The 140,995-nt window shown below is 49.6% G+C and overlaps 1 protein-coding gene and 1 pseudogene across 2 annotated transcripts; one reads left to right on the forward strand and one right to left on the reverse strand.

Annotated features, from left to right (window-relative positions):
- Window positions 1-9,043: 9,043 nt before the first annotated feature.
- LOC308047895 (large ribosomal subunit protein mL38-like) lies at window positions 9,044-16,287 on the forward strand (annotated as a pseudogene). The gene is made up of 10 exons: window positions 9,044-9,109; window positions 10,477-10,652; window positions 11,081-11,207; window positions 11,289-11,496; window positions 11,879-11,951; window positions 12,726-12,771; window positions 13,161-13,320; window positions 13,722-13,858; window positions 14,217-14,336; window positions 16,229-16,287. The product of its transcript is annotated as a large ribosomal subunit protein mL38-like (transcript).
- Window positions 16,288-17,824: 1,537 nt separating this feature from the next.
- MAP2K4 (mitogen-activated protein kinase kinase 4) lies at window positions 17,825-117,818 on the reverse strand. Its single transcript, XM_080356297.1, has 11 exons — window positions 117,324-117,818; window positions 86,712-86,814; window positions 62,200-62,374; window positions 51,820-51,939; window positions 42,791-42,910; window positions 39,837-39,888; window positions 39,308-39,435; window positions 24,267-24,344; window positions 23,120-23,268; window positions 19,865-19,910; window positions 17,825-18,503 (listed from the first exon to the last, which is right to left on the reverse strand). Exons 1-11 carry the CDS (start codon window positions 117,415-117,417, stop codon window positions 18,390-18,392), a joined length of 1,179 nt encoding a protein of 392 aa, XP_080212423.1. The 5' UTR covers window positions 117,418-117,818; the 3' UTR covers window positions 17,825-18,389.
- Window positions 117,819-140,995: the final 23,177 nt, after the last annotated feature.

Below are 140,995 nucleotides of genomic sequence, written 5' to 3' on the forward strand. Positions count from 1 at the left end.
AGCCCGCCTGGCTGCCCCCTCCTCACCCACCGCCCATGGCTTCCACCACCCCTGCCCCCCAGAAAGCCACGGCCACCATGGACGGCCAGAGATCAGACTGGGTTGGCGGAGGTGGGGGGGTCAGGGGGTCCCGGGCCAGGGCGTTGGGAGCGGGGGCTCCCCTGAGAATTGCACCGGAAGAATTTTCTAGGTATTATTTCTAGGGTGGGGGGCACACACTGCTGGAGAGGGCACTGGCCCTTGAGAGCCTCTAGATGGTCTTTTCTCCCCTCATTTTTTAGAAATATGTATCTAATGTATATAAATATCCTAGTGCCAAAAGTGATCAGTCACCAAAAGAGATCTGAATGACCAAAGTGATTCCATCACCACAGTGATCCCACCACGGCCAGTGACCAAATGAGCGAGGGGCACAAGTGACAGAGGACAATATCTGTAAAGGGGTGACACAGAGCGTCAGCGAGACGGTGTAGATCTGAACCCCAGGGCCCCCCGTCGCTAACAAGGCCCCCACACACACCCACCAGGGCTGGTCGAGCACGCCCTGGTGAAGGTTTCGGTGTTATTTGAAAATGCTCATTCAAAATGGTTGTTTAAGAGGTTGTTTCCTCAGACTGCTGTTAGTTTGGAGGAGGACAGCTCCATAAGCGCCCAGTCTGATCTGGGAGCTGTTACAGCACAGACTGGGCGCTTATGGAGCTGTCCTCCAGAGATCGAAGCGGCCCCTGCCTCAGTGTCCCCACACACACAGCAACACCGATCTGCTGCTAAATCCCCCTGTGCTCTCCGGGCAGGACCTCAGTGAATGTAATGAAGGAGAACTACGGGCAGCAGGTGGAGATGCTGCGGCGGCAGAATGAGCAGCTGGTGGCTCAGCTGCGGCAGGAGCGGCAGGACACGGCACGAGATCGGGCAGAGCTGCAGGAGCAGCACCGGCTGGACCTGGAGCAGCTGCGGGAGCAGCACTGGCTGGAGCTGCAGCAGCTGCAGGAGCTGCAGAGGTGAGAGTGGCACGAGCGGCATGTGGTGCCGGTGCGCCCAGTGTGGGTGAAGGAACCAGGGAACGTTTTGGGGATACGGTGAAAGGAGAATGGAGAGTTCAGAAGCGCTGGCTTGAGGGCAGCTCAGTGGCTTTTGGAGTGGGGATTTGCTTTGCAGGTGGAGACAGGCAGATCTGGCTGGAGACGTCATTCCGATGGAATGCATTGCATTTTGAATGATGCTGAACCCAATGTTTTTTCTCCCCCGGATCCCTTTTATTCAGAACAATGAGTTGCTGTTGTCTTCATAGTTTGGGTCAATGAGAAGTATGTTGTTGGTAGAGAAGCCCATAACCCCCAGAAGTGGTCCATTGCAGATGGGGATGGCAGTCCGTGGGATGCCCCGTGACAGAGCACCCTGCCAGCTCAGCTCCTGGGACCTGGTTCTCAGCCCCACGGCCGAGCCTCTTCCTCGGTGCCCGTCACCGGGAGCACCAGTTTGTAACAGCCCGCGGTGGGCTCCTTCCCCGTGTCCTGCAGGGAGTCTGTCGAGGAACTGCGCAAGAAACACGAGAAGCAGCTCCAGCACGTGATGTGGCTGAAAGAGCGAGAGATGGATGTTGTGGCAGAATGCAAACCCCCCTCTCTCCCCCTCCCTCTTTCAGTATGGAAGGAGTAGGCACATCTCCCTCTCTCTCTGCTACTTGAGGCTAACAGCTTCTTTTGTTTGGCCCCAGAGCACCCTGGCCAGTGCCATTAGGAGAAGGGAGTGCTGAGGCACCAGTGAGCCGCTGGGCACCTGCGCCCAGTGTGGGGGATGTTTGGAGCCTTCAGGGGCACCCCACAGCCAGTGTGGGGGTGCAGAGGAGCTTCTAGAATGCCTACAGTCAGATCTGATCAGCCAATATAAAAACGGGACTCTCGTCGAGACTCCGCCCATTGTCGCGGGTCTCTCGGAGCACGAGCAAGGTGCTGCTGCCGAGAGACCCCTCCCCGGGATGGAGACTCCGCTTGCCTCAACGCCACGGGTGTGAGTAAAACTTCTCGCAGGATTGCGAGTATATTTATACTTTCCGTGCACATATGCACGTGTAACTTTCTGTGCTCAATATGAGCACGTGTAAAATTAATCCTCGCAGAATCGCGGGTGTATTTTCCTTCTGTGCACATTTGCGTGTGTAACTTTCCGTGCACATTTGCACGTGTACTTTCCGTGCTTAATACAAGCACGTGTAATATTCTGTGCACATTTGCACGTGTAACTTTCCGTGCACAATTGCACGTGTACTTTAAATTATTTCCTCGCACAATCACGAGTGTATTTTCCTCCCGTGCTTCCACATAAGCACGTGTAGTATTTTGCACGTATAAGTAAATTAGCCCTCGCAGGATTGCAAGTGTATTATAAATTTACCCTCACGGAATCGCGAGAGTACACTTTCCATATTCACTACGAGTACGTGTATCTCTTTAAAAATAATACCACACCGTGTTCAGGCAAGTGTGTATTCGTCTCGGACTCAGGGCCGGCTCCGGCATTGTTTTGAGTGAAGCCACGTGCATGCACATTGTGGACCACCTGTTGTATTAGTTGCTGCCCCTTAATAATAATTTTCCTCAACTGATATCCGAACCTTTATTTAAGTCACTTTGGAGTGCTAAAACCCTGTTTCTCACTGGTTTAATAAAAGTTGTTTTGGACCCTGTTGTCCCTTAAACTAACCTTGGGGTACCTCTGTGACAGATGTGCTGACCGGCACCATTTCACACACCAGGTACCGACAGCCAGTGTCATGTCCCCACGTTGATCCCTGGCCGCGGTGTTCCCTGTCCTCCGGGGAACCAGGCCCGGAGCACAGGAGGAACAGGGGCCATCCTCTCTCCCACCCGCTGCCCCCAGGGGAGGAGCTGTTGTTTAGTATCTGTCCGTGCTCCCCGAAGCAGCAGCTGCATCTTCCTGCTGCTCGGCTCTGATCCCGAGAGGTTCGGGGCAGGGCTGCCCGGCCCATGGCCCAGCACACGTCCCACTCTCCTTCGCCGTGGGACAAAGTGTGTCCCCCAGGGTGACCCTCCCCCGGCTCCTCTGCACAGCTCTCTGAACGGCATCACTGAGAAGATGGAGAAGTTCTCCAGTGACCTGCAGAACATGTGCAGGAGGGGCATGGAGGAGGAGCGGAGCCGTGTCCAGGAGCTGGTGGCCAACACGCAGGCCAGGCTGGGCGAGCAGACTCGGCTGCTGGAGCAGGTGAGCCCACGCTGTGTCCTCTGCCCGGGCCGGGCTCCTGGCTGGGTCTGCGGCGTTTCTATGGCCCGCAGGAGGTCCCGGGCCTGGAGCCCGTGAATGGCGTCTGGCCCTGCAGCGTCTGTCAGGCTCACGGGTGGGTCCTGCTCAGCAGGGAGACGTTCAGCGCTGCCTTCTTGTGACAGAGACATCACTTGGGGTGGTGAGAATGGGGGTGTCCCAGGAACAGGCTCCACCAGCCCCTTTCAGCTGTTGACTGAAGCGTCAGTCGCCTCTTTCTCTCCTCTTTACCCGTGAGGAGTTTGGGCAGCCAGAGCAGGCACAGCCACCTCTGTTGTGAGTCTGGAGAGAGGAAACCCCCACAGTGGGTGAGGCAAAACCTCTCCGTGCCATGGGGACGTGTCTAGAGCCAGTTCTGCTCCCTCCGGGGCTGTCCAGAGGGGACACGTGGCACAGACAGTGCGGCAGAGCTGTATTTTTCAGGGCTGCCAGAATGGCAAAGGACCACTCAGGCTGGGTATTTCCAGTGCCGAGGAACTGCCGTGCGGTGGGCGTGTTTGAGGGCGTGCAGCACGGTGAGGGGCTCCGGCGTTCCGGGCAAGCAGTGTGTGTGTGTCCAGTCCCAGCTCTGCCAGCCCTGGTCCCCACAGGCGGGTGGGTGAGAGCTCTGCTGGAGCACCGGGGACTGTTGCTCTGCACCCAAAGCGGCCACACGAGGAGCTCAACAGGGGCTCTGCCTCCCCTTGGGAAGACGGGAAATGGTGTCCAGGACGGGGCAGGTTTGGTTTCCCCCGTGCCCACCCTAGGAGCGGGCAGAGCTGAAGAATCAGCGCCAGGAGCTGAAAGCCAAGGAGGAGCAGCTGGTGAGAGACAGGCAGAGGCTGGACGAGGCCTGGGAGGAGCTGAGGCTGGAGAAGGAGAAGGTGATCGGGGCTGCACGACGTGTCTAGAAGCAGGAGGGAATGATCAAAAGCATGAAGGAGGTAAGCAGAGCTTCTGTGCCACGGTTCACAGCCATGCATGGGCCGGCAGCACAGCCGGGGTCTCACACCCCTCCTGAAGTCGTGAATCCTGTGCCGGGAGGGGAACAAGGGGATGCTCAGAGGAGCCCCAGGGCAGGGCAGCGAGGGTCCCTGTCCCCAATCTCCCCACCCGCTCTGCCTTGCAGCTCTTGACCCAGGAGCACGTGGAGAGGGAGCGATCCCTGGGGGAGGCACGCAGGATGCAGACCGAGTTCTGGGACAAGCTGCAGGTCCTGCTGCTGCAGCTGAAGAAGCATCAAGAGCAGAGGAAGCAGAAGCAGGAGCAGATGAAGCAGCAGTAGGAACAGGTGAAGCAGCAGCAGGAACAGGTGAAGCAAGCAGCTGGAGCAGCTGAAGCAGGAGAAGCAGCAGCTGGACCAGGAGCAGGAACAGCTGAAGCAGGAAAAGGTCTCCTTAGCTTCCATGTACAGTGCCCAGGTGCAGCTGCTGTAGTTCCAGGCCCAGCAGGTGAGGCGGGGGGAGAGCGGGGCTGGAAGGGGCTGCGGAGCAGCTGGGGGAGCGCTGGGACGTCGTCCTTGGCTCGAAGGGGTTGCCCTCTGCTCAGCCCATCCCTGGGTGGGAGACGCCGGCTCTGCTGGACTCTGGCTTTGTGGTGTCCTCATCCTGTGCTGTCAGGTCCCCGCTGGGTTCTTTCCCCAGGCAGGGATGCTCTTGGAGGCTTCCCCTGCGGGTCTTGCTCAGACTGCAAGGCTCTGGGCTCTGGAGGAGCACGGGGAGGGGTCCCCTTCATGGGGGACGTGGCATGAGGGAGGCTTTGGGATGCTTCTCTTGTTGGTGAGCAACACCCTGGGCTGTGACCCTGTTTCTGTGGCACTGCCTGGGATCCATCCCACCCATCCTTCCCCTCTTCTCAGGAGAACAACAGTTAGAGAAGCAGGGAATCTTCTTGGAGCCCCTCAAGAAAGCACGATACAACACTGCACGACTGTCAACAACCCCTCTGCCCTCCTCCCATTCTGTGGACGATCCCATTGAGTATACACATGCATTTATGGAGGCCCTGAGGAAAGCATCTCTACCTGTGCAAGTAGTCCATCTCTCCTCCATTCTCCGGCCTCCCATTTCTTACAGGACCCTTTAATCAGGCTCTGCCCCAGTGGCCATTCTGTCAGCTCTGCTTCTGTCGTGACTTGTAATAACATCGTATGGGAGACTGTGGGTACGTGTTAAAGGCCTTAGAGACTTCAGGAGTTCATTTGGACACATTAGCGAGGATGCTTCATAAAAACAAAGGGAAGACGGTTGCAGAATAATTTTGCTCCCTTAAATTCCTTTAGTTGTATTCTATGCTTCGACATATTGAGATAAGGACAGAGAAAAAACTGCCTGGAAGACAGAGGAAGAGAACCCAAGAAGAAATAACGAAGGCCCCAGACCCAAAATTACCACCGGACCAACAGGCTCATGAAGGATGCGTGAAGAGTGGGGACAGACTGTGGGGGTTTACAAGCCCAAGTCTCTTTTGTCTCATGCTCCTCCTGCTGAGAGGCCCCAAGTCCTGACAGTTTCTTTGCTGTTATGCGGTTATTTATGGAGATCCCGAGGAAAGCGCCCTACAACACTTCACCTCTGCCCGCACCCCGACCTGGACTGAAGAGAAGATGCTAAATTAATGCAGACTGTGATTAAGTTACAAAGACGTACCCATCATTAACCAATGACGTGGTAAATGCTTTCTAACCACCTGCAAAACGAGGGGGTATTTTTCAAGTTTTAAATCCTTCTGCCTGACAAAGAGACAGGAAGATTAAGGAACATGTTGTTTAGGAGCAGAGCGCTTAGCTTATATTTGACTAGTAATTCAGAGTAGGAAACTCATCTGTTATAACTAACTTCATACTAACCTTATGGTAGCTCACAGGAAAGAGATTGGGGAACCACCTGGTGATAATGGGAATAGAGAAACCTTGCTGACATATTATAATCGGTCGCCATTGTATAAATTAGATGATGAGGAAAAGTGGCCTCTGAATGAAACTCTGAATGATGCTGCGTTAACGTTCTTCTTGAAGAGAGAAGGGAAGTGCAGTCAAGTGATGGACGCTGATACGTTTTTCACTTTGCGAAAACACCCAGAGTGGTAGACAGAATGCGGTATTAACTTGCCACTCCAGGATCCAGCTGTGTTCACGTTAAAAAGGGAGCAGAATAAAGCTCAGGAGAAGCTGAAACCATGTTGTTCATCATGTAGAATAAGACAGAAAACCCACCTGATGAGAGGGGAGGGTGAGATAGAAGACTGTGTGTCCCCACGGGGCATGGAATTGAAGATGATGTGACTTCAGCTTCCGAGATGGTGAAACTGTGCAGAAAGAAGAGGAAAGCAGGGGAAAGAAGCTGAGATTTTAGTTGAGACTGGAACATTTGATTTGGTTTTGAATCAGGAATTGATACCGTTAGATGAAGATTTTGTACCTGTGGTGGGAGCTGCTGGCCAACAAGACAAAGCTTTCTTCAACAGCCAATCCAATAGAAACTGGGAAAACAAAATGGAATTCCTAAGTTCTTATCTATGCCCTGGTCTCCAAAACCATTATGGAGACGAAACTTAGGAAAACAATTGCAAGCAATAATAACATTCAAACAAGGTGAAGTGACATTCAAGATAAAAGAACAGCCACAGAAACCAAAGAAGACCGTATGCAATGCACTGCAAGTTTGCTAAATTGGGTGAGATGCAGTGTGTACTGAGCTTTCCAACAGAAAGCCCAGCTGATCCAGCACCAAGTGACTTATCTGGGATTCAAGATCTCCGGAGGGCACCAGAGCTGGGCATGGAGCGATAAGAAGCTGTTTGCCAGACACCAGAACCTGCAGCAGTAAAAGAGCTCCGGGCGTTTCTTAGAATGACACGTTGGTGCAGACTTTGAGTTTATAATTATGGACTTTTAGTAAAGCCTGTCTATGAACTACCAAACGAAAACACTGCCAAGTTGAATTGAACAAGAGAAGCATCTGAGGGCATTTGCACAACTAAACAAAGAACCTGGGTCTCGCAGATATCACCAAGCCATTGGAGTTATGCTCACACGAAAGGCAAAGCATTGCTCTGTGTGTTCCAGCACAGCAATTAAGAGCTCAGAACCGAGCAGCTGCTGCTTCCCTAAGCAATCAGATGAAGTGAGCCAAGGCTGGCCTGGGTGCTGTGGAGCTGTGGCAGCTCTTGGACTCGCTGTACAGGATGCTCCTGGGAGCGCTGGGACGTCGTCCTTGGCTCGAAGGGGTTGCCCTCTGCTCAGCCCATCCTTGGGTGGGAGACGCCGGCTCTGCTGGACTCTGGCTTTGTGGTGTCCCCATCCTGTGCCGCCAGGTCCCCGCTGGGTCTTTCCCCAGGCAGGGACGCTCTTGGAGGCTTCCCCTGCGGGTCTTGCTCAGACTGCGAGGCTCTGGGCTCTGGAGGAGCACGGGGAGGGGTCCCCTTCATGGGAGACGTGGCACGAGGGAGGCTTTGGGATGCTTCTCTTGTTGGTGAGCAACACCCTGGACTGTGACCCAGTTTCTGTGGCACTGCCTGGGATCCATCCCACCCATCCTTCCCCTCTTCTCAGGGGGGTGACTGCTTAGAAAAGGAGAAGATCCTCTTGGAGTCCCTGAAGAAAGCGCCATACAACACTTCACGTCTGTCAGCATCCCGTCCGTCCTTCTGCCCTTCCCTGGACCACGATTTCTTTGAGGTTACGCAGTTATTTCTGGAGATCCCGAGGAAAGTGCCCTACTGCACTTCACCTCTACCAGCGTCCCGGCCGTCCTCCCTGCTCCTGGCCACCATTTCTTAGAGGGTTTCTTAGAGAAATGGGTTTAAAAGCCCAAGTCTCTTTTGCCTTGTGTTCCCTCCCCCTGAGAGGCCCCCAGCCTGGACTGTTTCTTTGCTGTACCTTTTAAGTTGTTTTTTATCTCATGATTAAAGTATCTTTCTAAAGCACAAACATCTGAGACTCTGAGACAGGGAACCTGGGGTCAAGAACATTTCTGTGACAGGTTGTGCGCATGAATCCGCGTGTGGCACTGCTTTGCTCATGGAGCTGGGAGGGAAATACTCGTCTTTCTCTGGAGCCAAAAACCACACGCGGTGGTTGGAGAAACCGCCAGTTTGACCTGGAAGGATGAAGGCAGAACTTGAGGGCAGAAATCAGCTGCCCCAGGTCCTTGGGTCTGGAGATTGTTCCAGGATGTTCTTCTGGTTTTTAAAGGCCTTCTTCCAGAAAACAACAACCCCAAGTGAAGTGTCCAGGCTGTTTTTCCCTCCCCACGCATTTCCCTGTGTGATCTGCTCTGTGACCCTGCGTGAGCAGGGGCTGCACTGGGGGATCTGCAGAGGGCCCTCCAGCCCCACCAGGCCGGGATTCGGTGACTCTGCACTGCGGGTCCCCAGCACCCCCAGGATGTTCCACAGCCCACAGGAACTGCAGCTTTTCCTTTTTGTGCCGATTTCTGACCCCCCTGGCTCTCGTGCTGGGCTTCACCTCCCGTCCGGGTACCCGGGGTGACAGCGGGGCCACCCCGGTCCCTTCCGCGGGCTCTGCCTGGTCGGAGCAGCAAGGCTGGCGATGGGGAGGGGTTCCCGGGGAGGGCAGAGCCCGTCCCGCGGGGCTGCGGGGACGTTTCTGGGCAGGCTCCGCGCCAAACAGCCCCGGTGCTGCGGCAGCGAGGCGTTCCCAGCCCGGCGCTGCGGTAGACAGACCCGCTGCTGCGGCCGCGGGGCCTTCCAGGCCGGACCCCGCGCGGCGCAGCCCCTGTCGCCATGGGAACGGGCCCTTCCGGTGCGGGCGGCGCGCAGCATGGCGGTGCCCCTGGCGAGCGCGGCGCTGTGCGGCGTCCGGAGCGGGCGGCGTTCGGCACGGCCGGTGAGTCCCGGGCCGGGGAGCCCCGGTTCCCCTGGGCGGGCAGCGGGAGCCGCTTGCGGCGTGGCGGGGAGAGCGCTCGGGCGGCTGAATTCCTGGCGTGGCCGGCCCGGGGAGGCGGGGGTGGCTCCGGCTCCTCTCGGGCTCTCTCGGCCTCGGCTCTTGCGCTCTGGAGAAAGCGGGAACTCTCTGGAAACGGAGAGATGGGCTGAACAGCAGAGGCAATGCTGCTGTTGGGCGGCGTTCTTTATTTCATCAGCGCTGGGCAGCACTGGTAGAGTCTTGCACCTGGGCAGGAACAACCCAGGTTCCAGTATAAGTTGGGAAACGAGCTGTTGGAGAGCAGTGTAGGGGAAAGGGACCTGGGGGTCCTGGGGACAGCAGGGTGGCCATGAGCCAGCACTGGGCCCTTGTGTCCAGGAAGGCCAATGGCATCCTGGGGTGTGTTACAAGGGGGATGGTCAGTAGGTCAGAGAGGTCCTCCTTCCCCTCTACTCCACCCTGGTGAGACCACATCTGGAATATTGTGTCCAGTTGTGGCCCCTCAGTTCCAGAAGGACAGGGAACTGCTGGAGAGGGTCCAGCGTAGGGCAACAAAGATGATTAAGGGAGTGGAGCACCTCCCTTATGAGGAAAGGCTGAGGGAGCTGGGGCTCTTTAGTTTGGAGAAGAGGAGACTGAGGGGCGACCTCATTAATGTCTATAAGTATATAAAAGATGAGTGCCACGAGGATGGAGCCAGGCTCTTCTCGGTGGCAAACAATGCTAGGACAAGGGCTAATGGGATCAAGCTGGAACACAGGAGGTTCCACTTAAATCTGAGAAGAAACTTCTTCTCAGTAAGGGTGACAGAGCACTGGAACAGGCTGCCCCGGGGGATTGTGGAGTCTCCTTCCCTGGAGACATTCAAAACCCACCTAGACATGTTCCTGTGTGACCTCATCTAGGCGTTCCTGCTCCAGCAGAGGGATTGGACTGGATGATCTTCTGTGGTCCCTTCCAATCTCAAACATACTGTGAACTGCTGGAGAGAGTCCAGTGCAGCCTCGAACATGCTGCAGAGAGTGGAGCATCTCCCGTGTGAGGAAAGGCTGAGGGAGCTGGGGCTCTGGAGATGGACCAGAAGAGACTGAGGGGTGACCTCATTAATGTTTACAGATATATAAAATCCGGCGGGGGGATTGCACTGGATGAGCTTTCCGGGTCCCTTCCAACCCCTGACATTCTGGGATTCTATGGATCATCATCCCCTCGTTTTGCAGGTGCACAGAAAGCATTTACCGTGTCGTTGGTTAACGATGGGTGCGTCTTTTGTAAGTGAATCACAGTGTACATGAATTGAGCAGCTTCTCTTCACTCTCCATTCCCAGCTGCGCTCCCTCGCGGGCAGCCCCGCTGGGGCCGATGCCCAATGAGGATATTGACGTCGGCAACTTAGAAGCGCTGGAAAAATCCCGCAGTTTCAGTCAGTCCTTGAGGCGAGTGGAGAAGGAGCAGGGAGCCGCGCTGGGGGCAGACGGCCCGGCAGCACAGCAGCCCCAGCCAGGTACTCGCCCAAGGAGCTGCGCTGTGCAGGGTTTTGCTGCTGGAGGTCAAGAAAGCTGTTGCTGGGGCTGCATTTTGCCCCAAACTGCACCCTGTAAAGAGCTGATGAGGGTTTTGGCACAAGGTTGGCCCTTTCCTGATGTAGAGGTTTGCAGCAAATAACCCAGTTTGGCTGCAGAGCAGCCGCACAGACCAGAGCTGCTTCTCGGCTGGGAAACTGCTGGGTCTGGGGGTGCGATGAGCTGGGGGAGGAGGTGGCAGACGCGTGGAGGTGCCGAGGGAAGGCAGAGGTGTAGATTCGAGTCTGTGCTGTCTTGGAGTTTGCGTCTCTTTCACAGCCTCTCTAACGCTCTGCAGGCGTTTTGCGTTTGGGTGTTTTGGGTATTGGAATTTATCACGTATGTGATTTTTTCACCCCTGTCTGAAGAGCCAAAGACCGACATCAGCCTGCTGCGTGAGAAGCTGCTGCGGGCAAAGGAAATCAAGGCAAGAAAGAAGATCCCGAGGGAGAAGCGTCAGAATGCGGAGATGGAAAGCGCAGCGCGGCTCCGGACAGGTCTGTGTCCCGCCGCCCCGTCCCCGCCCCGGCCGCGCTGGGTCCCCCGGTGTCACCTCCAGCGTTTCCCTCTCCTCACAGCACTGATCCCCCTCGACGAGGTCAGAGCTGAGTGGGAGAAGAGCAGCGGCCCCTTCCACAAGCAGCGCGTGGCTGAGCACTGCGTGGTGTTTCATGACTTGTTCCGAGGGGCCACGTTCCCCCCCAGGTCACCTTGAGGGTGGAGTACAGCCAGGAAGACAAGCACGCCGTGCCGGTCTGCTGTGGGAACATGGTGACTCCGTCAGAGGAGTGTGGGGGGAGCGGGGCACAGCCTTGGCCCCACGGGAAGCCTCTGTGGTTTTCTCAGATGCTCCTGATGGACATTGTCTGCCCCGGGGGATTTTGTTTAGAAGGGTATTTCTTCTGTGATGATCAAAACTTGTTTCTTGGACGTGATAAAGACAGAGCTTTGCAACAGGATGGCTGTCTGTCAGCAGGCTGATGTTTCTTAAGGCTCTGGGGGCTCTCAGGTGGAGCTGGATGACTTGGTGTCGTGGCCACGCCTGGTCTGTGCTGAGTCCTGGCCGTGCCCATGCCCAGTTCGTGTTCTTTGCCGTGGAAATCATGACCTGGTCTTAATGGAATCTGTAGTTTCAGTGACTGACATTCTGTTTGTGTTCCTCATTCAGGCTTCCGGTTCCCCCGCAGTGTCATCCGAGGCAGATAAAGGCTCCCTGCGGACTGTGCTGCCCACAAATCCAGGTGAGTAGCAGGTTCTTTACAAAGAACGTGTTTAAACAGGATCTTTTCCCTCTGCTCTTGGTTCGCTTCTGTTTCTTTTGGCTGCACAGGCAGAGACGATGCCGTATTATCTGAGTAGGGATGTGTTACATACGCAGGAAAGATTGTAGCCTCCCCAAAGCTCTAGCAGTTGAGAGATGAGACAGGACCGATGTCGCAGTGTAGTGGAAGCAATTCCCTGACTCCTGTCTTTATTTTCCCCCCCGACTCCTCTCCCTCAGCAGTCTGCCTGGCAGGTGCATTAGCTGCCACTGCTCGCTCTGGGAAACCGAGGTACGGTGAAGCAGCTGACTGAGAAGTCCCTTTAATCTTGGAATTACATCTGTTGAGTTCTTTGCTCCTCATTTGAAGCTCAGTCCTATAAGAATGAGTTACTCTTCTGCTAGGAAAGGATTGCTGGGTGGTCTTGAACTGCCCCGTTGGTTCGAAGCGGGTCTGGGGGTTTTCACTTTGGGGTTGGTGCAAACACCGGCCTCAAGATGTGCCAGGGGAGGTTCAGATTGGACATTAGGAAACATTTCTTCCTGGAAAGGGTTGTACAGTACTGGAACAGACTGCCCAGGGCAGCGGTGGAGTCACCATCCCAGAAAGAGTTTAAAAGACGTGTAGATGAGGTTCTTGTGGACAGGGGTTAGTGCCAGAGTTGGGTTGTGGTTGGACTCGATGATCTTGAGGGTCTCTTCCAACCCAAACGATTCTGTGATCCTATCACGAAGTCGCCTTTCTCTGTTGCAGATGGACGTTGAAGAGACGCGCGCTCGGAGTACCTGCGCTGGCTGGAGTGAGTACCGCATGGCAGAGCCGTGCTGCTGGGCTCGGGGAAAGCCCCGGCGGAGCGGGCAGAAGCTCCTTCAACAGAGCTCGGAATAAGGATTTGCTGAGACAGTTCTGTGGGTTCTCTGGTGCTCCTGCCAGTAGCTTCTTCACGCCCATGTTCTGGGTCCTGCTAAAGATGCGGGAGTTCAGGTGTTGCTGCTGTTTGGCTTTCAAAACGCTGAGTGTGATTTTTTTTGCCAGTGAAAGCAGCCTCTGCTGTCTGTTTGCTTGTCAAACAGGGCGTAGGTTACGTCACAACGTAGCCCAGAGTGATGTGCAATCCTGGGGGAATCTGCTGGCCCTAAGGGAGGGAAATGAACGGATATATAATGAAGTAAACTTGTGCGTTTTCAGGACGAACATCCCAGGCAACAACATGCAGTCGGGTAAGGAGATCTGCCATGACCTGCTCCCCTTCCCCGCCGTGGGCACTGGCTGCCATCGCTTCATCTTCCTGCTCTTCAAGCCAGAACCACCCCATGGATTCCAGCGAGGATGTTGAGCCCAGGCCGTGGTCACTGAGTCTGTTGCTGGGCGGTTCACGCTCTCTTGGCCAGGCTACTCTTGCGTGTTCTGATGACAAGGTCGTTACTGCTGGAGGAGAGCAAGTTCCTTGGAGTCTGCAGGGTTGTTCAGGGCTGCTCTGAGATTGTGTGTCGCCTGAAGCCACAGTCCCAGCCCTGCAAGCACTGTGCTGTCCTGTTGCTTTAAACCAGGCTGTTAAGAAAGTGGGTTTTTTTCCTGCCTGGAGCAGAAATGTGCAGAGGGCTGGAGAAGCTGGGAGAAGTTTTGATGTGCCTTCGTTTTCCACCTCTGTTTCACAGACTCTGGGGTGCTGTGGGGAAGTAGTTGCCTGCCAGCGTGCTGCAAGAAAAGAGAATCACCTCAGCTCTTGTGCTTGCGTCTTGTTTCCAGCCACAGGCTCAAGCTGCGAACCTTGAGCACGTTTGACTTGTACAGAAAGCACGAGGACGCCATGACCCCGGCAGGGCTGCCATTTCAACAGTGCCAGTGGGACAGCTCCGTTACCTGGGTCTCCCATCAGCTCCTCAGTGAGAAATGGCCCGTGCGGGGGGCTGGGGGAGCCGTGACGCAGCCCTGGGGGAAGGCGCAGGGCCGGTGAACGAGCTGTGCCCGTGGGCTCCTGCTGGGTCCCGGCACTGGTCTGGGAGCTGTTACTGCACAGACTGGGCGCTTATGGAGCCGTCCTCCCCCAAGCTAACAGCAGTCTGAGGAAACAACCTCTTAAACGACCATTTTGAATGAGCATTTTAAAATAACACTGAGGGCCTTCACCAGGGCGTTCTCGACCAGCCCTGGTGGGTGGGTGTGTGGGCCTTGTTAGCGGCGGGGGGCCCTGGGGTTCGGATCTGCGCCATCTCACTAACGCTGTGTGTCACCCCTTTACAGATAGGAGAGAGCCCGTGGTTGAATTTGTGCGGCCGCCCGTTTACCATCCTCCCCAGGTGAAGTTCCCGCGCCACCAGCCCCTGAGGACCTGGACAGATAGTGAGACACCAAGGAACCCACGTACGGCATTTCCTAGGGCCGGGCCTCCCCTCGAGGTGCTCTGCTCTGTGCTGGTGGGAAGGGCTGGGCTTATCCTTCCTGTTTGACTCTGGGGACTGTGGCCCCCGCAGGGTGGCGGGACAGGACGACGGACCTTCCTGCCTCGTGCTGGCATCTTGGGGCAGAGGCGCTTTGTGCTGAGTGTCCTCTCCATCACCTGCTTTTTCCTGGGGAGCAGAGCCCGACCCCCCCCGGCTCCAGGCTCCTTTCAGGCAGTTCAGAGATCAGAAGGTCTCCCCTCAGCTCCTGTTCTCCAGCTGAACCCCTCAGGTCCCTCAGCCGCTCACATCACACTTGTGCTCCAGCCTCTCACCAGCTCCATTCCCTTCTCTCCACTCGCTCCAGCACCTCAAGGCCTTTCTTGGCGTGAGGGGCCCAAACTGCCCCAGGATTCGCAGTTTTTCCTCCCCAGGTCCCAGCACAGGGACGGTCGCTGCCCTGGGCCTGCTGGCCACACCAGTGCTGGTACCAGCCAGGATGCTGGTGGCCTCTTGGCCACCTGGCCACACGCTGGCTCATGTTCAGCCACTGTCACCAACACCCCCAGGTCCTTTTTCCACCAGGCACTTTCCAGCCGCTCTTCCCCAGCCTGCAGCGACCATGGGGTTGTTGTGACCCAGGTGCAGGACCTGGCACTTGGCCTTGTTGAACCTCAGAAAATGGGCCTCAGCTCATTGATCCAGCTGGTCCATATCCCTCTGTATGGCAATCTCACCTTCCAGCAGATCAACATTCCCACCCAACTTGGTGTTGTCTGCAAACTTACTGAGGGTTCACTTGATTCCCTTGTCCAGATCATTGATAAAGAGATTAAACAGAACCGGCCCCAGTACTGAGCCCTGGGGACACCACTCAAGACCAAACACCAACTGAATTTGAACCTGCCTGTGCAGCAAACAGGGCTCTCCTGGGCACAGCCCCTCAGCACGGGGCTCAGCAGCTGCCGGGGAAATAAAATATCCCCATGTCTCCCTACACTTTTTTTTTAAATTTAGCATGAGCAGTTTCCAAAGCTCCTTTTCTCTCATACGGCTGCCCCTGGAAGGGCGTGGAATCCAAGTGTTTCAGCAGCTTTTAATGACTCTTCCCAGTCACATCTGACCTTTTACAAGACAAAAATAACAAGGTCACAGTCGCATCCTAGTTTTATTACAACTGACCTGCAGGCAGAAGACAGGACCATTACAGAAACACTTCGATCCATGTGTAATTGTTAAATAGAGGAAGAAGTCAAACCAGGATACCGGATAAAATATTCTGAAGCTCTTTGGAGCAGTTGTGTTCCTGAGCTCCACTTTACAGACAATAAGGCAACATCCCTGCACATCAGCTTTTTTATAGTTTTTATACATTTTTCTATGGTACAAGAAAAAAAATAACCAGAGTTCACAATGTACAGTTCTTACACTATTTTCACAGCTTCTGGACACTATATACCTTTTCTTTTTTCTAATAAAGATACATTGCAATAAATGGTGCACCCTTAGTAGTTTATAATAATCTGTGTTTAATAAGCTAAATCTGTCCTTCTGTACTGTCACCCATGCCACAGCACCTCAACCCTGACTTTGTCACTCAGGCTCAAAGCTTCACGTTTCCATTTCCCATCCATCAAAAACAAACTGGTTGTGCTGGTAACGAGGAGCTCGGGACAGGGTGGGCAGCACAGCTTCCCTGGCCCTGCCGAAAGAGCGAGTGAGGCAGTTGCTTTGGTGGGAAGTTGGTTTTTGGGAGGCTCCATGTCAGTGCCAGCCCCTGAAAAGGGTTTTGGGCTCCCTGTGAGTGAGGAGGTGACTCAGAGCCCCTCTGCACAGCTCTGTCACTCCTGGATCTGTGTCTCCTCGGTCCCCCAGACAGCGCCCACGGGACCCGGCGTGGCCCAGGTCCCGTTGTGGTGGCTGAAGGCTGGTGAGATGAATCACAGCTGCAGGGACTTGCCAAGCCTGAGAAAAGCTGAGTTTCCAAGGCTACAGGGCTTGGGGGGGCAGAATTACGGCTTTAGATACGCTATGTATCCTGTTCAACTGATCCATGTGATCCATCAGAGCTGTTGGGAATGACTAGTGACTTCAGCAAGCTCTGCCTTGTCCGTTTGGGGAAGACTTCAGTGGCCGCCTCGCCTGAGGAACGCAGTCCACGGAGGGCTGGAGAATGGAACCTCCCCGTGCCCAAGCGATGGCATTGCCGTCGGCTGCGGTGCCGGAGGGACCAGCTCCCATGGGCAGTGGGACACGCGGAGCTGCCCAGCTGTCACAAACACCAGGTATCCACAGAACCGCGGGCTCGGCTCTCTCCTGTCCCAGCCCAGTGGCTGGGCAGGGACGCGCTGCTCTCCAGTGCTCCCGCATCAGCCCAGTTTGTGCACGACAGCTTTTGGTTTGACGTGGGAAGCCCCTTCCTCAGGAATCCTGCCAGTACCGCCGTGTTTTCGCTCCCATTGCACCTTTAGCCCTCTGCATCGCGGGTCCGGTTTCGCCACAGAGCTGTGACAGCAGGTTGCTCTAACAGCAATGCAGTCCTACCAAGTGCCTAAACTAGACAACTCAAAATGTAAATCAGTGACTCTGCAGCCTACATTGTATCCCCAGTATACTACTAAAGTGCCTGAAACTGCAAAGTTTTGAAAATGATAATTTTTTAGGAACAATTGATTTTTTTTTTTTTTTTTAAACTATGCCAATCATGAAAAAAAAAAAAACAACAACAAACCCAAACTGATCACTTTTTTGCTCAGCAGAACTCCAGAAAGCCCACATGACATGAGACGTTCTTTCATCTCCACCTCATCTCTATCTGCACCAAACTGTCAGTGAGGTTGGCCCTAGGCTGCAGTAACCAGAGGGTCACAAAAGAGGCGAAATGCTGCGAAGGTGGTGAACAAGGTCTCCATGAGCTGAGCAAAGCGTGATGCAGCAGCTGGGCAGCACGGACCCTGGGGCGGTGGGGACGTCCTCACCCACCTGCAGAGAGGAAACACCGAGGTGACAGCACTGCCGGGCTGGTCAGTGAAAAGGCGCCAGTGTCAGGGCTGGGGACAGGGAGGAACTGGCCAGAAATGACAGACATTCATTTGCGGCTCATTAAAACAGCTGCAGACTTTGAAAGGTGCTGGTTGAAGTCAAAGCAAAGCCAGCCGGCGGTGAGCGCTGTGCTGCTATAAATCAGGTCACAAGCAGGTTAAATTCAATCGAGTAGTTTAATAATTCTTCAGGTCAAAGGTCTTATCTTACCAGGTAACAATTTACAGGACACCTAGTTAAGAGCGAAGAGTGGCTGGCTTGGTAAAAGGAGAAAGAATACATTATGTCCCATCTCTGAATAGTTTAATGTTAGCCTCTTTCAATGCAACATATTTTTGGTAAAGACATACTCACTATATTTAACATGATCTCTCTTTAACAGAAGTTGAGCTGAGCACACTGTCTCCAGGAAGTACACTGCGACTGTAAAGCAACAGGATTTCATAGCAGTATATCTATTGCACTTTGTGAAGAATAAAATTCTCCTTTGCCTTTCTAGTTCCAGAAGGCAAAGCATCTCGTTGGTTAAGCAAGTTCTTCTCCCTCCAGGCAAAGTCTCTTAATGTTCAGACAGACAACGCCTACATTTTGTTTGTTTGCTTTTTATTATTACTTGAAACAACAATTGGAAGAGTTTGAGAGAAAATTCTTTCCAGTAGCTGCTGAGAAGTCTCCAAGTTTTGAGTCTAGAAATGAATTTTAGGTGCTATCCAATCACAGTCAACAAATAAATGTACTTATTTCCACATTTCATGAATATGTCCACAAAAGAGCAAGATGAGGTCTCTCTTTGACCAACACTAACACTGTGTGATCAGGTATTACAGGGATGCACTTTATATGTGACAACAGTATACAGACAGGATGGAAATAACACCAATATTATTGCACATGGTGTCTGGGCGAGCATTAAAAACACTGCAATATGTGATGAAAATTCTTTACAGCTTGTTTTCTCTCAGCCCTTTTTCTAGAGTTTGATGTAGCAGCAATATCAATCGACGTACATTGGAGAGCTGGGAGTTGCTGGCATTTGATCCAGGATTTTACAAACATAGCATGCAACATCCACTGTGCGTTCCTCATACATCAGGATGAAGGGATGTTTCTGGAATCAGATAAAGAGACAACAAGGTTACGGTCACCCTTCCGACATGCTGGCTACCCCAGATAAAAGCATACGGATTTTCCTGATTCAAGAACCCAGGGCTGTGTGGTGGTTGTGGGACAGCAGGACATCACCGGGTCCATGGCTTTGACATACAGTGAATGCATAAGGTGTAGTACAGAGGTGGGGAGGGACTCTGGGTGTCAGGAACTGCTGGGCAGGTGGCAGCGAGGGCGCAGCACCAGCAGCACCTGGCTCCTTCGCAGCCTGGACATGCGCTGAAATACTTTCAAGAGAAGTTTCATCGTCAGTGTTGTCAGCAACAGGGAGGCAGGAGTGACAGGAGACACGGCGTGCAGAGGTCAAACAGACGAGGATGCAAGCCCGGTTCTGAACTCGGACCCTCTGCTCTACCCAGGAGGCCACACACAGAATGACAGAACAGTCTGGGGTGAAGGGACCTTCCCAGCTCCCCCAGTGCCACCCCTGCCATGAGCAGGGACATCTTCACCAGCTCAGGGTGCTCAGAGCCCCGTCCAGCCTGGCCTGGGATGTCTCCAGGGATGGTTCATCCACCACCTCTCTGGCCAACCTGGGCCAGGCTCTCACCACTCTCAGAGCCAACAATTTCTTCCTCATGTCCGGCCTGAATCTCCCTCTTTTAGTTTAAAACCATTACCCCTTGTTTTATCGCCGCAGGCCCTGCTGCTGGTGGGACCCAACCCACACGGTGACTCTCTCAGTTGGGACTCCAGGCAAACTCCCTTCGTATCCCACCACCACCATCAGGGACCAGAGCACAGCTTCACACATCCCCTGACACCCAGGGCTCCTTGAAGGGGCATGGTTGTCAAGTGTGACTTATCCAACTCAAACCCTCACAGCGTTCCCTGCTTTAGGACCCCCCATCAGACAGGCTCTGCTGCTGTCTCACTCCAGAGCTGTGCCCTTGCAGATCTCGCTTTTTTCTGAGCGCTCTCAACCTGGCCGTGCGGCCGGTGCGCTGGAGGCGCTGGCAGGTGACGGTGTTGGTGAGCTGTTCACCAGGCCCCAAGCACCGGCAGCGTTCACAGCACGGCTGGCGCGCTCTGCCCGGGCCTGCCCTCCTCCCGGGTCACCGACCCTTTGCAGCAGGGCACTGCCCCCAACGCTGATGTCCTGTATTTATGTACAGGCACTAATGATCTCGGCCATTGCCATGACCACAGGCCAGAGACAGTGACAGGGAGGTGTTGACCTTCTGCAGGCCATGGAGCTGAACGCCCTGCCTTGGATGGCCCGAGAAGACAAGGAGTGAGACCTTGGACGTGTGACCCAGCTCCGCTGTGTGACCGGCACAGGCAGCCCCGCTTCACACTCACCAGAAGCTCTTTATACTTTGGCCTTTTGGACTCGTCCTTTGTAAGGCTAGAGAAAAGCAGAAAGATAATTAGGAGAAGGTAGGATCGGGGAAATTGTTACAGACATCAAACACACATTTTACAGAACACACCGTTGCATTCACTGCGTCCCCTGCCAGCCAAGCCTAGGAATTTGTTTTCTGACCACAGGGACTCCCTCCGTCCCCACATGGGTGAGCAGCAAGAGCCGCAACCAACAAATGCTGCTGGGGCAGAGCCCAAGGGAGCCGCGATGGGAACGTCATCCTGACCGCCACTGCTTCCACATGGAGACGGGTTTGGCTGCAGCACAACCACAAGTTTTGGGAGCAGCAACCAGCCTGTCCTGCAACCAGGAGGGCAGTGGGGAGCCAGCGCTGCCGCCAGGGCGCAGGCAGGGGACACAGGCACCACGCCACCATCTCTGCAGGCCCGGGCTGCAGCAGACAGCCAAACTGCTCTGCAGGGCCCGCTCAGGGCTCCTCAGCCCTCCCGGCTCATCCCCGGCACTGGTGGCACATGCAGTGCTGAGCGGGCCACCGCCACTGCAAAGGGACAGGGGAGGTGACAGGGCTGCCCACAGGCCAGGGGGGCACGGCTGGAAAGCATCCCCTCCCGTGGGGCTCCTCAGCACCCCAGTCACCTGCCAGCCACCCGGCCCCAGTGCAGAGGGACGGCACATGACAGCAAAGGCCACCAAAGCCCCTGTGGCAGGGGACAGGAGAAGCGATGGGGATGGGAGGCAGAGGGGCAGCAGGACAGGGTTTGGCGATGTCCTGAGAGCCAGAGCTGCACTGCTGGGAAGGAAAGTGGGAGATGCAGCATCTTGTCCAAACAAGGCGAGCTCACTCCAGTTGCCAATAGCTGCATTTCCATCCCTGTGGGCTCTGGCTGGACCTTTCTCAAGCTCCAGCACCACTACTGTGTGGCCCCAAATTATCTGGAGAAGCAGAAGGTAATTAACGCTGCTCTTTTCTGCCCCTGCCTGCAGAGCTGCAGGGGCAGAGAGGGCAGGAAATCCCATGGCTGCTGCGCAAACATGCTCGCTTCAGGCTTTTGCTACCCAACAGCAATTTGTTTTCTAACCTCAGCGAGTCCTGGAGTTCACATATGCTCTCTGCAACTCCTTTAAGGCAACTAGTCAGAACTTAGAGCCCACAAACCGACTTTTGCTCTGAAATTTCCATGCAGGCTTTCATAAAGCAGCCCTAGAAATCTTCCACTTCTTTTCCAGCTCCACGTGGCGCTGCAGGTCAGGACAGGCCGTCTGCAGCACCAGGTGCCTCAGGGCTCAGTTGCAGAACAGCCCGTCCTGGGCAGCCCGGAGCGCGCGGCTCTGCCTGGGGCACCCGCAGCTCCCAGCGCGGGCTCCGGAACCAGGCTGGGCCTGGAGACCCTGCGGGTGCTGGAGCAGAAACCTGAACCGCTGCGAGCACTGCGGCCAGCGTGTGACTGCAGACTGGGACCAACACGGGGGCTGGAGGGGGAAATGTCGCAGTGCCCTTGGGATCCAAAGCAAATTGCAAAACAGAACAAAAAAACCCAATCCAACCCAAAACAAACCAAAACAAATCCCAGAAACTTTAACGTTACTGAAAGTATCATTTTCTCACTGGTTCAGCACAGCCAGCAGGCAGCGACACTGCAGGACTCTCTCAAATGCACAAACCCAGAAGATTATTAGACTCATGTTTGTAGGATAACACCCAGGACATTTATGCCACCACCTAAAATCACAGCGTTTTGGAGACTCGCCTGCCTGCTTAGCAGCGCAAAGACTACTGTTCGCACTTAGCTAATAGTTATTCAGAGAAATATTTATTGCAGTGTTGCTATGAAGACATCATAAATATTCCAGGCAGAATTCAGGTTATTTACAAAGCTAGATTAAACAAAAAACGGGATTAGACTGAAAAGAGCCCTGTGCTCTCTGCATGGCGGCAGCAGGCCCTGGGAGGCATAAATGGGCTGGAAATGTGAATTGACCCAATCAGACCCACAGATGCCCCATGGGCTCTGCTGGGTGATCTGGGGCCCAACTCACCAGTGCACACAGAGCAAGCTCTGGCTTTGAAAACTCTGCAATGACGAGATGGATAACTAAGTGGGAAACAAACTGCTGCTTGTACTGTACACCAGGAAAGCAACTCTGACTTTCAAACTAACTACCAAACCATTTTTGACTGAAAAATGGCAACTCCTTTTGAGCAGCAAACCATTTCGCTGCTCTGTTATCTGCAGCCCAAAGGATGCTCAAGACAACCAGGCCTTCCCTACAGCCAGCTGGAAAGCAGGACCTGTGCTACATAGAAATTCATAATTCTGAAAGGGAGTAAAATCCAAACCCGAAAAACATCTACAGCAGATGGAAACCCTGAAAGAAAACCTCTTGAAAGACTGTCTACAGCTGGGTCTTCCCGTGTCACAGAGCTCTGAGATGGACACCACTGTGCTGGGGGTGTCCAGCACCTGGGTCTGCCCAGGGAAGGAGGTCCCAGAAGAGAAACACAGGTCATGCTGATGGATCTCTTATGGCTTGGTATTAGGTTAATGACATTATGTTGATCGCCTTTCACATTTTGATAGAAAAATACTTCACAATCAGCCCTTAACCTGAGCAGACCCATGCAGATGTGGCAGACGGCCCCTCCATGCCAGGTGACTGCTGCAGAGGCCCTGCCCTAAACAAAACCCTCTTTAGTCTTCATCCTGACATACGAACAACCAAGCCAGCAACCCACTCCAGGCCCTGGCAGTCCCAGTGCTGAGCAGAGCTGGGTGGGACGGCTCTGGGTCTTGCCAGGCAGGACCAGTGCAGACCCTCTGCCCAGCCATGAGACCACACTGCCTGTGTCTCAGGCTTCTGCCTGCAGGACAAGGGACAAACAGCAAGTCTGTCACAGCTGTGTCATACCAAGGAATGGGATGCACAGGCCAGGCCCTTCCCTGGTCACACAAACCTCCTGCCATGGGGCTCATCACATCTCTCCCAAGCACAGACTCTCAGAGGTTTTCTCCTCATCCCCTCCCTGAACGGCAGTTTCCAAACGTCTGCTCTTTAGCCCCCACCCAGCCAAGTGTCCCATCACCTCCTAAAGAGTGAAATGCGAAAGGTCCTCACCGTCACATTAGCACAGGAGTGGGAAACCGAGGAAGTGCTTGGCGTGTGACCCCTGCCAAATATCAAGCAACAACAAAACAAGACAACCCAAAATGCTTTCAGTAGGAAACACTTACCACAAGTTGACGAAGTTGATGAAGCTCGGCGAGAACTCCCTTTCCTCTGAGTTGCTCAGCTGTGGTGGGTCTCCTTTAACTACTTGTGTCAACTGGTCAAACACGCTGTTCCACTTGGGGTAGGGGAATCGCCCCGTGGCCAGCTCATACTGCAGAGAGACAGTTCAATCAGGGCAAGGAAATGTCTGCAGGGACCCTGGACCTCCCAAAAGGAAGACTAAGACAAAATTCTTCATCCCATTCCCCATGCAGAGCTCAGCTGAGAGAAGCGGAGGGGAAGCTGTGCTCATCAGCAAGTTCTACTGCCTGCGTTAGTGCCCCCAGGTCTCACCTGGCTGCGCCACTTTCACACTGACAATATGTTCTCCCCCACTGACTGTAAAATGAACCAATGCTCTTACTAAGCTGTTCAAAAGCAGGAGAGTAAACTCCTCCAGTCCCTTCCCAAGCAGCCTAACAACCACTACAGAGAATGCATAATGAGAATCACACAACTGCAGAATGTCTCAAGATCCTCCTGTAAGGATCAACTCCAACCCCCCGCTCCTCACAGGACAATGAAAATGAGCATTTTAAAACAGCCGTGGGGAAGACAGAAGCTACTGGTTCACACTTATTGCTTCTGCTTCCTCTTCTACTTGACTGCCTTGAAGGGAAGACGTTCCTCCATTTATCAGTCTGTGCACCCAGCAGTGCTGTGGTTAAGCTGGGGAGGAATCAGCAACCAGGACTGAGGATTAACTGAAGTCTTCTGCACAGCCAAAGCACACCAGGTGCCAGGGCTGCGAGAGGCTGACTGACACAGGCTGGATGCTCTGTTCTGCACCACCATGCTCACCATCCCTTCTCGTTTGAGATTTTGAAGACAAAATTCATGTATGATCCAACATCTCTTCCTGTTCACATCTCTTTCTCTGTAAAACATTGCTCCAGCTCAACGTATCCTCAGGGGTTCAGGGGAGCCATCTGCCCTGAAGGGAGTTCTATAGTTTCTGAGCCAGGAGGTGCCCACTTCCATCACAACATGCAAATGCTTCCCAGCAGAGGAGCTGGGCATGTTTGACACCAACCAACTCCACCACGCTGCAAAGCCAAGGCCACCCGCTGGGAAGGTCCCGTGCAGCGATGGCTGAACCCACGCACTTACCAATGTAATCCCCAAGCTCCAGACATCTGAGCGGACATCGTAGCCTTGCCTGGACGCGCTCGGATCTATCCTTTCAGGCTGAAATGGGAGGAAGGACCAGTCAAACTCTGTGCCATGCAGGAAGGAATGAGAGGCACCTACCAACTTAGACAAAGCTCTTAAGTTTGTCCCACTGGGCAGAGCCTGGCACAGCTCTGCCTGTGCCCGACACGCTGCTCGGGCAGACGTACCAGCCCAACAGAGAAACATCTGAATGAATCAAAAGGTGATTTTACGGATGTATAGTGCACAAGGTGATCTGAAACAGCAGTTCAGCACAGTCCAATCCTTTTCTGTTTTGTTTTGTTTAGTTTTGCTTTGCTTTCCTTTTGTACAAGTAGTTAGAATCATTTTTACTATTTACTTAGTTTGGTTTAACTTTGAGATCTCTTTAATACAAAGTCTTGCTTTCTCTGTTTTTACAGCAAAGTTGTCCCTGGGGATCATAAGAACTGGAATAAACACCGTCTCACCCAGCAGCCCTGGGAACTGAGGTTTAGCAGCAACCAACTGTCTGCTGGTTGCTAAACCTCAGGAAGTATTAAAAACAATGGATTTTAAGAACAGCTCTTCTTTACAAGGTTTAGGGCAACTCTTGAAGGCAACTATGTTGTTACAAGGTCTTCAGCATCCAAAAAGTTTTCCACAGAAAACAGTATCAAGTATCACACGTGTGATTTGCACCTAAGAGCGAATTATCCTGAAGGTGAACCAGCATAAAACAACTATATACTTTGCATGTCATCTTTATGAGAAACATCAATTCTGCCTTCTTTTGTTAAAAGTGTAATTAATAAAATGTCAAAAGAAAGAGGGTCTCCTTCAGTTTTGACTACAACAATAACAGAGACCTGAATTGGCAATAAAACACTAAATTACCAAGTACAGGAAATACTATGACAGCCTTGGTTGCTTTGTAAGCTACATTTTAATACCATTTCACATCAGATGCCAGCTGAAGACTGCCACACAAAGAATGGAGTCCTGCCCGGCCACCACCCATGCGTGCCCACATAAAGAACAGAGAAGTTTCTTCCACCAAGTTTTAGTGGTTCTTCACGTGGCTTCTCCTACAACTTTCTTGCCTCCACCAGTCCTCAGCAGAGGGTTTATTGCCCTCCCAGTGCCACTGGTGTTCCATCATCCTTACTTCCAGTGACGGCATCTGCCTTTGAACAGGCTGGCTTCAAAGGCCATGTCTCAAACACGCTGCCTTCCCACCCTCCCAGGGCTGCCCTTTGCTTGGCTTTCTTATCCCCTGTTCGTCATGTGGTTCGCTCATGTATTAATTATTCTTCTCATGACTTGGATGGACTTTTCAACGATTCTGGTGGGAGGGCACGCAAACTAATAAAGTTATCGAAATTAAACTGAAACCTGCCAGCAGCCCTTCACATGCTCATCTTGTAGCTCAGTCAAAACCAACCACACACTGCAGGTAAACCCACGTTTCCAACTGCTCTCAACCAGCATCCTCTTTGCCAGAGGAGTTCAGTCTTTCCAGACTGGGTACACCGTATCAACAGATATCAAATCACAGTATCACAGTATGTTTGGGATTGGAAGGGACCTCAGAAGGTCATCCGGTCCAATCCCCCTGCTGGAGCAGGAACACCTAGGTGAGGTCACACAGGAACATGTCCAGGTGGGTTCTGAATGTCTCCAGGGAAGGAGACTCCACAACCCCCCTGGGCAGCCTGTTCCAGGCTCTGCCACCCTCACTGAGAAGAAGATTTTCTCAAATTTAAGTGGAACCTCTTGTGTTCCAGCTTGATCCCATTACCCCTTGTCCTATCATTGTTTGCCACCGAGAAGATCCTGGCTCCATCCTCGTGGCACTCACCTTTTATATACTTATAGACATTAATAAGGTCCCCCCTCAGTCTCCTCTTCTCCAAACTAAAGAGACCCAGCTCCCTCAGCCTTTCTTCATAAGGGAGATGTTCCACTCCCTTAATCATCTTTGTTGCCCTACACTGGACCCTCTCCAGCAGTTCCCTGTCCTTCTGGAACTGAGGGGCCCACAACTGGGCACAATACTTCAGATGTGGTCTCACCAGGGTGGAGTAGAGGGGCAGGAGGACCTCTCTTGATCTACTAACCAGCCCCTTTCTAATACACCCCAGGATGCCATTGGCCTTCCTGGCCACAAGGGCCCAGTGCTGGCTCATGGTCATCCTGCTGTCCACCAGGACCCCCAGGTCCCTTTTCCCTACACTGCTCTCTAATATGTAATTTCCCAACCTATACTGGAACCTGGGGTTGTTCCTGCCCAGATGCAGCACTCTACACTTTCCCTTGTTAAATTTCATCAGGTTACTCCCTGCCCAGCTCTCCAGCCTGTCCAGGTCTCTGGATGGCAGCACAGCCTTCTGGCGTGTCAGCCACTCCTCCCAGCTTGGTGTCATCAGCAAACCTGCTGATAGTGCACTCTATTCCCTCATCTAAATCGTTAATGAATATATTGAATAATATTGGCCCCATTACTGACCCCTGAGGCACTCCACTAGATACTGGCCTCCAACTAGACTCTGCACCATTGACTACCACTCTCTGGCTTCTCTCCTTAAGCCAGTTTGTAACCCACCTCACTACTCTATTGTCCAGACCACACCTCCTCAGCTTAGCAACCAGGATGCTGTGGGAGACTGTGTCAAACGCTTTGCTGAAGTCAAGGTAGACAACATTCCCCGCTCTGCCATCATCCATCCACCTTGTTACATTCTCATAAAAGGCTATGAGGTTGGTCAAGCATGACTTACCCTTAGTAAAGCCATGCTGACTGCCCCTAAGAATCCTCTTATCCCTGATATGCCTTGAGATGGCACCAAGGAGAAGTCATTACATCAGTTTCCCAGGGATGGAGGTGAGGCTGACCGGTCTATAGTTACCCGGGTCCTCCTTCTTGCCCTTTTTGAAGACTGCAGTGACATTTGCTTTCCTCCAATCCTCTGGCACCTCTCCCGTTTCCCAAGACTTGGCAAAGATGATGGAGAGCGGTCCAGCAATGACCTCAGCCAGCTCCCTCAGCACCTGTGGGTGCATCTCATCTGGACCCATGGATTTATGGATGTCCAGACTACTTAATTGCTCCCTAACCCAGTCCTCATCGACTAAAGCAAACTCTTCCATTGACCTGGCTTCATCTGGGGTCTCAGGGGTACAGGGCTCCCCAGGACAGCCTCCGGCAGAGTAGACAGAGACAAAGAAGGCATTCAGTAATTCTGCCTCCTCTGTATCTTCTGTCACCAGGGCACTCACCCCATTCATCAGTGGGCCTACATTGCCTCTGGTGTTAGTTTTACCTGCTATGTATTTGAAAAAGTTCTTTTTGCTGTCCTTGACCCCTCTCGCCAGGTTTAATTCTAAGGAGGCCTTGGCTATCCTAGCTGCCTTCCTACATCCTCTAACAGCAGCCTTATATTCTTCCCAAGTGGCCAGCCCCTGCTTCCATGACCTGTAAACTCTCCTCTTCTGCTTGAGCATACCCAATAGATTCCTATTTAACCACGCAGGTCTCCTGGCTCCCTTCCTTGACTTCCTATGTGTGGGGATGCTGTGATCCTGAGCGTGGAAGAAGCAATCTCTGAATGCCACCCAGCTATCTTGGGCCCCTTTACCTTCAAGCAGTCTTGCCCATGGGATTTCCCCCAGCAATTGCTTGAAAAGGCCAAAGTTAGCCCTGCTAAAGTCCAGGGTTGCAATTCTACTTATTGCCCTGCTCCTACCACACAAGATGCTGAACTCCACCATCTCGTGGTCACTGCAACCCAGGCAGCCCTCAACATTTACTGCTTCGACCAGACCCTCCTTGTTAGTGAGGATGAGATCCAGCAGCGCTCCTCTCCTGGTCGGCTCCTTCACCATTTGCATGAGAAAGTTATTGTCAATGCACTGGAGGAACCTCCCGGACTGTGGCTGGCTGGCTGAATGGTCCTTCCAACAAACATCAGGGAAGTTAAAATCCCCCACAACAACCAGGGCCTGTGCTAACAGCTAACACCAAATTAATTGCTAATATAACCATACATTTTTTTTAAATGCAGGGAAAAGAAATACAATGACAATTTCTGCACAATTTTATAGCTGACATTGGGCAATGTATGTGAAAACAACAAGAGAGGTGAGGATCTGAATGGAAAACGTCTATTCCCAGTCCCTGCTACTTGCTTATTTGAGGGGAGGAAGGACTGATAAGCAGCAAACATGCAGGATCTTGATGCTCTCGATGTTTCAGGAGGTTACTGGACATTTCAGTAAGAAGCAAAACATCTCAAGGAGGATCCTGTGGATGAGCACTGGCTCACATTTGAGCTCAGGAAGGACAACAGGAGCTCAGACTTCTAAATCAAAGCTGTTCTCGGCTTGGAAGTAACACATGGAATAACATCACCTAATGGGTACAAGAAGACCTCTGAATGCTCTCAGTGATGTATTTCTGTGAACAAAATATGCATGAGAAAGCAAACACAAAATACCAGCAGTAGGAAGGTCGTGGAAGAACATGGTGTCGACAACAGATCATCATTAGAGGTGGCCCAGTAGGCACCTCCTCTGTCCCCTTGTCCAGAAGGTTATGGACTGAAAAGGAGTTCCCAGGGACTCTCACCAGTCACGCTCAGGAGTGATGCTGTGTCTACCCTGCCCTCTCCCAATGCCACCGGCAGCACGAAGGTCGTGTCCCTCCCCAACGGCTGTGTTTGCCTACGGCCCCCACGCAGTACCCCCAGTACAGCCGGACTCCAACACCAGCAGCACCCAGTCCCGTGCTGTGGCTGCGGCACCAGCCTGTCCTGCTGTCCCTCTGTGCAGAGCTCCCCTGGCGATCTCCTGCCGCTAAATGCTCCTGCCGGGCACTGGCGGCTCCTCCTGCCTCCTTGGTTCCCAGCAGCAAGAGTGGATGTGAAGCAGGCCAAGAGTGGATGTGAAGCAGACCAAGACCTTCCCCGTCCCCGAGACACAACAGCATGGTGGCCAGCACGATGAGGGAGGTGATTCTCCACCTCTGCTCCACTTTTGTGAGATCCCTCCTGGAGCACTGCGTCCAGCTCTGGGGTCCCTAGCACAAGGAAGACATGGAGCTGGTAGAGCAGGTTCAGAGGAGCCCCAGAAATGACCTGAGGCTGGAACAGCTCTGCTGGGAGGGCAGGCTGAGAGAGTTGGGAGGGTCAGCTGGAGAAGAGAAGCTCCGGAGAGATCTTAGTGCAGCCTTTCTGGACTTAAAAGGGACCTGTAAGAAAGACCTTTTATCAGGGCTTGTAGCGACAGGACAAAGGACAACAGCTTTAAACTGGAAAAGGATAAGTTTAGTCTGGATATAAGGAAGAAATATTTACAGCAGGATAGTGAGACACTGGAACAGGTTGCCCAGAGAAGCTGTGGATGCCCCAACATCAGAAGTGATCAAGGTCAGACTGGACAAGACTTGGAGCAACCTGACCTAGTGAACAGAACGGGTTTTGGATTGCATGATCTTTGAAGGTCCCTTGCAAGCAAAACCATTCTGAGATGTGATGACTGTATCAACGCCACCTGTGCTGCAGGCCACTACAGACCACTGTCCCACCGCGAGGCAGCTCTCCAGGGCCATGGTCCCTGTCTATGCCAGGCCATAAGCATCTTAGCAATGCAAGACTGATTTCCTTTCTGACACGTACCTTCCCAGCATGAAAATCACAGTCACTTTGCAGGAACAAGGACAACCCTGTGACAACAGACTGGCCCTTTAGTCCCACGATGCTCCATGTAAGACGTGCCACCCATGTGACAGACGCTGGTGTGCTGGAACAGCAATGGGTGGCCGGACCCTGCGCGCTGCTGGGGACACATCACGGTGTCTGGAGGCAGCCACCAGCGAACAGCCAGCACAGGGTCACACAAAATGAGGGGAGTGCTGGTCTTGCTGGTGCCAGAATTCCCACACCGCAGGTCCATAGGGATGTGCCACAGCAGAGACGCTCATGAGCCACAGGAGGACTTGCTGTCCGTGCAGCACAATGAATGACAGGACGACATGGAGAGCAGGTTTTGTGGGCAGGACAGAAAGGACTACGTGTGACAGGGACTGGTGACGTGGGTGGCACTGGTGAGACAGAGCACAGGGGGCAGCATGGCAGAGCACCGATGGAGCAACAGGGACTTGGCCCTAGACTGAAAGCAGGATGGACCAAAATAAATCCCATCTAAATGAAGAGCAGAAAGAATCCTGGGAATTTTCCATGTAGTTGACATGGGAGCGATTAACACCACCGAAGGAAGAGTCAGCATGTCACACTCCAGGCACCTGGAATCAGAACTGCAGACAAAGCCCAGCTTGTGCCAGGTATCCTAACGCCAAGTGCAAATGAGGAAGGAGAATGGCTGAGATGGAGAACCGCCGCTGGGTGTGCTGCTGCAGCGGAGAGGCGGGAGAGATGCGTCAAAGAATGGCGCGGGCTGCCACGGGGCTGCTGTCCTTCGCACTGCCCGCCTGAGCACCAGCATCCTGACCAAAAAATGAGCAGCAGTGGGCAGCACGGATCCTCCCGCTCCTGCAAATCCCCAGCTGAGCAAACACACGCAATTTGAGCTGTGACACAAGGCACATGAGTACCTACAGTCTTCAGCTGCTTCTTGTTGTATCCCAAAGAGCAAGGTAGCATTTCTGGGAAAACTCAGTTCTTGAAGCCCAGATCTGGATTTTCACTGGTAATATAATCAGGGAATTTTATCCCACATGCACTGCAAATTCCAAACTGCCTACATAGCATTAAAATGTATATTACAAACTCGCATTGGCCCAAGTACCAAATAAATCCCTAAATGAAAATAAAAGGTTACCAGGAGCAAAGAACAACCGGAAAGGGCTAAATTTTTGCAATACAGAAAAGCAGAACAAAATCTACATAACACAAACTCTCCTGCTGCTCCAACCACGGGAATAAACGGATGCGAGATGGAAGCTGCCAGCCCCCATTGGAGACCATCTTCTTGCACTAAAAAACGTGTGAAATGAAGTCCAAGGACCTCCCTGAGGCCTGGGTGATGGCAGCAGCAAGGTAAAGCCCTGCACATCTGGAAGCAGAGGGGCTGCAGCCATGGTGTCATCTGTGCCAAGTTCAGCTGCAAACCAGAGCGTGAGCTCTGAACAGGACCAGCAAGAGCTGAGAGACCCTCACTGCTCTGATACGGACTGGATACCAGTCTGGCACCCAGGAGCTGCAGCTCCCTCGCGCGCTGTTCTGCAGCTGTGTCAACCACAACACCACACGTGTATTTGTTCAAGGATGCTCAAGACAAAAATACCGTCTCCCCCACAGTGGTGACCTGGTAACCATGGCTTTCTCATCTGGTGTCCTGCAAGGGGCTCGGCAGGTGCTCGCAGAGAGGAGAATCTGTCTCTGTGCAAGTGACTTGGCCCTCAGGGCAACTGCAAAGAGAAGCCACAGCAAGGAGGGAGTGACATATCTGAACAGCTGCCAGAAGGGCTGTGGAATGGCCATGGAAATCATCTTCAAGACCACAAATAACTGGTTTGGGAAATTCTCCTGCTGCTCAGTAAAGGAAAACATTGTCACTTGCTTTGCACGTTGTTGCATTTCTCAAGAATATTTCTATGGTGAAAACACAGTTGTTCGTTCAGGGCCCTCAGCTGCACAGGCTTCTTGCACACTCAGCCAGAGGACAGAACGACGGCCAGCGTTAGTGTCACAGCACAGCCCAGGCTGGGACAAGACCAACGGGCAGAGAGGGAAGATGAGGAGGCACCAACTCACTGGGCTCAGATCTGCTGCTTCTGTGTCATCCTCCTCCAGAGCAGCGGGACGCTGTGTGCAGCTCCCTCTCATCTGCTTGCTGAGACCTCCAAACATTTTATTCCCAGGAGCCCCTTCCTTGACTTCTCTACAGGGCTGGGCCGGCAGTTCAGACCCTGTAAGGCTGGGGAAGAGCCTGAGTGCTCTCGACCCCAGGAGACGCTCATCACCAGCCCTGCGGACACCACCTCCCAGAAAACAGGCAGCGCAGCTCTGGGAGGTGACTGTCCTCAGGGGGACTCACCATTCTGGTTCTCAAGGAGACCTCAGTGCCCAAGACTGGCACCTATGGTAGGTGCCAGAGCTACAAAGAGATGTGAACATCCATCCACTCCTCCTGGCCAGTGTTACTGCTCTGCTCCATGGGAAGTTTCAGGGGTTCCCTCTTAGGTGATGACGATCTCTTTTGGTGACACCAAACTCTTCTACTGGCTGCTTCTCCTACTGTACTTGGTGCTGGGGAGGCCAAACCTCGAATCCTGGGGGCAGTTTTAGGCTCCTCATGCCAAGAAAGGGCTTGAGGTGCTGGAGCGAGTTGAGAGAAGGGAACGGAGCTGGTGAGGGGCTGGAGCACAAATGTGATGGAGCGGCTGAGGGACCTGGGGTGTTCAGCTGGAGAACAGGAGCTGAGGGGAGACCTTCTGATCTCTGAACTGCCTGAAAGGAGCTTGGAGCCAGGGGGGAACGGGCTCTGCTCCCCAAGAACAAGCGCCAGGAGCAGAGGAAACAGCCTCAAGTTGTGCCAGGGGAAGTTGAGGTTGGATTTAGGAACAATTTCTTCCCCAAAGGGCTGTGGGGCATTGGAACAGGCTGCCCAGGGCAGTGGAGGAGTCACCGTCCCTGGAGGGTTGGACAGACGACATGAGGTTCTCAGGACGTGGGGCAGTGCCAGGGGTGGGTTATGGTTGGACTCTATGATCTTGAGGGTCTCTTCTAACCAAAGTGATTCTATGAAATCTTGTGTGTTGCTCAGGCATTAAGGCTGTGGAAAAATTAACTGGGCTCCCTGCGGTTTTTGTAACTACCGACCTCAAGGACTCGCCCACGGAATTTGCAGGCTCTCAGTGAGGTTCTGTGACAGAGTTATTTAGCAGAGCTGGAACGGTATTTTCCAGCTCTCCAAAACTGCTCCCTCTCCCTGTTAATCTAACCCAGGTTCTGGAAACAGTGGTGGGGGTGGCACTGAGGGGCTGGGTCCCAGCTCTGGGGTACTGGAGGGCATTCTTCCAAAACATGGCCAGATGGAGACGACCTCCAAAGTCCTACGTGAAAGGTGCCTCTTCAAGTGCTGGAGAATCTACCATACTGCCCATGAAGTTGTCCTGATCATTAATTATGCTCCTAATACCGCATTTTTAATACAAGTAAGTCTTGTTCTAAGAGATGCCCATGGGCTCTTGTTTCTACTTGGCAGGATTAAGGAATCCTGTCCTTGCAACAGCCTCTTTCCCCAGTAGGGACTTTCTGACTCCAATGAAGTCACCTCTTAAGGTTTTCTTTGAGATTAGCAACGGAACAACTTATGCTTTTAAGATTGTTTGGATTCTATTTTATGCCTACGCTATAACCCCCCCCCAGGTTTTTAGCATCTCTTTACAAACTTCAGAGTCTGAAATGGAACAAATCTGCAGTGTTTCTCTCTCCTGCAAGTACATAGTAAGAGCAGTGGTTCTGGTGCATCTCCCTGGCTGCACACCTGGTTACAACCGTGATGCTGCTTTCGGATTGCGCACTCTCCTGTCATCTCCAGGAGCCCGTCTGTCACCCCAGAGTGAGAGAGTCGGGGTCCAGGCAGAGCCCAGTTTATCAGACATTTAAATCACACTGTAAACATTTTTATAATACAGAATTTAGCAACACTGATTTTATATTTTCTTGGATATTATTAGATGTAGGCCAAGGAAAAGTAACACTGATGACCCATTATAAATCCTCTTTCCCATTCAGTAAAGTTCTTTAAACAGTTACACTCTGAATTCTATCAGTGGAGCGATTTACTAATGCAAATTTTTGATGCTTGATTTGGTTGCAGCCCAGACTCCACTAGTCCAGGTTTATTACAGCAATACATTTACCTCTTTTAACAAGAGGCATAAGGTCATTGAGAATATGCGGTGCCAGGCCAAATGGGACCTTGTTGCCTCCATTAACGTTCCTGCCAGTCTTTCTGAGCCTGGCAGGCGTCCCCTTGTCCCCCAGCCCACCACTTTCCTGGGATCTTCCTGCTATTGAGATGGAAGAATTGAGATACTGTTGGGAACGGCAGCTGGGAGGGGATGCTAATCCCATGTGAACGGAAACCAGCATCTCCACCTGGAAAATACTGGAGGAGAAGTTTTTAAATGAAACATTCAGAATAAATATGTAAAGGAAATAGGAGGGGAGGAAAGGCCATTCTCTAGAAACATGATCTCTGCTGATAATCTCCATGCAGCCACGGGTGTCGTGGCTGACCTTGGGGAGGGACAGGAAATCAAAGAACAGGGGATTTTGGAAGGAATATCTGAATGCAAAAGCCCATGCAGGGATGAATGTTTTGGCTGAATTTTGACAATTATTATAATACTCTGATCTCCTGTGTAGTGTTTTCCTTCAGAAGGTGGAGACGTGGCCGCACACAGGTGGTGTTACTGCTGCTGTGCCAGAGGTGGTGGACTGAGGAGCAGGGGAAGTGGCAGGTCCACCCAGTCTGGGGCTGGACAGACGGAGATGATGTTCTCAGGGACATGGGTTAGTGCCCGAGTTGAGTTATGGTTGGACTCTATGATCTTAATAGTCTTTTCCAATCAAAATGGCTCTGTGTGATTCACCGCCCTGATGACCGCGTCCTGCTATTTGTGGCTCTCCATCAGCCCTTGTGCAGCTCTTCAGGGCCACGGGGGCTGCTCTGGGCCACCCCAGCCCTGCCAGCTGTGCCCCACCAGAGCTAACCCACAGCAAGCAGGAGCAGGCTGCTGTTTCCAGCTCCATCTCCAATGCGTCCCCAGGACAACTATCGCCAAACCTGACTTTTAGGCACTTCCCAATGTAAATCTCCGTGTCCAAAATGACTTCTTTCCACCTTTTCATATTCACCCCTCCACAAACCTCAAGTCTTGTCCGCAATACTTCTGCCCAAGCAATCTGCTCACACATTTCCCCAGGTTTATATAAACTGCATCTGCAGACAAACTTCTAAATGGGCGCGAAGGAAAATGGCATCTTGCTGTGTCCCCAGCAGGACGGGCTGGAAGTGCTGATGCAGAGACATGAGCTGAGCCCTGCAGTGGAGCCGCTCAGCGCCAGCTCTGTGCCGCGTGATCCACGGAGACCAGTTTGGACATGAGAGTCCCGCACAGGGCAAACCTCATGGACGATTTTAGCAGATGAATGAGCAAACAGAGATGATGCTCTCTGCTGAAACCCCTGAAGCACGTGGGTGACAGCAGCAGCACAAGAGCCGGGAGGGCTTGCGCTCAGAGCTCAGGCATCTCCCTGGCATTTGCTGCGCCGCAGATGGCAGAGCCAGGAGCCCGTCCTCACAGAAGGACGGTGCTACTTGTCTGCCAGTCTCCTCCCAAATTTGTTTTCTCAGTCATAGAACTGATGTCTGGGTGCCAAGTTTCAGAGGGGGGAGAAAAAAAAAAGAAGTCCGACACACAATATTCAGGAGCACCCAAGAGGATTCAGCTGCATGAATGCAAATCCACAGCCTGCCTGTTCAGATAAATAAACAACTCAGCCCAGTGAAAACCTGGGCACTGGGTGAAGAGTGTGAAGCTGAAACAGAGGGTGTTGCTGCAGCTGTGCTGGGGTGAAGGATTTGGAGAGCTCCTGCACCTTGTGGCCTCTCCCTGCACGCGTGGGCAGGCGGGAGCGGGCTCGGAGCCACCACCGGCCCTGGAAATTTTTCCTTTTCCATGCATGAGCCATCCAAGCATGGGGACACAACCTCCACCCCGCGCAATGCTGCTGCCAGCACCAACTGCCCATCTTCGCTGGGGATAAATGAGGAGCAGGAAATGCATCCCGAGCTCCAGTTCACAGTGGCACCGTAGTGACAGGGCTGTGCTGGCTCTGTCTGTGCACCGGCAGGGACGAGCAGGAGGCTGTTTGTGGGGACATGGGTTGTGCATTGGCACCAAGAAGGCACCGCAAATCCCCCTGCCCACTCCTCCTCTCGGCAGCTCTCAGGGACAGCCCACGGGAGGAAGGTCCAGGTGCCACAGGGCACTGGCACTGGGGCACAGCCACAGCTCCCAGGTGACCTGGGCAAAGGACCGGAGGGATCAAGGATGCTTGTGGCACCGAACTCTGCCCCTGGAGAGGTCCCAGAGGGGCAGGGCAGGGGAGGACATCTATACTCGCATGGGCTGCGTCCTCCCTTACCAGGCACTTCCAGTTTCCTCCGTTCTCTTGGACACAGAAACTGGGTTCATCTGAGCATTAAGAAGGCAAAAGCAGTAAAGCCACAGAGAGCAATGAGCTCCCACGTGGCACGTGGGGCCTCCTCTCCCACCCAAATCAGCAGACCCCACCGCAGTGGGAGGCCGGGAGGGGACGGGGGAAGCCAGGGCCGGCCAGAAGCAACCTCACCCCATTGCTGGCTGAGGGCTGCAGGTCGTGGAGCCTCCCCCTGAGCAGCCCCCAGCGCTGGCACCAGCACGGCCCTGTCTCGGGAGGGCTCAGCAAGAGCTGGGGCTGCGCCGGGGCTGGCTGTGCCCGGGAAGCGTGGCAGCTCAATCCGTCCTTTCTTTCTGTCTATAATAGAAGACAAGGCACCAACACATACACCTTTACTGCAATATAATGATCACAGAGGAATTCAAAACAAAAACAACTTCTCCCTCACTGGCAGCTCCAAGAATGGTAACGCTGCTTTCTGTGACAGCTCTAAAAATTTTGGTTAAACGGCACTTGCTCAGCAGCTGGATGTGGCTCCTACTGCCTGATCACACTGCTCCCAGTCAAACTGGCCAACAGCCAATGTTATTGTTATCAACAGCTATTTTGGGACCCAGCTCCGGTGAACATGGTATTATCAGGTTTCTTTGGTGGGCAAGTGCTCATGCTACAAGAATTACTGAAAGTGCCATGGGCCAAGTGGGCCTTGCAGGGTAACGTGCTCTCATTGACAGGAGCATCCTCCAGCAGCCTGCCCTGGCTGAACAGTCACAGTATTTTGCACCATAAAGTTGTCTATTTTGCACCAAAAAAAAAAAATTCCTTTTCAAAGGATTATGACTGGCCTGACTCCCTCTCAGGTACACTCAGGTTTGGTCACAGCATCACTACAGCCATGAGCCTCTGCTGGCTTGGAGAAGGAGCTGGCAGATGTACCTGCATGCTGCGGACATCCCCCCATTTCCCAGGCTTCTCAGTGCATGGAAACACTCATGTACTTGGAGCGGAGTCCCTGAGTGTGGAGCACGGGAGGAAGAGGCCAGCTGTCTCCCACAGCGCTTGCCAGTGGCTGGCTCACCCCGCAAACCACAGACTGTGCCAAGGCTCTTAAAATCAAGAACTGAACTGCAACACTTGTGCTCACTTAAAAATTGGACAGTCCAGAGCTGGTGGTGGAGATGCACAAAGAGCAGAGTGGATACGCACAGACAGGGAGGAAAGACAAGGGGCTACTGGAAGCTCCCAGCCACCCCAGTCCCAGAGGAGTGAAGCAGCAAAGTCATTTACAGACATACTCGTAACACTCCTGTCGCAACTCAACCAGCAGCCTGTGCAGAGCTGACCATCTACCCCTAGTTGTAAGAAAAAGCGGGAACACGAATTCCTGTGATTATAGCCCACTGAACGCGGGAGGGCACAGGAGTGAGTAATTTTTCAAGAGCCCTATTTACAGACCTGACACCCAGCTCAGAGGACAGGGAAAAGTCAACAGTAACTCCCCGGTGCCTGCGGTCTGGGATGCAAATACCCAGCCTGGGGTCAGCCCAGCTCAGCCTGCGCTGGCTCCAGCCCCTGGGCACCTGCCCTCAGCATCCCACCAACCACCCGCACAAACGGGGCAGCTGGACCGATCCTGTGCCCTGCAGGGAGCTCCATGCACATGCCCAAAGCGCTCAAAGCAGACAAGCCTCTTCCCTCTCTCCAGCATCAAAAGGTCTTTATTGAAACAAACTGCCTCATTTCACCATGTAACAGAAGTCTAGAGCTTGCACGGACTTTGCTGCACAACACCACCGGTCTCCAGTAACAGATTCCATCTGCACTGTTCTATCTGGCTCACTGGCTCTGCCATATGAGGACAGTGAAAAGGTCAAATGCTCTGAAATTCAGACTTTGTGCTGCACAGATCAGGATTGGGCAGACAGGTTTTGCCTTGGACATCAGAGTCAGATAAAAGCCGTATGAGAGCTGTCATCTGGACCACAAGGGCACTGTACCTTAAAAGAGACTTTCCTTTTTTGTTCCCTTGGTGGTAGGTAACACAGCTCAAAACCTGGTATTTTTCACCATGCAGAGCCATAAGATAAGCCACGAGAGTTAAATATGTCACTGAAATTAAAGCTACATTGACAGCCGCAGACACAGAGCTTCCTGTGCAAGGTACCTCAGCTCATGTGAAACCAAGAGGTGCATTTTCAAAGCAATCCAATGCACAGAAAGGTTTAAAACCCTCAGACAGCTTGACAGTTACCACCACAGCCTCTCTCTTTGGTGGGGAGGGAAGCAAACAAGTGGGACAGACTCCCCGGAGCCACAGCTCAGACCAAGCGATTTCCACCAGCTGCTCTGCTCCCATTGCTCTCCAGAATCGCATTCTCCTGGACTTAAGCTATGGCACACTTTGGAGTTGAAGTGGTTTGCAAAAATCACTGTAATGCTGCTCTGTAGTAACTCCTGTGACATAATCTTACCACAGCAAATGGATTTCTTGCATACTAAGAAAACCCTGCGCCCAGACGGCGCTGCCTCTTTGGTTTGGAGCAAGCGGGCGCTGCTGGAAGGCTCAGAGCAGCTCTCCGCTCCAGCGCCGTAGCATGGGAACTCAGCAAAAAAAAAAAGGGGATTTTGTTCACTTTGCCACAGCCTGGATGCCTTTGCCGATGCTGCCGGAGCAGTGCTCAGTCCAGAACTCGGTTTCATCTGGGAAGGGGGTGCTGATCCCATGGGCAATGGGCTGACACTTCAGCCACGGCCGCACAGAATGGGGCACGGTCCGACACAGCCCACAGACGCGGCAGCTCCCGCTGCCTAGCGCATCCCACTCACCGCCATGTACGGCCGGCACCCGGCGTCCCGTGTCTTGGCAATGGAGTCCACAAGCTGTCCACTAATGCCGAAGTCACAGAGTTTAATATTTCCATTTCTGTCCAGAAGAATATTGGAAGGTTTGATGTCTGCAAGGGAAAGAAATTTAAACTGATAAGTCACGGCTGGAGGTTTCAATTTCGAGAGCAGCAGCTGCAGAGAATCAACACCGGCAGCGCTGGCGATGGCCATCGCCCCTCGGCATGGGGCAGGCGGCCACAGGACGTGTCCCCACGGCTACATAGGGACACGGAGCCGACCCCAACGTGCCACATGCCCACGTGCAGAGGCAGACACCCAACCAGCTGGAAATCTCACTTAATGGAAAACCACTGACCGAAGGAGGAATGAAACAGCCGCTGGGGACACACCTGAGCAAAACCTGTACTCACACTCGCGGCAGCATACATGCTAATTACACTTGGTCGTGAAGCAAAGTTTGCTTAAAATCCTTGCAATTGCTTTTGTAGGCAAGAAGACATGAACTCACCTCTGTGAATGATTTTCAAGTTTTCTTTTAAGTGGTTTAGTGCTTTCACAGTCTAGGAAAGAAAAACAGTCGAAAAATAAGCAAATATCATAAGATTCTTGTGATTATTGAACTTCTGGACATCCAAGAACTGGGGGAAAAACATTTAATATATTGATATCTCAATGTGGTAATCTGTCAGGTAATGAAAGTATTTTTCTAACAATCTTTCCTGCATACAAAAGGTGATACAAGAGGGGGCAGGTGCTTAAGTAAACACGTATCACTTGTTACAACCTGGAAAGATCCCACTCTTGGAGACGAGAGCAAGAAGTGAAGTCAAGCGATTTCTGATGTTAGTTATCTTGAAAAACAACTTATTTCAAGCGCTCTGCTGTACTTTTGCAGTAGGTAACAACCTCCCATTCCACTGGCTGGGCAGCAGCGTGGGGAGCAGCAGAGCAGCCTGTTCCGATTTAACCACTCACCATCAAATGGAAGAGACACTTAGGGAGCCTGATTTCACAGGGTGGCTTAACAAAAACCTTGGAAATTCACCATTTGAATTAATTTCACTTCTGTTCAAAAGATCATTGAAAACCATGGCCAAAAGACTGCCTTGAAGCTGATGGTAAGAGTTCACGCTCTGCTGCAAAGTCCTCTGAAGCTGCACGACTGTGAGAATGAAGTCTGTCACTGGGGAACGCCTCCTGAAACACTGGTGCTTTGTGCTGGCCCAACCCCACGTACGAGGGTTCGGGTAATAAAGCTCTGGCGGGCTCTGGGGCAGCTCAAGTGTCTTCTCCTCGTGCCCACCTTGCTCCTCCAGCGCAGGAGATACCTGTTGTCTCTGAACAACAGAGCATCAACTGATTTTTAGGCAGGTCCGCAGTGGAATGAGACTGAATGGTCTCCTTAGACTTAAGCTTCAGCAAGAGAAAGTCTGCTGGACTTAATGGTTGAATTTTGGTTTAATTCCCAGCTGACTCTGTCAGAGGTTTCTGTCCCTGCGTCAGGCAGGTGAAGCAGAAGCTCACAGCTCTTTAACCTGGACTCAACCAGGTTAAACTAACATGTCAACTAACATGACATGAAAGGTTGTTGGGACATCAAGCTGTGGGCTGCAGCACAAACCTCACCTGCACACGATGGGGATGCCGGAGCAGGCACACACAGACCTTCTGCACCTGGAGCCAGCAAGGTCTAAGATACTTAGGGTCAGTATTCTCATACCAGAGTTAATACATGTCATTTCTCATTTGTTTTCTACAAAAAGGTGGACAGAAAGAAACACCAGACCACAGGATCTAACAAGAACCCGTCTCAGGTCCTACAGCGAGTCTGTGCAGAGGACGTCGCTCAGGAGCTGCTGGGGCTGGGCTGCCTCCAGCTGCAATGGGAGGCAAGGACAGTGGTGTTCTGTGAGCAGCCCACAGCTTCTCACACCACGCACATGTTGTGGGTATCAGGTATGGAAAGTTTTACATCACTCAGCACATCCACCCCTCACTCCCAGCTCAGAAACAACCCAAGTGGCCATTTCCCTGGCTAGGACTGAAAGCTTTGGTGTGCTCGCACAGCATGCCGTCTGCACAGGGTAAGGAGAGAAACGCCTTAAACTTCATCTCAAATCTCTGTCCAAACTATCTTCATCAGGAAAACACTTTGCAAGATCTGTCTCAGCCAAAATGTGTGTCAGCATGTCTCTAACACCTGCAAACCCTAAAAGAATCTCCTTTTCTTTCTCCTGCAGAATTAAGATATAAGTCCAAGCAGACTACTATGGAAGGACAGACCTTATCCAGACGTCTCTTGTCCAGGTCTCAAGACTTGCTTTGGACAGTAACACATTTAGTTCATTTTCATTCTTGGCTATAAACATCTAAATATGTGACAGTACACGAGCCATCAGGGCAGCCTGTTAGCTGTAAGAAGTGGCGACAGGTCCAGGGAGGGCCAACATCTTATAAAGATGCCCCTAAGAAGAGGGAAGACGGTTTTCTCCCAAGATCAGGCACTGAGTGGAATCTGACCACGCACTTCCAAGAGGTCACAGTTTGTGACTTGCTGAGCACCTTCCTGTCACGCTGACAGCTCAGGACACCAGCTCAGTGCCGCCTTCACGTCCTCATGTTCTTCACCGTGAGGCACTGGCACAGGCTGCCCAGAGAGCTGGGGATGCCCCATCCCTGGCCGTGGTCAAGGCCAGGCTGGACAGAATTCTGAGAACCTGCTCTACTGGAAGGTGTCCCTGCCCATGGCAGGGTGCTGGAACTAGATGATCTTTAAGGTCTCTTCCAACCCAAACCATTGTATGTTTCTATGATTCTGTAGAGAGGCAGTTTGTCCATCTGTCGACAACACGGCACGGCTCCAGCGTTCACTCACATTTCCCCTCATTACTCCTGAATGGTGCTTAACTTCTGCAGCCCTTCATTTCCCAGCAGTCTCACTGAACTAACCGATTTTTTTATTGGGCCAGGACTTCTAGTTAAGTCAAGAAAGCATCAACCAGGTTCCCCACTTGCCAAGACCCACATGTACTTTTGGGAGCCTTTTGCAAAAGGCCACCACAGGTTCCTCTGGACTGGACTGGCACAGCATCCCCGGCTGTGGATCTGACAGCTTTTTATGGGCAGCAGCAGGACAGAAGTTTCAGGAAACCTTTCAACACCCTTTACAACAAGAAGAGAAATAGCTCATCTGTTTTAGGCACCTTCCTTGGGATGAGATGACCTGCACCCAGCTGCCATTGACACCACCAAACGATCCCTGAGGAGGGAGTGCAGACCCCAGGACCTGCTTTTCCATCATGCAACATGCTACGAGAAAGTCAGAGCATAGTCAAGGATCGTTAAAATTGTGGGGCAATAAAACAGCAGATTGACCAGCTTTCTCACATGGGAGTGAAGGAGAGTTCAGTTGTCCACATTAGCTTCAAAAACATACAGAAAAATGTTTAACAAAATACTCACAGCTAAAGTGATTTTGCCTAGGATTTCTTCTGGAATAACATCATCTAATACACTATATACATATTTGTAAAACTTATCAAACGAGGTAGACATGAGCTCCATACAGATCCAACAGTCACCCTGAAAAGAGAAAAGAATCTGCGTTACTGTCAAGATAAAAACGAGAAAAAAAAATACAGAGAGCATGAAGAGATCACTTTAATCCAATAAAATACAGTAACAGCAACTTGCATTGGACAGGAAGGATGGAGCCATCTTGATTAATTTTAGCAATGGAAGACTTGCCCCCTATGCACTTCTCCCCCACCCCAGCAGAGGAATCTGGATGACCAGCTCAGATCTGATATTACATTTTAGATGCTTGAATCTACAATAAATCCAAGTTCCAAAACCTGTTTGGCTCTCCAGAAGGTGGCAGACATGGTGAAACACCAGCATGCACAGTAAGACTAAAAAAAAACACCTTCATTTTATGAGTGCCCTGCAGGGGACAGAAGATGCTGCACACAACGTTCGGAGATAGCATCTAGGCAAGAAAAAATGAAAATACACCCAAGCATGTGGGGGGGTTTTCCTCTTTTGCATCTTACAGCTAAACAATTTAAATGCAGAAAATTGTAAAACATACTCCTAATCTGCATCAAACCAAGCTAAGCTGAACTATCATAGCAGAATTACATGTCTTTTTATCAAACTCTCTGCTGAGATCTGTACATTGACCTGCTCACAACAGATTTGCTTGGGATCAGAAATGGATCCCCACAATACAGAAGGACCTCGTGGTGACGGACAGCTCAGCCAGGGACTGATCTTGGTTATTTCTCTTGAACACTTCACCTCCAGTTGATGATGACAGAAGGCTCTGAGCGAGCCACTTCTGTAGACTCACGTACTTCAGACAACTCTGCATTGACAGAAATACAGACCCACCAGTGTTCGGAGCAGGGGTTGCCTGCCTGGTTACACCGGAGCTGCGTGCTTCTGGGATGTGAGAAGCAACAGAGGAGAAACTCCCCCAAGTAACTGTCCTACAGAAGGCGGATTCTTCCCATTGTCACAAAACACAAACCAACCAAACTCTACGTTAATAGATGGAAATGAAATTAGAGACAAACACTGAGGGCATGGACACGCTGGAGGTGTGGTGAAGCCCCGCACTCCCATCCTGCACGTACGCGTCATTCTGCTTGGAGCAATCTGCATGAGAGCAGGAACAATTCTCAAGTTAGATTTAGCTGACGGAAAAGCTTGTGGAGCCGCAGATTTTAAAGTCAAAAGGGCTTTTCTGCCTTTCAGAATGACCTCCTGGGAAACACAAGCCAAGGAACTGCATCTGCCAGGATGTCTCCATTCCAAACGCTTGGTTTAGTGGGAACAGAAGTTCCAGCGAAGGTGCTGTCAAACACTGCACACCGCTATCCACAGAGACAGCAGAGCCACCCAGCCCACTCCTGAGCTGCTCACATATGTACATGCCAGGCTGCTTCAGCAAAACACAGGGACCTGGGGGTTCTGGTCAGTGGCAAGTTGAACATGAGCCACTGGTGTCCCTGGCAGCCAAGAGGGCCCCGTGTCCCGGTGCACCCAGCACAGCACGGCGAGCCGGGCAGGGAGGGATCGTCCCGCTCTGCTCTGTGCTGGGGCGGCCTCACCTGCAGCATTCACTGTGTGCAGGGCTGGGGACACAGGAGAAAAGGAGATAAAGCTACTGGAGAGTGTCCAGAGGAGAGATACCAAGTTGGGGAAGGGTCTGGAGGGGAAGCCGGATGAGGAGCGGCTGAAGTCCCTGGGTCTGTTCAGCTGGAGCAGAGCAGACTGAGGGCAGAGCTCATGGGCTGCAGGTTCCTCAGCAGGAGCAGGAGGGGCAGGGTGAGCTCTGCTCTGTGACAGTGACAGAGCCCAGGGAACGGCAGCAGATGTGCCAGGGGAGGGTCAGTGGGACATGAGGAAAAGGTTCTTCACCCAGAGGTGCTGGACACTGAACAGGCTCCCAGGAAGGTGTCACGGCCCCAGCCTGACAGTGTTCAAGAAGAGACTGGACACCGTCCTCAGACACACGGGGTGACCTGTGGGGTGTCCTGTGCAGGGACAGGAGCTGGACTCAATGAATCTTGGAGGTCCCTTCCAGCTCAGGACATTCTAAGAAATGCTACAAAAACAGACTGCAAACTGCCAGAAGTGTCCCATGTACCACCAGCATTACAGGTGCTGCTGCTTTAATGACCGTGAATCCACCATCGTCTCCTGCCAAGGGAGGGATTCTTCCTCCGAAAGCCTCTCCCTTCTGAGCAGAGGGGATCTGCTCTCCTAGGAAGGACCAAGCCACCTGTGGGCTGGCTGGAGAAGACAACTGTGGGTTCAGAGCCATGGGCAGCTCCATTTTATGCTGCTCACCTGGCACCAGGGTTTTTACATCAGCACAAGGCAGAGTGGGAGCTCATGTCATCCACCCAAGGGAAATGGCTGCTAAAAGCCTGAGCCCAGAAAACACACGTGTCACCCAAAACAAAGCAGAAGGGACTGATCCCACAGGACACAAAAGCAGATACCATAGCAAAAGAGGCAAGCACAGTGCAGCAGGAAAAGGACACGACCAGGGAAAGGCGAGTCCAGGCTGCTGGAGAAGCTGAGACTGGCTATGGATTGATGTGGCTGAGGACCTGTTTGGATTTGAACTGCACAAGTGAAATTAGGCAACACATGCAGAAAAATTCCCTTTTCAGCACTGGCAACAAAAGCAAAGTGCAGTTGAGGCACTTGTGTAGTACTGAGAGTGGCTCAGAGAAAGCAACGTGGATCCAGCACTAGCGACATGCATACATGAAGTGACACTGGAGACACACCAGACCCTCACAATCTGTAGTAAAAGCAAGCGTGGGCTTGTTCTACTGGCTGCAGGATCATTCAAAATGCTGCCTGTTTTGAATAACTTCATATAAAAAATTGGTACTGTACTGTTTGTCTATGTTATTGTAATGAGACCGCAGGAGGCGAGATTCCTCCAAGAACACTCAAATACTTCCAACAGCCTGCAGCCTTGTTTTATGTCCAATCACACCAACATTGTGAGAGAATCTTCAGTCGCCCAGGTTACAACAGCTCGTGTTCGTAGGGCAAAAGCAAACTGAAGTGAAGCAACAGGCAACCTGATCAGAGACATTATCATAACAAAAGCGTCACAATATTCGTTGTGCATCTGTGGGTTGGGAAGTGTGTGTTACTGAACAAGTACAATAAATTGTTATCCATTGTTAATTTAAGCACAAAAAAAAGCCTGTACATGATTCTAAGTACCAGGAAAGACGTGGTTTACTTGGTCTCCTGAAGTATATGCTATGCAGAAATCCTGGATGTCTGCATTTATTGATCTGGCAATATAAAAATCTACCTGACCAACAAGAACTTGGTGTCCCTCCTCTGGACACTCTCCAGCAGCTTTGTCTCCTTTTCTCCTGTGTCCCCAGCCCTGCACACAGTGAATGCTGCAGGTGAGGCTGCCCCAGCGCAGAGCAGAGCAGAGCAGGCCAGCCCTGCCCAGCTGGCCGTGGGCACAGACACCTTGAATAACGCCAAAGATTTTCATACAAATATAATGTCGTGCCTCAGCAGCAAAGACAGCAAACTCGTTGTATCATCTGGCCAAGGATATGTTCACAATTCACACCAATGTCAGCACTGTGCTACCAACACATCCCCACCAGCTCTTCTCTCGTACCAGCAACAGCTCCCCACCAGCTACTTTACCCACCTTCCCAGGCATGTTTTGCAACTTGCAATGACTTTTTCATGGAATAATTTTATCAGGTATTGAGTTTGTTGGTTTAAACTTGGCTTGGCTACGCTTGCACTGGGTAGGAGTCACTGCTGGGATGTCAAGTCAGACAAGGCTTTTTTTCTCTTCCCCTCTTGAGAAGAAAATTAACAGGAACAGTTCTTTGAAAGAGCAATTATTGTGGTTATGATAATGAACCACAGACTCCCAGCCTTACAGGTACTGTCTCAAACTAGATTAGTTGTAAAGTTTCCAGCAGACAAGAAAAGAAGTTTCTATTTTTTCTCAGTCTTAAAACTCCTCTAAACGGCAGCATTCAGAGCAGAAGTCTCAGGGTTGTCCAGTGTGGTCCTGTGGCTCAGCTCAACACTCCTCTTCTCACTAGAACAAAGCGACTTAAGCGATATCTTTGCAGAAATCCTAGCAATTGTCTTTTTTTTTCTCCCCCACTTAGCAAGTAATGCTTGGAGAGGTAACAAAAGGAGCCGAGCGACTGGAGCCTCTTCAACGCAGCATCTCTGGTGACTGACGTGGAAAGCCCTGTGCGTGTTTGCAGAGTCAGGGTTCTCACTGGCACAGGATGGAGAAACCAACTGGCTTCATGGGGCCAGGGCAAATCTCACCAAGTTCAACAAGGCCAAGTGCAAGATCCTTCACCTGGGTCGGGGCAGCCAGCAGTATAAATAAGGCCTAGGGGATGAAGGGACTGAAAGCAGCCCTGCAGAGAAGGACTTAGGGGTGCCAGTGGATGAAAAATTGGGCCTGAGCCGGTAATGTGTTTGCAGCCCAAAAAGCCAACTGTACCCTGGGCTGCATCAAAAGGGGCATGGCCAGCAGGTCAAGGGAGGTATAATACATATCCCCCACTGCTTACGTCTGGTGAGAGCCCACCTGGAGAACTCACCCAGCTCTGGGCTCCCCAGAACAGGCAGGGAGCCACAGAAACGCTGCAACGGCTGCAACAGCTCTGCAGGGAGGACGGGCTGAGAGAGCTGGCATGTTCAGCTGGAGAAGAGAAGGCTCCAGGGAGATCTTCTCACAGCCTTCCAATGTATGAAGGTGGCTTATAAGGAAGATGGAAAAACACATTTTATCAGGGTCTGTAGCAACAGGACGAGGGGCAATGGCTTTCAGCTGAAAGAAGGCAGGTTCAGACTGGACATGAGGAAGAAATCTTCTACAATGAGTGTGGTGAAATGCTGGAACAGCTTGTCTGGAGAAGCTGTGGATGGATGTCCCATCACTAGAAGTGTTCAAGGCCAGGCTGGACTGAGCTTTGGGCAAACTGATCTAGTTGAATATGTCCCTGCCCATGGCAGGGGCGGTGGATTCAATGATCTTCAAAAGTCCCTTCTAATCGAAACCATTCCGTCATTTGATGATTCATTAGCGAACGAATCCCTCCTATAGCCAGTGTAACCAGGAATACAGACAGGAGCATAACTACTTCTTCTGCTCTTTGCTCCAGGCCTTTCTCTTTCTGATTCTCTTAATCCTCCAGCCTTTACCAGATGCCACTTTCTTCTCTCTTCTGTTCAGAAGTCAGTCCGTGGACATGAAAAGCACTTCAACTGCCACACATTGCAACGTCAGTGCTCAGAGATTCTTTCTGTTACTGAAAACAAGGTTGATTTTTTCTACCTAGGATCATTAGAGAACCAAGTAATAGAACAGAACCAAGCAACACAGCAGTCTGCTCAACAGCTGCACTAGCAGAACGCAGGATGCTGTAACATCACGGGGAGGTCCAATGAGAATGTGACAGCTTCATCGGTGAGAGCAGGAGCGAGCAGGGAACCATCCCAGGGAGGACCCGACCCCAGTGTGTGCACTGTCTGGTGTTGGGGCAGTGAAGCCCCTTCCTCTATGAAAGCGCTGTCTTCCACTTCTTCAGCTTTGTTCCCGTTTCGTTAAGCAGGCAATTTAATCTCACCTAGTGGGTACCAATAAACTCGAGCAAAGTCCCACACCCAGCAATCAACTTGTAGTTTTTGCATTGTTACACATGACATTATATACACAGATATACATAATAACAGAAAAAGTCCCATATGATTAAAGAACAAAAAGTAAATAATACATGTGAAGATGCTGTCTGCTGATAGACAAGCAGGAGCAGTTGCCAGAGAAGACTTTCCCTATCAAAAAACTGTTTGCTGAACAAGTCAGACAGAACAGACTAGCAGAAAATGTTTCTGTAGTATTTTTTTGCCCTTCAAAATTAAACTTTTCATACTAATAGAGCCTGCCACAGTAACCTGCCTGTTTACAGTTACCTGCCTGACTGAAAGCTCATCTGCCTTCAAAAAAAGTCCCTGACCCAAACTGCTTTAGTACTCACACTCCTCAGCTGTCAGGGCCCAAGAGCTCAGCTCTGGCTCTCTGCACCAACAGCTCATCTTCCAGAGAGGGGACCTGCCTCCCAGAGCAGCCCCGCTGCTGCTCGGAACCTGCTGGCGCCTCTTGAAATCAGCTGATTGCCAAAGACTCCTACTCAATGTTTAAGCTCCTCTAAAGAGGCTTGGATTGGAGCCTTTCACCTTTGAGAAGCAGACACAAAACCTCCCATCTGTAGCTTCATCCTCCCCTGGACAGCTGGAATTCTGGCTCAGACCAGGCAGTCCCAAGAGGATCTGCCTTTTTAGACCCGATTTCCTTACTGTTCACCTTAAAATGCTGGAACAAAGAGCTTTGTTTACACAAGTTTTGTTGTAGGACTTCCTGAGAGAGGTTCAGTCTTTAGAGACGTCCCGTGTGCTCTTATGTTCCAGGTGATGGTGCGGCAGCGACCTCGATCATCCACAGTTATTTGGGAACACATCTGCTAAGGAGACCGAGCGCGTGGGACGGCTTCAAACATACTGGTGAATTATTTTTTTTTCCCCTTTCTGTGCTGTCATAGTTTCCTAGCTTTAAAAGATGCAAATAATATTAGAACATGTCATTAATATGACAAGACAGAAAACGTTAACGTTAACCGCTGTGCACCCCCGAGGTACGCGGCCTGGACCATCACCCTGGCAGGCAGGGACCAGGCAAAGGCTGCTCTCGTCTCAGAAGCAGACACCACTGCTGCTGAGGGAGGGGGGAAAGGGCATTCCAGGGATCGAGATGATGTAACGAGAGTGACCTGACTGAAACCTCTCCCAGACCCAAGAAGCCCTGCCTGGCTGCAGGACAGGAGGTTTGGAAGAGACAAAGGGCGCACCATAAGCCAGGCTGACAGTTTGGGGCTGATCAAGGTAGGTTTTTATGCTATTTATTTATTTACACTGCCATTTTGGGACGTGCCCAGAGCTGCACAGCGGTGACAGGCTCACACAGCTCTGAGCACATTGCTCACCAGCATCTGGCAAGACACTGTCTTGCCCAAAGACTTTTCTTCACACCAGCTGACAGCCTTACCGTTCATGCTTCAGCAAAGCTGGAAATTTTAAGCCAAGGCTGAGGCTCCACACTTGGCAGGAGCCAGCACTGTGTGAACATGGACAACACCTCCCGGCCAAAAAGGCTTCATGTTTAAACAGATAAGAAAAAAGCAGAGCATGGGAAAAGAAGAATTATTACCCTTATTTTAGAGACAGACTTAAAGCCAGAGCAGTGACCTGGCAAAATTACAGAGGCAGACACTCTAGAAGCAGGAATTGAAAATTCAGTCCTAGTTTCAGGCTTCAACTACAACATTGACCTTCTTTCTCCAACATTTCACTGGTAAAGCCCCACTAGACACTGCACTGGCTGCTACACCCAATAATATGCAAGGATGACGAGCAGACAGTGGGTCTTTATTCTCCTTCTTCCCTTGAGTAGATCTATTGGATTTGTGCTGCAGCAGTGGAAAACATGCAAGGCTACATGTCCATCCCCCTATACTGTGTCAGCTTCACCACCAGAGCAATTACAGCCGGAGGATTTATCCACGCCTGCACAAGAGCTGCAGGAGTTGCTGCTCTCTGGAGAAAGGGATGCAGAATGACTATAAGCAAATGTTACAACAGTCCCAAACATGCAGTGATTAACATCATATTGCTGCCCATGAGCAGCTAAAGTACATCAGGACTAACTGTGGTTGCTTTCACAGTTTCCAGTGCTCAAGCTTTGTTCTTCACTTGGAAGCACTCAAGGAAGCAGCACAGTGAATAACCCACCCCACAGCACACAGTGTCTATGTGCGTAAAAGGGCAAAGCAAAATCACAGCCCCTAGGCTGGCTATTGCAGATATTGCTCCTTTCAAGAACAGTCATGCTATTTCAGTCTCTGTTCCAAAAAAGATGCAGAGAAAAGCAAGAAAGATGACCAAAGGTCTGGAAGGGGCTCCATGTATGACTAGGCAGGACATGACAGAGGGGGAATATGGCAACTGTCCATAAAATCCTCACTGGCCTGGAGAGGGTGAATGAAGACAAACCATTTATTGCCTCTGCAAACATAAAAACTAGAGAAACCACTGGGGCTACCACTCAAAACATCAGGATGAAAACTCAAACAAATCAAACTGATGGGCTTTCAAATGAGGGATGGACAACCAAGGAAAGTGCCTCTCAGGGAGCACCATGGATGAAATAAATGTACATATATTCAAAGGGAAATTGAACACTTTCATGGGAAAGAAATTCAGTAAGAGTCACTCAGCACAAAGACAGCACGTCTAGCACAGGAGACGATCAGGCTGCATGTGACCAAAGGCCATGGTGAGGTATCATACACCCTTCCACAAGCAGATCCCGAGGGCCATGGGCTTTGGGCTGACCCCACACGGTTGCCCTTGTTTCCTTATGTATCTGCAGGTACAAACCACAACAAGGCAGAAGCTCTGACCCAGCCTGGCCACGTCCGTGCACCCATCAGACACCCTATGGGGAGCTGTGACCCCATTCCAGCAGCTGCCCTCCTTACAGGGACACAGGCTGTCAATGCGGTCGCCTTTTGCAGCCACGCACATAAAGCACGTTTGCACCCAAGTGCTGTGCCAGCCCGGCAGCACACACAGACCCAGAGCGTGCCAAGAGAGAGGAAAAGCAGGAAAGAGGGAGAGACTGGAATCCGCAGAGAGACATAACGAAGGGGAACAGCAGGTGTGTGCTCAGCAGCACCCGGATGGCTGGGACTCCTGGTTAAATACCCTTGGTTAAAAGTGGAGAGCTAAGAAACCTAACGTAAATTAACCTTCTCCTCCATATTGCAAGTTGGCAACTGCAAAGAAAAAAAGGTAAAAACCAAACTCCGCTACAAATGAAGCAAGTTTGGAGTGCCCACCTCTCTGAAGAGCGCGCCATAAAACTGAACAATATACGGGCAGTCACTGCTTCGCATTACTACATCAAGGTCCATCAGAAGCTGCTTCTGTTCTTTTTCATCCACTGTCGACCGAATTCTCTGAAAGAGGAAGAGTGGCAGAGACTTTATCACTTACAAGCCATGACTGTATCCTCAGACCTACTTCAGAGCAACACGCCAGGGACCCCATCCCACCGCTGAGCAGGCACCCCCACATGCGCAAACACGCCCCAGAGACTTCACCGGTGTTCTCAAACAGGAAACAGAACTGAAAACCCCTACAGCTTAATTCAAACTATAAAATCCCCAGTCTTGTCATGAACATCAAGGTTTTCAGATAAAATGTCAGAATGAAATGAAAGAGCAGAGAGTTCATTGAAAACAACAGCAAAAAAAACCCAAAACCAAACCCAAACAAACCCCAAACATACTCAGGCTTCCATTTCAAAACAAATTCTCACACAGTTCTCAGCCATGTTGGATGGGGCTTGAAGGCCGTTATGAAATTTAATCAAGGAACGTTACGTTTCAAGGTTCTCAGCTCAGCAGAGGAGACAAAGCGGCTCCTTCAGCAGGGCTGGTGGGTGGGACAGGACCAGCGCACCCTGGGACACTCACTCTGGGGATGCTGATGTGGGGCAACGGTTCATGAGCTCTTCTGTTAAAACTAGCAATTCTTTACCTCGTGCTCCCCTAGGGAACATGGATACTATATAAAAGATACTATATATATGTAAAAATATATATACTATGTGTAAGTAACTATACATGTATCTGGATATAGATACACACACTATACTTTATACATATATTATATATAAAGTCTCATTTGGACTTGGAAGTTTGAAAATAGAAAACTCTACATATACAAATATGAAGCTTGATAAATGAAGGATGGAGAAGCCCATCCAGAGTTTTTGATGTGATTTTACAGACATATTTAACATCTTGCACTGATTAGTGCATTCCCTAAATCACATGGGAGGAAAACTGTGATCCTGAAGGTGTGACTCATGTGGAAAAATTATTAAAAAAAAAAAGATATTTGGCAAGAAGTCCAAAGCAGCAGAGGGAGCCTGGACCTTCCCTGATGAGAAAAAAACATTATTCAAGGCTGTGGGAGAAATCTGCACGATAGCAGGACTCGCTGCCCTGGCAGCAGTTGCGGGTGGCACCAGGACCACGCACATCAGCAAGCACAAGGCTGGAGTACCTGAAGGTACTTTTGAGGCTGGCCATTCTTAACATGCCATTTGAGAAACAGCGCATGATTCTGTACCTTGGGGCTATTTTGGATGACCCACACAAAATGAGGACTCTAGTTTTCCTTACCTTTGATGTATCCTGATATTTTGGTATTTCATCACTTGTTCTTAATGTTCTAGTAGCTCTAGTTTGCCCTAGACCAGTCATTGTCATGTTTGCACTGCCCCGTTCCCTCCCAGGGAGTTCTTGAGCCCTGCCCCGCACAGCCGCTGTCCGCGCCGTCCCGCCCCGCGGGGCCACCCAGCAGGTGGGACTCTGGAGTTACAAACAGTGAGAAGATGGCTCAATGGACTAATTAAGAAACTAAAATCTTCACCTCTAGGTCACTGGTTCAAGTCTGTGCCACAGAAGTTCAGATACATCACTAAAGAAAGCCTGATGAGTTGGATTGTTTTTTGCCTTGTGTCTACAGGCCACCGAGGTACCAAAGGCTGAGCCAACGGAATGTCTCTGTCTAGGTGGGACACCATCAGCACTGTGTGAAATAATAATGCCATTGCTCTGACCTTGACATGCCAAAGCCACCATGGTGGGACCTATAAGAAACAGTTTAGTCTCTCACCAAGAGGCTACCCACTGCTCTGAACAGTTCACCTCTTTGGTGAGGAGCAACACCAGAAGGAGCTTTACTCCATACTGTCACATCTTCCTTCTACACCAAGCCTGGAGCTGTCTCCAAAAAGCCTCTTTCCTGGTGATCCGGGAGCCCCCCCAGCCCAGCTCTGCATCGGTACCATCCTGCCACAGCCATGCGCTCCTCAAGCTCAACACTGTCCCCTGACTGCAGCTCCTCCCACCTCTGACACCAGCTTCTCTGCTACGACTTCTCTAACGCTATGTGAAATAGAACTTGTACGGAGAAGGCAATTTTAACGGCACCCCAGAACAATACTGAACCCAGAGATTCTTCCTCTTCCCAAACACCATCTCCCTAGGGAGAAAGGGCAGGCAGAGGGCGACAGTGGGTCAGCTACAGGACAGAGCATCCAGGTAGACACAGGAGCCACGGGACACCTTGAGAAGCCAGCATGGACCCAACAACCATCGCTTCAGAGCATGAAGGTAACGAGATGGTGCAGGATTGGGAGGTCACACAAGAGCGTTAGAGACTCGGAAAGGAGCAGCATCGCAGCACGGTGCTGAGCTGGGGTCGGCCCTGGCTGGAAAAGATGTTTTTGCTAAGCTGGAGCACACCAGCGGCCTCAAAGCACCACTTATGGAACGAGTGTTCACCAGCAAAACAAAGGAGAAACAGCAAAAGGTGAGTGAAGTCACCAGCAGCCGCTACCCAGACAGCACGGGAGCCACAGTGACCATCTGCTACTGAGCTCCAAGGCAGAGCACGAGACATGGCAGCAGCTACCACAGAGACCTGAGAACAGGGCAGATGGGAGGGAAGGAAGACACAAAGTGAAGTAACAACCTGGAGACACCATTTAAGACAGAGAAGGACAGGTCTGACCTGGCTTCAGGTCTTACTCTCAGACTGGTCACTCTACTGCACGTAGTCACTGACATGGCCAAACAAGCCACATGCAGAAAAAGCGGGGTTTGTAGTAGAGGCTGCTGGGAAATCTCCTTTTTAATGTTGCTTGTTGGCAGCAAATCCTCCAGGAGAAAATTCTCCAGCTGTTTTAATACAAACAAGGGTTAGGACAAAGCCTTCTGAGATCCCAAGCAAGAGGTCCCAAAGCTACGCCTTGGGCAGCATCAACAGCAGAAAGATAAACTACACTGCGGACTGGACCACTCTGAAACCTAAAATCAGACAGATCCCGGAAACTGGACCCAAAACAGAAGAGACATCACCCAGCCCCAATATGCACACAAAAGGATTCAGGTGCAGTGGGTGGCGACCAGTTATAAAAGGGAAAGAAACGAAAAAAGCAGCTTTAAACTCCAAACTGAAAACCAACTCCTTGAGCTGCGAGACACCCTGGGGCTGTCCTGTGTCCCACACAAAGCATGGCTGTGCCTGGCAGTGTCACCGGGGCTGCTGCTCCCGGGGGCGGCAGGGACTGGGGACACTGAACCAGCAGATGGGTTTCCCACCCACTGCGGAGGACAAGAATATTTACTTCCCATCTGAAACACATTTAGGGCTGACAGAGGCATGTCGGGTCTTGCAGTGATCACAACCACTTTCCCACCTCCTGTCACCAGTTCTCGCTCCCTCTCCCCATGTCCTTTCAGCCCTCACCCATTCGCTTCCTTCCCAGCGTACCAACTCTAACTCTCAACCAGCTGCCCAAACAGATACATGAAACAGAAAACTCTGCTCGATAAACCATAAGGAAGCAACCTGGGAGAGGGTACCTTATAGTGCGAAGAATGGAAATGACGAGTTGCAATAAAGCCAGATTGCAAGAAGTCCCAAGACTTCTCTTCAGAAGCCATATGGGAAATTGGGAAGGACAGAGAAATTCAACCCTTGGCTGAGCTAAATACACTAACGTGTCATTTTGGTGGGTTTCTATGGGCATCACGGTAAGGATGGAGAGATTATGAGAGCTATAAACAAATGTCAAGTTCTGCTCTCAGGGGTATCTGACACTCAGCAACCTGTTGGAGCTGTGGGGCTGCCCCAGAGAACACCTGGGCGAGCTAAAGACAGGAACGTCTGCGTTAGAGCCGTGATGAGCGAGCACTGACTACGAGCACAATTCCGGGAAAGAGGCACTGAGCTCTGAACAAGACACGGCTCCACAGCTCAGGGGCTTCTCCGGGAAGAACTGCTCTCTACTCTGGCCACCTCAGAGGCCCGGCATCCTACTGAACTCCGCGTCTGAACAGTGCCTTGGTCAGCCTCTCTCCTTGCCCAGGTGATCTCGAGATTGCTTCTGATTTTCTTAGGACAAGTTTAGAGCAGAAGTGGAAGAACACCTGTAGTCTGGTCAGACACACTGCCAGACTAAAGAGAATACCAGAAACCAGCAACAATATCAGAGGACACTGGCTGGAACTGGAAGACACAGTACTGCAGAGCGAGACTAAGTCAGCTAGGCTGACCTGTACAGGAGATATAGGAAGATACAGAAAATTCTGGTGTACAGCTGAAAATGACTACACCTTTTGGGATGGGGGAAAACTGAACATGAGGATTGTGGACAAAAATGTGCTCTCCCCAGCTGGCTTACTCTCCCAGCTCTAACTATTTCTGACAAGAAAAGTAATTCAATTAAAAACAGGTGCAAGATGTTCCTATGGGGCTGTGACAAGAAGCCTGGAGGTCAACTGAAGCATGAACCATTCTACTTGTCTCTTGATGGTGTGTTTTTCAGCCAGCTGAACTAGCTGAACAGAAACTGGCAGAAGCTACTAAAGCTGAAGCCCAAAAGTGGGGGGTGCTCCCTGCCATGGGGCCCCCGGGAACAGCGAGACGGGAGGTGGAGGGTCCCCACAAGCCCAGGACATCACTGCTGTGCTTGAGCTCTCGACCTGCACAGCCAGCAACTAACACATTAAAGGTTGGCTATTTTAAATAGTCACTCTTCAAACAAGAAACCTTCCTGCCTTCAAGAAACCTTTTTAAGTACTCAGGTATTACATGCAGTATTTTAAGTAAAAAGCAGAGCATCCTGCTCCAACAGGGAGAACACTCCCCAGCTTCTGTTCCAGTTTAATCTTTTTCCATTTATCTGTTTTTGTACCAGTCTGGAAAAAGTAAGTGTGCCAAAGATCTTCTGAAGTACTTCTTTGTGTGAACTGTCACCAGTGTCAGAGGAAACCTCAGGACAGAAAGAAACCCCCTGGCTGCTGGGTGAGCTTCTCAAGATTCACCCACATAAAATGGAGCTTCTCAACAGCTCCTCTGATGTGCCCAAGACAGTCCTGTTCCTCCAGTTTATGGTACTGCCATGAAACAAGATGCAGAACAGCTGGGACAACAACATGTGGTGATGCTGGAGGGCAAACACAAAGGAGGATTGAGAACAGCAGATGCCGCAAAGCCCCTGGGTTAACACCAGGAGCGATGACAGCAGCGCAGATCCTGAGAAGGGATCAGGGCTCTCTGCAGAGCCAGGAAGCTGGGGAGATTACCCACAGGCCACTTATGAACGGCCACAGACTGGGCAAAAACAGACTAAAGAGAAAACAAGAAACCAGAAGCAAAGGACACTGGGTGGAACTGGGAGGCAGACCAGGCAATGGCGCAGAGAGCTGGTGCTGTAGGGAAATACTGGCCAGGACAAGGACTTCATCGAGGAAGGCAAGGAGCCCAGAGGAGAAACCTGCCAAGGAGGTGAGGATTCAACATACAAACGGGTCTTGCAATTGTGAATTTGCACAGACAGAGCTGGCACGGGACAAAACTGGACTGTTCTCTTTCCAATCTGGAAGAGTCTTGATTGACCTCACATGCCGATAAATCCTCAAGAAAATTAACAGGGTTTTTTCAGTCTACTGAGGTAGACTGCAATGCCAACTGACCCAGAGCAAACAGGGACTTTGCATATCTAGGTCTTGGAGAGGAAGGGACCTAATGAATAAGAGCACCGTCTTTTACTAAGATTTGGAAAACATAATGCAACATTTTCCAGGGGGGAAAAATGAGAAAGGTTTGAAAACAAATCCTCAGAGCTGGATTCCTCTTTCCTCTGTCCTCTCCCCCTCTTCCTGACGGCTCCAGGAGGAGGCACGAGGCTCTCCATGGCAGAGCAGGGCAGGGAGCCAAACACATCGTGCCCAAGGCACAACTGGCTGCCTGCAAAATCAACCTGCAGCCTCGCAATTGCCAGGTCCTGGTTCCGGCAGCCTGGCAATTGCCAGGTCCTGGCTCTGGCAACCTGTTCCTGAAGAGCCCTGTGTCTTTTTGTTATTCAAACAGGTATCCATAGAGGCACAGAATGACACAGGCTGAAGGGGAGGAAGGAGCAAGGCAGGACGGGACGAAAGCTCATCATCCCAGCCTCTCCCCAGAACCGCTCTGCCAGACGAAGCCTCGCTGCGGTGATTTCACAGCACCCACACGATGAGGCTCTTTTTCTCCCTTCGCCGCTGATGCTCAAGCACAGATGAAAGCTCTCTGACTCATACAGGGACCCGGCAGCTCTGCCCGCGCGAGCAGCTGGACACCCTTGATAAGGGCACCACAATTATATCTGCCAGGATCCAGGTGTTGGCTGATGAGGACAAAGTGCATAGAATGGAAAAATGTAAGAAACTGGTGCCTCCACTGCAGATCTCAAGTTATTTCGGTGATATTTCAGCACTCAGAAATTATTTTCCTGTGATGGTAAGAAACGCAGAGAGGAAGCGCAGAAAAAGGGCCGCACTCGGAGCCAGGCGCTTTGGGGAACTGAGCAGAGGGTGAAGCTGAACAACACTTCAAGGCAGAGAAGAACCTGATGAAGTTTAATAAGGGCAACTGTAGGGTCCTGCACCTGGGGAGGAATAACCCCAGACACCAGTACAGGTTGGGGGTGGACCTGCTGGAAAGCAGCTCTACAGAGAAAGACTTGGGAGTTCTGGTTGACAACAGGTTGACCATGAGCCAGCACTGTCTCCTGTGGCCAAGAAGGCTGATGGTACCTGGGGTGCGTGAGGAGGAGTGTGGCCAGCAGGTCAAGGGAGGTGAATCCTCCCCCTCTGCTCTGCCCTCGTGAGGCCACATCTGAGTTGTGTGTCCAGTTCTGGGCTCCCCAGTTTAAGAAGGACAAGGAATTACTGGGGAGAGTCCAGCGCTGGGCTACGAAGATGCTGAGGGGTCTGGAGCATTTTTCTTCTGAGGAAAGGCTGAGAGAGCTGGGGCTGTTGAGCTGGAGAAGAGAAGCTGAGAGGGATCTGATCAATGGGATCAATATCTCAGAGTGGGTGTCAGAGGATGGACCAGACTCTGTTCAGTGGTGCCCAACGCCAGGGTGAGGGGCAACGGGCACAGGAGGCTCCATCTGAACATGAGCAGAAACTTGTTTGCTGGGAGGTGCCAGAGCCTGGCCCAGGCTGCCCAGAGTGGGTGTGGAGTCTCCTTCTCTGAGACATTCAAACCCCCTGGACCCACCTGTGTGATCTGCTCTGTGACCCTGCGTGAGCAGGGGTTGGACTGGGGGATCTGCAGAGGGCCCTCCAGCCCAACCAGCCTGGGATCCTGTGATTGTGTGAAACACTGTTCCTTGTGCAAAGGCGTGACAGGCCATAAAAAGCCAGAGGAAGGAGATGGAAGTAGGACTTGGGGGTGCACTCCAGCAGCTGTGTCTGTGGAGGCTGAGGTGAACAGGACGAGTGTCCAGAGGCTCCTCAGCACTGCAGGATCAGCCAGGGACAGGCTCCAGCTCCAGGGAAACAGCAACGTTTCACTCACTTTACAATATAACTGCAGCACGCTTGTAGAACAAAGAGGATTTGAATCTGTCCATGGCAGAAGGGGCCAACCAGCCTCAAGGGCTGCAGCCTGGTCATGGGAGCTGCAAACAGGAGTTGGCCCTTCCAGAAGTGGGATAGGAAGATACCTGAGCATACAGAAAATTTGCAGCAGTGGTAGTAGAAATTTGGGTAAAGGTGGAGAAAGATGAAGGAGCAGCTAGGGGAGGCCCTTGTACCAATTTTCTTTGCATCTAATTAGCAGCTTCAGGAGCAATCTCTGTGTTTCACTCATCAATACAGAACAGCCAATGACTTTTGGCTTGCAGCCTCCATAAACCTATTTGCTACTGCTGAACATGCTTCCAAGGATGACGTGCCTGAGGCACTGATGTGGCTCTCGGGGAAGCACAGGTGAGGGACAGCAGCACCACCGGTACTCCGTGGTGTCCAGAGACAGGGGATCACAGCTCAGCTGTCACCCTGCCTGCAGCACGATGCCACATCATGGGGCTGCAAGTGTCACTGAGAATGTAGCCAAGACACCAAATCACGAGACCGACACCTTCTCAAACCACCATCCCCCTTCTAAACCTTCTCTTATAGAAGGGCATTATGCTGAAGGAGAAGGAATCAAGTTCCTGCCTGTAGCAGGAGAGGCCACGGGGAGCAGCTGGTTTCCCTGAACACAAGTGGGGAGCTGGAGCTTCAGAAGGTGAGAGCTCCGTAAGCTGCCAGGACAGCGTGGGCACGGGGACACAGAGCAGGAGGTGGACAGTCCCAAACGCAGGTGGCCCACAGGGCACATTTAGATAGAGCAGGAGAAGGGAGATTAATGCACAGCCCTGGCTGCCCCAAAATCAACAGCAACCTGAGGAGTAGTTTGGAATGAACTAGTTGCTGGTCCAGGCTCAGCCCTGTCCTGAAATCTCATCTCCAGTAACTGCCCCATCCAAGCTGTGGAGTAGCTGCTGCTGCCTTGGAGACCTCGCTTACTGTTCCACCCACAGTTCTCATTTGCTCAGTTTTAGAACTGATGTGGTGCCCAGACTGTCCAACCTCCTCCTCCTGCAAGCCCGGCCATGCCCACCCGAGGGGAGTGCGTTCAGAGAAATGAAGGTAGTACCACCTCAGCCCACAACTTTGACATTTCGGGTTGTGTTTGTTCAAAAGTGAGCCCCCAAGCCCAGCACCCCCCAGGCTCAGACCACCTCTCCTCCCGGGGCAAAGCCCATCCAACAGGCCACGCAAGTCATCTGTGCACTTCAAGAGCATGGCACTGGTGTCTCCTGCCACCCAGATGGGAGCTGTACCTGCACCACAGACCCTCAGCAAAACAAGATTATCCTGTAATGCTGAACATCCCTTGAGCAAACACGGTCTGGGACAACAGAATTTCTGGGCCAGCAGATGAAGCTGGCTGATCCACCAAAGCGATCTCAGCACAGCTGCACCCACTGCAGATCTTCTGTAGCAAAGCCGCTCAGCTATATGGATGTCTTTTTCTTACCCATGGCTATTATGATTATAGGAGCAAAACTACAGTTACCCAGGTCACACACCCTGGGTTTGAGAAGCTGGGGGTGTCCAGGCATCATTTCACTACATCAGCAGTTTTTAACCCGTCATCTGCAAACTCCATCTATGAGTTCCACCAAAGGCAACTCAGAGACACAAGCCTTTAGCTACAAGTAGCCTTTAGCTACACTGGAGACTTTCAGGGATTCAAAATCAGGCTGAAATACTACTGCATGGTGATCCAGAACACTGAGACCTGGCCGGGGATCCCACTGCTGTGAGCAAATCGGTAGTTACTGGAAGAATTACTCCGGTAACCTGACACACTATAGGCAAGTATGAATTGTATTCACAGCAGCTAGAGCGGAGGCTGAGACATGCCTACTTGGCACGTGAGACCAGCAGAAGTGAACATTTCCAAATCAGACCAGGGAATATTCCAAAGAAGACAGAGAGCAGGAAGAAGGGGCTACCCAGACTCCTACACAGCTCACCTGACTCTCGTGGGAGCACTGACAGTTAAAGACCAACGTCATCAGCTGCCAGCCAGCAGCAAGCGAAGGAAAGGAGAGAGGGGGAACAGCTGCTGCCCGCCTCCCCCAGCTCCAGGGCTCCTCAGAGATGCCCGTGGGCAGCGCCGCTGCGCCAAGACCAGCACCACCCGCGTCACCCCGCTGGGAAACAAGGCTGCATATTAGTTCTGGTTTTCAGGTGAGTTTTTGGGTAGCGTAAGGCAGAAAACAGACAGTTCAGAAAACTGCTGCAGTTTCCATCTCCAGAGCAGGCCTGGCATGGTAAGCACAAAGCAAAGACTCTCCACCATACATCGGAAAGCACAAAACGCTCCTGAGGAGATATGCACTCCATTCCAGCTCCTGGTGAGGCTCCACCAAATTTTAAGTCACTACCTTATTCCACAAAAGACACCGGGAAGCTGTGAGCTGTCACCGTGTCCCTACCGCCAACCCAGGCTGTATCTGAACCAGTGACCCAGAGGTGAACATACCATGGCCCATTATCCATCTCCAGAGACATGTGATCCCCTCAAAACAGCAGGTTTCTGATATGCATTTTCAAAAGGGCACAAGCAATTACGAGAGCTTCACAAATCACAATATGCCCATGATACAATGTGTTTTCAGCAAATAGCAGCCTTTACACTGGAAACAAATAGAAAAGAGCAGTAGATGGGTGCAAGATGGAGGAACATTAATTCTCCATCGCATTTCATCCCTAATTGACTGAAGTACAAATGTAAGTACGGGCATCACCTACTTTAACTGCCATAATTTGCCCACTTGGTTTGTGGACCATTTTGTTGACAGAACCATAAGCGCCTCGTCCAATTTCTCCAAGGTCTTTCAAGTCCTCTGCTGTAAAATCCCAATGTTGTTCAGGGGAAATCTTCAATTTTCCTGATGATTCAATGCTGTGTGTTCTCAGTCTCTCTCTGTCAAAAATATTGGGAAGCAATTTTTCCACATTTTAAATAGTCTGTAAATTTCTCTTTTCAGCACTTGATTAAACATTAGAAGAGAGGGGTTCACAAAGGCTACAGCAACAATCTGACTCCACAAAGGATTTTAGTTGGGGTAGGGGGTGCAGGGGTGAGGGAAAATGTTAAATCAGAAATGATATACACTTGCCCGCAGCTTCAATCAAGTTTCTCCAGCTGTGGTGTAAAATTCAATGTGTCTCATATAGCAGAGTCATTCTAATGACTCATTTACACAATTCTTTCTGATTTGCACAAAATACATCTGGCTTCAAGCAGGATCTGGTAACATGCAGAACCGAGAGTCTGAAGAGCCCTCCCCAGCCCCATCTCCCCAAAGCTGCTCCTGTGCCTCCCGCACCCCCCGCCTGCCCTGCGGCTGCACCACGGGCAGGGCCGCCTGCGTCAGCCAGGGGGCTCGAGAAAGAGCTCGCTCTGAACGGAAAACTGCAATTAATCAAAAATAAATAAATTAGGTAATCATTAAATGTATCCAAAACAAAACGAAGAGCCAATAGTTCATATTTATAAAAAACAACACAAGTTGCTGTGACATACAAAAACAAACCCTGACTGTTCAAGTGTGTCTTTACCAAACACCTACATTAAGGTTCTTGGTTGAACATCAATCCTACCACAGCCACCAGGATTTGCCCAGGTAAGAAGCAGAATAACGCCCAAAATTTGGACGAGAGAAGAGTTCCATATTGTTCTAAGGTGCCCCCAATTATGTGTTTAAATGCAGCAATGCTATCACTGAATTAGTAGGAAATGCAGAAGTATTTTCAACACTTTTCATCTCAAAATGCCATGCAAATTTTCAGGTTTTCATTAATTGATCAGCTGATTCACACTTTTTGGGTTGTAAAGTAAGCCAAAAGCCTGAGTTCCCCACTTCAAGGAGCATTAACAGCATTAAAGACCGTTCCCACTGCAGGACACATCATTGTTGCGCAGATATTAAAGCAAACAGGTACTTCTGACCACCCTGGGTACAAGGGAGATTCTGATCACTTCTCTTGGGCATCTGATTGAGTCACCGCTCGCTCATCCAGGGTCCAGCCAAACAAGCAGAACACACATGAAGCATTCGACCAAACGCATAAAGCTTATCGAGTTTATCAGCCAGAGAAATAAACACGTTACAGCTGATTCCACGTTGACAAGCACAACCGTTTGTCAACCAGCAGTTGCAAATGCTCCCCTGGGGGTGCGATGGTGGACCCAACCATGACCTCTACCAGGTTCTATCTGGCACCTGGGTTTTGCGAGGGCATTGAGGTCCGCTCCAAAGGTCAACTCACTGGAGCAGCTACAGTTCAAACGGCTCATCTGCCGCAGCCCAGCGTCTCTGTGACACTTCAGTTCAGCACTTTCCGGGCTTGGAGCAGCTGCGCGTCCTGAACCCCTGATCCGCTGCAGGAAGAACCTCGCTCATCCCCCTGTCCCAGCTCTGTGCTCTGCCCGCTCTGGGCCTTCCTCTCTCCAACCTGCCCAGCTAGAGGGTTTCAGTCTGCTGCGCCACACGCTGTCCCTCCACTGCCCCGTGACAATTCAGAGAACCTACTGATGTGCTACGACACAGCGCAGACGTGAGGACACAGCGGCCCGCAGGGGTGGCAGCCCTTCGCTAGCACTCCTGCTTATCTGCGAGCTTCTGTGCGTAATAGCACACTGCACTGAAGGGGCTCTCCATGGAAGTTGCTTACTGAGAGGCAAGGAATGAAAATAAGGCAGTAAAATGACAAAAAAAGAAAATAACAGAAGAAAAAAAGAAATTAAAAAAAAAATGAAAGGAAAAGAACCGTGACCTCCAGCCTTTCCAGCTGTCCTGCAAGTAGCGTGCGTTGGAAGATGCATAAATCTAACTGCTTGACCATCCTATTTTGTCTGTACCACAAAAAGAGGGGTTTTTTGATGGTACAACATAGGTGACAAGCACCATGCCAAGACAGCACCGGCAAACAGGCATGTCCTGCCTGCCCCTGCCAGCACAGACACACAGCCATTGGGGCTCCTTCGAAGAGACGGCAAGAAAAAGCCAGAGAGGTGTCACCAGGAGGGTGAAATGGGAGATTTCATTTTCTGAGCAAACCCTTTCCATTTCTTGTTTCAAAACACTATTTCATATTGAAGCTCTCAAAGAGTTAAAAAAATTAAAAGTTGCTGTGGTTTATTCAAATAAAGCAACTAAACCCAGTTCTGCTCTTCCCTCTGTCCTTTTTTCTCCTCAAGAAACTCTGCTTTTCTTGCCCTACATTAGAAGAAAAAGCAAGTCTGAATTCATCGTGTACCCGTGACACACGGCGCCCGTTTGTCCCCAGCTGTGCCCTGCTGGAGCGGCCGCAGCCCGGGCTGGGGCTGGATGGGGACGAGCTGCCGCCACCTGCCCATCGCCACCGTGTGCTCACAGTGCCTCGTAACGCAACCACCGCTCCCGCTGACCTCTATTTCAAATACCCACGGAAATGGTCAAATAATCAAATGACAAGTTTGACAGAGTGACAGGCACTTTGATGTAGATATTGCTCATTCAGCTAATTGGTCAGAAGTTAGCAATGCAGTTTTCCTTTAAGCAGCACGGCCTATCTTGAGAGTCAGTAACCGGAACACAACGATTACTTTTAGCATCAAAAAAACATGCTTTATATCAGGAATTTTTCCGTCTAAATCAAAATCCCAAAGGATTTCCATGCCAAGAAAGCAGCTAAAAAAAAGCCAATCTAGAACACAGACTCTCTGCATTGAAATAACATGGGAATTTTTTGATGTAAAACTGAGTCAGGTAATAAGAAGAAATAAATCATCCATGCAGCACGTCTATTACTAGACTGGCACTGCTGCAGCTATATGAGGATGTGAATCTACTGGGCAGATTGCTCCCAAAATACAAAAAAGCCTAAACCCTGCACTACAGCCTGCTGCACTGAATGCTACAACAGCTTGCTTCAGAATATAGAAGGGTAACCACGTGGAACAGCGTCTAGTGAAGGTGAGAAGTGATTAGTTCCCTGTCCCTGCTCCTGCAGCTGCTCAGATTTCAGTCCCTGTGTTCAGTGCTCATCAGTTTGCACAAATGTGATCGGACATCTGCCTCCTCCTACCATGTTGGTTTTAAGCTGTAGAAATCAAATGTCTCTAAGGCTGGCAACAGCAGGCAAAATTGGGTATATTTTCTCCAAGTGATCAGGATGTGTAAAATGGACTTCTGGGCCTTAATGTAAGATTTAAAAACAAATAAATAGCTAAAGAGTACTAGATAGTTCTCAGACAGTTAAAAGTAGAATTTTCAAATGCTCATTGGGAACTCTAGCTCCTGACGTCCAGGAACTGAGTTTCCAACTCTTTATCTTGCTTTTGAAAAGTCTTAAAAGTGCTGGAAAAAAGAAAGAAATAGATGACAGGCGGAGGAGGTTGTTGCGATCACCACACTGAAAGGCCCCAGTGTGTCGGTCCCACTGCAGCTGGTCGTCGTGCTTGTCACAGCCGCTCTCCCAGGGGTCGGGAGCACGCAGCAAGACAACAACCCCTCCCAACAGCGGTCCTTTGTCCGCAATGGAAATGGCCGTGGGGGCAGCGTGGGGGGGCTGGCGGGGCCAGGCAGGAGCAGGCACCATGGCCCTGTCCGGTCCGGGACACGCGTGTGGGACTCGAGCTCCCGCAGGCCGGGGGTCCCCACGGCCACAGCTCCGCGACAACCCGAGAGAGTCATGGAGCCGCCGAGAGCTCTCGGCTGAGCAGTCATGGTTCCCTGAGCCCCGCTGCCAGCACCCAGCTGCCCGGATGCCACAACTTTGGGAAACAAGCACTTCCTTGGTACGAAACAGAAGGACCACTGGAAAAAGCAGAGAAAGTTTTGCGACTTGTTAAAGCAAAATGGAAAGTTCCCAGACACGAGGCAAGGCTAGAAAGATGCTGTAGTAGCTACCTGTCACCTCTTTATTTTACTTGTCAGGAGTTCTGCAGGACTCAAAGAACCTGAGGTATTTGACATTACAGCTGACACAAATAAAACAAATGTGCAGAGTCAAAAAGATCCAAGAAAACCAGCAGTGCTTCGCAAGCTGCCTAGTGCTGGGTTCTGCTAGCACATCTACCATTAAAGCTCCTGTTTACACTACGGTTCATGAAAATACATTCTGCTTGTCCACGGATTCAGTAAAAAAGCTGCACAACACAACGGGATTTTAGAAACTGATTTGTGGACAATCAGCCAAGGGACGCTAAAACATAAATCCTAACTCAAAACCTTCCACGCGAACTGCGGGGTTTTAGTAACACCGCGCACTGTTCATAACTTCAGAATAGAAACATGGCTTATGGCTTTGGCTAACGCGTTTCTAGCAAGACTTTCACATAGCTTGTAGAGGTTGTCATGCTGCTATCTCAATGTCTGTGTTACTTATAGAACAGTTTTCAGACCTTGCAGGTCAAAACTAATAAAACAGCAATCCTAGTTTAAATTTCACTGTAGAGTATGTTGTAGGAAAATAGGGAATTTGGATTTTTGGCCTGTATCAGTGTTATAAGCTGTGCTGCTAAGGCTGCAAGTCTCAGCTTGTCCCCTGTGTAGCCCTTGCCCAGAACCACGAGCCTGGTTACCTTATGCTTGCTTTGTACCCTTAGACATTGATAAATGCTATTCTTAGGTTTGCTGATTTCTGTACTAGACTGATGAACTATGGATGACAAATGAGACAGGTAGAACTTCAAAGCTAGCCCTGCAACCCAAGGACTTTTCGTTCGGTACTTGCCAAGTGGAACATGAAGGAAGAAGTGAAACCTGCAGACCACTGGGACGGAAGGAACCTGAAGACATCGACAGTGATAGACAGTGATAAATTTTGCTTAGTTGCATAATACCTGTTAGAACCCTATATAATGACTAGCTGTATGGCTGTATGATTGTCACTCTCTGAGGAGGTGATCCAACCCTGCTGTTCCTGCGAATCTTCTACAATAAATACTGCTCAGAGTAACCCATGAGAGTTCGAGTCTCTCTCCAGTGCCTTCCTAATAACCTTTTTCAGTTGGTGACCCAGATGGGACTCTGCAGCACAAACTGAAACAACGGGACCTGGCCAGGGACAGGTGAGTTCAAGTCTCTCCTGTTCTCCCGTTTTGTTATTAAATTTGTATATTAGAGTTCAAGTCTCTTAAATATACTAGAGTTCAAGTCTCTAAATATATTTACAAGGATGGGGGCTGGACCCTCAGTTCCTAAAAATACGCCTTTGGCTGAAATGATTTCAAATTGGGGAAGATTGTCAGGAACCACAGGGTTGCACATAAAAAGATTAACCGCCCTCTGCCAAGATGATTGGCCTTTTATAAGCAGAGTGGCTGGGGCTTTCCCTGATGATCGGTGGCCAATTTATGGCTCCTTTGAAGAAACTAAATTGCAGTCTCTCCGTAAAATCCTGGAGGACCGCCAGCCCCAACAAATGGACTATTTGTATTTGTGGTTTGACTATGCTGATATACGAAAACGAAAGCAACTCCAAAAGAGCATGAATAAACACCAATTACTTGCTTATCTGGATGATGAAATAAGTGACAATTCTAAGTCCAAAACTGATTCACCTGCAGGTATTTTCCCCATGACTTTATCCTATGTTGCAAATCCCAGAGCTGGTCGTAGTAGTGCTGGCAACCAGTCTCCGCTTCTCAGGGTGACTACACATTACCCCTGGAAGCCAGGCATGATAAAATGCTGCGACTCCACGATGACGTGGAGCGGTGCTCTAAAATAATTCGAACTATTGCCCGAGATTACTCTCCCAGCTGGAATGATATGCAAACACTTTTGTCCGAATTATTTACACATGAGGAAAAACAAAAGATCCTGGCCAAAGATAAAGAATTGGCTGAACAGACACAGGGACATAGTCCCTGGCTGGAACAAGATCCAAATTGGAACTTACAAGAGGAGGACCAAAAAGCTACCTATTTAGTTGCAGTTGATAATCTGATTGAAGCAATTCGAAAGTGTGATGAAAAAGTGACTAATTGGTCAAAAGTTACAGAGTGCCAACAGGCTCCTGATGAACACCCAGGAGACTTTTGGCACCGCTTAAGAAAGGCTTTAATACAATATGAGGGCATGACAGAGGATAATTTCCAGGAACCATTGGCTATCAGCATTTTTGTCAATCAGTCAGCCCCTGACATTAGAAAGCATTTTCAAAAACATATGCCTGGCTGGCAAGCAGAGAATTTGCAGAAAGTTCTCTCTGTTGCTAATTTTGTGTATAACGGCCGTACAGAAGAGCAACAACGTAAGCTACAATTAGAAAGGGAGGCTGAGCGCCTTCAGCAGGAGAAAGAACGTGAGGTCGAACGCCGCTGGTATCGAAGAGAAAGACAGGAAGATATGAACTTACTAGCTGTAGCCATAGCTCAAGGAGTTTCTGCAAACCGAGGGCGTGGGTATCCCCGAGGGGTCCGTGGGGCATTCCAAGCTCGTTTTCCTCGCGGTTGGGGACTTCTTGGCAGGGGAATTAGGATGGGAAGTTCCTTTCCACCCATGGGGGGTTCTTTCCCAGTTACAAACCCTGCTGTTACCAGCCCTACGAATGACGCAACGCAATTAACCTGTTTTTGGTGTGGTAATTTAGGACATATGCAACGTGAATGCCCGTTGCGACCCCAGTATCAACCGGGAGCTACTCCACCTGCACCTGCTGCTGCTGGTAATCCATTTGGAGCTCCTTCTGCTCCACCCCCGTATCGTCATAGCTACTCTCAGTAAGCATTGTATAATCGTATAATGGCTTTAGAAATTTCACCTACAGGCCATGTCTTAGCTGATGTTAATGGAAAATCTGTTTCTTTCTTAGTAGATACTGGAGCTACTCTCTCTTTGCTTAATTTTGATGTGCCGCAAGAATCGCAGGAAATGATTGCTATCAAGGGTGTTACAGGCTCTGTGCTTAACCATGCTCTCTCTAAACCGCTCCCTGTTACTTTAGGCGATAAAGTTACATGGGCTCGCTTTATTGTTGCTCCGGAGGTACCGACTTCTTTGCTGGGACGAGATCTTTTACAAGAATTTGGCACTCAATTAACCTATGGTAAAGATAAAGCTAAATTAATTTTTGTTGGCAGTGTTTTTACTTTAGATCATACTCCGAAGAAAGAAGTGGCCATTCCGTGGGAATTGCGGAATGTCCCTTCTGGACTTCGGAGTCGTACAACTAAAGATATTGGTCTTTTAAAATCTGCACTACCTGTTGTTATTAAAACTAAAGGAGGCCCCCCTCCTGCTATTAAGCAGTATCCAATACCAGCTGTTGCACTACCGAGTTTGCGAAAACAAATTCAAACCTTTCTCGATGAAGGGATTCTAAAACCTGTTATGAGTCCATTTAACACCCCAATTCTTCCAGTTAGTAAAAATCGACTGGATGAGGATGGAGATCCTGAGTACCGATTTGTACAAGATTTACGGGCTATCAACGATTATGTTGAAGCCCCACACCCAGTTGTACCAGATCCAAGTTTAATTTTAACCGAGATTCCATCTTGGGCACACTGGTACACTGTTTTAGATCTGACAGGAGCTTTCTTTAGCATACCTGTAGCAGAAGAAAGCCAACCTTTGTTTGCCTTCACCTGGGAAGGTCGCCAATTGACTTGGACTCAGCTCCCTCAAGGCTTCACTGCTTCTCCTACCTTGTTTTCGCAAATTCTCAAATATGATCTCCAAGACATTGAGTTGCCAAACAAGTCTGCACTGATTCAATATGTTGATGATTTACTTGTTGCTAGCTGAACTCGAGAGGCCTGTGCAATTGACACAGAGCACCTTTGCATTTGACTGTATCATAAGGGTCATCGTGCCTCATTAGCCAAACTACAATTCTGTGAACCAGAGGTAAAATACCTGGGCTTTGTTTTAGCAGGAGGAGTTCGAAAGATTGATCCCGACAGAATCAATACTATTCTTCAAATTACACCACCTCTTACTAAGAAACAGATGAGAGCTTTCCTTGGCCAAGCTGGGTTCTGTCGACCATGGATTTTAGGGTTTAGCGAACTAGCCAGACCACTTATTGAAACTACAAAGGACAAAGCTCCAGAGCCAACTGTCTGGACGCCAGAACTAACCGATGCTTTTGCATCTTTAAAACAAGCCTTAGTCACAGCCCCAGCTTTGGGCCTGCAAAATTACTCTAAACCTTTCACTTTGTATGCTACCGAGAAGGGTGGTATTGCAAAGGGGGTCCTAGTACAACCTCATGGACCCTATGAAAGACCTGTGGGTTATTACTCAGTCGCTCTTGACCCAGTTATCAAAGGCTCACCACATTGCCTTAGATCAGTAGCAGCAGCTGTGGAGTTAGTGGAAAAAGTTCACCCACTTGTTCTGGGTCACAAATTGATTGTTGCCGTGCCTCATGAATTGAACTTTTACTAACCCGATATGCTACCAAGTCTCTCTCACCGCAGCGCACACATCGATACAAAGCCATCCTGTTACTGACTGATAATATTTCTCTAAAACGGTCAAAACCCTTAAACCCATCTACCCTTCTACCTGAGGTGCACCTTTCCAACAACCCACACGACTGTGTACAATTTGTCACCACTTACTCTAAAACCAGAGAAAATTTGCAAGATGTACCCCTCACCCACCCTGACCTTAACCTGTTCACAGACAGATCAAGTTATTATCTAAATGGTAAGCATTTTACTGGTTTTGCTGTTGCCACTGAAAATCGCGTACTTCTTGCTGAACCTCTCTCTCCAGCGCTTGGAGCACAAGCTGCAGAACTAATTGCCTTGACTCGTGCTGCGACCTTTGCTAAGGGTCTCCAAGTTAACATCTATACAGACTCTAAGTACGCTTTTGGCATTTGTCATTCTGTTGGCGCACTTTGGAAAGAACGCGGTTTTTTAACCTCCGCCGGCTGTACTATTGCTCATGGACAATTAATTCATGATTTGCTGCTTGCTATCCAGGAACCACGAGAAATTGCTGTTATTTACATTCCTGCTCATACTAAATGCTTCGATTCTTTTGCTCATGGCAACGCCTTGGCCGACTCCGCAGAGAGAGCAGCGGCAGTCCACAATGTCTCTCCTGCTACGACTGTGGTTGCTACTCTCCTTCCTTTTCCCGTTGGTCCTGCCCTTTACAATGAACTGGATGAAGAAGAGCTCAACAAATAGAAACGCTGGGAAGCAACGCAACAGGACGGCATTTGGAAACTAGGTGATAAACCCTTATTGCCTATGAGGTATGTTCTTCCTCTAACTCGCTGGATTCACGATCGTACTCATGGGGGCCCTGAAGCTGCAGCCTCTAAAATCAAACAGTTGTGGGCAGCGCCTGGAGTTTACAGTGCTGCAAAACGCCTGACTGACTCTTGTACTCTTTGCAAGCAATATGGGGTCACAAAGGTCACAACAGTTCCTGGCAAGCGGCCGCCTGCTTACTTTCCTTTCCAAAAATTGCAAATTGATTTTGCAGAACTCCCCCCTTCTATGGGATATAAGTACATTATTGTTATTGTCGATCAACTTTCGCACTGGGTGGAAGCCTTTCCGACTCGCAAGAACGATTCGAAAGTTGTGGTTAAGACCCTGCTTCACGATATCATTCCGAGGTATGGCATCCCTGAAATTATTGATTCTGATAGGGGACCGCACTTTACTGCTGCTGTTCTAATGCAAGTTTATGTTGCTCTTGATATACAGGCTGCTTTTCATATGCCCTACCATCCACATTGTCATTGTAATTGTCATTGTGATCATTTTTGTCGTGATTCAATGTATGTCAATGTTCTGTAATTGTTGCTGTAATCTCTTGAATCAACAGAAGCTTTATTATCGTTATCAGTAAACTGGGAAATTTTAAAGAGAAAATGGGGGACTGTTGTAGGAAAATAGGGAATTTGGGTTTTTGGCCTGTATCAGTGTTATAAGCTGTGCTGCTAAGGCTGCAAGTCTCAGCTTGTCCCCTGTGTAGCCCTTGCCCAGAACCACGAGCCTGGTTACCTTATGCTTGCTTTGTACCCTTAGACATTGATAAATGCTATTCTTAGGTTTGCTGATTTCTGTACTAGACTGATGAACTATGGATGACAAATGAGACAGGTAGAACTTCAAAGCTAGCCCTGCAACCCAAGGACTTTTCGTTCGGTACTTGCCAAGTGGAACATGAAGAAAGAAGTGAAACCTGCAGACCACTGGGACGGAAGTAACCTGAAGACATTGACAGTGATAGACAGTGATAAATTTTGCTTAGTTGCATAATGCCTGTTAGAACCCTATATAATGACTAGCTGTATGGCTGTATGACTGTCACTCTCTGAGGAGGTGATCCAACCCTGCTGTTCCTGCGAATCTTCTACAATAAATACTGCTCAGAGTAACCCATGAGAGTTCCGAGTCTCTCTCCAGCGCCTTTCTAATAACCTTTTTCAGAGTATCCAAAAGAAATGTTCTATGTTTTTTCTAGAGGGTTGAAAATGTTGGTGCTTTCGCAAATCTTCCAGATTCTTGTGAGAAGAAATCTCTGGTTCCAATAAGTTTATGGGCAACAGCGTCCTGGCAAGAGTAGCAGAATTAAACTGGTTTTGCTCTAACCTATGTAAGGTGTCCTAAGGCTTAGTTATATTTAATAATAGATTCCCAGACACGAAGAGATACAGAAAATGTGCCAAAGAAGGAGAATTATTTAGTTTTGCACCTCTTACCTACTCAGACTAAAAGCAAAAGCACACTTGCTCTTTTTCATCATGACTAAGTGACAGAGACTCTCCCCAGCATTGCTCTGGTTTTCCACGCTTCTTCAAAACCTCAGCAACATGAACAACGTGCGGAAGATTGCACAGCCCCTTCCACAGCCCCGGGACTCGGTCCAGCCCACTCTGGAGGCTGCAGTCTCCCTCACCTCAATGTGGTTTGGTTGAGGCTTGTAAAATATTGATATTTCGTGTTAAACTCCCCTGGCAAACTGCTTAGTTACACTGGATTTTGATTAATCCTGCCCTTGACACGGAGGAAACCTCAATTCACTGTGGTGGAGCCTGTACCCAATTTAACTGAGCACATTAATCTCAAACCCATTTTGATTTGGACCTGGGCCAGACTGCAGCATATTTCCTGAACCCATCACAGCTGGGTATTCAAACTCACACTGGATTCAAGCATTTCAGAGTAATACCAGAAAACTCTGAGCTAATTAATTTAAATAACCCCCCTGAGAATGCTGACTCCTCTTCCAAAACACCCCACCTCCTGAGCGTGGTCAGCTACCCGAGAGAGCAGGAGACAGGGACACGGGCACAGCCGTAAGAAGCAATAAAAGAACTCCAGATTTGTACTTAAAATCCTTTGCAAAATGATACTGAGATGCAATATCATTATCATTACACAAAAATAACTCCATGGAAACACACTATTTCTGAGACAAATTCCATCACTTAAGTAGATGCCATTTTTGTGGGTACTGAAAATATTTGCCAATGGCCAAGAGAGAGTGGAGCGTACTGTAGCCTGCTGGACAGTTTCTGGATGAGACCTGCTTCTCCCCTTTTGAAACCCAATGGGACACTGCGATTACTACCCAGGGTTGCTCGTGTATCACTCCAGCCAGGAAAAGTTGTAAAAACAACAGGAAAACGTGATGCTGTTATCACACTACACAATAATGTATGACACAGCACTCAGCTTGTCACACCAACATGAGTGCTTAGCGTAAGAAATTACTGAGCTATATATTATATTTGTCTGCCAAATTTCACCTAAGCCACCTCCCCTTACTGGGAGCAATGCAGCATCTGATGATTCGAGCTGTAGTTTAACACCGTGAGAAATCTGTTTTCTTACAGCAATAGCAATTATTATTTCCAACTATATTCTTACTATGATTAGGAACATGAATAACTACATTCAACTTACTAATCAACCACTCACAGGTCGGTGACAAGCTGCTTCCCTGATGCATGCTGACCATCACCGCTCTCTTTTTCTTGTGGTCTCTAAAGCAGAACTTCCATTTTTTATTTGTTTTTTTTAAATCTAGCTTCCATCCTGAACCCCCACACCAGCACTGGGGGTGTCTCTCAGGTGAGCTCAACATCCATCTTATCCCCTCTCTGAATGAATAAGTTTGCATGTCTTGCACAACTACATCCTTTCCTATTACCTCTGTAGCCACACAACTGACAGATCAATGAAGGTCAATCACCACTACGTGTTACCAGACTTCCCCAGGAACAGAAGTTGGGTTGGTTCTGCATCCGCGAGTCCCTCAAGCTGTCCGGCTCCAGAAATCTCCTTTCCCACTACGAGGAACTGTGACCTCTGAACTGGATGGGCCCCCGCTCAGCCCTTCATGGGGGCACATGGAAAACAAGCACCGGGACACACGTACAAATAACTGAGGCAGCCAGCTAACAACAGTCAGCAATGTCAACTGATGGGTTTGCTCAGCTCAGTGTTGGAAACACTCGAGGGAGGTGGATAATAGACAGCACTGGATGAAACATTCTTGTTTCAACTACTCTAACAAGCAATTTTTCTAATTTATACTTCAGTATGTCAGAAAGTTCCAGCCCTAGCCTGTGAAAGCTAAAAGCTCTCCAACTTCTCCTTTGGGATTTATTTTCTATTTGGAATTAAAAAAACAAAACAAAACAACACACACACACAAAAAAAGCCCAAAATAAAACACTTCGGGCTGTATCACAGCCTTAAATAACCTGCCATTCAGTGCCACAAATGCACCTGGCAGTATTTTTCTTCCCGTGGCAGACAAGGACAGATGGGAGACAAAGCATTACCGAACTGCAAGACACAGATTGCTTTTTCAGAGACATGCAGCTGTCACAAGTGTGGTGACCAGAAAAGAGCTCCTACCAAGGCTACGCAGACCAAATGTGACCTGTATTTGTAAAGTGTCCCTTCTCTAAGAGATAGGACTCCCACAGGCCAGTGAAAGCGGCTGCCTGTGCTCCACCACGGTGAGGTGTCCATGCTGTTCTCGGCCCAGATGGCTGCCTGGGGCACAGTTTTCTGCACTGACTCTCAGGAGCCAAGAGGTAGTTTTCTGTGAGCTCTGTAAAGGTGTTTACAGAAAATTATGGATGCTGTAAGGAGTTAGGCCAGTGGCCCAAGAGAATCACCTTTCCCAACTTCCACTGGTATGAAATACCCACCTAGAACATCAGAGAGTCAAAAGAAACTCAGCTGGACTATAGAGCAGCGCCCCCACTCCTCAGAGAGGAGACCGCCCTCCTGCTGCTGCCCCAGTGCTATTTGGAACAATCCCTTCCAACAGATCACACTGATCTCTGCGAAGGCATCGGTTATATCAGCCATGAAGGACCAATTGCTCATTCAGATTCACGTCAAGCACATTTTACAAAAGAAAAAATTAAAACGGGCTCAAAGAGAAGGCTGTGTAGGGTCGCCATAATGCACTGTAGACTGGCTTGGCCATTTGCTCTCACTTTTCTGAGGTTTCCCAAAGTGGACAGACCTTCTCATGATGGGAGGCAAGAACATCCACCTGGATTTCCAAGACGATGTCTGCAGTTTTCACAGACGCAATGTACTGTGAACCCAGTTAATTTAAGTCCTTTTCAGAAGTCAGTTCCTCAGACAAGCAGAATGGCAAAACCACTTCAGCCCTGTAGGCCAACCCCCACCTCCCTCACATCCATCCCGTCCACCACAACATCCATCCCATGAGCTCCTTATCTAGTGGCTGTTTTTCTTGGGTGCAGTCTGTTCATTCAGTCCAGATGTCCTCCACAGAACATGTGAGAAGTCACTTGTTCGTGCGAAGGACAAAACCAGAAGTCATTGACAATGGCCTGTGTGGGGCAAAGCAGTCTCCAAATCTGCAGCCTCTCCGTTCCTTGATGTGTACAGATGACAAAATGGGTGACGGATTCCTTCAGTCTGAACCCACAAAGCAGAAGAGTTGGCTCACTTCTCTGCAGCTGGGGTAAAATGCGAGATATTTTACTATGAGGTGGTGATTCACGTCTGAAGAGATAAAGGATGTGCTCCTGTTCTGATGATCCCTTGTGATGCCAAGTACACCGCACAGCAGCGAGCGGCTTGTTCCTACGGCTGGCAATGGCAGCTGCGCACTGGGGTTTCCTGCAGGACTGTGGTTTACAACAGCCTCATCTAGAAACAGAGGGTTCAAGTCCAACTTAAATCATAGACAGGAACAGTGGCGGTCCATATATAAAACCCTTTCTGGCATTTCTGTATGCCATACAACCAGAAAAGTCTGTGCCTGACCATCTCAGATTAATTGGAGTCCAACAGTGACAGGCACTTAGGGTCAGAAATCAGATACACCATCTGTACAGTAGAGCAGAGACCACTCAGGCACCAAGCTCAGATCAATGTGTAAGCCATGTCCTAACCTGTTTATTATAAATAATTATTGAACAATCTATTTATCAAAAAAAAGGGTAGAGGCCAAACCTCTGTGCGCACAGATATGTATCCAGAGACATTACATGTAATAATCTGCTTCATCCCACTTTCCTCTCTGAACACCAGCAGGGTTTGCATATTAAGGTAGTGATTTGCTCAAAGAGGGCAGGTGGGGATACAGGCTCTTCCTCAGCCTCAGGACCTCACCCACGTCCCAGGACACCAGTCCCGAGGACAAACAGCACAGGACACTATTGCTCCTGTCGACCTCAGGTTGATCCCCAGCTCAGAAAGGCAGATTCATGGGCGGAGAAGAAAAAAAGCTAAAGGAGAAAGGCCACGAGGGCAGTCCATGATCTCAGATGTTATATAAAGATGATCAACAGCATCTCCTGCTCCCTCAATAAATTTTAACTGAAATCGGTACCATCTGATAGGTTTCCAAAGCATGCTTTCCAAACTGATGGGTTCAGATATGGGATGCTCAGTGTCCCATCTTTGGCGGGACAGCAGCAACATGCAGAGCTCGCTGGGACCCTGGGGCACCTTGGGACATAGATAATACACAGGGGCCACAAGATAATTTTGCTCAAAAGGCTCAAGACCTGAAGACTGTTCATTGCTGGAGGGAGGACGGGAGAAGTTTTGGCACCTCCCAGTTCCCAAATGTAATTCTGGATCTCATCTGTACAGGGTGTTTCAAAAAGGTGGACCCAATCTGAAATCACTGCAACGACAAACCACCAATGAATGAAACCACTTGAAAGGGTGGGGCATAGAGTTTCAAACTATTATTAAAAGGTTACTAAAGCCTGGTAACTCATTAAACAGTTTGTAAATTTTTTGTGTAATTGTAACGCTTTGCTATCTGAAATACACTGCTTGGAAACTGAGTCCATCTTTTTGCAACACCCTGGACTTCTTAACCATAACAGGTTACTGTTGCGTGTAGATAATCAGACCTCCCGAAGGCTCAGAGGTGGCAATGCATCACACCTTCTCTGTGAAGTATGAAATACGAGTTTTAGAATGGCTCACAGAATTTACAACCAGTGTGCATACAAGCACGCACACTGCTGACCTCGCTAGGGGATGCAGTATCTAGAAATAAAAGGGAACAAAAGAAGATAAAAACTGTGCTTCTGTTACCACAACAGTAAGAAGGGAAGAGAAGAGCTGATGTTGACTCTGAAACTACTTGACCTACATTCGTTTCTCTGAAATAAGCGCTGCGGTAGTTACGACTCCGTGTGAATTAGGCAGCTATGCCAGGACCAGCCGTGTCCCTGCTGCCGTGTGCAGGGGTCGTGACTCAAAACCCCCAGGTGCTGCTGAACACCAACACACCCGCTCTGCTCCTGCCAGGCCCAGCGCCACCCTGGAACCGCTGGAACTGAAATTCTGAAACCACACTGAACCCTCTGTAGTCTGAAACTGAACTGCTTTCAAACTAAAGCAGCACCAGCCTACAGGCTACGAAGATGCTGAGGGGTCTGGAGCATTTTTCTTCTGAGGAAAGGCTGAGAGAGCTGGGGCTGTTGAGCTGGAGAAGAGAAGCTGAGAGAGATCTGATCAATGGATCCATATCTCAGGGTGGGTGTCAGAGGATGGACCAGACTCTGTTCAGTGGTGCCCAACGCCAAGGTGAGGGGCAACGGGCACAGACTGAAGCACAGGAGGCTCCATGTGCACATGAGCAGAAACTTGTTTGCTGGGAGGTGCCAAGCCCGGCCCAGGCTGCCCAGAGCGGGTGTGGAGTCTCCTGCTCTGAGACATTCAAACCCCCTGGGCCCCCCTGTGTGATCTGCTCTGTGACCCTGCGTGAGCAGGGGCTGCACTGGGGGATCTGCAGAGGGCCCTTCAGCCCAACCAGCCTGGGATTCTGTGATCCCCCATCTCAAACACAGCAAGGAGACTGGGGGAAATTTCCAACTCTCCAACGGGCAGGACAACAGATGTTTCTCAAACATTCTTCCTTGTTAGACCTTACAAAATATTCCTAAAGTGTTGATCTCACACTGAGGTTTATAAACCTGGCCTTTTAAACTACGCTGACTAAGCTAAAACCACAGTCACCTCCTGGCTCTCCTCCAGACTTGAGCCTGACAGGTACCTCCCCAGCAGAAGGCCTGTCCCAAGCAGGCTGCGGGCACCTGGCTTTGCCATGAGAGTGGATGGAGTCAAGGACAATGGCTCTTCACCTGTGTGTCTCAGGGAAGGATCTGGCTATCCACAGGTCACCCACAGAGCCATGCTACTCAATAAAGGGTAGGCCGCACATCTCACTGCAAGCCATGCGTTAGAAGGCAAGTCCACAGGATCCTTCTGTCCAAGGCTGACAGCTCTGCTCTTCTGCACGGCCCCTCTGTGTCCCAACATGCAGCTGCACCGATGCAGATTTGATGGTGAATGAAGTCGGATTTGGTTTGAAAATGAACATTTCCACCTCATTGCTCTACCTGAAAATTTTCCAGTTTCCATCTAGCCAGAATGCTTCACCTCCCTCCAAACACCATGCAACTCAGCAGAAAAAAATATGATAGCCAACTCACATCTACTGCTCTTCAGAGACTCCCCTTGGACACCATCTTAGTGTCTCCACAGGAGGAAAACCATGGACAGCATCACTAAAAGCAGCCTCACAGCGAACACAGGGCGGCAGCTCTGCCTCTGCCCCATCCCACCTTCCCTCACCCAACACGATGGTGAAAACAAGCCCAAGGAGGCAGCACGAGCATTGGACATCGCGCCTTGAACAAGGAAATGTTCCACATTCACACCTCGGTGTGTCCTGGGCATGTGTGTGCCAGCTGCCAGGGCCTGCGAGTGACCGAGGACAGTCACGTCCCCGCTGGGGCCTGCAGAGGCAGGGGTGCCATGGGCAGCTCCGAACCTGCAGCCTGCCCTGCTCGGGTGACCCTGCTGCCACCACGGGCTCTTCCTCGGCTCCCACCACCCAGCGCTGCTGTCCCCAGCTGGGCAGGACAAGCCAGGCTCTGGTAGGTAACTGCCACCAAGGACATGACAGCCTCTGACACCTCGGTCACTCTTCCCCACGGCAGGAGGGATGGGTCCCCCTCGCACACCAGGAAGGGTCACGGCTGCCAGCTCAAAATGCTGCTCCCAAATTTGTGGCTGTGCACACACCGGCAAGGACAACAGCTCTTACCTGTGCCAGCGATGGGCAACACAGAGCCAACCTGCGGACCACGATCATCAGGAGATCCTTGTCCAACTCTCTACCCCATCACTAGCTCTGGTATAACCTTCACCTCTTCCAAATTGCAGCACATCTCAGCTTCCCATCTGCAAAATGGGGAATGCATTTGTGCCAACCATTTGGGTTTACAAAGCTAAATCACTCGGCACACATGAAGGACTCGGAACCCACGGGAGCCAAGTAGCATATAACATCGGCTTGTATTTCATTTAGACACCCAAAGATAGGTAGGTGACCGGGTTTCCCGAAGTCCTGAGGAGCCCAGGTCCCACCAGTGTGGCAGGAAGCGGGGTGCTCAGCACCTTTGAAAAATCAATCGGAATGAGCTTAATGGAGAAACATGAGCTCTGAATTTTGGCTCCAGACACAGAAGGCCTAAATTCAATGGCAGAGTGCCAAGATCTCAAAAGCCTTGCAGAGCGAACAGTCCCACTAGGGCTGCTCAACGGGACATGGAAGTTGTTAGAGAAATTTACTTTGGAGGGAGAAGATACCAAACAGTTCCTCTGCAGAGCAGGATCAGCACCTTAGAGAAACATCAAAACTCAGAAGGAAAAAAAAAAAAGATCTTTATGCAGCATGTTCAGTCAAAATCTCACACAAACTTTGGGAGCACCTCCTCTGAAGAGGGTACCTGCTCAAAGCCTGAGATACTGAGCACGGGTGTCTCGCAAACCGTATCACCTCTTTGTCACTCAGGCCACAGAGAACGCTGCCCAAACAAACCTGTGAACTTCTGGGAGAAACCCAAACATTAAATACAGGGCAAAACTTAGAAATTTGTCAAGAAAGCTCCTGAACAAAGTGCACAAGAAACATTGCTCTAGCGCCTAAACACTGGTGATGTTTGTCTTAAAGGAAAGCCTGTTTTCCACAGGCTCACTCAAACAATTAAATATATTTGCCGAGTCCTTGCAGGTATCCGTTTTACTTATGCTTACTTGAAAATATAGTCAAATCTCTCAGTGATTATGTTCAGATACTGCACCTTTCAGGAAATGTTGCAGAAGAGTCACAGAATAAAACTCAAGTTCTGAACTGGTGTTTTACACTGAACCCTCTCTCTAAGGCTTCCCCGGCATCACAGCCTGTGATGTGACAGCATCATGCAGCAGAAAGGTATCAGAAATCAGTAACATTAAGACATAAAATGACTGTGATAGAAATGGGGAACCAAGAGAGAAACATTTACAGCAAAATTCACACAAGTAATTCTGAATATGCCAATTTAAGATATTCCACTTGTTATTTTAATATTTTTTAGATAAATGGTAGTAACCTCCACAGGTTATTTCCTAGTGAACTCAGCCAGCTGTAGGCTATGCAGCCAGAGCCTGCAACCACATGCCGGAGGGGTTTGGAAAAGAGTAAGAGGAAATCAAAAGAGAAGTGGACACTTGAGAGAGACTCAGGGACAGACAGAAAAATCCTTTCCAGGAATAATGACAATCCCTGAAGTATACAGCAAAAAAAGGAAGCACCAGAGTCTGCCATGCAACTGGATCTCCATTTGCTTTTGAGGAATCCAGCCCCAAAGGTCTATTAAACAAACATCTGCCAACACACTCTTGGGGCACCTATCTGGAAAACGTGCAGCTCTCCCAAGTGTCACAAGGAGTAGAAGGTCCATGCAGGGCACCTCCGGAATTTTAAGTCACCATGAATCCACAAAGACACCCACATGCTACAGGGAGGCTACAGAGACCAACAGGCCACCAGACAGCTCAGAAGCTGGGTTTGTGAGCATTAAAAGAGGTCATTTCATTTTGTCACTTTTCCAGATAAGACTTCAATGTTTCGGTGTTCAAGTTCTAGAGAGGTGGCACCTCTAACAGTCAAGAGACTTCCAGTCGGCTGACAGAACACTCAAGCATCAACGTGCTGTGAACCAGATGCTAAACAAAACTGTCCATGCTCATTCCTTAGCTGGTGGATCTAAATTCTGTAGTCTTAAGTCAAGGTCAAGGCACTACTGGACCGCAAGAGTATAACGCTTTCCAGGAAACGAAACAGAAGTAATCTACAGCCAGCTGAACACCTTGGTTCAATGGATGCCACCGATGGCCAGCACAGCACAGACAGGCGCCAGGCAAACCAGCCCTGCACAGCTCTGCAGCCACATCTCGCCACATCATTCTTGTGCTGGTGTGCTAGACGGAGCAGTCTAATTTTGTTTGTGACCTAAATCCTACTTGGACACAGAAGAGATGAGGTAAAAGGTGGGATGCTTTTCAGTTAGTTGGAAATAGCATTTGAAAAACAACGGGTTGGAAGTCTAAGAGCTCACTCTAGCCACGGCTTGTGTCCTCCAGCCTCTGCAATGTCTGCTGCAGGGAAAACGAAGTTAGCGTTTGTTAATCCGGTCTAAGTCAGAAATGCAGCCTGAAGTGCTGAGAAGCGTGTTCTGAGCTGCTGGGCGCTCGGGTCGCGTGTCCCAAGCCCCAGCGGCCGCGTGGGCTCTGCCGGGGCCGGGCGGCACCTGCGGCCCTGGGCTGCGGCACAGCACGAACAACACACACCGCTCTGTGCCGCGGCCTTGCCAGTAAGAATTGTACTCCTCAACTGCTCTCTGTAATACGGGCGCTATCCTGCCTTTACCCTGTATGGGTCACATGTAAAATTACGTGTATCACTGTACTAGATACCCTACAGATGGGCTGGTAGCAGGTCACACCTAGACAAGATCTCTCGCCACCTGATGTGATGGCAGCCGTCACAGCTGAGCTGAAGAAGACACCCGTCCTGCACAGCTCCATCAGTCGCAGAACCACAACGGACCTTCCTCCCAACACATCCTGCTGGGGCTCTGCCCACCCGCCCCATGGGACCCACGCACAGAAGCCATTCACAGCACCTTTCAGCTGCAATAAGGGACATCTCAACCCTCAACATCACCAGTAGGGGAGATTTCAGGAGCCAGAGCTCAGGTTCCAGCCAGGGGAAAGCACCTCTAGTTTCTGATCTCCTTCAAGGCCTCCTTGAAACAGTCTCCTATTTAAAGTGCACTTCGAAACCTCCCGATTTTAACACATGTTGTCATTCAGAAAAAATATTTAGGGCAAGACCCTGGCAGCACTGGAGACATAAGAGGTTTTGCCACTGGTTCCACTCTGAGCAGTTGTAGTCTCTGCTCTGCAAGTCTCCTCCTCACTTGATTTCCTGGTCATCTGGGACAAAGGTGACGTTCTTCAAGACATCCCAACATAGTTGGCAGCGGATGTACTGGGCAGGGTGAAGAAGGGAGGTGTCCCAGGCACAAGCTCAGGGTGCTGCGGGCTGGGCAGGGACAGGAGCAGACGGGCCGCGCCACCCACTGCTCCTCAGCCACTGTTGTCCTCACCAGCTCCAAGGCCATCACAGAGATGGCACAGCAAAGCTCAGAGGTCTCCACCGCTCACCAGCTCCTCCTGCATGTGGTCTCGTGTTCCTACATGTTCCTCTCCATCCCTCCTGCTCTCCCTGCACACCCACAGCAGGACACTCACATATCCTGCAGGGATGCAGCCCCAAACCACGAGAAATGGCTAAAACCACTGCAGATGGAAAAGTCAAGGAGGGGTAGGAAAAAGATTTGTAAATCCACATCCCAACTTTCTATACTCAGTAGTGTTTAATCTACGCTCCCTCCTCCTGGAAACAGCACTCCAGGGCACAGCCTATATATTAACGAAAAGTCTCCACCCCTGACAGCAGCAAAGCTGTGGGATCTGCCTCTGGGCAGGAGCACAGCCCACTGGCTACGGGGGGCATTCTGTGCCACGAGATGTATGGCAACTGGGAGGACTGGTCAGTCTTAACAACAGCACATTTTGCAGTTGAGATTCCATGATCTTTGAAAACATTTCTCCAGGTAACACGCCATTATAACCAAGGGCCTGGCATGAATAAGCGAAGCCAGAAATCGCACAGAGATCACCGGGGAAACCTCCCGGTGGAAACCAGACTGAGTCCCCTGCAGCCCATGTGTGCGTCACTGCTGCTCACGGGAGCTCAGCCCCACTCCTGGCTTACGGTGATTCCCAAAACAGCTTCTCCACACTCCCCAACTTCTTTTCCAACACTCCTGAGATCCCCCTGACTGAGAAACAAACTCTAAAAAGAAAGCTGAACTCATACCTTGATGGGGTATATGTGGGGTCCATACCCATTTTATCACCTGATAACCTGACATTTCCAAGGCACCTTTGGCACAATGTGCCTTCCCTGCTCAGCAGCAGCATCTTTACTCCAGTGGTGAAGTTTACCCAGAGGTTTCCTCCCTCCTAACACATGCACAGGCACACGAGCCCCATTTGCTCCTTTTTCTGTCTACATAGGAAGAAACCACGCTCTTACCTGAACATCCACCAATCCAGCCTGATCAGTTCCCCGATCAAAACCTGTTAATCAAGCAAAATACAGCTAATAGGCAATTTACATCTGAAGGCAGCCAGACATCACTGCTGGCTGCTCCTCTTGCAGCCCAGCCAGAGCTCAGTGCGGGTGACACGTGAGGACAGGACACTCTGCCCTCCCGAAGGCAGGAGCAGTGGGGCAGCTCCAGATCGGTGGATCCAAATCACAGAAACCCAAATTTCATGTGAGAAATTGACCTCTCTGTATCTTCAGATCCACCCATCTGGACAAAGAGAGGCCACACAGGGAAATCCCCAGCAGTTTTCGAGCCAGCGCTCGAGGCGCCCAGGCCATTCGGCATCATCCAGCTGGAGAAGTGACTCAGTGAACAGACACACACCTTGCATCAGGAACTCATCTGGGCCAGGCGGTCTGTAATATCCAATGCAAACCTCAAGTCTACAAAGGATTCTAGACAACAAAGGAAAAAACATTCCAACTTCTCTGGGGAGCAGGCAGGAGATAAAGATACATCACCGTAGTCCACCGGCTGCGAGACAAACATTAGAGAGAAGCGTGCAACCAGGAGATGCAAATGTCGCTTTTGAGGAACACCACCTACTACAGACAACACAAAGGCCAAGAGGATGAATGAGCTGTACCCGAGCTGAGTCAGCCTCAACACAGAGAAAACAATCCAACCAACTGCATCCACCTCTTCCCAAAAGAAATGGTGGCTTGGTGCCTCCCAAGACTTCTTTAGCACAGACACATTGCCATCATTTTTGACATCACCTAAGCAGCTATCATATCCAACCCAAAACACCTCCAAGCCCTCAGAACCACTTCCACTGTTACCCAGTCCAGGACCCAAGCCCCACAAACAACTGTAACTCCCATGGAGACAGAGCAGCACCTTCTCAATGGACAAAGCTGACAGTCACTTGCACAAACACGAAACAAGATGTCACTGACTAACAACAAAAGCTCTTCTGTGCTAGGCAGGAGCCATTGTGACTTCCAGTGAAGCCAAGAGAGAAATCTGTGTAGATAAACACAGAAAAGTCAATTCCTATACACGGTTGATGGTGTGAACTCACTAGCTGAGACTAAGCCCTTTATTTAATGGACTAGGGAGGTTTGAGAGAGAAAAGAGCCCCAGATGGGGTTCTACAGAAAACTGTTACAAGGGTGTGATGAGACACAAAAAGTGAATTTATAAATACTAGCTCTACAACCTGTAAGAACACTCTATTTCAGAGAGGAAAAGAGAGAGGAGAGAGGAGGACTTGCTGGAAAGGTCACTTGGGATGGTAACAAGAATCATCTGAAGTACTCTATACAATTTCTAAATGTTGTAATTACTATGGATAACTCACCAGAAACACGTTTCTAACTTGACAAAGGCTTGCTTGAAAACCCCCAGCATAAATAAGCTACCAGAAACAGGAGCAGACCCCAGAGGGTATAACCTGGGGAAGCAGAAGGTGCTGAGCTCAAGGAGAGAGGCAGCGACATGCAGAGCCAAGCAGACACAGCCCCCAGACAGGGACACCCCGGAGAGCCCCGGCAGGAGGGGACGCTGCAGGGCAGCTTCTGGGACCTGCCACTGACCAAACCCCCAGACCTGCTGGGGAACTTGGAGAGGGAAAACTGGGGACACCCTCGCACGCCAGGTGCATTTTGCACACGCACAGGCTGCGCCACCCGTCAGTCTAGATCGGTGGATCTGAGGATACAAAGCTGATATTTTCTGTGACGATGTACTGCGGTTATTTACCAACACCAGTGCCAGGAACTGCTCTGTGCCACACCTGCACTCAAGCTTTGGACAGGATAACCTGTAACTAGAAAACTCAGGGAGAGCTGATCACTGCGCAACTCCCTGACACCTCCATGTTGGCAGAATGACAATCCTCAAACCTTCACTTTAGTGCTGGAAGAAATCTAACCCAGTTATGTATTTCACAGGTAACACAGAAACAAGAACTCCTCTCTAATAAAAAGTCATAAGCACTGAATAAAGATACAGGAAAATGACAGTGAATAGGTCTGGAAATTAATTACAGGCATATCTTGCATTATCAGCTACAATTTCTCTCAATCACTTCTGGAAGGCAGTAGCTCCAGAGTAAAACAGGAAGATCCCAAATTTAACTTTTTTTTTAAATTCTGCGGGGGGGAAAAAGTTCTGCAGTGACTCAAACTGACAGATTTGAACAACCTACAAATAACTGAAGTAATCAAACTGCATTAAAAATAACACTGCATGTTGGCTAAGTAATTTCCAAGTTGTTCCACTAGTTGTGCCTTTGGCTTTATACTCACATGTGTGGGTTTTGGAAAGGGACTCCAGACGTGTTTAGAGTAAATCTTGCCGTGGACTTGAAAGGTGGATTTGCAAAATTTAACTTCAGCGCTTTGCGTTTACCTGTGAGACAAGGAACACAGAGTAAACTTGTCAGCAACAAAATATTAAGAGTATCCAGAAATGAACAATAACAAAAAAAGAAATACTGCAAGAAAAGAAAAATGCTTTTCACAACATTAGCAAACCACAGCACGTGTTAGAGACACAGGGATGGAGAAACCGTGTCAGCTCTCACCCGTGTCTTCTCCTGTCTCATTCCAAGTCATTCCCAAAACAAGGTGTCCAACTCACCTGCTGGGATGGCTGGAGCACCAGCCTCAGCTTCCAGAGCCACCAGCACTCATGGTAAACCTTCAGACACCTCCACACCACGGCCCTAAGCATCCTCCACGCACAACCGCTCCTCCCAACAGACCCCGCTGCAGGCACAACCTGGGCTGCGGCTCAGCACCGCCTGCAGGCACAACCCGGGCCGCGGCTCAGCACCGCCTGCAGGCACAACCCGGGCCGCGGCTCAGCACCGCCTGCGCACCTCACCCAAGCAGGGGGAACACAGTGGCCGTGTCTGATGGGGCTTCTGACCCACCTCAGCCCAGCGGCAGGTGGAGGTAAACCAGGCCTGAGCGAGGATGGAGATCCGTCATGCGCTCCTGCTGCCAGGAGCAAAGTTCAGCCCATCAGTGGGGTGACCAAGCTTTGCTCTGCAGCCCACTGGGAAAGCCTGGGGAAAGGGAAAACAAATGAACAGCAGAGTGGGAGGAGTCCTGGCCACTGCTCCAGCCACTAGCTATGTACTTTTGCTTGAAGCTTAAGGAACAGTAGGATCAGGGACCACAAAGGGAAATGTCCCTTCCCCACCCTCCTGCTGGGCTGCAGAAGACCCTGTCTCATTCCTGCTCAGCCTCAGTGGGATGCTCTCCCTTTAGTAGCATCCTCTTAAGTTTATCTTACAGAAAAAAAAATAAAGAAACAACATAGTTTAGCAAAGAATGCCCAAAATATCCATTAACCAACTTGTTTGACAAACTGACTTTTAAGCATGAGGTTCCAACCTTGAACAACGCTAGTATTTTCAAATCTTTCTTTAATCTTTTTCCTATAAAGACAATTTTCCAGATGTTTATCACACATCATTTTTTCTCCTGAAAGGCACCTAATTGGAGCCGTAGGGTCCCTCCCCAGGCTCAGCAAAATGGCCTGGTATCTCTAAACTCTGAGCAACCTCTGTCCATGCCCTCCACTGCTGCCGTCCAGTGCTCTGTAGGATGAGGAGTATCTTATTTAGATTATTAATACTTACATGTATGCAAAAAATACTCACTTTGTGCAAGATGACACAAAGCACTCATTTATACACATAGCACTACCATGAGGATAAGCAAGTCTCCTCTCCTGCTTGGGCTTTGCCAATCCGCGCTCTCGCAGAGCGGGCAGTGTGATGGGAAGCGCACACAGACCACAGGACACGGGCACCGACGCAGCAACGATGCCATGTTTCAAAGGGCACCAGGTAACAGCAACATTTCATTCTCATTTCAGTACTTGTCCCTCCACTCATGGCATGTCCTCACATCAGTTCCCTCTTTCCTGACCCACAGCACCTGTACCAGCGTTACACACCGTGCAGAGGAGGAAGGGCCGGCTGTTGGGTGGGCAACAGAAAGAAGAGTTTCTGAGCTCAGGCTCCAGCAGCACATGTGCTCAATGAACTGCAGAGGAATCACTTAAAAGAAGCCGAAGAGATCAGTTTGCCCTTATATATGACCCAGAAACAAAGGAGGAGTTGAACAAATCCAAAAAGGTGGCAAAGCCAAAATGAGAGTCTGTCACTTGCTCCAGAACCTATCACCCCTCCACATCTTTGATGTCAATCACCTACAATGTTCTGAAAGACTAGATGTTTGCACGACCAATATTCGCAGAATCACAGAATGGTTTGGGTTGGAAGGGACATTCAAAGACCATCTAGTCCACAGGCAGGGACATCTTCAACTACATTGGGTTGCTCAAAGGCTCATCCAGCCTGACTTTGAGCACTGCCTATGATGGGGAATCTGTTCCAGTGTCTCACCACCCTCACTGTAAAAATCTATTTTAAGCTATTGCTAATGATACGGTTAGCCAACAGAGACACGGAGCAGCCGGTATCTCGCATCAGTCTCTTGAGAAGTCCTGCAAGGCGCTTCCAAAGCACGTCCGTCACCACCGAGAAACCTGAGGGTTCCTGGCAGGAAACATGGCACGTCCTGCGAGTGCACGACATGTCACACACAGCCACACGAACACGCCCTGACCAGCCCGGACGCCCCTGCTGACCTGCACCCCCCAGCATCTCCCCTCTCACACAGCAAACCCAACTGAGCCCGTGGCTGCCAAGGGCCCGGGGATGGTGACACCTTCCAGCGCCACGTGGCACCCGGAGCCTCCCCAGCCGGGCGCTGGAGCTGGGCAGGAGCCGGCAGATGCCAGTCTCTGCTGGTTTGACTGAAAATGAGTTAGCTTCTTCATCAGTTAGAAACCTTTCTTCTTTGTAGCCAGCACCGTCATTGTTTGAGAACAAGGGATAACACTCCAGGACAGAGTTAAAGTTTTTAATTGCTCTGGTCTGGAAGCCAAAGACTTTTTCTGAGCTCTGCTCACAGGTGTGGGGCAGCTAAGAAGGGGACAGGGATGGGACAGACCTTGACTGATATCCAGACTGACCAATAACAATATTCCATCCCATTAGTGTCAGGCTTCATATTTAAGGAGAGTCAGGACCTTCTGGTCTCTTCTCTCTGTTGGAGCCAGGAGAGAGAGCCGTTCAGGGCAGTCCTGTTTGGGGTTGTCTTTAGTTCAGCCTTTCCCCATCCTGCCCTTTGCAGAGGCCTCTGGGCCCTTCTGCCTTTTTCTCTCTTCTCTCTCCGCAATTCACCTGGTTTGGGACCAGGTGCTGCTGCCTGGGCTGTTCATGAGAAATTGCACTGAGTATGTTTTATGTGATATTCTATTTTTCATATATATATATATATATATATATATATATATTTACCAGTGGTGTATTAGTATTTTCTTATTTCATTAAACAGTGTTGATCTCGATCCAAGTTTCTCCCTTACCTGGGGAGGGGGCGAGCGAGCGGCTGCCATGGTTACGTGTCCAGCTAGGGTCAAACCCAACAGCCACACAGCCCCTCGCTCACCGCCTGTTATGGCAGCGCACGCTGTGCTCTCCCACTGGTCGGGGTTTACAGCATTCATCCTTCTCGTAGTTTTGTTTTATTCACTGCTCCTCCTTCAAGGGCAATAATACAGAGTGGTGCGGTCTTTCCTTTCCAACAGCAAGGGTGGTACAACTTAGAAGAGGTTTCTCTTTGAAGTGGCTCAACAGTGAAAACAACACAATTAACTACGAACTCCTCTCTCAAAACCTGCTCTTACTCTTACTACTTGCAAACTTCAAACATCGTTTCCTCCTCTTTTCACACTGTGACAGAACATGTTTTTATTCACTGTTAAACGTCGGCCTCGTGATTTCTACCTCAGTAAGTTTCAATTATGTCAATCCACCATCTAGAACTACATTTTCTACAAATCCAACAAATACAGATGCATGACCTGCCCCTGGGAAGCAAACAGAACACTTTGCTTTGCTCAGGCGATGAACGAGGAAAAATGGCCGGGGACAAATTGGCACCCTGAGAAACGCCGGGAGTTTCCATCTGGCACAAGGCACATGGAGACACACGGTAAATTAACCAACAGACCAACAGGAACTGGAGGTCTGACGGAAGCCAGAGCAAGCTTCCAAAAATCAAGCACTTGAGCTGTGTACTCTACCGGTCTTGAGTTTCATCCCAAAATAAGACTTTTGACAGCTCCACATCCCCGTTCCTTGTGAAAACACCATCCGAAACTAACTGGAAGCAGAAGGGCCTCTCCAGATGTCAGAGTTTTGGTGGCGATTTTGCTGCACACAGATTTAATTCAGACCACCCTGTTCCACCAGAATAAAGCAGCCCAGGGTTAATGTAGCTTCTGAAATTCAGTAACGCTCCTACCACCAAAGCTGTGTGTTCAAAACTGTCCTAAAGTGTGCTGCAGAAACAGTCACCTTCTATAAATTAAATGCCCTTTAAAGGTTTTGTTATCCTAATACATAATTCTAATCACTGACCACTATAACATCTACTTTTCCAAGAACTGTAAAAGTAAAGATTACTGGAGAAGTAATGATTTGGATTAAACCAAAACTAACTTTGAACTATATTATTTTTTCATAAATTAGGTTAATCCTCAGAACCAGACCTGAAACTATGAAGTTTCTTGACTCAGGGTATTCCCACTTTGGCTAGTGGATTTTCTCAGCTGTGTGTTCATGGTTACACTAAGCTCAGACTATATTTGAATCCAGGACAGCCTTGGTTTTCACACACACACACACAGAGTATCACACAGTATGTTTGGGATTGGAAGGGAGCTCAGAAGATCATCTAGTCCAATCCCCCTGCTGGAGCAGGAACATCCAGATGAGGTTACACAGGAAGGTGTCCAGGCGGGTTGGAATGTCTGCAGAGAAGGAGACTCCACAACCCCCCTGGGCAGCCTGGGCCAGTGCTCTGTCACCCTTACTGCAAAGAAGTTTCTTCTCAAATTTAAGTGGAACCTCTTGTGTTCCAGCTTGATCCCATTACCCCTTGTCCTATCATTGTTTGCCACCGAGAAGAGCCTGGCTCCATCCTCATGGCACTCACCCTTAATATATTTATAAACATTAATAAGGTCACCCCTCAGTCTCCTCTTCTCCAAACTAAAGAGACCCAGCTCCCTCAGCCTTTCTTCATAAGGGAGATGCTCCACTCCCTTAATCATCTTTGTTGCCCTATGCTGGACCCTCTCCAGCAGTTCCCTGTCCTTCTGGAACTGAGGGGCCCAGAACTGGACACAACATTCCAGATGTGGTCTCACCAGGGTGGAGTAGAGGGGCAGGAGGACCTCTCTTGATCTACTAACCACCCCCCTTCTAATACACCCCAGGATGCCATTGGCCTTCCTGGCCACAAGGGCCCAGTGCTGGCTCATGGTCATCCTGCTGTCCACCAGGACCCCCAGGTCCCTTTTCCCTACACTGCTCTCTAATATGTAATTTCCCAACCTATACTGGAACCTGGGGCTGTTCCTGCCCAGATGCAGGACTCTGCACTTTCCCTTGTTAAATTTCATCAGGTTACTCCCCGCCCAGCTCTCCAGCCTGTCCAGGTCTCTGGATGGCAGCACAGCCTTCTGGCGTGTCAGCCACTCCTCCCAGCTTGGTGTCATCAGCAAACCTGCTGATAGTGCACTCTATTCCCTCGTCTAAATCGTTAATGAATATATTGAATAATACTGGCCCCAGTACAGACCCCTGAGGCACTGCACTGGATACTGGCCTCCAGCTGGACTCCGCACCATTGACTGCCACTCTCTGGCTTCTCTCCTTAAGCCAGTTTGCAACCCACTCCTTCTTCTTCCCCTTTTTGAAGACTGGTTTTGGATGAGCTGAAGTGGTAAGGGGAGTATCTGCTTATGTTTTGAGGGAATTTAAACAGGATTGTATCCTAAATTAATCTGTTCTCAGAGAAGAGAAAAACAGCTGAAATAGCTTTCTGGTTATAAATCAGTTAATCTTCTAGCCATAAGGAAGTTAATCAGTTGATCTTCTGGCCATCCTTATTTCAAATCACTGCAGCCTTAAAATGGTGGTATTCTTGTTCTGAACCCCATTTCTGAAAGCATGCTGTTGTTTGAGCAACGGGCAGTTTCCCGGCCCTGCGGAGGGGAGGACATGATCCCGCTGCTCCATGCGCAGCCCCGGCGCTCCACTCGTGTCTCCTGGCGCTTCACACACATTCCTCGCTGCTCCACGCGCATCCCCTGCTGCTCCACGTGCATCCCCCGCTGCTCCATGCGCCGCTCCACACGCATCCCCCGCCGCTCCACGCGCCGCAGGCAGAAGTGATGCAGTGAGAAGCACCTGGGAAGCTTTGCCAAGTCCCACTGCGGCCCTGCACCACGGCCATGGATGAAGGATTCAGGTTCACCACACACATTTGTGTCTTGCTGTGCTGGTGAATGGATGGTTAAGTATATAATTACTTATGTGCTGCTATCCATCACTAGGATTAATCCAAGCACTTGGCTCTGCAATTAGGTTCTCACCACTCTTGTTGAAATCCCTTTATCACAACCACAGGCAACCAGTCCACACGCAAGAAGAAAAAACTATCTAGCAGATAACGCGCAGTCCAAAGTGCTCACTATTTTCTGTATTACTATTTTTACTTTGCCTGGCCATCTGGGATTTCTCCAAACCTCTGAGCCACCTCCCGTTGAAGAAAGCAATCCTAATTTCTTCCTAGAATTTCCTCACCCCCATCCCTGAACACCAGACCTCAGCAATGCTGCTGACAATGTTCTGGCTACATGTAAGAAAGCACTCACTTTGCAAGCAGTAAGATTTTCAAAATGGAAGTAGCTTAATGGATTTTTTTCCAAGGTTTCTGTCTTGCCAAAATGCCTTCTACTCGGTTCCAATCTGAAATATCAACCTCTTGTTGTCACAGTGCGAGCACCATAGTGCAAAGGTGAATATTGTCTCTGGTCGGATGCTGAAGTTTCTGTGCTGCTTGTGGAGCGGCAATACACCAAGAACTGTGTCTGTGCTCTATTTCCTTTCTCAAGCATAATCAGAAAAAAAAGAAATACAACCACGGCAAAATGAGTTTTTGTAGCAAAAAGCGGGATGACCGAAGAATTTGCAATGAACTGTGCAACCTTTTTACCTCTCCCTTGTAAAAATAAAACACATCAACAAGAAGACAGAGAAAACGGGGAGCAAGGGATATCGGGGAGCCAGACGGCTTGGGTGATCTGCTTCTGTTTGGAAAAGCAAGTTGAATGTTTGATATTATCTTCTTAAGAGAAAACTATAGGTCTGACCTCTTCCAGGGCATCTCAAAGCAAAGCTACTGCAAACTCTCACCTGAGACGGGGAAAAAACCAAACACAACACACAAAATCCACACAGATCTCTCTGCTTTTCCAACAGCTTTTACCATCCAAATGGTTAGATCTTATCTGCTAACAAAACACTTGCTTTGATGTAGAGACAGCAGAGCAACGCACGTCCCAAACACAGGCAGGACTCGCAGCTCGGTGTCTCTGCTGCCAGCACAGCGCTGCGTCCCTCCACCCGCAGCCTGCCCACAGTACAGCTCCGCTGCTAAGACACGCTCCAGCTCCAGCGTCAGCGCAGCCCGTCTGAGCACAGCAGGTTCCAGCCTTGCCCTCAAGAAAAAGCATTTTTCAAGAAAAAACTAGTCTAATTTAAAACAAACCAGGAAGAGCACAATCTGGGGAGTCTGAATGCAAGAAGAGGCTTGGGGGTTAAGTTATTCCTTTTTAGAAGCATAGCTACAGAAACTCACTTTCAAGAGTGCAAGTATTTTCAGTACATCTGCCTGTTACTGACATTTTCTGCCCTTCAATGAAACCTTCAATTTGGGATAATCCAAGAGTCAGCTTTCAAATCCAAGATGATGATATTTGCACTGCAGGAATGTTCTAAGCGTGCTCATTTTTAGAAGTCATCTCATTAGAAAGAATATTTATCCGTAATTCACCTATAGTCCCAAATGTGCTTCCACTTCAAAAGCACAAAAACCCCACAGAAGCCGGTGCCAGGCAGGGCTCTGGAAGGGTTACTGGCCGTTACTAATGTCAGCGAGACGTCTGGGTGACTGAAGGCGGGGAGGTGGCTCACGTTGCACAGCTGCTCCCCGCACCTCTGCAACCTGCAATACATGATTTATGCTACATCCAACAGCACTTTCAACAGCTTCTATAAATACCTTCACTACAGAGCCTGGCTAAAGTAGGTGAGGCTTCAAGTGCAAGAATTTGCAATCAGATTAAGATTAGCTCCCTCAGACTGGAAACTCCCTGCAGCAAAGACCTGGGAATGAAGTCTCCAAAACCTCCAAAATCCACCACTAACCTTTAGCATTTATTACCCCTGATGCTACCCTGCACCGAGATAGCATTTGTATGAATAACCTTGAACAGAGTTAAAACTACCCAAGTCTTGGGAGCAGATCAGCTGTGGTAAGAGAGCTTAAAGCTGCGCCTTGGTAAGTACTATGTGCTGAACGCAACAGCACAGGGAAGCAGAGCCCTGCTCACGCCAGGCTGTGCCGGCAGCTCTGGCCAGAGCTCTCGGGTGCGATGGCAGCTCCGCTCCAACCCACAGCTCACGCAGTTTCTTGCTGGAAAGCATAATTGAACGTGGGATAGAACCACAGAGCGTCCTGAGCTGGAAGGGACCCCCAAGATTCATTGAGTCCAGCTCCTGTCCCTGCACAGGACACCCCACAGGTCACCCCGTGTGTCTGAGGATGTTGTCCAGTCTCTTCTTGAACACTGTCAGGCTGGGGCCGTGACACCTCCCTGGGGAGCCTGTTCAGTGTCCAGCACCTCTGGGTGAAGAACCTTTTCCTCATGTCCCACTACCCCTCCCCGGCACATCTGCTGCAATTCCCTGGGCTCTGTCACTGTCCCAGAGCAGAGCTCACCCTGCCCCTCCTGCTCCTCCTGAGGAACCTGCAGCCCATGAGCTCTGCCCTCAGTCTGCTCTGCTCCAGCTGAGCAGACCCAGGGACTTCAGCTTCTCCTCATCCGGCTTCATCTCCAGACCCTTCAGTCACAGTCAAACACCCAGTCTGGTGAAACACCAACAGAGAACTGGAGGGTCCAGCTGTCCCAGGCACCTTCAACCAGCCCGCACGGAGCAGGTGCTGCCAGCGCTGAGCTCTGTGGACACGGGGCTGCTCTTGAAGCAGCGCTTTGTATCAAGTGAAAACACTGCCAAGTGTTCACGCTGCCTGTGCCTGAGGCACCCGCAGGACAAGCCTGCAGAGACTGTACCGGAGCAGTTCTCAGAAGGAAACGGTGACACTGCCCTGGGAAACACACTGCGAGGCACCTGGAGCCCTTCCTGATGTCAAACAATAACAAATTACGTAAAGAGATGTGCCAAGTACTTTTTCATTATGAAACAGCACAGCAAGAATTATAAAATCTACAGGAAGGAGAACGACCAGGGAGGGGTTCGGTGGTTTGTGTTTTCTTGGGGGGGCTTGGTTTGTGGTTTTGTTTCTGTTTGTTGTGGGAGTTTGTTTGCTTTGGTTGGTTGGGTTTTTCTGTTTGGGTTTTTTTCAATTTTAGGGGCCTAGACTAAAGGCAAGGGAAAAACATCTGCCCTTGAGGCCTTTGCTTAAGGTCAACGGAAAGGATTTCGTTTCTTTGGATAAAGCAACAAGCACGTTTCCATCATCCCCAGCTCCCCTATGGCAGAAAAGTGCCAAAGTCAACCACAGCTGAATGCCCAACTGCAACCAACAGCCCGGACCCAGCGCCCCACCGCCACGGAGCAGCGGGAGCAGGGGCTTCCTCCCTTTCTAAGCACAATTATTCAGGGAGAAACAACCAATTTTGCCCTCCTTTCCGTTAGTATATTGGGCTTTTTAATTCTGTAGACCAAGAGACCACAAGGTGATCCTGCTGAGAGCAAGGAGCAGCGCTGGGATTTGGGAACCGCTGCCCTGATGTCTGCAGGGAAGGACGAGGAACGCTGTCGGCCACCAAGCCAGGAGGCATCTCCTGACACAGCAGCTCTGCATTTCCTACGTGTAACTGCTGGTGACAGAAGAGAGGTCCAGGGGCAGCGACTCACCGGTGTCTAAGGTGGGGTCAGCAGAGCAAATCTGGACTCATTTAAGCAAAATGTTCCCCAAGATGCCAACTGAAAGGCGGGAAGCGTCTGATGACTCTTCCTGTACACGTCGCCCTGTCTCGCCTCTTGCCTTTCTTCTAAGGGCGGCCACGCAGAGGTTTCTAGCCCTTTGCTCACCCCACTGCCATCTGCCACCTTTCAGGAAAAGCAAGCTGCGAGCCTCCTGTGAGCTTCCAGACTCCAGCAGAACAGTCAAACACATCTGTAAGGCCGGTTATTTCTCAGTACCAAAAATGCACTTTTGATGGACACTCAGATGCCCTACTAAACACAAGACCACCAGACTGCAAAAATCAGCTTTTGGTTTCACATTTTTCATAGAGAAAAATGTATTAACATCTTCTGTGCTGACAAAAATTCAAGCTTTATGTTTTCTTCTGAAGCCTTCAATATGAATCAGTAACATGCTGATCTCAGCAGATCACCCAGACGGCCTCTAACAGGCCAACAGCTGGCCATTCTCCTATTTTTCGGGGATATTTACCTATGTGGCAGAAATCTTCATTTTTGTTAGCAAAGATAATACAGATGGAAGTGTTACAACATTTAAGTTTCTTCTCAAAGGACTGGAGAGCTTCACACAACCAACTCTGACTGCAAACCAACGGCCAAGGGACCTGCAGCAACGAGCACCACAGACTGTGGCTTGGGGGAATCACCTGGTGCAGTTCTAAACAAAGAACTCACATCTGTTTAGTGTAGAGGGGATGGATCTAAGAGGATATAACAAAATATAAGTACTGATCTTAACATAGCCACTCCTAGTGAGATCAAACACTGTGCAGAAAGTATAAAGCAATAAAGAGCTGCATCACACTAACCTGCCAAGCTGGAAGCTGATGGTTTTGTGGTTTCCCTTTCCTGCGTGGTTCCAGATGAGTAAAACCCCAGTGTTTCTAGCTGGGACAAAACCAAGCCTCTGCACATCTTGGCTCCAGCATATGAACCGCAGTCTGAGGTGTAACTTCTGTCAAGAGCTCTGGTCTCCTCCTACCACCCACTTGAAACCATTCTGCTCCTTGACACACAAACCCATTCCTTCTCCAGTGCAGGAACTCCAATTACAAGTTGCCTTTTTACTACTACATCTTTTTATTACTGTAAAAAAATGATTTTTAATACCATGTAAATACATCATACTTAAAACAATAGCATTATCTGCAGTCTTTGACCCTCGGACTCGGGTGTCCCTGTGCTCAGCATGTACCATCCCACCCAAGGAAGACCTGCACAACGGGATCCCAGCTGCTGCACAGCCGGGTTACCCCCAGAAGCAGCGTCCTGACTCTGCCCACAGCTGCTCGACCCTGACTTTTTGCCCTGGTTCAGTTTTAACCCAGACGTGTCCCTGACCCCCTCCCTGCACCATGAGCTGGAGCAGGGAAGGGTGGGAAAAGCGACACTGCCGCCTTCAGCAACGCCACTGCTTTCCAGCCACCCTGGAACTGGAGCATTACATCAGGTGCACAAACAGATGGCTGTGACCCACCAAACCAGCTGCCTCTGTGAGAAGTTTCACTTTGCCACGCACCCGAGATCGTTGTTTCTTATGTTTTTTTCCTTCGCATTTCCCCAGTGCTGAACTCCTCGTGGGGACCACACAGCCCATGGCCTTGAAAGCTCGTCCCTACGCGATTTGCTCAGCCTGAACATGGAAACGCACCCTGTGCAGCTCATCTCAAGACCTCACTGACACAGCCACCGTTCCCCAGCCGGTCTCACAATGGGCGATGTTACTTTGTCCCACAGACCCCGCGGGCAGCAGGTGCTGCAGGGGTGCCTGAACTGCTGCTCAGTGCCCAGAGCTCCAGCTGCTTCAGAGATGCAGGAGTTCAGCATCCCTGGAGAAACAAAACAGCTCTGGAGCACTTATCCCACAAGTCACAGCTCCCTCCAGTAAGAGATGCTCAAGTGCACTTGTGAGTGGAGGTGCAGGACTGTCACAGCAGTCTCGCCCCGCCATGTTTGGCTGCCCAGGTGTTGTGTGCCTGCAGCTTCTGGCACCGCATCGCTCTAAAATAAAGGGAAACTGCCACAGCCAGACCTACCCTTGCCTCTGTCTGCTGAATTTTTCCCCTGTCCATCAGTCCAGGTTGTGCCCCAAGGATACACAAGCCTGCACAAAGGGAGGAACACTGCCCGTGGCTTCCCTCTGCCATAGGGAAACACTTCCCAGGTGTTTCATAAATCCAGAACGGGGGGCACAAGCCATGGCCACACACTCTCTCAAATTTGTATTTACCTAAAAGTCCCATGACCATGAATGATGCCAAGTAGGATCAAACTATCATTCATCTCCCCCTAGTACAATCAGGTTTCTTACACTCCTGGGAGGAGCAGGGGACTGTCTGGCGGTGCGGATCCACTCTGATTTTCATCCTTTCTTTTGTACACTCTCATAAGAAGCAGCCAGCGCCTGTAAGAATTAACATTTACTTATGCAAGTCATGGCCATTCTGGTCATCGCTCTCTCTACTGAAACCTGCCTCAGTGCTTGAGGACGAGGCTCCCTGGACATACCAGCACTGGGCCAGTCCCTCCCAGAACTGGTCCTGGCTCCTCTTCACTACCTGTGACCGTTAACACCCACATCACTGTGTCCCAGCCTCCACAGCTTAACCACCCACTGTGCAAAACACCACTGCCCTTTGGGTTGTTTTGCCTTTTTGTCCCTGTTTTTGGTTTCAGGTTTTGGTTGATTGTTGTTGGTTTTTAACCTACTTCCTTGCTACTTACAGACTGAAGCACAGGAGGCTCCATGTGCACATGAGCAGACACTTGTTTGCTGGGAGGTGCCAAGCCCGGCCCAGGCTGCCCAGAGCGGGTGTGGAGTCTCCTGCTCTGAGACATTCAAACCCCCTGGGCCCACCTGTGTGATCTGCTCTGTGACCCTGCGTGAGCAGGGGCTGCACTGGGGGATCTGCAGAGGGCCCTTCAGCCCAACCAGCCTGGGATCCTGTGATACTTTAACCTGCTGAGTATCAAATCTTGCATCAGCAGGCACAGTGAACAATACCAAACTGTCCCACATATTCAAATATTCACATTGTCTCATAGTCAAATGTCCAAAGCACTTTGAAACTTCACCAGGTCTCAATTTATCCACTTTGTTCTTTTTCCTGGGCTACAGCAGACAGTACTGTAATCCAAATTCCTTACTTGGAAAAAAAAAAAGTTCCAAAAAGTGTGTTATTTTGTTTATAAACAGTCTCAAAATTTAATAAGGTCAGTTTAGCAAAAAAGGTCTTGTTAAAGCAGGCAACTCTCCCCCAAAATATGAAATACATGTCTGAAACGGAAAGGATACCACATTCAAACAAGTCAGTTTTACTGCTGTTTATTAAGCTCATTAGATAAGACCTTCCTTTGAGTTCGTAATTTTTCTTTAATTTTTGTTTTTACTTCCTCATATATGATTGTTGGACTGCTCCCATTTCTTATTCTGCCCAAATTTATTCCGCCAGGAAGATCCAGTACAGTAATTTCACCAGTAATTAAAAGCATAAAGCAGGTTTGGTTTTTTTTCTTTTGGAACATCACAGCTTTAGTTTAACGTATCAGTTACAAAACAAGAAAAATCATATGTACATTAACTTCTGGTGTCCTATATGTTACAATTAATAGTATAAGAGAAAATTATTGATCTTAAAAAAACATGTCAGTATCCCAAAAAGTCTGTTCTGATCCATACTAGTAAAGAAAATATGCATTAGGAATATCTTATGACAAATGTCTCTGTTAAAGCTGTATCTTTCTTCATTCACAGTTTATATAAAAACCTGCCACTAAGATGATTAAAGCCGAGTTTAGGGCCAGTGGCGCTCATGTGTCCCGTGCCAGGTCCTCTCCTTTATCCTCCTCCAAGTTCTCAGGAGCACATTACCCTCCTCTTCTATTCAGAACACTCCTGAATAAAACATGTAGCACCCACTAGACCCCCGAAGTGTCACCTGTGAGGCACAGGACGGGCAGTAAGCTGTGCCACGGGCACGCTCCTGTTGCTGTTCTGCAACACGACGGTTTAGTCCATGTTTCAGTCTCATGTGTCCCTTGAGGTGCACTTTCTACCCAACACATGATGTGGTAAATAACGGAACAGAAAGATTAGCAAGCTCCAGAGCATGAAAAGCCACACAAAGTTGATTCACTATCAAAAACAAAACCAGAGAAAGTAGCTGAAGTGAAGCCTAAAGAAAGCGTAACTCCTGCTGCCACAGAAATACAACAGTGGGCACTCCAAAAAGGGTCACTGCACACACGCACAGTACTTACAAACAAGCTCTGATGCAGTAGTCAAAGCACTGAAACAGCTGTCCTACAAAAATACGCTTGTTCATGGCTTTCCTTGAACGCTGCAGAGCTGCTTAGGAGAAGAAATGAAATTACACTGGGAAGTGATCTTATTATCCAAGTCTCAAAAAGGTACTTCAAACAGTTTTGACTTTTGCAACCCTGAAGGAAACGACAAAGAAGTCCGAAAGAAAGAACAGGCCCTGACCCTTTCCTTTCTGCTGTACAGACTTGTCAGCAAAAAATAAATGGGAAAGAAACTCCCCTGGGAACAGCCCTTCCCTGGGACAGGAGCCCAGCTACACCCACAGCCAGGGGGCAAGAGGGGCCCCAGGAAAGGGAAGGGGATTTCAGCCCCAGGGAGGTTCAGTGCTGTGTTCAGCTCCCTCATGGAGCTGCACCCCAGCAGGCACAGCAGACACCACTAGCAAAAAACTGCTTTTTCAGACAAGCAGCAAGCCGGTTGCATCGCCACCCTTCCCCCTCATTTCATATTTTATTATAATAATAAACCGACTGCTTACCTGTCATGGTCTCTCAGCTACAGCTCAACAGAAAACCCAGAGGCCTGGTGCCTCGCTGACAGTCGCAGCCCCCTCAGACTGCTCAGTGAGACAAACCTGCATCCTGAACTCAGAAACCTGCTGCTGCTTTTCCGTGAAGGAGCCGTAGAGAGTCGGATCAAATCCTGCCACTTCTCGACAGCTTACAAGAGAAATTCAGACATCCCAGTTAGATTCACTTACAAGAGAGGATCTGCAAAGCCTCCCCCTCACCGCACACCTTTCCTCTCCCTTCACGGAGAACCACAATGGCTTGTTCCCTTCTCAGCACAGAACAACACCTTCAGATTGAAGCTGGATGGTGTTCCTCCGGCAAAGCAGTGGATCCAGAGCAGAGACCATCCCTTACAGGCAGAGGGCAAGAGGTCCGTGCCGCCCGGTGCCCGGGCCAGCGCGACCCATCCTGCCCGCTGCACCCACCACCGGCTCCACCGCCAGCAGATACTGAGCTTCAACTGCGGCCTTGGAACAATGAACTACTAAAAAACAATAGCTCTTCTCATTCTCCTTAACAGCTGGTAAACATGACCTACAAAATTTGCCTGTGAAACAGAAAACCATTAAATGGGTAAGAGTATTCACACTTCCATCATCTCTTCCTTCAAAACAAACGCGATGTTTGCAGGCGACACGTACAAAGTCAGATAACACACTCCTGGCACTTCAAAATGTTGTTTAAAGAGAAAACTAAAATTAAAATACACTCTAGGAGGTAACTCAAGCAAACACACTGTCACTATGCAACTGTCAACACTATTTTTAATGGAAAATAATCAAAATCTGTCTTTGCTGGAAAGTTTTTGCTAGGAAGAAATCAGGTATTGTCTCTGGCAAAAGAATCTTCTTGAGTACTTTACTAATAGGTCCCTTCTTAATTCAACCGGTTGCGGTCTTGCCGCGGTTTAACCCCAGCCAGCAACCACACCACCACGGGCTCTCCCCCTCAGACGCACAGCAGCGGCCGCTCGCTGCCATCTCCACCACAGCACCTCCTGGGGATGCAGATCTCACTACGCACGTTTCAGGAGCTCCCAGAAGCAAAAGCACACCATGCACAACACCCTTTTTTTCAGTCGTTCTTACATATTTTCTCCATTTTTGAAGGTAAACTCCAGTGCCCCGGCATGCAGGGGCTAAAGCATTACTTTAGGGTTTTTTTAATGCCTTTTAGCTTCATGGGTCTGATCTACCTGTATTCCTCCCTGCAGGCACAGAAGTCGGCCAAGCTATTCTAATAAGGTATTTTACAGCCTGACTGGTGAGCCCTGCGTAGGGTCGGTGGCTGGTGGCGCCGCAAGGAGCTCGCCACTCGGACCTGCAGCCCCCCTGCAAAGTCACAGGAGATCACCCACCCCATCCCCCGGGGCGCAGAGGACACGCCGCACTGCGGCAGCAAAAGCTGCGAACACTAACAAATTTTCACTTCAAAAATTCCAACAGAAGCGCACGGTGACGCTGGCGGGTTTTTGGCGCCTGCTTGCTCCTGAGGGCAGCGGCCCCGGCGCTGCGCTGCCAGCAGACGTGCTGCGCAGCCTTCTCCCACCAGAAACGCAGTTCACACGTTCTTCCTACGCTTTCAGATAATCGACGCAGTCAAGCAAGCTGTTCAGAAAGGATTCGCTGGTTATTTGGTGCTCGGCTAACGGCAGCTCCAGAGCCCGTCCACTCCTGCCATGGGAGAACAACAAATTCCTATCTCCAAGAGTCACCAGTTTGCTTCAGGGGCTACCTATCATCAGACCCAGCTGCTGAGCTGTGGAAAACATCACTATTTTGCAAAACTCTCAGATGACAAAGCCTATTTTTTTTCCTTCCTATCATTTACTGAGGATTTTTCTTGTTTTGTAGCAGATTTCAACCCCTCCAACACACATGGGCTGTCTGTGTCTGACAGGAGATCCCAGCTTCAGATGGAAAGCACTGCCAAGGGAGTAACTAAAACCCTGCAGCAGCATTGACAGCCTTCTTAATATGCCTGACAACCGGGAACTGGCAAAAAGACTGACACAAAAGCAAGCCATTGTCCTCAATAAATATTAATCAACCCTCTTAAGCTGACAAGGTTCGCACGAACGGTTCTGTCGAACCCAGTCTCACCTGCGACTCTGCAGCCCAACAGCACAACCTGCATCCCCGGCCCTGCCCACAGCCAGCCCAGCAGCACAGGAGTAACTGCACTTCAGGCCTGGGTACAGATCTGTTGGCTGATGTAACAGGCAGACCCACGGCAAAGCTCACTGAAGCAGAGGACGTCCCGCCAACGCTCCCAAAGCCACGTGTGACCCAGCAGGTTGTGGCAGCGCAGGCACTAAAGCACGTGCACAGGGAATTCAGCACCGTTGTGCTCTCGGGAAGCTGCAAGCTGCTATTTCTGACCATTTTACCTTTCAAGCTGACAAGTCAAGGCCAGGGGAAGCCAGGCATTGCTCACGGGCGATGTGACGCCGCAGCAGCCACGGGCAGCACAGGCTCCCTGCAGCGACGCGCCTGGAGCAGAGCCGGCCAACGGCATCTCCCTGCGGAGCTGGGGATGGGCAGCGGCTGCCGGGCACCAGCAGAACCAGCCCAGCCCCGGCCCTCCCCACCACTGCGGACCAACCCAACAGGGACGAACATTCCCTCTGATGTTTTCTAGGACTTTTACACCTGAAGCAGCACTGTCACCTCAGAGCCAGCATGAGCCACATTAAGTTTCTACAACACATTATGGCCATATGGGATGGCAGTAACACTTTGTACCAGAGCATCTTCTCCACTTTCTCCAGAGCCTCATCTTATCGTATGGCAAGGAAAGCTACACAGGCATGCACAGAAGGGACCTGGCTGGTGCTTCCTTCCCCATCCGCTGCTCAGAACCACACAGAGACAGATTTCTGGGCAGGATCTGTCACAGCGCAGGTGAGCACACGGTGACACATGCACAGGCTGGGAAGAGCATGAGCACGTCACCACCAGCCAGCTGGAGTGAGAAACATCACCCGCCACAAAGGTCTGTGCTCATTGTCCAGCCTAAAGGCTCCAGACAAGTAACTGTTTTAGCTCTCAGAAACTACCCTATGTGCTACAGACACATTTCAATTTATGCTGCACTACACATGACCTCGGATACAAAAATATGGGACATTTTCGACTCAGTTTGACTAAGGAGTGAGAAGTATACAAAAACTATGTAACCCAACACTGTGGAGACAAAAAAAAAAAAAAAGAGGAAGAAAACAATCCAGCCTTGCTGTCTTCTGCGCCCGCCCAGCACCGGCCTGGCCGGCAGTCCTGTGCTCCCCAGGGACACGGTGCCAGCTCCAGACTTCACCACGAGTCCCACAAGGCATGGTGTCCCCTCACACCAGGAGCCACAACCTACACAGTCTGCTAAACGTGATTTGGTTTTAATTCGTTTTCTCTCTACAGTAGCACACAAACACAAAAAAATAACCAAAAAGCTGCAGCAGCAGGCTGGCAACGTGTTCAGAGGACAAGAATCAAGCTGAAACTGTAACTTTAATCGCCCAAAGAAGTCTACTAATGTCACCAGCAGGACCATGTCACTGGCAGGAAAACATGAAAATTAAAAAGAAAGATAAAAAAATCCTTATGTCTTTCAGCAAGGGGAGCTCCTTCTACTCCTACAAAACCAATTCAGCTTTCTTGCAAGTTCACTGTTTTGCCCTGAAACATACATCTTCCCGCTCCCCTGAGCCAGCTCTGCATCTGTCTGTCCCCTTGAAACACTTCACCTGGGCTCTGGGATGTGGGACACGCACACAGCTGCACTGTGGTTCTTCAAACAGGTTTTAGAATCCAAACAGATACTCTGAGCACACTTAGATTGTCAAAGACGGTGAATGCCATTTTCCTCTACTCTTACTTTTCTTTCTGATCATCTCATTTTCCTTTTCAGTCATGTTATTATAAGCCACTACACCGGACAATTCTTCTGGGGGTTATACAAGTTTTTTAATTCTTTCGAAGTCGTGTAACTAGGGGCAAACACAAGGTGTTTCTGCTAAAGAAATAAGCACCACAGAGTCTCTCAACAAAAATTCCCAAGCCCACTGGATTCTGACAGCCCTGGGAAAAAGCCGCAGGGCTGCGCAGGGCAGGCGAGCGCTCGCCGCAGAAGGAGCCTGGGAGTCTGCCCAGCTAATCCCCACGGCCCCACGCTGGGTAACACAAGCCTGCTGCAAAAATATCAGCCAGGAGCCCCAGCACAGATCCAGCTATGCTCTTTCTTTGCCTTCACACCCGTTAACTCGTTCTCCTCAAAACTCCCAAAAAAAGGAACTCCTGCACCAGTTCTGCATACAAAATCTGACTGTCCCACACAAAAACACCAAAGGGTCCTCCTGGCTCTCGCAAGGTGTCAGATCACCACAAATGAAAGTTTCCCACACAGCCACCTGGTCTCCAGCCAGAGCCAATGCTGCTCGCTGCCTGCCTTCACTCTCACCCCACAGAAAATCCACCTGCCACACTTTGGTTTGAGATGCAACTTCTCCACTACAGCAAGACTCAGGATGTTTTGCTGAGAAGGTAGGAGCTGTTTAATGCCACCCACGTATCAGTAGTGCCTCACTTAGCTCTGTCCATGGCCTGGGTTGGCTTCTGGCACTGCTGCCCTGGTAGATGCCCCAGGGGAGGGGAAAGCTGGATGGACCAGACTGGTCCTGCTGCCCACATTTCCTGCCCCATGCAAGGCCATCAGCAAACTCAAGAGACAAAGTCAAGATATTTCCAAGGGTCTTTGTCTTTGAGTCCTAATGTGGACCAGAGCATATCAAACTCATCATCATCTAAAGTAACTGCCACACTTGGGACTGAGGGAACTCCTCTTCTAGTGTGTACTGGCTACCTTGTTCCTTTGAAGCACCAGGCAAAATTACTTTGCCAACCATGTCCTGAGGTGGCCACCTGTGTCCCGGTGCACCCAGCACAGCACGGCGAGCCGGGCAGGGAGGGGATCGTCCCGCTCTGCTCTGGGGCGGCCTCACCTGCAGCATTCACTGTGTGCAGGGCTGGGGACACAGGAGGAAAGGAGATAAAGCTGCTGGAGAGTGTCCAGAGGAGGGACACCAAGTTGGGCAAGGGTCTGGAGATGAAGCCGGATGAGGAGAAGCTGAAGTCCCTGGGTCTGCTCAGCTGGAGCAGAGCAGACTGAGGGCAGAGCTCATGGGCTGCAGGTTCCTCAGCAGGAGCAGGAGGGGCAGGGTGAGCTCTGCTCTGGGACAGTGACAGAGCCCAGGGAACGGCAGGAGATGTGCCAGGGGAGGGTCAGTGGGACATGAGGAAAAGGTTCTTCACCCAGAGGTGCTGGACACTGAACAGGCTCCCCAGGGAGGTGTCACGGCCCCAGCCTGACAGTGTTCAAGAAGAGACTGGACAACATCCTCAGACACACGGGGTGACCTGTGGGGTGTCCTGTGCAGGGACAGGAGCTGGACTCAGTGATCCTTGGGGGTCCCTTCCAGCTCAGGACATTCTGTGGTTCTACTTCACAGGACCACCTGCAAGTTCTGTTCACAGTTACTATTTCCGAAACACGCAGGAATAGCCCCTTCCTCCAGCACATCACAGTGGCAGCTTACGGCCTTCAACTATGGGTAGAAATTTGGAAGGAACTATTGCTGTGAGATTGCTGCAAATGCAGAGATCGTTGTAACCCATGGTGAATGAGGACACAGCTCAGTCATCCCATGGACTCCTCTGGAAGCAACACTGAGCAGTCGCTTGTTCTTCTGGCACAGGAGTCAATGGTTCTGCTGGGCAGGAAAGGAGAAGCAGCTCCTGCCAGTTTGGACAAGGCCAACTCAACCCTCTTCCTCACCAGCTCAGCTGCCATGGAGCAACCAATATTGGTTGCTAAATCGGTATCTCTTCAACACGATGTCTGAAGAGACAGCGAGATTCTAACCCCAGTATTACTACATTTGCGCATTGCTCCACAGTCTGGACAATGAAGCAGCTGAAGAACGTCACCACAGAGCATTTGTTGTGTTTTGTTTAGGTCTCACAGACTCAGGACATGTCAGCACAGGATTACTCTGAAGACATGAACACTGGGCAGTCTGAGCTTCACTGCCAAAGAAGTCAAGAGTATTAATCAGGCTTGAGAGGGAAACCCAACACAAACCTTCCCAGAAAGCTTCTGTTTACTAAATGGAAACAGCGCCATGGACAAGTGGCTCCTGGACTTGGTCCCAGGTGCTGTGAGAGCAGCATGGCCCTGGCACGAGCAGGACGCAGCTCAGACCTTTGGCAGCTCAGCAATGAAGCAGGTTCCCTGCTGCCAGTTCAGTCACGGGCTCCCGGTCAAGCCAGTCATGACTAAGACCCATCTATATTAAAGCAAATGACCAGCCCCAAAAACATTTCATATCGTCACTGGAATAAACCCTGCATTCACACATTCTTCATTTACAGTTTATTTTTGTAGGGCAGGAAAAAAAAACAGTCGTATTGACAAATCAGACTTGGAATTTCCAGTTCAAGTTACAGAACTGGCGAGTAACTAAAGTTCCCCTGGCGGGGAAACCAGCAGAGCCGTCCCGCGTGGCCATACAGACAGACACCAGCTCCCACCGCTCCCATCTCAGCCTTGGCCGCTTCCACGCTTGCTGAGAAGATCCTGCTCCTGTTTGCTCAGCTGCAGTCCTGGTCGGCAGGATCAGCCAGGATGAGGCCACAGAACAGGCCAGAGTAAGTCCTTGTTCTGCAGCCTCAGGGTATCTGGTGCTGATGCACAGTGGCAAAGCTTAACCTGTCAGAAGTGTATTTCGGCCACAACTCTGGCGTAACCACCTGGGCAGGTGAGCTCTGGGATGTTACTCCAACTTTTCTCAGATATAAACAGATGAATTAGAAACACATTTTAAAATAAATTTTGCATTTCCAGAAGAACACTGGCAAGCTTGTTCAGATATTCAGCATTTCCCTGGTGCAGCATGAACTCAACTGCCAAGCTGCTGCCTAGAGCAGCACATCTCCAAACCTCTACATTCATCCCCTTCTTTTTCCAACAGAAGCTCAAGCTCATTCACAACTCCTTTGCATACAGTTGCATACAGATACCAAACATTCACACTTTCTGGTTACAACAGTTGGGCTACATTGATCAGAAAGGAGAGAGCTGACCTCTATTTCTCCCCAGATCAGTCACGAAGCCAGCTTTAAAACCAGACATCCAAACACGCCAGTTCCCACACACTGATTGTTCCTGCTACCCCAAGGTGAAAAAATACCTTGAAGAAAGTACAAAACTCCTGTGTCCATTCACAGCTCTGCGCCACCAGTCTTGGCCAGCCCTATAAAGTGGTTCTGATCATCCTACCCTCTGCCCATCCACGTTTGAGTGGGACAGGAGGAAAGAGGACATCAAAGGCAGGGAGAGGTTTCCAGGAAACGAGGTCCTGAACCGACACTGATCAGAAGGGAAACTGGTCCTTACAGGAAAAGTCAGACATGGTCCCATCGCTCCCTAGCAGGTATTTCCAAATGCGATCTTTTATCTTAGTCCATAACCCCTCCCAGATCAAAGCAACACAGCCATGTGTTTTTAAAGGAAACTGTTTTATCTCTTTCCACAAACCTCATCCAAGTGCACTTTGCTCTCCAGTCCAAAAGCAAAGCAACAGCTAATTCAGTTCAGAGAGTCACTTCGGAGAATCAGGTCCAAAGCAAACCATGAAACCCACACAGAAAAAAAAAAAAAACAACAAAGCAAAGCACAGCCAAGACAAAAACTGCTAGAAAGACTGACTTCCTTTGGGCCCAGCTCTGTCTGCTCCCCACGGCTGTCCCTTGCACCAGAGGGCATCTCCTGGGGCACCTCAGAAAGATCAGATTAATTATTCAAAACACAGACTAGGTCTTGGCACTTGGACTATTTGTTCACTCCAGGATCAGTTTTGCTTCCTGGAGGGCTCACTCTGCAAATACAAAGGCTTTGATTTGCAGGAGAGGAAATCAATTTAGCAGCTAATAAATACGCAATTTGTGCGATATACATACTCTCCGTCTCCCTTGATGCTCCCGGGCTGTACACTGCAAAGCACAAAGTTATTGCACGTGTTCACATGAACAGCAGTTTAGCACATCTGAGAGCAGAACCGGGAGATGGTACGTGGATGCTTGACAACACCGTGTTGCACTGCCTCACAAACAGCAATAGCACGGATCCCTTCACGGAGGGTTACGGCCCGAGGAATCATGGTCACACATTGTGGAAGATGCTTTGCAGTACCACATGCAGTCCTCAGGCAAACCCAGGCCAAGGTGTCCCCACACCCTGCGCAGGGTCTGTGCAGCACCCCACAGGCAGAGCAGAGATCTCCACCAGGACCTTTGCTTACTGGTAGTCTGGTCTCTCAAAAATTCAGACTCTGCACACAGGAACTTAAATAAACCCATGACATCTGATAACAGTCATGCTTGCAGCTTTCCACCTTACCTTGGAGAGGCACGAACACGCTGCAGTTGCACAAACTGCAGAACTGACCTTGAAGCAGTGACTACCTAAGTATACCAAAAATGCATACAGTGGGTATCTTCTAGATCTAAAGCCTGCCCTCAAACAAAAGGAATCCCAGTAAGATTGCAGATGCCCATAAGAGACAGCTTAACCTAACTTGAAATAAAGCAGAGTGAAAAGTTCAAAACCCATGTCAGCAACACAGCCTGTCCAGAACACCGTCTCCTGACCACAGATGCTTGGGCCAACACGAAGCTTTGTTGCTGAGGCCAAGGTACACTCCAACACCGAGTAAGTTCTCAATTCTCCCTTCCTCCATTACTGTCATCTCCAAATGTATTTGGCTGCCAACGTTTATCCATCTTCTTTTCCATCCTTTTAAAATGAATCCTTCCCATCCTCTGGGTGCTCCCTGTTTACCATATCAAATCACACGAATTAGTTCAAGTCTGCCCCACTGCACATCTTCCTGCAGTCTGTCTGTTCCTTACACTTCAAGAAGTGACTTGGAAAGAAGACCAATCCAGTCAGGCACACTTACTAAGAAGTAAAAACACTGGCATTACAAGCAGGCAGGAAGCTCATTAGCTCCATTATGGTGCTCTTCTAATTCAGAAGATTATCATACCCCAGAGTGCTGATTTCTTACACTTGTTACTGGCCAGCACAATCCAACTGCGGAAATTTGCTTAATCCCTGACACGCAAAGATACACACACAAATGAAAGACACAAAAAAAAAAAGAAGAAAAAGAACAACACACAGAAAAATAGGAGATGGAGGAACTAATCAAGCCCAATGCCCCCACCAGTGACGTGCCAAAGGCAGCGGCTGGGGAGGCCACCCGAATGATCCTGGCAGCAGAGTGTCCTGGGAGAGCCCGGGCTGTCCCGCAGCTCAGCGAGCTCTGTCCTGCCGGCACCAAGAGCCGTTGGGCCGCTCCGGCTTCAGACACCAGCACGGGTTCAGTGCCCGACAGGAGTTTGCGAGAGGACCTGCTTCCCAGTGCTAGCAACTGATTAGGCTTAGATTAGCTTAGTGGGCACAGGATTTAGGATAAGCATAAACCCAGTGGTTTGATGAGACAGGGAGCAAAGCCAGTCTGTTCTCCACATGCCCCTGGGAAGGGGGTTCCCCCTCCTGCCACCCTAGCTGCATCATCCCATCCCCCAGCAGCACCCAACTCGGAGAGCTCTGCCCCTCGGGGGAACAGCTGGGCTGGGACGGGTCACAGGGCGAGGGGACGGACACGGCCTCAACAAGGGAGATGCCTACAAGAACAGAAGGGTTACGTTAAAGGTATATGTATGTTAAAGGTACCTATTTGTTAAAGGTACATGTATGTTCACGGTACATCCGTACCAGCACTCACAGCCATGACAAAGCTCATGACACAGGAACAGCCCTTCCAGAGGCTGCCATCCATGGTGCCACCTGCAGTAGCAGCTTTCCAGGCATCTTACACACGGTTTATACAAGCCCACCTACTAAGCCCCAGCAAGAGACTCATAACAGAGATAACTTGTCCAACAACTCAGCAATCGTCCAAGGAGGTCAAGTGAGGATAGAAAACGGGGCGCAGAGTCACAGTGAAAATCACTTTGTCCTGTTCAGACAATTAGAAGAATCTCAAGTGCAAACCAAAGAGGGCTCCAAGGCTGTGCAAATCCTTCCTGCAGCCCTGACCCAGGAGGAGGAGACGAAACACACCTCCCCTGCAATTTTGTGCTTTCCAGTGACTTCACCCCTAGGCACCTTCAGAATAACTTAGAGTACTCTGTCACTGATTTTGATAATCAAATATTTTGGTGTTTTAACAGCCACCCTAAGCATCCAAGCCAGTTGCCTACCGAGAGAGGTGAAGCTCAGAGCTCTCGTGTCAGACACCCTCCCAACAGAAGTGCCATCGTCACCAGAGAGTCGCATGTGCGTACGAAGGGAGAACGAACACACATTAACTGCTCCCCTGTCAAAGCCCAGCAGAGATACGGCATTCAACCTACCTACAGGTTGAAGTGAAGAAAGACAGGTGAAGCGTCTCTCACCAGGGATTTAGCATGAGTTAAATACCGCACATTAACTAATCTAGGTATAGCAACACACCTTTGTAGAAGGAATAAATTTTTCAGTGCTCAACAATCATTAACCCACTGCTCACACATTTGTGCTGCTATCAAACAAGCCTGCAACATAAAAAGAAATCTGAGGATCTAGAAGGCAAACAAGAGGCCTTTGCAGGGAACACCAGCAGACTTGAGTAACACGGCACAGGATTCGCATTACTGAAGACACTGGCCAAGGGAGCAGCACAGTGACGGCACGGGGAGACTGTTGGAGGGCTCCTCTGCCAGCAACCAACAACCAGAAACCGACCCAACTCATATTAAAAAGCAGCTTAAAAATGTAGTAAGTACTGGATCAATCGACTTAAAGACACAGATTCTCCTGAACTGGTGTCTTTACAGGGACTGGGTTTCTCATTGTAGAAGTTGTCACAGCCCAACCAGAAATGACCAGGATCAACACGGGAATCCCCAAAACATATGTTCATCCCTCCAAAGCAGGAGGTCAGACTGTACAATAATAATAATACTAATAATAATAACCATCACCATCATCCACTCAGATCAGACTACCCACGGAAGAGCCCACGCCCCGAAGTGGCCACCCCTGAGCCACACGGGAAAGGTCCAGCTGCCAAACTCGCACAGGTTTTCTCCATCCTGCTGCTGCAGCGCAGTCGTTCCCGCCCCCCCGAGACGGGGCTGTCTCAGCACACAGCACCACAGCAGCACCAACACAGCTAAGGAGGCATTTGTAGCGCTGGTCAATACAACACAGCCCATTTCAAATGAAGTACATGAGGTCAGGGAACATAACCAGCACCTTTGGAAAGCTGGTCCAGATTAGCACACTCCAGCCTTTGAGGGGACTCCAGAAGTGTCACAGCCATTTCAAGGTTTTTGTACCTTCTTTATAAACATCACTTTGGTGAAACATGGGTGGACATCTGCTGCCGGTTCCTGCCCCACGGGGCAGAGCGCTGCACAAACACCCAACCACACAGGTTCTTGCTTTTGTCCAGGTTTTCTTTCCAGCCTCGACCGGTTACAGCAGCTGTTCTTTCCCATTGGGAAGCAGACCTCCAGTTTTTCTCTCTTTCAACTCATATAAAATCTTATCAAACCTAAAAACAACAGAAGACATCTGACTTCAAAGGCAGCAATCACGTCCCGGCCGTACGATGCTAACTAGGTGTTTATGTTTGTTTGATCCAGGCAGAGCTTGCTGTGGTTACACAAGACTCCTGTAAGTAACGCTTCACTGCACACACGCTGAGAACATGAATACATTTCATCTGAGGACTCCTCAGCAAAATCAAGTTCGGATAATAGAATTTTTTTTTTTTTTTTTTTTTTTTATTTTCTTCCTGGCAAAACTCACCTCTCTCTCACTGCATGGTCAGGCAACAGTGCGATTTCCACTCCTGTTGGCTCCATCGAATCGGCATAAAATCACTGAAAAAGCCCTCCAGCCACTAACTAGTATTACTAACTAGTATTTTTGGGCTGACCTTTTACCAGGAAAACAGACCTATTAAGAATGTTAGTTGATTAGAAGTAAACCAAAACGGAAAGCTGAAATGCAAAAACATATGATTATATATAAATATAGCCCTACACGCACACGTGGACATGAAGACTCAAACACAAAGCAGCAATGGTCAGCCGTATCTTGGCACAGATACTGTACAGGAATGAACCAGTAGGCACAAACAAACTGAAATATATTTGTTTGGTCACTGCACAACTATCTTTACCTTCCACGATAAATGCAAACGTGTCCAAGTAGGAACACACCCATCAATCTGATCACCCAGTGTCAGCTTGCACCAGCGGCACACATTAACACACCAGCTTTATAATCCCACTGTGGGCAAGAGTAAGTGCAGTCACCTTCTAATTTCATTCAATCAGTTCCCACCTGCTGAAGACACAATTCACTTTGCCTACATTAGAACAGGTAATCAATACACAGTGACAGATAACACTTATTTTACTGCCAACTGAGTACAGGGATTAATTCTCCCCTCAGTCCCTCTCTTATCTTCTTCTTTTCTATCTCGTTTTCTTATCTACATCACATGTTTCATTTTACCTGGCCACTCATATGCTGCTTCATACCTCATCTGCTGCATGCTTGCTGCTCCCTTTGCTTCACAACCCTTCCATCTCTCCCACCTTCTTGTCCCCAAAACTCCCTTCCCTGGGGCTTCCTAACCAAACTGCCATGTTTACTGGGGCTTTTCTTATTTTCTCCATCCATTATGCCCCTCTGCCCAGAGTGGTAAGTCCACCCACCAGCCTTTTGACAATGCCCACATTGTGTCCCAGCAGAACTAACGTCTCAACACTGAGGCATCAACATCTCGTTCTTCTCCTCCTGCCGGGTCTGGGTCCAGCAGCACCTCCAGCAGTGAGAGAAGAGCTGCTCAGGTCACTGCCCGCACTCACAGAGGCAGCAACAGAAAGCAGAGGAAGATACAGCAGCCACAGCATCTCTTACCTAATTCCCATACCAAGGATCATACTGGTCACAGTGATGTCCACACATTTCAAGTAATATTCTCCTTCTGACAGTGCTGCCTGAAGTAACTACAGTTACCCCAAAGACACAGCAGAGGTTACACACTGACATCAAATTCAACTGACCACGATGACTGACACGGACCAGTGCTCAACAATTCCGTCATCTGCCAAACATGAAGGATTCCTGACCTCTCTCAAAGCCTCCCAGAAGCTCTCCTCAACCAGGCAGAGAAAGACACAGGGCAGAGCTTCCTCGTACACAGGCAGAAACCCAACTCCGACACGTCACTCGTGTCCTGAATGGCACCCAAGGGCGAGAGCGGGACTCTGCTTCGCCTCTTGATGCTTGCCAGCCCTCGGCAACCTCCCTGCCCAGGTTCCTCACCTCATACCCACAGAGGACACTAACCAGATACGGACCCTCTCCCTTCTCCGATTGTTGCTGACAGCGATGGACGGCTGTCTAGAGGCGCAGCCACGGCCTCTCAGTGACAGCAGGGGCTGAAGGCACAGGAGCCGTCCTGCTTCCTCCTGTTCCCACCGCTTCTCTCGCAGCACCAGTTGCACGAGCCAGGTCAGACAGTTTCTGGCTGAAAATTCACTGCGCAAAACTTTTTTTTCTTCTTAATATAATTACATGTTTCCAGCTTAATGACTTCCCTGCTCCACCTCACCACACTGATCAAATCAACACTGAAGCAGTCCTACCTACTTATCCTCCCACCCAGAAATGCTTCCCGGCACCTCCCCTGCACCAACGCTTGCCTGACCCCACCACAAGCAAACACTGCGTGCTCAAACTGCGAGAAACTCACCACTTTTTGGTGGGCTTGCTTTGCGACAGCTCGCCTGGCGTCAGCAGGACACACGCTGGGGCAAAGCAACCTGCAGACACCTCCAGCCCTTCCCATCCCACCCAGACCCCTGGGCTCTGCGCAGGCAGTTGCGCAGCAGCAGCGGATCCCAGCCGAGTGTCGTCCTCCTGGGATGGAGCTCCTCGCTGGCTCCGGGATCCTGCCTCAGCACCACTGCCCACAGCAACCTGTTCACCTGTTGCCCCACAAAAATGAAACACCCTAACACCAGCTTTCACCACCAGCACTTGTACATCAAGCTGGCCCTATTGTCCTGAATCCATATCTAAATAGGTGCTTTAAACCAACTACAACAGAAACAATGCTCCTTCCTCTGCCTGGAGAAAGGCTGCAGATGCTACATCATCACAAGTTTATAGGGCATCACAGGCTCTTGAATCGGGGCACAAATCCAACTCTTAGCCCTGAAGATACACAGGATTCAGGGAAACACTTCATAAACGTGAAAAACATGGGCCAGATGGAAGCATGAGGGGCAAGAGGGAGAGCTGTAACTGCAATGCAACAAGGCTTTTTTTTGTCTTACTGCAACCGCTTTGGCATATCACAGTCAAGTTTTTAATCCATGCACTCGATTTACAAGGTTTGGGATTCTGGTTTTTGAAACACATTCCAAACATGGGTAACACCACCTTCCCAGGCCCACCTCCTGCATCCAGCAAACACGAGAGCTTCACACGGGAGAAGCTCCAAACTGCAAAACTTCACCTTTTTTTTTCCAAGTCTACCAAATTCTTAGTTTATATCACAACTGAACAGGTCCCCATCAGCCTCACCAAGTCTGTCCCAGCAGGACAAAACAGAAAGTATAGCAAAGAACTTTGACAAACGTTATTTGCTGAGAGCTCCTGTACCTCTCTCACAGAAAGAGTGACCTTTCCTTCGTCTAATAAAAAAAATAAAGAGTTCCCAAAACCAGGCAAACAAACAGCTTCTTTAGTATTATCACCCCTGTATCAACTGGAAAAAAAACATAAACCAGCACTGGCTCACCTCAGCCTAATGAAGCCTAAAATGTTGCTCAAGCAGAAGGCATTTTTCAGTGGTCAAACTTCAATTAAAAACTCCAATGGTGCTTGCTGTGGCTTTTCCGAAAAAATAAATATCTGCTGCTTTTGCAAGACTGCTCAACCATCAACAAGTGCAGGCGGGAACCCCGGCAACACGACCCCACTGCAACACTGTACATTTCCACCAGAATAAAAGAAAACCGCACCAGAAGTTCACCGCTGAACTGTTTTTACTTCAACATCTACCTTGAGAAAATCACACAAACGGCCACCGAAGGGCGAGAGCCGTCCTGCCGCAGGCCCGGGCCCCGCAGCCGCCCCCGGGACGCTGAGGCGCTGCTGCCCGCGGCCTGCGCGGGCACCGGAGAGGCCGCAAAGCCGTCGCCGGCTGCAAGAGGCCGCGTCCGGCGGCCTTTGTCCTGCCCCGCGGGTCCCCCCTGCCGCCCGGGGCAGCGCAGCGCCCGCCGCGGGGAGCGCTCCGGGCAGCCCCGCGCCCCTCGGCAGCGCCGGGCGCAGCACCGCGGCGGGCAGGGCCGCGCTGGCTCCCGGAGAAGCCCGCCGGGCGCGGCGGGAGGCGGCCCTGCAGGGAGCGGCGGGGCAGGCCCGGAGTGGGGCCCGGCCGAGCTGAGCCCCCCACACCGCCGGCGCCGCGGGGGCCACCCGGGACGCGCGTTTCCCGCGGGCAGCGCCGCTCCGGACGGCGGGCACGGCCGCGCCCTGGCCGGCTCCCGAGAGCCGAGGCCCCGCCCGGGGCCGGGGCCCAGCGCGGGGAGCACGGGCCAGCCGGCCCCGCCAGCCACCCCCCGGCCGGGGGTTCGCCCCGGGAGCGGCGCCCCGGGCAAGGCGAGCCCCGCGGCGAGCCCCGCGTTCCCGGAGCCCGGCCCGGCCCGCCGAGGCCTAGCGCGGGGCGCGCCGCCCGGCCCGGAAGCGGCGGCCGGGTCGCGGCGGCCCCGCGCGGGGCTGCTGCTTACCCTGCATGCTGCTGGCGGCGGCGTGCGCCTGCGGGCCGCCCGGGCCCGGCCCGCTCCCGCCGTCGGAGCCGCTGTTGGAGCTGGGAGTCGCCATTGTGTGCGCGGAGAGGGAGCAGCGCGGCGGCTGCAATGCAGCAGGGACCCTCCCAGGCAGGACACCTAGAGCCCCGCCGCCGTATAGCAGCCGCAGCCGCCCCGTCCGCCCCCGGGCTGGGGCCGCCGCTTAACCCCTCCCAGGCGGGGCGCCCGCAGCCCCGCGCCCTGCGGCACCGCTGCGGCGGGACGGGCACCGCGCTGCCTCCCGCGGGGAGGGGGGCGGCCCCGCAGCCCCCCGGGGCCGCGCTCGGCCGGGGCTCCGCCAGAGCCTTGCGCGTTCCCGCTGTCCGCAGCCCGGTGCCCGCAGCCCCGCTCCTGCTTCCTCCTGCGGGGGGGGGCAGCGCCTGCGCCCGCAGCCCCCGCGAGCCGCCGTGCGTGTCCCGCACGCTTTGCCCCGGCAGCCCCCGGGCTGCTGTGCTCCGGCTCCCACCTTCGTGCTCGGGGAGGCGTCCTGGGGGCTCGCAGTTAGTCCGAACAGTTTCATCGGATTTCTCAGCTGCACCCAAGCCTTTTCCTCCCACAGAAGCAGCTACTTGCAAACTTCTCATGCTCTCCCTGAGACCTCTTCCCTGCCCACCACAGGGCACAGCTTCTTCCTGTGTTTTCCTTGATGCCCAGTGCATCATCCCCTTTCTGCCACCATCAGCCTCCTCCAGATTTTCTTTCCTCCCTTAGCCTCTGCGGTTCACTCCAGCACATTGTTTCTGATCCTACCTTTAACTCCAGCAAACTCACAGGCTTAGTTCCAGGAGCAGCACATGCCAGGAATCAGAGCTGAGACACAGGCTCTCTCTCCAGCAAGACTTGGGCAAGACCCTTCACCTACAAGTCCTTGTTTCCTTGTGTAACAGAAATAATACTGACCTCCTTTATGAATGGAGATCTACTGATGAAAGACCTGGACACCCAAGTGTCAGCAGCCCACGGACTCTCTGTGCTCCTCCCTTGACCAAGCTTCTCACGAAGGTGGTGATACAGCAAACACCTCAAGCCCTGAACATGCATTGGCTGTGTCTTGGGATCTGATCCCTTGAGTTTGAATCAGCTATGCAGTAGTCAAACTCCTAAGTGGTATCCGAAGCCGTTTCATAATGTTTTTGGAGTGCTGAATAATTTTGGATAAACCTTGTTTCTAGCTGGTTTTTCTGTCAAACCGTTCTGGTCAGAATAAAGTCTGCTTGGATCTTGTTGCCTGTCTAAATTGACTTTTGGGTTGCCTCTGTGACATTCCCCTTCTTGCCTCCATCTTTTTTCTTCTTTCTCCCCCAGCTCAGCTTGTGTTTATTCATCTCACCTTGTCCTGATGCCAAGATTTTCTTCTTGTGCTTTGACCTTGAGAAAGGATCTCCTCCTGTGTGAAGTGTTCTGGTTTCTGTGCTCAGCTGCCTGTGGGGTCAGACAGATGGGCTGAAACCCAAGCAGGAACCCCTGGGTTGCAGCAGGAGCCCAACCTTCTGCCCAAACCTGCTGCCCAGTGAGTACTGCACACTTAGCAGTGCTCGCTTTCGTCAGGAGGTGGGAGAAGGTATTGCTGGTCCTGACCATCTCCCTCTTTCTGCTCTATCCTCCCAGCTCCTACCAGGCCACCAAAGTCATCTTCCTCCCTGTCAGGGGTGCAGCTTTCCTTCGCCTTGGGCAGCAGTGTCACCTCCTCACATGCTCAGGTCAGAATCCAAATAACCTCTTTGCTGGGTATGAGCTTAAGATGCCACTCTACGCTGTCCCACCCTGGCCTGTGCTCTCTCTGGAGACATTGCTGACCCTTTCAAAGCTACAGACAGTCCATCCCCTCCACCACCTTGGCTGGAGAGGAGCAGGAAGCACTGTCACCCAGAGCTTCCCACAGGATATGTGGTAAAGTGTGAACGTGGTAAGTGTGGCCACCACGGGTGGTAACCACCAGTGAGAGAGCCTGAAACACAGGCCACAACCCCCACGGCAGGCAGCAGCAGAAGCGCACGAGTCCAGGTGAAGGTGCACCTTTATCCTTCCCCTATGCGGGACACCTCACTGCCTGGCACAATGCAGGATCCCAACCCTATATCTTCACCAAGGACAGCTGCTCTGCAAGGAAAAGGCATCACAGGAGTGGAGCAGAACATGCTGGATAAGCAGTGGCCTCAGCAGCCACTACTGCAATGAGCCAGGTCTAAGGTTAAGTCAAGTTGCCAGTCAGGGTCTGGCTCATGGCCCCAGGACATGCCCAGGCACAGCAGCAACACATCTTAGGTAGGAACCAAAGTAAAACCTTTGGCTAAAAAATATCTCCTAAAGACAAGAGTAGAGTGGTTTCTTACCCCCTGCCCCCAGGTTTCTTCCACCTTTTTTTGAAAGTGCTCCAAAACCACCTGATGCTTATTAAACCACTTGCTCTTACCAGCAAGGTCACTTTAAATACTGAGAGTTAAACTCCTGGGGAGGGGCTGCAGTCCAGGTCCTGACACAAAAGACATTCCTCCTGCTAGTTCCACAACTTTCATTTCTCATCCCTCTGTTGCTTAAGCCTTCTCTTCTGCCTTAAACAGGAGTGCAGGTCCAAAGCTGGTGTCTTGCAGCCTGTGACACAGAAAATTTCCTGGTTTTGTTAAAAAATAAGTTTCTCTTTTAGTGAATTTGCCTGTCAGCTAAAGCTTCATATTAGCTGCATTTTCCTGGAGAACCAGTTACATGTTTTGGTAAAACCTAGCAATGGAATGCAAACTTATTGGTAAGCACGGATGGACATCTCGCGAGAGGGACAATGAGAAACAGGTGACCAAGAAACTGACCAACTGTGTATAACATTCCATTCATGTGATACTTCATGTAAAAGTAGGAGATCATGAGGATCTCATCCGTTCTTTTTCCTTATGGAGACATTAGGAGAGGACCTTGTGAGTCGTCCCTGCAAACTGAGGCCAGTGACAGACTGAATCCAGCTCTGGTTGGCTGTGGAGTCCAGTCCAGGACTCCAGGTCCTGGCTCTGCAATTGCTGAGACTTTCAAGATTGGTTTTGTATATTTTGTGTATTTTCTCTATTCTTATAGTAGCATTAGCAAAACATTGTTAATTTTTCCAGCTCTCTTCTCTCTGTCCTTCTTTCCCTCCCGATCGCCTGTGCTGAGTGGGAAGCGGGGGAGAGGGAGGGGCAAAAGGGGGAAGAGGCGGAGAGAGGAGGTGAACAATACATCTGCCAGGGTTTTATTGTCACCCTCCAATCTAAACCCTCGACAGATAATTGGCACCCAACGTGGAGCGAGTGAAAGGGGTAAATCTGGAGATTTTTGTCTTTTCTACTGCTCTGACGTACCTTTCACTTTTCATGGCACGATGCCAACTCATACAGTTGTGATACTCACGCGCCTGTTTGCTTCGGACATTCTTTAGTGGTATTAAGGCAAAGTGAATTACGTTGATTTAAAGATGCTATGGCATAAGTTGTATCAGTTATTTTCTACATTGTGTTCGATGATTCCTTATCTGTGCTGGGCCTTCTTCCTAAATCAAAGTATTCATTATATAACAACAAGGAACTGGACAATGGTCAGGATGATGTTGTGTGGTTTGTCACTGGTTTATTTCATTATACTGCAGCCGCTAATGAATTTCTGCTCATTTTTACTTTACCTTGAAAAACCTCCAGGAGAGATTAAGGAGCAGTACGGCTCTGTGTTTGCTAATTGGTCAAGTGAATCTTTAGAAAGGCTGACTAACAATACTTTTGTTTTTTCGCTAGGACAGTTCGCAAATGTTTTAGAAAGCTTTGAATATCCTTGGAGTTTTGATAGAACTGTGATGGTGTTATCTGTTTTGCTGAATGTGTGTCAGTTTGTGCTTCTGTTAAGAGAAATGGCGTTCAACGGGAGGTTTGCGTCTCTTTGTTGTCCTGAGATTTGCGATGCGTCTTCGGAAGCTTTAGCAAAAAGCACTCCTGGCCGCTCGAGAAAGAGCAAAACAGCGAAAGCTGCCACTGCCCCCCCAACGGCGCCTTCGCAGGCTGAAGGTACAGCTCCTCCGCAGAGTTCCTCTGCCAAGGCCGCTGCAGATAACGTTACTTCTCCAGCCTCAGAGGCTAACAAGGCAGTCCCCCCTTCTTCACACACTGGTCACTGTTGCTGCTGTAACCACAGCAACCACTGTGACAGTCATTCAGACTCTGGAAATGAATCAAGTGATGGTGAGCCCATATCAGCATCAGTTGCCGGTTGTAAGAAAGTCACTAGAAAGACTACCCGTGCAGCAGATGATGGCACAGGGCCAACATCAACCCAAGGGGCACCATCAGGACAGGGAGGAGATGAAGTGACCACCACTCGGTCCTTTTCTCCAGGTGAGCTGAGAGATCTGCGAAAAGACTTTAGTCGTCGTGAAGGTGAGAATATTTTAACCTGGCTGCTCCGATGCTGGGACAATGGGGCAGATACAATTGAACTGGAAGGTGGTGAAGCCAGGCAGCTGGGATCTCTGTCAAGAGATTCCACCATTGATAGGGCAATTCAAGAGAGTCTAATGCCACTACTCTCTGGACCCGACTCCTGGCAGCTATGAAAGTAAGATTTCCCTACCAGGAAGATTGTATATCCAAGTTAGGGAAATGGAATACTATGTAGAAAGGTATTCAGTTCCTGAGAGAATTAGCTGTGCGAGAGATAATCTATTTTGGACCAAACAGCCAAGAGGGGATGGACACAGATAGAATCAATTGTTCACGACCTCTGTGGCGCAGATTTGTACAAAGTGCACCGCCTGCATATGCTAAGTCATTGGCAGGAACGGTCTGGTCAGCTGGAGTTGTATAAAATATTACTGAAGTGATTGAGCAGCTCCGTGACTTTGAGGACAGCCTTGCTGGTTCTCTACGGGCTTGTGTCTCTGCCGTAGAGAAACTGTGTGAAAAATCTGATGACCAGTTTGAAAAGCTGTTGCAAGAAATCAAAGAACTGTAGCAGCAGAGTGCAGGCCACAGTTTGCTTTCACCTGGAGAGGCATCCAGTACACGCTGGAGCAAGGTAAAGCTCCAGAACACTTGCAATATATTGATGACATCATTATACGGGGTGACACAGCCAAAGAAGTCTTCGAGAAAGGTGAGAGAATAATTCAGATTCTTTTGGATGCTGGTTTTGCCATAAAACGAAGCAAGGTCAAGGGACCTGCACGAGAGATCCAGTTTTTAGGAATAAAATGGCAAGATGGCCGTCATCAGATCCCAATGGATGTGATCAACAAAATTGCTGCAATGTCTCCACCTACTAATAAAAAGGAGACACAGACTTTCTTGGGCTTTGTAGGTTTTTGGAGGATACATATTCCTGACTACAGCCAGATTGTGAGCCCTCTCTATCGAGTGACTCGTAAAAAGAACCAATTTGAGTGGGGCCCTGAACAACGACAAGCCTCTGAACAAATTAAGCGTGAGATAACTCATGTGGTGGCCCTTGGAGCAGTTTGGACCGGACTAGATGTTAAAAATGTGCTCTACACCGCAGCCGGAGATAATGGACTTACCTGGAGCCTCTGGCAGAAAGCACCAGGAGAAACCCGAGTTCGACCCTTAGGTTTTTGGAGTCGAGGATACAAAGGATCTGAGGCCAACTAGACTCCAACTGAAAAAGAGATACTAGCAGCATACGGAGGAGTTTGAGCTGCTTCAGAAGTGATCGGTACTGAAGCACAGCTCCTCCTAGCACCTCGACTGCCGGTGCTGAGCTGGATGTTCAAAGGTTCCCTCTACACATCATGCAACCGAGGTTACATGGAGTAAATGGATTGCATTGATCACGCAACGAGCTCGAATTGGAAGTCCCAATCGCCCAGGGATCTTAGAAGTGATTACAGACTGGCCAGAAAGCAAAGACTTTGGGATGTCTCCAGATGAGGAGGAAGTAAAACGTGCTGAAGAAGCACCACCGTATAATACGCTTTCAGAGACTGATAAGCAGTATGCACTGTTCACAGATGGATCCTGTCGTCTTGTAGGAAAACATCGAAGGTGGAAAGCTGCTGTGTGGAGTCCCACACGACAAGTTACAGAAGCCACTGAAGGACAAGGTGAATCTAGTCAGTTTGCAGAAGTGAAAGCCATCCAGCTGGCTTTGGACATTGCTGAACGAGAGAAGTGGCCAATACTTTATCTCTATACTGACTCATGGATGGTAGCAAATCCCTTTTGTGGGGGTGGCGACAGCAATGGAAGAAAAGCAACTGGCAGCGCAGAGGTAAACCCATTTGGGCTGCCACACTGTGGCAAGACATTGCTGCTCGGCTAGAGAGCCTGCCTGTGAAAGTTCATCATGTAGATGCTCATGTGCCTAAAAGTCGAGCCACCGAGGAACAGCTAAACAACCAACAAGCAGATCGAGCTGCTAAGATCAAAGTAGCTGAGGTGGACTTGGACTGGCAACATAAAGGTGAACTTTTCCTAGCTCGGTGGGCCCATGATGCTTCAGGGCATCAAGGTAGAGATGCCACATATAAATGGGCTCGCGATCAAGGGGTGGATTTAACTATGGACACTATTTCACAGGTTATTCATGAATGTGAAACTTGCACCGAAATCAAAAAAGAGAAACGGTTAAAGCCTGTATGGTATGGGGGGCGATGGTTAAAGTATAAGTATGGAGAGGCTTGGCAGATTGATTGTATTACACTTCCACAAACACGTCAAGGTAAGCGTTATGTACTTACAATGGTGGAAGCAACCACTGGATGGTTGGAAACATATGCTGTACCTCATGCTACAGCCCGAAATACTATCTTGGGCCTTGAAAAGCAAGTCCTTTGGCGACACGGTACGCCAGAAAGAATTGAATCAGACAATAGTACTCATTTCAAAAACAGTATTATAGACAATTGGGCCAAAGAACATGGTATTGAGTGGATATATCATATTCCATATCATGCACCAGGCTCTGGGAAAATTGAAAGGTACAATGGTTTGTTAAAAACTACACTAAAAGCACTTGGTGGTGGAACCTTTAAAAACTGAGATTCACATTTAGCAAAAGCCACTTGGTTGGTCAACACCAGGGGATCAACCAATCGAGCCGGGCCTGCCCAATCAGAAATTCTACGGGCTGTAGAAGGAGATAAAGTCCCTGTAGTACACATGAAAAACATGTTAGGAAAGGCAGTCTGGGTTACTCCTGCCTCAGGCAAAGGCAAGCCCATTCGGGGGATTGTTTTTGCCCAGGGACGTGGCAGCACCTGGTGGGTGATGCTTAAGGATGGAGAAGTTCGGTGTGTACCTCAAGGGGATTTGAGCTTAGGTGAAAATATTCAATACTGAACTGCATGATGTGAATTGCCATACCAACAGTGTTTAATAAGTGTCTTTCAGATCAAGACAGTGATGATGAAACCAGAGCTAGCTTCTTCGAGTGGCACCTGACAACTTCTTTGAAGTTGATGTCTTTAACCCACAAACAGTGGTCATGAAATGCACTTGTACCATTTTTCCTGCCCTGGGAGACTGTTGTGACAAAATGAACTTAATGAACTTTTCAAAGGATGGTCCAATGATTAATTACTCCTGCATATAAATGTACATATGTATTAGTAGTGATTAATTAGATTGTATTGATAGATTGTATTGATAAGGTTTAAGTATTCAGTGAATGGCATATTATAAGGGGTGGAATGTTCTGGTTTTGTTAAAAATCAAGTTTCTCTTTTAGTGAATTTTGCCTGTCAGCTAAAGCTTCATAGTAGCTGCACTTTCCTGGAGAACCAGATACATGTTTTGGTAAACCTAGCAATGGAATGCAAACTTATTGATAAGCACAGATGGGCATCTCGCGAGAGGGACGAGAAACAGGTGACCAAGAAACTGACCAACTGTGTATAACATTCCATTCACGTGATGCTTCATATAAAAGTGGGAGATCACGAGGATCTTGTCCCTTTTTTTTCCTCATGGTCGACATTAGGAGAGGACCTTGTGAGTCATCCCTGCGAACTGAGGCCTAGTGAGAGACTGAATCCAGCTCCAGTTGTCTGCAGAGTCCAGTCCAGGACTTCGGGTGCTGGCTCTGCAGTTGCTGAGACTTTCAAGATTGGTTTTGTATATTTTGTATTATTTTATCTATTCTTATTAGTAGCATTAGTAAAACATTTCTAGCTGGCAAACGCTGGCAGAAGCTCACAGCTGGCTGCCACCTCTGTTTGTGCCACCTACATGTAGTTTGATTACAACTGAGTAAAACCATACTTTATCCTACTCCCCCTGCATATCTGGGGGGATGAACAATGCCTGTCCTGACAGATGTTTGTGAAACCTGTTCCTTAAGACCTCCAGTGACAGAGGTTGTGCCATCCCCCAGCAATCTGGTTTGGCACACTTCTGTCCTGACATTAGCAGAAAGCCTAACTTAGGATTTTTTTGTCTGAGTTCAAATCCTTTATATCCTGTCCTGTTTGCTATGGCCATGACCTTCTTTGAAATGACCTCCTAGGCACTTGATGACTATAGTGTTCCCCTTCACCTTCTAGATCTGGCTTGCTTTGCTACAGACTATATCATCTTGATTCTTTCAGCGTTTTTTGTGTGTTTTCTGTGCCTTCTAGCATCCTCACTGACCTCTTTTGACTATTTTTTTTTCCTGTTGATCTGTATTTTTTGAAGTGTGGTGTCCCCAGACAGGCATATTACTCCAGTTTGTCTTGGAGGTCACACTTCTGGCTCGTATGTCCCAGGGTGGTACTTGCCCTTTCCATTTCTGGTGGTCAGTTTGCTCCCCATTATACCTCAAACTCTTTTTTTGAAAAGCTGCATCCACCCAGTTTTCCCTCACTGGTGTCTGTGTTGCTCACTGTTCACAAAGGTAATGCTCCAAGTTGTACCTGTTGAATTTTGCACATTTCTTCCATTTGTCAGTCTTGTATTGAATACTATTGATTGTACTGCCCTTCACAGCCCAGAGTAATTTGCAGGTTTAATAAAGAACTCAGGGGTGTTAATTATCCAGGCCAATGGAAGTCATTAAAAAGATCTGACGTCAGAATGGACCTCTGCAAAAATCCCTTCAGCATGTCCTTCCATTTTGACAACCACTGGTAACTGGCTCTTGAGGTAGAGTTTTTGCACTCACCATGTAGTATTATCTTTTTAAGAGAGGGTCAGGTCATCCAGTGTTAAAAACCTTCCTAAAGTCAACATGTATGACATCTGCTGCTTTTCACTTTACGCCTGAAAAACTGTGCCGTGGCAGGACATCAGACTGGTTTGTCAGCGTCTGCTCCTGGTGAGTCTGTGGCGGCTGTTGTCCATCCCCTTGCTATACTCCAGACCCACGGAAGTGCCTTGTTTACAGAGGCACTGGAAGCTGCGGTGTGAGCCAGGCCCAGCTTTGTTCAAAGGCTTTGTTTAAGAACTTGTTCAAGAACTTTTCTGGGAATTGAGAAGGACTTCAAAATAGGACTAAAGAAAGCTGACAAAGCACAAATGAGATTGATTTAGATGAGCTCTATAAAACAAATGGGGTAGGAAGAAGGTTGTTAATACAGGATTATGGTAAGGACAAGGAGGAGGTCAATCTGTTGAACACTTCAGCTGTGTGTCCCCTGAAGTTAGTAAATCAGCAAACATGGGGCTCCTCTCCTTCTCAGCAAGGTGGGCTCCAACCTGCCCTGTGGCACCTCACCCACTGGTTACAGCAACTCAAGCCAAAACCCTTTTGGTGATGCCAGCTCTGTAACTATGTATTTATCTCCAGGTGTCCCTCTTTGAATGGCAGCCAAGGTCCTGGGGCCAGGAACACACCAAAGCTCCTAAGCCCTTCACCTGTCCAACTGGAGTGCCTGAACCAGTTTTCGTCTGATTAAAACCAATCTGTGGTCATTCATGGCAGCATCATCAGTATCCATCAGGATGAGTGCAGTGATGGAGTAGGTCACTGGGACAGGTGACTGTGGCAAGATTTCAGTAACATCTCTGCTACAGGCTCTTGGGAAACAGCCTGGCTCTCCTGATAATACAGCCTGGCTGCTGGGTCTGTCTCTGCAGCACTCATTCGGAAGCCTCTGCCCTTTACAGTTGCTAAACTGAAGACAAGCTTGTTTTTCTGTGTGCTAAGCAGCAAACTGCAGAGAGGTTAAGGACCTGCTGGAGGGCAGGAAGGCTCTGCAGAGGGATCTGACCGACTGGATCAATGAGCTGAGGCCCATTTTCTGAGGTTCAACAAGGCCAAGTGCCGGGTCCTGCACCTGGGTCACAACAACCCCATGGACGCTGCAGGCTGGGGAAGAGCGGCTGGAAAGTGCCTGGTGGAAAAAGGACCTGGGGGTGTTGGTGACAGTGGCTGAACATGAGCCAGCGTGTGGCCAGGTGGCCAAGAGGCCACCAGCATCCTGGCTGGTACCAGCACTGGTGTGGCCAGCAGGCCCAGGGCAGCGACCGTCCCTGTGCTGGGACCTGGGGAGGAAAAACCGCGAATCCTGGGGGCAGTTTTGGACCCCTTATACCATGAAAGGCCTTGAGGTGCTGGAGCGAGTGGAGAGAAGGGAACAGAGCTGGTGAGGCGCTGGAGCACAAGGATGATGGAGACTGAGGGAGCTGGGGGTTCAGCTGGAGAACAGGAGCTGAGGGGAGACCTTCTGATCTCTGAACTGCCTGAAAGGAGCTTGGAGCCAGGGGGGTCGGGCTCTGCTCCCCAGGAACAAGCACCAGGAGCAGAGGAAATGGCCTCAAGTTGGGCCAGGGGAGGTTGAGGTTGGATTTATGAACAATTTCTTCCCCAAAGGGCTGTGGGGCATTGGAACAGGCTGCCCAGGGCAGTGGAGGAGTCACCATCCCTGGAGGGTTTAAAAGACATGTAGATGAGACTCTTAGGGACATGGGTTAGTGCCAGAGTTAGTTTATGGCTGGACTCGATGATCCTGAGGGTCTCTTCTAAACAAAATAACATGATAAATTATACTCAAGGACAGTAAATGTTCTTGGCCTCCTCGCCATGGGAGAAAGCAGTACTGCTGGAGACTCAGGCAGAGTCTTCTCTGCCCATGGAGAGGGGTCATTGTAGGAAATGCTCATGACAGTTGATAAATCTTACAAGTGAACAGCCTCCACCTTTTCTTTGCAGTAGGCACAGCAAACACTAAAAATCCTTTCTCTTTTTAAAACACACACTACAGCCACATTGCTTTTGAATTTGAGCAGCAAAGAACAAGACAGATTCAGGTGCCACAGCTGGTAAAGCCAATCCCCTCTTTCTCATCCTGTCCTCAAAAGAGGCAGGCAAGCCTTTTGCCCTCTCCTGCTCTTGTGTCACTGAACTTTGCTCACTCTCAGGGTTGCCAAACTGCCGTCTCTCCCCAGTGCCCCAGAGATGCTGCTTTCCGCGCTCCTCAGAAATCCCGTCTGCCCTGCGCCTGCCCGGCTGTCCCGCTGCCTCTCTCCCTGCCACCACCAGTCTCTCCCAGCTGCTCTCCACAAGCCGCAGTCTCCTCCAGCCCAGCAGCCGTGTTGTGGCAAACAGCAGCACAGGAGCCCCATGAGCTACACAGGTTTGCACAATAACTTGTGCCCAGACAGATGAGAGTACATCAGAGTTGAGTTTTATTTTAGCAAGGTCAGCTAATACAGTTGGACAAAATGGATGGTAATTCATTATTCTGTTTCCCACACAAAGAAGAGCTGATGCACCTGAAAAGCTTCCCTGCTTTTGTTTTCCTATTATATACATTACTCTAATGAAAGACATGCTGTCTCTTACATTCTTCTCTCTTACTCTTATTAACACCACTGTTAATTTTTAATCCTTGACATTCTGTTTTTCAGCCTGACATACATTCCTCCCTTAGCAAATACATCCAAAAGTCTATCCTGGACCTGGAAATGAAGCATGAAAACAAATGTATCTTGCACTATCCACAGCGCTGGCTCAAGCCACTGCTTCCCTTCCTTCTTGTTGTTTCGAATAGCTGGATTATTTCAGGCACACACCAGTACCCAGAGTTCATGACTAGAGCATGGGACTGAAGATCTGGGGACAGAGGTTCCACCACACAGACGGACATGACCGAGTGCCCTCCAGTCAGATTGTGCCTCCTTACAAAACCCGAATGAAGAGTTCGGTACAGTTCGTGGTGCCGGAGCGAGAGACCGTAGCTCTGTGGTGACCTACTGAGCAACTGCAGGAATGTTGGGACTGTTGCTCTTGCTAATCCTTGCTTCAAGTTTGGTTTAATAAGAGAAGAGTAAAATGTATGTATGCTGATGGAGTTTCCAAGCTTTTATTTAGGCATTTGCAGTCCCTTCCCAGAGCGGCTGTGAACAGGGAAGTCGTACTCTTAAGGGCACCTGCAGAGAGTGGTTTCATTTTCCTGGGCTTTGGGATGGGAATGTGAATCAATGTAAATGTTGTGAGGGATTTAGTTATCATGAGCATGGCCTGCTATTCTGACTGCAGCTGTCAGCAATTGTTTAATGTAACACAATTATTATGAATCATAAAGCCTACTCAGTGGAGCTGTAACAATGGCAGCCATTTACAAAGAGAGCTCTTCTCCGTGATTTTCTCTGCAGTAATTACATCTCTTGTAACCTGCTCAAGGAAAGACCCAGTTAAAAATGACGGGACAAGATGAGCATTAATGATCTCCACAAATGTGGACACACTCACGTTCTCCGCATAATGTTTCAGGAAGACCTAATTATGTTGGGGGCCAACAGGGCTGCATTACGCTGTTACTGAAATCAGTGGGAGAAATAATCTGACAGAGACTCGGGTCTGGTAGATGGATATGGTAGATACAACATTTCTAAAGGGCCCACTTTTGGTTCATCACTAATTATCACTTTTGGTCATGAATGAACAGTGAATGATGAGGCAGTACTATTTTTCTGACTAATACCCTTTTTGTTCTCCAGACAACACAAAAGACTGAATTTCTTCTTAAATACTAAACTGATCCTAGACCATTGAGCCATTGAGCCAAAATTTTACATTGACATCCCAGTCTCTTGGCAAGGAAAAGAAAGAAGTCTGCTCTTATCCCTGACTCAGTATTCCTGCCCTACACTCCTGGTTCTCCAACATCAACAAATTTCTAAGCCCCAGCATAGCTGTGACACCCAGTGCCACCCCTGTTCATGGTCTTTGGGAGACACAAAATTATTGAGACAAGTCCACTGGGAACTGTTAGAACGAGATAAGGACCAAGCAAAACAAGTCGATTCAATGTGAATCACGCTAAGCCATTTATTACAGAAACAAGTCTCCTTATATACGTAACTATATTCTAATCACGCGTTCACGCTCCAAGCATGATTCGTTAAATGAGGATCGTGGGCTGTCCGTGCTCTGGAGTCTCACTGATGATACGTCCGATGATTCATGCCACGCCAGGAGCCCGGTGATTGAGGAACGCCCCTCTTTCTCACAGCAGAGTCTGTTCTCGAAGCGGCCTTGAAATACCTTTGAGCCTGACTAATTCAGCAACAGGTCTTAATCTATCAAAACCCATCCACACTTCCCCCTTTCTTTTCCTGAATTAGTCAGGCCCCTTAAACTGCACGGTGCATCATTTTTCAAATATACTGCAACATAGAACACGTGATTAATAACATAATTACAATTACATATAATGCAGTTAAACCTTACTTAATAAGATCAAACAACTACCTGCCTATTCTTAAAACCTTAATTCTATCATGACAACCTTATTATCACACTATTTTAATAGATTCAAAATAACCAGACAAGTTAATACAATATATTGTCTTAAATTCCTAAAATATTTATAACTGCGCAGTTTATAGGGTAACATACTTAATATCATCAGCATATACTAATAATTGAATTAATATCTTAAAAGTTATCTTAACCTATTTAAAAGATCAATAGCTTAACCTTAATATCCCTTCTAAAACTTTATCAGTTGCTGAACTTAGATTACTATGATAGAGATATCTCATAATTTTACCTTATTTATGCATTAACTATCTAATCATAATATCACCCTTTTGGATCTCCTGCTGATTGTTCAAATTGCCATTCTCCACAGAAGGCACACCACCTGCTTGCTAATAGGCTTCTAGACCACCAGGTCTGCGAGCATCTGTAACACTGAATTAGGATCCATGGTTTACATCTGAAACAGTCCTCACAACTTATCTCCCTCCTGTCCATCCGCATCGTTGAATCTTTGTTGAATCCACTTCAATCCTCGGCCTGTAATGACACAAACATAACCTTTTCCCCAGGTTATCAATTGATGTGGCCTTTTTAATTGACTAGTGATTTGACCATAACTAATGTAGGTTCTTTCTGATTTAGCATGGTTTTGGGTCATACTTGCAAAGTATTTCATCACATACAATGCTTTTGGCAATTGGTTTTGTGGTGCTTCCCCTACTTCCCCCTTTTTTTAAAAAAAAAACCCAAACAAACAAACAAAACAAAACAAAAAAAACCTTCAGAACCAGATACGTGCATTGAATCTTGACTACGTACTCAAAATCACAAATCAAATTTAGAGGTTCCTCCTTAAAAAGCTCTAAGTAATGTAAAGCTGTGCCAAGTTCTGCTAATTGGGTTGAACCTTCAATAATTTTTACAGAATGACGCCAATTGTTATCTCCACACCAAACCACTACAGCTTTATGAGACTGCCCAGAACCATCAACAAAAACTTTGCAAGTATGTAGGATCAGACCAAATACAAGTATGGCCTATGGCCTGATGTTAAAGACTTGCAGGTTCTGCAGCAATTTACATTTTACATTTATGCATGCCAAAAGCTGTGCTGTTAAGAAAACCAGCTAGTGCAATTTATAAAGACATAGATTACAAATAAAAAAAATCAAAATTAAATTTCACAAATGGTACATATATGACAAAAGGATCATGGCCTATTAAGACTTAAATTCATTCTCTGCATTTTCTTGATCAGAGTGACAATTGGTATATAACAGTCGGTATATCAGTTTGCTAGCAATCTCATCATACTGTCCCACAATAGCCACAGGTTGTTTCTATGTTGTAGCTATAGACAAATCTGCAAGTCCAATCGAATGCAGTCAGCCTGTAACGTTGTCATAAATTCATTCCTCAAAGTTTCTGACTCCATTTTGGCTGTCATATTTATTGGATATTGTTTTCCCTTACCGGATCGAAGTCCTGTTTCAGATCTATCAGTGTAGTGTTTGCTTTATTGAAACATTGGCTGTTAATACTAGTGGAAATACAGCATTTGAAATTTCCTTGGGGATTTCTCACTTGCACAAGCAGATCTGCAGCATCCCAGCAGCTTCTTGTAGGCCATGCAACTAAACAGAATTCTCAAAAAACGTTATTTGAGCTTACAATTTACTTAACAAATCCTAACCTAAGAGAGATATAGGACTTTCTGGCAAATATAAGAATTCATGTATTAAAACTTTGTTCCAAATTTGGCATTCCATTGGTCTCAAAAAACGGCCTTTCTTTCGTTCTCTCTCATGACCTCAAAAACTAGCATGGTGAATTTACTAAGAAGTCTCTTACAACTAATTACCACAGAATAAGTCTATCAACAAATTTTTGGTTTGATTTTCCAGTTTCATTAGAACTATGGGTCTGCTAAGGATGCCTTTAAACTTCACCCTCGGACTGCTCCAGTCAGTATTACAGCGCTGCAGTGGGGGGAGAGAGAACCCCCCTTTCACCTTTCACTGCTTTAAAAGCGGCAGCCAGGTTTTTCCAATTTTTTTTTTTTTTCCTTTCTCTTCTTACTGCAGTTCAGATACAACCAAGGTCACGCAGCTGACATATCTCAGTTACAATGAGCTGCACACAGGCCTGGGATGTTTTGGTCTTTTGTTTTCCCATGTCATTACAGCCATAATACACTTTATATGCAATTTCAAGTAGCTCAGCAATAGTTACATTCCTTAGCTCCATTTACCTTTTACAATTTAGAGATGTCAAAAAACAGTATAAACCAGTATAATAAACATAAATCCATTATTCTATTTTCCTAAATCTAAATCAGTTAATATTTTAGCAACTTTTAAATACAACCTCTTCTAAATGTACATCTATCACAGCATTTTAACAATTTAAATGCTTTTCTAACAATATAAGCAATTACTCTAATGTGTAAGGATGCATCCTAAGGGGGAGCAAAGTACAATTTTAGCAGTGGAACCAGTTCCCATTTTGTAATTATCCCACCAAACAAGATTCTTTTGGTACCAAATATGAATATGCAAACTAAAATACTGAGCTCAGATGTGAAAACCAAATACCCAGTTCAAATATGCAGATGGATCACAGTCACACCAATTTAAGACAATATCTCAATTTTTGCATTGCACCTTTGGGCCGCTCACTGCTCAGCCAGGTGGAGGTACCGCGGGGTCTCCCTGACAAAAAGAGTCAGTGTGCGCCGGACCCCCAGATCAGCACCGGCCCCCCCGCAGCGAGCTGAACCGGGCAAGGCCCTTTTTTTTTGTTTTGTTTTGTTTTGGTTTTTTTGTTTTTTGTTTTTTGTTTTTTTTAGTGTCTTATCTGGTGTGCTACAGCTGTTATTCCAAAACCAGGATTCTTTACATGATGTGCATATGGAAAAACCAAATCCAGCACACTGATAGGAGACACAGCCTGTCACAGAGCTGCGCAAGTCTGAATGCTGGAACAAAGCCAGCATGCTGGAGAGAAAAATAACAGCTACTACACGCAAAATTTTACGATCACACTCACGCAGTAAAGAACTAAATTACTCATGATCTTCTGAATTATCACAAAATGCACATTTTGAGTCAACGGATTCTCATGATTTAACAGACTGTGAACTTATTGTACCATATAGCACAGACCTACTAAAATTGCAACATACTCGAACAGATACCCACAAAGAAACAGGTTAATAAGGAAAGCATCTTGCAGACTTTAACAAGTTTTCTGTGACCTGTGTGTTATCAGTTAACTCTCAGCTTGTTGAAGTTCAAAGCACCCCGCCTGTAAAACTGTCTGAAATGATTTAATGATCTCTTGTAGGGATTTATTTTGTCCTGATCTTCTGGCCTCAAAAACAACATTAATCGCAACAAGATTCTATTTTCCGGACACTTTTCCCAGTCATTTAAGTTATACCGCAGCCACCATTAATTACAATATTTTACAAGATCTTCCTTCCTTATAATTCCGAGTGCTTTCCTAAGTTTTAAAACACCTCCCAATACTGATTTTTTAGGAACACAACTGAAAACAATTATTCCTGACCCCATCTTGCAAGTAAAAACCTTGAGAAGGTGGGGGGAGGGAGGGGGACGGGGGGGAAGAAGCCGGCGGGGGGGAAGAAGGCACAAGGCTGCTTGCAGCGAGAATGGGAAAAGTGGGAGAAAGTTTTACGATGCACTTAAAAACAACTAGTAAAACAATTAACTCACATTCCTGACAAGCTGGTTGATTTTCAGAGAGGCAATACACAGGAGCACATAATGTGTACTGTAAAACTCGCAAATAACACGTTGATAGCAAACACTAGCATTCTCTATTGCTAATCTCAACACTAGTGCTTCCTTAGCTTCTAAGTTTTGGACCTACTTACTGATGACGTCTTGAAGATGGTCAATAAATTGCATGTAATTCTCATTGGGACCCTGATTAATAGTTGCAAATGATTTGGCTGCTTTGTTGGTTTCAGGCACCGCTCTCATAGCTTGATATGCAAGATCTGTTGACTGTCTCAGGATTTCAGATTTATGACTTTAGCATTCTCAGCTTCCAACAGTTCTTTTGACAAATTATCTGACTCCAGTTCCTTGGACTGCTTGGTCTCCTTAGGGTCGTGTGATGGTATGGGAGGCCATCCACTTGGTAATTTTCCTTCCGCCACCCCAGACTGCTGAATCAGTGCCGCCGGCACAACAGGGGATGGAGTGGGGAGGGGGTCTAAAGACACGATCCGGGTAAACTTCACAGTCATTTTTAGGTTTGTTATCAGGCTGCAACGCTGGAAAAATTCTGGCAATAGTAGCCCGCTCAGCCTTAAAGTCTTTTAAGGTGGTAATTAGTCGCTAGTGATTTAGTTTCTTTATCATCTCCATTGCTGACCCTATTCCATAATTTCTGCCCTTTATCATCCCAAAGTTAATGTTTAAAAGCCTTCTCGTTTTCTCCTGGGTAGCCATTAATTCTACACCGAATTAATAGTCCACATATGTTACTTTCTTCTTATTTAAGTCCTCTCATAGAGAGAATAGGCAGGAGGAGTTTAACTATGGCTTCTTCCTCAGAGGATATATTTTGCCCCATAACTTCACTCTTCCCTCCTCCCGCTCCCAGCCGCTCACCATTTACGGTGACTTCTTCAACAAAATGCGGAACGTCCGTACGCCTCCGCCCGGTTCTCAGTCCAGCTGATCCGCCTCCGGCTGGGCCGCTCTAGGCTTTTCCCCATCTTCCGTGGTATGCCATTCAGAGTATCACGTCGGGGTCACCAGATGTAGAGCGAGATAAGGACTAAGCAAAACAAGTCGATTCAATGTGAATCGCACTAAGCCATTTATTACAGAAACAAGTCTCCTTATATACGTAACTATATTCTAATCACGCGTCCACGCTCCAAGCATGGATTCGTTAAATGAGGATCGTGGGCTGTCCGTGCGCTGGAGTCTCACTGATGATACATCTGATGATTCATGCCACGCCAGGACCCCAGTGATTGAGGAACGCCCCTCTTTCTCACAGCAGACTCTGTTCTCGAAGCGGCCTTGAGGTTCCTTTGAGCCTGACTAATTCAGCAACAGATCTTAATCTATCAAAACCCCTCCACAGGGAACCCTTGGAGCTGGTGCTCCACTCTTACTGCTTTCTGGAGGCCTTTCTGGTGGTGGTTCCTCCTCTTCTCTTATGCCGGCTCTCTGTTGGCTTAGTTATATCTATGGCAGAGAAAAAAAACCTGTTTCAGATACCCACTGCCAAAGCTTTGACCATAACAAGCATGGCTGTTACACATAGGTTGGATGTGGAAGTGGGCTCACAATGTCCTTTGCAACTAAACAGGATGGTTCTTGACTGTGCAGACAGACTGGACAGAAACTGTGGGAACCTTACTTTTCGTAGTTGGTTTTGACATGGACTGTAAGATTTGCAGTAGTTCCTCATTTTTGCCTTGCCTACACTGAAAAATGAATCTCTAGTATTGCATAGTCCTGCCTGACCTCTGAGGTTTCCCTCAGAACAGCAGTAACACTTGATCCCTGCCTGACAGTGTCACCACAAGTGGTTTCATCTGCAGCTGCAGTGCCAGCCGCGGCTGTTCCCACCACCCCTCAGGAACACTCTGAGCTCATAGAACCATAGAGTGTCCCAAGTTGGAAGGGAACCCCAAGGATCACTGAGTCCAGCTCCTGTCCCTGCACAGGACACCCCACAGGTCACCCCGTGTGTCTGAGGACGGTGTCCAGTCTCTCCTTGAACACTGTCAGGCTGGGGCCGTGACACCTCCCTGGGGAGCCTGTTCAGTGTCCAGCCCCTCTGGGTGAAGAACCTTTTCCTCATGTCCCACTGACCCTCCCCTGGCACATCTCCTGCCGTTCCCTGGGCTCTGTCACTGTCACAGAGCAGAGCTCACCCTGCCCCTCCTGCTCCTGCTGAGGAACCTGCAGTCCATGAGCTCTGCCCTCCGTCTGCTCTCCTCCAGCTGAACAGACCCAGGGACTTCAGCTTCTCCTCATCCGGCTTCATCTCCAGACCCTTCCCCAACTTTGTGTCCCTCCTCTGGACACTCTCCAGTAGCTTTATCTCCTTTTCTCCTGTGTCCCCAGCCCTGCACACAGTGAATGCTGCAGGTGAGGCCGCCCCAGCGCAGAGCAGAGCGGGACGATCCCTCCCTGCCCGGCTCGCCGTGCTGTGCTGGGTGCACCGGGACACGGGGCCCTCTTGGCTGCCAGGGACACCGGTGGCTCATGTTCAACTTGCCACTGACCAGAACCCCCAGGTCCGTCTCTGATGAGCTGCTTTCCAGCATCTTGTCCCCCAGTCTGTCTGTACAGCTGGGGTTGCCGTGTCCCAGATGCACTTGCCCATGTTAATCTTCATGTGGTTGGTTGCGCTGGGGCAACTGCCTCCCAGTAGCACTGGCCAGGTGGCCAGTGGCAATCGCCCTGAGTGATGGGGGCCAGAAAACAGAGCAGAAGGAACGGTACTGGTTTCACTGGGTACCAGGACATTCTGGTAATAAAGCAACAGCTTTCCTCAGCTAATCCAGACAGCCCTGCATGAGCCCTGGGTCAATATAAAAACAAACTGAGGGAAATCAGACAAAGCTCCTTGGAAATGCGTGGGGAGGGAAAAACAGCCTGGACACTTCACTTGGGATTGTTGTTTTCTGGAAGAAGGCCTTTAAAAACCAGAAGAACATCCTGGAACAATCTCCAGACCCAAGGACCTGGGGCAGCTGATTTCTGCCCTCGAGTTCTGCCTTCATCCTTCCAGGTCAAACTGGCGGTTTCTCCAACCACCGCGTGTGGTTTTTGGCTCCAGAGAAAGACGAGTATTTCCCTCCCAGCTCCATGAGCAAAGCAGTGCCACACGCGGATTCATGCGCACAACCTGTCACAGAAATGTTCTTGACCCCAGGTTCCCTGTTTCAGAGTCTCAGACGTTTGCGCTTTAGAAAGATACTTTAATTATGAGATAAAAAACAACTTAAAAGGTACAGCAAAGAAACAGTCCAGGCTGGGGGCCTCTCAGGGGGAGGGAACACAAGGCAAAAGAGACTTGGGCTTTTAAACCCATTTCTCTAAGAAACCCTCTAAGAAATGGTGGCCAGGAGCAGGGAGGACGGCCGGGACGCTGGTAGAGGTGAAGTGCAGTAGGGCACTTTCCTCGGGATCTCCAGAAATAACTGCGTAACCTCAAAGAAATTGTGGTCCGGAGAAGGGCAGAAGGAAGGACGGGATGCTGACAGACGTGAAGTGTTGTATGGAGCTTTCTTCAGGGACTCCAAGAGGATCTTCTCCTTTTCTAAGTAATCACCCCCTTGAGAAGAGGGGAAGGATGGGTGGGATGGATCCCAGGCAGTGCCACAGAAACAGGGTCACAGTCCAGGGTGTTGCTCACCAACAAGAGAAGCATCCCAAAGCCTCCCTCCTGCCACGTCCCCCATGAAGGGGACCCCTCCCCGTGCTCCTCCAGAGCCCAGAGCCTTGCAGTCTGAGCAAGACCCGTAGGGGAAGCCTCCAAGAGCGTCCCTGCCTGAGGAAAGACCCAGCGGGGACCTGACGGCACAGGATGGGGACACCACAAAGCCAGGGCAAACGGGCTTTAGCTCACCTGCCAGCATCCCAAGCCTCCAGAGACACACGTACAAGCGCAGTTTCCCCTAACCCTGACCCTGACCCTGACCCTAAACCTATCTCTAACCCTGACCCTAACCCTGACCCTGACCCTGACCCTGACCCTGACCCTAACCCTGACCCTGACCCTGACCCTGACCCTGACTCTAACCCTGACCCTAACCCTGACCCTGACCCTAACCCTGACCCTGACCCTGACCCAACAGAAAGTGGCAAGTCCCTTCCCACCCGCAGCGCGTGGAAGCCTCAGCCAGGGTGCTGGAGAGACCCTCGGTCGGGGCACCGAGGTCCTGGGCTGCGGTCAGCGGTGTCACAGGGCGGTCGGGCAGCTCCTCGCGGGCTGTTCACGCCGTCTCCTCTGGTGAGCCGTGCTCAGCCGCTGCTGCGCGGTCTCTGGGAGAAAGGCAGGGAGAGAAGCTGTCAGAAAAGCTTCAGGGCTTGGGCATCGTGGCCCCAGGCCCAGTGGGGAGCGTGAGGAGACACTTCCCTGATGCAGACGCTGCTGCTGCTGCTCCAGCTGCTCCTGCTGCTGCTGCAGAACCTGCTCCTCGTGTGGCCGCTTTGGGTGCAGAGCAACAGCCCCCAGGTCTGCAGGTCGCTGCACAAGTTCTCCGTGTTCTCGATGAAGACCCAGCGACCTTGGTCAACTGATTTCTGCCCTCAAAGATGGACTCCATCATTCCAGGTCAAATTTCCAGTTTCTACCACCACTGTGTCTTGGTTTTCACACCAAATCTCTGTAATTAACAGTTGCAAAATGCTTTGAGATAGTGCTACAAAAATAGAGGCAGTTGAAAGAGGGGCAGAACATCTACTGTCAGCATGTGGTTCATTAGTACTACATGTTTTTGTCCTCAGAGCAGTATCACTACCTTCTCCTTTGAGTTCCTATTAGCCAAGAGAACGGTGTCGGTGTTGGGGATGGCACAGAGGCAAAAGGAGTTTCTGCAGGGCAGTGAAAGGAGGATGTGCTGGAAAACACCAGGATGTCTTCTAGAAAGCTGAAGGAAGCAGAGGCTCCCGAGAAGGACGAATGACTTCCTGCAGTTTGCACTGCTGATAGAATGCGAGTAAAGAAACTAGATGGCAAAGCTATGGAGTTAGTGCAGGATTGGAGAGGAATCAATAAAATGAAGCCTTACACATTGTTCACCAAATTATGGTTATGTTCTTGAACCAACATCAGTAAACTCTGTCTTGCAGTACGTTACGGGAAACCGTATCGGAACACAGCAAAACTCACTGGGGAGCTGATGCTCTATCCCAATATCTGATTAAAAGGAAAGAGTGAATTTATGTAGTATTTGGAACCAAGTGACCCAGCAATGTGAGCTATGTCTGGAAAACAAGCTTAATACGATAAATATGGTACAAATGCAAACAATTAGAAAAGGAAATGTAGCAGGACAACATTCAAAGCTAAATTTCTCCAAACTCCCTGGAAAAGGGGGTTTGCTGGTGTTAACAGAGACCTTCTCAGGTTGGCCAGAAGCATCCCCTGCCCAACCAGTGAGGCTGGAAACGTATCTAAAGCTTTGCTAAATGAGACCGTACCCCAATTTGGGGTCCCCACTCTGATGTCCTCTGATAGAGGACAGGTAAGTTCAAGCCACAGCAGCTTCTACTGGATCTTTAGGCAATAAAGAGCATAACTTTTTAGAGTCACTGAGATCAGCGTTGAGAGAACTGGAAAGCAGCAGGTCCTACTGGTTCCGACTGTTTCTTACCTGCTGCTTTCTTCACCCTTGAATAGTGAATCCAGGCAGGTTGTTCTTTAATCTTGATGGCAGTAAAGGCCGTCAGCAACAGCTGGAACAGTCCATTCCACTTCTCTTCTCAAGGCTGACATGAAAGAGCTTTCACAGAAACTTCATCTATTGGCTTGAAAGAAAAGACTTCAGTTTTCCTTGGCTCGAGGCTTCCCTCTCATTCTGAGCAGCGCTAAAGGTAGTGCTGGATGCTACTTCCACTTAGTTTCCTGCCAAATTCTGTTTATCTGCGGTTCCATTAAATGATTCATTTTCTTTTCTACCTGCCCACTTGCTATAGGCTTGTAGGGAGTCTGCAACTGCCAATCGATCTCGAATGCTTTACTGACTTGCAGCACTACCTGTGCAACAAAATGGGGGCCCCTACAAGAGGACATCACAACGGGTACCCCAAATCGGGGTACGGTCTCATTTAGCAAAGCTTTAGTTACTGTTCTAGCTTTACTAGTTGGGCAGGGGATGCTTCTGGCCAACCTGAGAAGGTCTCTGTTAACAATCTGCAAGGCAGAGTTTACTGATGTTGGTTCAAGGAGGCAGCCAT

The sequence above is a fragment of the Nesoenas mayeri genome (assembly GCF_963082525.1).
Source record: "Nesoenas mayeri genome assembly, chromosome: 19".
Taxonomy (NCBI): domain Eukaryota; kingdom Metazoa; phylum Chordata; class Aves; order Columbiformes; family Columbidae; genus Nesoenas; species Nesoenas mayeri.

What these genes read in the sequence shown, in the direction of transcription:
- MAP2K4 (XM_080356297.1), bottom strand. Translation starts at nt 117,417, where the DNA reads ATGGCGACTCCCAGCTCCAACAGCGGCTCCGACGGCGGGAGCGGGCCG. An exon ending in CGCCGCCAGCAGCATGCAGG is followed by an intron (nt 86,815 to 117,323) that starts GTAAGCAGCAGC and finishes CTTGTCTCACAG; the next exon opens with GTAAACGCAAAGCGCTGAAG. An exon ending in CAAAGTATAAAGAGCTTCTG is followed by an intron (nt 18,504 to 19,864) that starts GTGAGTGTGAAG and finishes ATCTGATTCCAG; the next exon opens with AAACATCCCTTCATCCTGAT.